This window comes from Heterodontus francisci, chromosome 3 (assembly GCF_036365525.1).
Source record: "Heterodontus francisci isolate sHetFra1 chromosome 3, sHetFra1.hap1, whole genome shotgun sequence".
In the NCBI taxonomy this organism is placed as follows: Eukaryota; Metazoa; Chordata; class Chondrichthyes; order Heterodontiformes; family Heterodontidae; genus Heterodontus; species Heterodontus francisci.
The window spans coordinates 33,133,490-33,255,385 of record NC_090373.1 but is presented as its reverse complement, the minus strand read 5'-3'; the positions used below and the strand labels follow the sequence as shown (position 1 = coordinate 33,255,385).

The window sequence follows — 121,896 nt, the reverse complement described above, 5'->3', positions numbered from 1 at the left end:
GCCCCCCATTTGTAAAATAAAAGAAAAAAATTTAATTTATTTTATCTTAGTTTGTTCAGTTTTCCTACCCACTTTTTTTTTTCATCTTTGTACTTGTGACTGTTCAGTTTTCTGTCCATTAACACCCTATCTGTACTAACGCTTTGTCTTTCAGCACACCATTAACATACCATTTGCCTTTGCTCCATGACCTTCTGGCCAGTTATTCTGTTTGACCTTGTCTTATCAATACCTTCTCCTTTGTTATCTCTCGCCCCACCCCTGCTTTACTTGCTTAAAACCTTTTACATTTCTAATATTTGCCAGTTCTAATGAAGGGTCACTGACCTGAAATGTTAACTCTGCTTCTCTCTCCACAGATGCTGCCAGACCTGCTGAGTATTTCCAGCATTTTTTGTGTTTATTGTGGCAGACTGTGATGTTTTAGTGGCACAGGCTGCATTTGCGCATGTGCCACTGCAGCACCACCAAGTGGTTGCATTGTCAGCAAACGCAGCCTAATTTTAAACTGCTACTGGAGTGAAAAATGGATTTGTTAAACAGATCAGCCGTGGCTGGAAAAGACATTTGCATATTAACAGACAGTGATTAGAAAGACAAAGGACCATTCCCTGACACATTCAACCCACAACGGGCCTTGATCACCAGGTATTGTGTGTAAGAGGAGCATTCCAGGCAGTGCTAAGGTGATGTACTCCAAGATGTAGTCAGACCAGTTCGTCACATGACTAACCTGCTTGGCAACCTGGGGTTTTCTGAATTGTACAGTTTGACCTGAGAGTGTCTGTTTGCTTCTGGACAGAGAAGATCTCTCCTGTCTGCTCCCATCTCTTTCTCACAAGCCTCTGAATCCACTGAAGACACATGAACCCAAGAGAGCGAACAAGGTTTAAGAATGCTGGGCCCCAACAAAAAACAAGATCTACCTACCAAGAAGGACTCTACAGTGAGCTCGAAGAACCATAATAAAAACTCTTCAGATATTGCCTCAAACCTTTCCACTTTATTTTTCCTCTGCTCTTTTCTGTCTCTATTTGCATGTGTATATCATGTATGCATGTTAGCGTGGGCACGTCATGTGGCTGTAGGCGTCAACCGAATTAGAGTTTAAGTTTAAGAAATTTCAACTTTTCTTCTTTAAACTTAAGAAAGTCTGTTTGTGCTGATTTCTTTGCCTTATAATTGGAAAGCGGTGAACAAGGATTCACCAAGGGGGAGCTAAAAACACAGTGTGTTTAAAATTAAACGCTGTTACGGTAAGACCAGTTGAAGGCTGAGAGGGACTCCTGAACACCTTTCTCACCGGGTTGTAACAATATTCAAAAGTTTCTCTCGACTGATCCATTGACCTGCTGCTACTTTCCTGCCCAGTTACTTTGACCCCAATCCCTTCCTATCCCCTGAACTTTGCCCTTCTCCAGTCCAGTGCCCCTATCTTTGACTCTTTCTTGTCCTTTTCTGTTCTTTCATGGGTACTGACTATGTTGAGGACATGGTTTCCCAATTGTCGCCAACTCTCACTCAGTAATTTGGGGTGCTTTCGTTCCCAGAACTAAATCAATCAATGTTCCTTTCCTGCTTGTTTTGGATGCATAGTGATCCAGGAAACAATCCTGGGTGCATTTGCTTCCCAGTTTGATAACAACCATCATCTATTTTGGAATAAGTAAAATCACCCAGTAATATTGCTCTACAGCCCTTTTATATCTCTCTGAGCTGCCTGCAGATCCCCCATATACACCAACCCCACTATTCAGGGGTATGTACTTTAAACACGAGTATCTTTCCAGCATCATGCTCTCAATGGGAAGCTTCACCTGCGGACTGCACATACTGGACATTACCGGACCCACATTAGCCAACTTCCAGAATCATTCCACTGGGTGTCTGAGCAAGGGGCCAATTTTTATAAAAGTAGTTTTAATTTATTGGGTTGTAGATCTATATGTGAATCTATGTAACACCTGTGGGTGTCCATCTGGAATGAGGGTGCCCTGATGGGCTTGCGGGGCACTGATGAGTTTAGGGGGCTCTAATGGTTTTGGGGTGCTCTGATGGTTTAGGGGTACTGATGGGTCTGAGGTGGACTGCTGGGTCTGTGGTGCCCTGATGGTATTTTTTATTCATTCGTTGGATGTGGGCATCACTGGCCAGGCCAGCATTTATTGCCCATCCCAAATTGCCCTTGAGAAGGTGATGGTGAGCTGCCTTCTTGAACCGCTGCAGTCCATGTGAGGTAGGTTCACCCGCAGTGCTGTTAGGAAGGGAGTTCCAGGATTTTGACCCAACGACAGTGAAGGAATGGTGATATAGTTCCAAGTCAGGATGGTGTGTGACTTGGGTGGGAACTTTCAGTTGGTGGTGTTCCCATGCACCTGCTGCCCTCATCCTTCTAGGTGGTATGTTCGCGGGTTTGGAAGGTGCTGTCTAAGGAGCCTTGATGCATTGCTGCAGTGCATCTTGTAGATGGTACACACTGCTGCCACTGTGCGTCGGTGGTGGATGCAGTGAATGTTTGTGGATGGGGTTGCACCATCCAGGCAAGTGGAGAGTATTCCATCACACTCCTGACTTGTGCCTTGTTGATGGTGGACAGGCTTTGGGGAGTCAGAAGATGAGTTACTCAACGCAGGATTCCTAGTCTCTGACCTGCTCTTGTAGCCATGGTATTTTCATATGGCTACTCCAGTTCAATTTCTGGTCAATGGTAATCCCCCAGAATGTTGATAGTGGTGGATTCAGTTATCGTAACGCCATTGAATGTCAAGGGGAGATGGTTAGATTCTCTCTTGTTGAAGATGGTCATTGTCTAGCACTTGTGTGGCACAAATGTTACTTGCCACTTATCAGCCCAAGCCTGGATATTGTCCAGGTCTTGCTGCATTTCTACACGGACAGCTTCAGTCTCTGAGGAGTCGTGAATGGTGCTGAACATTGTGCAATCATCAGCGAACATCCCCACTTCTGACCTAATGATTGAAGGAAGGTCATTGATGAAGCAGCTGAAGATGGTTGGGCCTAGGACACTACCCTGAGGAACTCCTGCAGTGATGTCCTGGAGCTCAGATGATTGACCTCCAACAACCACAACCATCTTCCTTTGCGCTAGGTATGACTCCAACCAGCAGAGAGTTTTCCCCCTGATTCCCATTGACCCTAGTTTTGCTAGGGCTCCTTGATGCCATACTCAGTCAAATGCTGCCTTGATGTCAAAGGCAGTTATTCCCACCTCACCTCTTGAGTTCGGCTCTTCTGTCCATGTTTGAACCAAGGTTGTAATGAGGTCAGGAGCTGAGTGGCCCTGGCGGAACCCAAAATGAGCACCACTGAGCAGGTTATTGCTAAGCAAGTGCTGCTTGATAGCACTGTCAGCAACACCTTCCATCACTTTACTGATGATCGAGAGTAGACTGATGGGGTGGTAATTGGCCGGGTTGGCCTTCTCCTGCTATTTATGTACAGGACATGTCTGGGCAATTTTTCACATTGCCGGGTAGATGCCAGTGTTGTAGCTGTACTGGAACAGCTTGGCTAAGGGTGCAGCAAGTTCTGGAGCACAGGTTTTCAGTACTATTGCCGGAATATTGTCAGGACCCATAGCCTTTGCAGTATCCAGTGCCTTCAATCGTTTCTTGATATCACGCGGAGTGAATCGAATTGGCTGAAGATTGGCATCTGTGATGCTTGGGACTTCAGGAGGAGGCAGAGATGGATCATCAACTCGGCACTTCTGGCTGAAGATTGTTGCAAATGCTTCAGCCTTCTCTTTTGCACTGATGTGTTGGGCTCTCCCATCATTGAGGATGGGGATATTTGTGGAGCCACTTCCTCCAGTTAGTTGTCCACCACCATTCATGACTGGATGTGGCAGGACTGCAGAGCTGAGATCTGATCCGTTGGTTATGGGATCGCTTAGCTCTGTCTATCGCATGCTGCTTACGCAGTTTGGCACACAAGTAGTCCTGTGTTATAGCTTCACCAGGTTGACACCTCATTTTGAGGTATGCCTGGTGCTGCTCCTGGCATGCCCTCCTGCACTCTTCATTGAACCAGGTTTGATCCCCTGGCTTGATGGTAATGGTAGAGTGGGGGAATATGCCGGATCATGAGGTTACAGATTGTGGTTGAGTACAATTCTGCTGCTGCTGATGGCCCACAGCGCCTCATAGATGCCCAGCTTTAAGTTGCTAGATCTGTTTGAAATCTATCCCATTTAGCACAGTGGTAGTGCCACACAACACGATGGAGGGTATCCTCAATGTGAAGACGGGACATTGTCTCCACAAGGACTGAGCGGTGGTCACTCCTACCAATACTGTCATGGATAGGTGCACCTGCGGCAGACAGATTGGTGAGGATGAGGTCAAGTAGGTTTTCCCCTCTTGTTGGTTCCCCCACCACCTGCCGCAGACCCAGTCTAGCAGTTATGTCCTTTAAGACTCGGCCAGCTCGGTCAGTAGTGGTGCCACAGAGACATTCCTGGTGATGGACATTGAAGTCCCCCACCCAGAGTACATTCTGCGCCCTTGCCACCCTCAGTGCTTCCTCCAAATTGTGATCAACGTGGAGGAGTACTGATTCATCAGCTGAGGGGGGAGCAGTAGATGGTAATCAGCAGGAGGTTACCTTGCCCATGTTTGACCAGATGCCATGAGACTTCATGGGGTCCTGAGTCGAGGTTGAGGACTCCCAGGACAACTCCCTCCCGACTGTACACCACTGTGCTGCCCCCTCTGCTGGGTCTGTCCTGCCGGTGGGACGGGACATACCCGGGGATGGTGACAGTGGTGTCTGGGACATTGTCTGTAAGGTATGATTCGCTGAGTATGACTGTCAGGCTATTGTTTGACTAGTCTGTGGGACAGCTCTCCCAACTTTGGCACAAGCCCCCAGATGTTAGTAAGGAGGACTTTGCAGGGTCAACAGGGCTGGGTTTGCCATTGTCGTTTCTGGTGCCGAGGTCGATGCCGGGTGGTCTGTCCGGTTTCATACCTTATTGACTTTGTAGCGGTTAGATACAACTGAGTGGCTTTCTAGGCCATCTCAGAGCGCATTTAAGAGTCAATTGCATTGCTGTAGGTCTGATGGATTTGGGGCACCCTGATGGATTGGGGGTTTCTGGTGGATTTAGGGCACTGTTGGGATTAGAGGTCTTGGGTTTAGGGCACCTGATCAGTTTGGGGGGCTATCTTGGGTTTGGGGGAGCTCTGGTGGGATTGTGAGGTTCTGATGGTTTGGGGGATCTGATGGATTTGGGGGGCTCTGATGGGTCAGGGGGCACTGATGGGTTTGGGGGCTCTGATGTGTTTGGGGCTCAGATGAATCTGGGGGCTCTGGTGGGTTTGGTGTGCACTGGTGGGTTTGGAGGGTCTGATGTGTTTGTGGGATCTGATGGGTCTGGGGGTTCTGATGGGTTGAAGGCGGGTCTAATGGGTTTGGGGTGTCTGGTAAGATTGACGGGCTCTGGTGGGTTTGGAGGGGATCTGGTAAGTTTAGGGGGGGCTCTGGTGGGTTTGGGGGATCTGATGGTTTGGGGGGTCTGATGGGTTTGAAGGGCTTTGATGGGTTTGGGGGGCTCTGGTGGGTTTGGGGAGTCTGATCGGTTTGGGAGGTCTGAGGTTTGGGGGCACTGGTGGGTTTGGGGGTCTGATGGGTTTTGGGGCTCTGGTGGGTTTGGGGGCTCTGGTGGGTTTGTGCGGTCTGATGAGTTTGGGGGGGCTGGTGGGTTTGTGGGTTCTGGTGGGTTTGGGGGGCTCCGGTGGGTTTCGGGGCCTCCGGTGTATTTGTGAGGGCTGATGGGTTTTGGGGAGGCTGGTAGGTTTGGGGGCTTTGGTGGACTTGGGGAGGGGGTTCAGATGGGTTTGGCGGCTGATTGATTTGGGGGGGTCTGATGGATTTGGGGAGCTGGTGGGTTTGGGAGGGGGCTCTGGTGAGATTGAGGGGTCTGGTGGGTTTGGGGGGTCTGGTTGGTTTGGGGGAGGTCTGGTGGGTTTGGGGGGACTCTGGTGAGTTTGAGGGGTCTGGTGGGTTTGAGGGAGGTCTGGTGCATTTGGGGGGACTCTGGTGAGTTTGAGGGGTCTGGTTGGTTTGGGGGGTCTGGTTGGTTTGGGGGCGGTCTGGTGGGTTTGGGGGGACTCTGGTGAGTTTGAGGGGTCTGGTGGGTTTGGGGGAGGTCTGGTGAGTTTGGAGGGACTCTGGTGAGTTTGAGGGGTCTGGTGGGTTTGGGGGGTCTGGCGGGTTTGGGAATCCAGTGGGTTTGGGGAGAGGGGGCTCTGGTGAGTTTGATAGGTCTGGTGGGTTTGGGGGGTCTGGTGGGTTTGGGGGAGGTCTGGTGCATTTGGGGGGACTCTGGTGAGTTTGAGGGGTCTGGTGGGTTTGGGGGGTCTGGTGGGTTTGGGAGTCCAGTGGGTTTGGGGAGAGCAGGCTCTGGTGAGTTTGATAGGTCTGGTGGGTTTGGGGGGTTTAAGGGGGTTTTGGGGGTCTGGTGGGTTTGGGGGCATTGGTGAGTTTGAGGGGTCTGGTGGGTTTGGGGGGTTTGAGGGGGTCTGGTGGGTTTGGCAGGGACTAGTGGGTTTGGTGGATTTGGGGGAGCTTGTGGGGGGTCTGGTGGGTTTAGAGGGGTCTGGTGGGATTGGTGGGAGGGCTGGTGGGTTTGGGTAGGTCTGATGGGTTTGGGGGGGTCTAGTGGGTTTGGGGGGTTTAGAGGAGTCTGGTGGGCTTGTGGGGGGGGGTCTGATGGGTTTGGGGGGCTGATTGATTTGGGGGGTCTGATGGTTTTGGGGGGGTCTGATGGGTTTTGGGGCTCTGGTGGGTTTGGGGGCTCTGGTGGGTTTGTGAGGTCTGATGGGTTTGGGGGCTTTGGTGAGCTTGGGGGGCTCTGGTGGGTTTCGGGGCCTCTGGTGGGTTTGTGAGGTCTGATGGGTTTTGGGGGGGCTGGTGGGTTTGGGGGTATCTGATTGATTTGGGGTGTCTGATGGGTTTGGGGGGGTCTGATGAATTTGGGGGGACTGGTGGGTTTGGGGGGGCTGATGGGGGATCTGGTGGATTTGGGGATCTCTGGTGTGTTGAGGGTGTCTGGTGGGTTGGGGTACTGATTGGAGGGTCTCGTGGGTTTGGGGGGCGTCTGGTGGGTTTAGGGGGCTGATTGATTTGGGGGGGTCTGATGGTTTTGGAGGGTCTGATGGATTTGGAGGGGTCTGATGGGTTTGAGAGTGTCTGATGGGTTTTGGGGAGGCTGGTGGGTGAGAGGTCTGATTGGTTTGGGGGGTTTGGGGGGCTCTGGTGGGTTTGGGGGTCTGATGGATTTGGGAGGTCTGATGGGTTAGGGGGATCTGATGGTTTGGGGGATCTGATGGGCTTGGGGGAGGTCCGGTTAGTTTCGGGGGGGCGGTCTGGTGGGTTTTGCGGGCAAAGGGATTTGGGGGGGTCTGATGGGTTTGGGGGAGTTCTGGTGGGTTTGGGGAGGTCTGGTGAGTTTGGGGGTCTGATGGATTTGAGAGGGTCTGATGGGTTTGGGGCGTCTGATGGGTTTTGGGGGCTGGTGGGTTTGTAGACTCTGGTGGGTTTGTGGGTTCTGGTGGGTTTGTGGGGTCTGATGGGTTTGGGGGGGGCTGGTGGGTTTGGTGGCTCTGGAGGATTTGGGGGGTGGTCTGATGGGTTTGGGCTGCTGATTGGTTTGGGAGGGCTGAGGGGTTGTGGGGGTCTGGTGGATTAGTGGGTGTCTGATGGGTTTTGGGGGTCTGATGGATTTGTGGGGGTCAGATGGGTTTTGGGGAGTCTGATGGGTTTTGGGGGGCTGGTGGGTTTAGGAGGTCAGATTGGTTTGGGGGGTCTGGTGGGTTTAGGGAGGTCTGGTAGGTTTGGTGGGTCTGGTGTGTTTGGGGAGATCTGATGAGTTTGAGGGCCCTAGTGGGGGGGGGGGGTGCCTGGTGAGTGGCTCTGGTGGGTTTGGGGAGTCTGATGGGGGTCTGGTGGGTTTGGGGAGCTAGTGGGAGGTCTGGTGGGTGTTCTGGTGTGTTTGGGGGGATCTGGTGGGTTTGGGGGCTTTAAGGTGATCTGGTGAATGAGAATGGTGAAAGGATGAATGAGAATGGGCAGAGACTGCTTGAGTTGTGTACCTATCATAACCTCTGCATCACCAACTGGTTCTTTCACACTAAACCCTGTCACCAGATTTCTTGGAGACACCCAAGATCACGTCTTTGGCACCAGCTGGACCTCATCGTCACAAGGTGAGCCTCTTTAAACAGCGTTCAAATCACACGCAGATTCCACAGTGTGGACTGCGACACCGACCACTCCCTGGTGTGCAGCAAGGTTAGCCTCAAACCAAAGAAGCTGCATCACTCCAAGCAGAAGGGCTGCCCGCGCATCAACACTAGCAGAATCTCTCATCCACAGCTGTTACGTAAGTTTCTAAATCCACTTGTAAAAGCCCTCCAAAACACTCCCACAGGGGATGCAGGGACCAAGTGGGCCCACATCAGAGACGCCATCTATGACTCAGCAATGACCACCTACGGCAATTGTGTGAAGCGGAATGCAGACTGGTTTCAATCACACATTGAAGAGCTGGAACCTGTCATAGCCGCTAAGCGCATCGCACTGTTGAACTACAAGAAAGTCCCCAGCGAGTTAACATCCGCAACACTTAAAGCTGCCAGAAGCATGGCACAAAGAACAGCCAGGCGCTGCGCAAATGACTACTGGCAACACCTATACAGTCATATTCAGCTGGCCTCTGACACCAGAAACATCAGAGGAATGTATGATGGCATTAAGAGAGCTTTTGGGCCAACCATCAAGAAGATTGCCCCCCTCAAATCAAAATCAGGGGACACAATCACTGACCAACGCAAGCAAATGGACCGCTGGGTGGAACACCACCTAGAACTGTACTCCAGGGAGAATGTTGTCACTGAGACCGCCCTCAATGCAGCCCAGTCTCTGCCAGTCATGGATGAGCTGGACGTACAGCCAACAAAATCGGAACTCAGTGATGCCATTGATTCTCTAGCCAGCGGAAAAGCCCCTGGGGAGGATGGCATTACCCCTAAAAATAATCAAGAGTGCCAAGTCTGCTATACTTTCAGCACTGCACGAACTGCTTTGCCTGTGCTGGGACGAGGGTGCAGTACCACAGGACATGCGCGATGCCAATATCATCACCCTCTATAAGAACAAGGGTGACCGCGGTGACTGCAACAACTACTGTGGAATCTCCCTGCTCAGCATAGTGGGGAAAGTCTTCGCTCGTGTCGCCTCAAACAGTCTCCAGAAGCTGGCTGAGCGTGTCTATCCTGAGGCACAGTGTGGCTTTCGAGCAAAGAGATCGACCATTGACATGCTGTTCTCTCTTCGCCAGCTAAAGGAGGAATGCCACAAACAACAGATGCCCCTCTACGTTGCTTTCATTGATCTCACCAAAGCCTTTGACATCATCAGCAGACGTGGTCTCTTCAGACGACTGGAAAAGATTGGATGCCCACCAAAGCTACTAAGTATCATCACCTCATTCCATGACAATATGAAAGGCACAATTCAGCATAGCGGCGCCTCATCAGACCCGCTTCCAATCCTGAGTGGCGTGAAACAGGGCTGTGTTCTCGCACCTACACTGTTTGGGATCTTCTTCTCCCTGCTGCTCTCACATGCGTTCAAGTCTTCAGAAGAAGAAATTTTCCTCTACACAAGATCAGGTGGCAGGTTGTTCAGCCTTGCCTGTCTAAAAGCGAAGACCAAAGTACGGAAAGTCCTCATTAAGGAACTCATCTTTGCTGATGATGCTGCATTAACATCTCACACTGAAGAGTGTCTGCAGAGACTCATCGACAGGTTTGCGGCTGCCTGCAATGAATTTGGCCTAACCATCAGCCTCAAGAAAACGAACATGCCCCATCCATCAATATCAGCGACCACACTCTGGAAGTGGTTCAAGAGTTCACCTACCTAGGCTCAACTATCACCAGTAACCTGTCTCTAGATGCAGAAATCGACAAGCGCATGGGAAAGGCTTCCTCTGCTATGTCCAGACTGGTCAAGAGAGTGTGGGAAAATGGCGCACTGACACGGAACACAAAAGTCCAAGTGTATCAGGCCTGTGTCCTCAGTACCTTGCTCTATGGCAGCGAGGCCTGGACAACGTACGTCAGCCAAGAGCGACGTCTCAATTCATTCCATCTTCGCTGCCTCCGGAGAATCCTTGGCATCAGGTGGCAGGATCGTATCTCCAACACAGAAGTCCTTGAGGCGGCCAACATCCCCAGCTTATACACACTACTGAGTCAGCGGCGCTTGAGATGGCTTGGCCATGTGAGCCGCATGGAAGATGGCAGGATCCCCAAAGACACATTGTACAGCAAACTCGTCACTGGTATCAGACCCACCGGCCATCCATGTCTCCGCTTTAAAGACGTCTGCAAACGCGACATGAAATCGTGTGACATTGATCACAAGTCGTGGGAGTCAGTTGCCAGCGTTCGCCAGAGCTGGCGGACAGCCATAAAGACAGGGCTAAATTGTGGCGAGTCAAAGAGACTTAGTAGTTGGCAGGAAAAAAGACAGAGGTGCAAGGGGAGAGCCAACTGTGCAACAGCCCCAACAAACAAATTTCTCTGCAGCACCTGTGGAAGAGTCTGTCACTCCAGAATTGGCCTTTATAGCCACTCCAGGCGCTGCTTCACAAACCACTGACCACCTCCAGACGCGTATCCATTGTCTCTCGAGATAAGGAGGCCAAAGAAGGTGGGTTTGGGGGCTTTAGGGGGATTTGGGGAACTCCAGTGTGATTGGGCGCGCTCCCGGTATTGCTCGCCCCCGCGCGCGCCCCCGGGTAATGTGACCGTGCGCGCCCCCGGGGTTGATACGCAGGCGCGGTGGGGCAGTTGGGCGTCTGGTCGGAGCGGGTGATGTCGGATTGGGAGGCGGAGAGTGGCGATGAACAAAGCCCGAGGCCGCGGCTCGAGTGGAGGCCACCGCCAGCCGCGAACCCGGCTCCTGGCAGGACACGGACCCGCCCTCGCAGCGAGCGCCCCGATCTTGCGGCCGGGGACCGTTGGGAGATACGCGGGGACTCGAGCCGGGGCCGGCGGGGGCGCCGGGCAGGCGTGTCCGCCGCCGGAGGCCGAGGTGGCGGCGTGTGGCCGGCCCGGGACTCGCCCTCACCCTTCCTCAGCTTCTACATGGAGAGCGCGGCGGTAGGGACAGTGATAGGTGAGGAGGGCGAACACCCGGGGGTGACTGTCAGGGTCAGACACCCGGGGGTGACTGTCAGGGGGCAAACGCCCGGGGGGGTTGACTGTCAGGGGGCAGACACCCGGGGGGGTTGACTGTCAGGGGGCAGACACCCGGGGGGGTTGACTGTCAGGGGGCAGACACCCGGGGGGGTTGACTGTCAGGGGGCAGACACCCGGGGGGGTTGACTGTCAGGGGGCAGACACCCGGGGGGGTTGACTGTCAGGGGGCAAAAGCCCGGGGGGGTTGACTGTCAGGGGGCAAAAGCCCGGGGGGGTTGACTGTCAGGGGGCAGACACCCGGGGGGGTTGACTGTCAGGGGGCAGACACCCGGGGGGGTTGACTGTCAGGGGGCAGACACCCGGGGTTGACTGTCAGGGGGCAGACACCCGGGGGTGACTGTCAGGGGGCAGACACCCGGGGGTGACTGTCAGGGGGCAGACACCCGGGGGTGACTGTCAGGGGGCAGACACCCGGGGGGGTTGACTGTCAGGGGGCAAAAGCCCGGGGGGGTTGACTGTCAGGGGGCAAAAGCCCGGGGGGGTTGACTGTCAGGGGGCAAAAGCCCGGGGGGGTTGACTGTCAGGGGGCAAAAGCCCGGGGGGGTTGACTGTCAGGGGGCAAAAGCCCGGGGGGGTTGACTGTCAGGGGGCAAAAGCCCAGGGGGGTTGACTGTCAGGGGGCAAAAGCCCGGGGGGGTTGACTGTCAGGGGGCAAACGCCCGGGGGGGTTGACTGTCAGGGGGCAAACGCCCGGGGGGGTTGACTGTCAGGGGGCAAACGCCCGGGGGGGTTGACTGTCAGGGGGCAAACACCCGGGGGTGACTGTCAGGGTCAGACACCCGGGGGTGACTGTCTGGGGGCAAACGCCCGGGATGACTGTCAGGGGGCAAAAGCCCGGGATGACTGTCAGGGGGCAAAAGCTTGGGGGGTCACTGTCAGGGGGCAGACGCCCGGGGGGGGTCACTGTCAGGGGCAGACGCCCGGGGGGGGTCACTGTCAGGGGGCAGACGCCCGGGGGAGTGGGGGGGGTTGACTGTCAGGGGGCAGACGCCCGGGGGAGTTGACTGTCAGGGGGCAGACGCCCGGGGGAGTTGACTGTCAGGGGGCAGACACCCAGGGGGGGGTGACTGTCAGGGGGCAGACACCCAGGGGGGGGTGACTGTCAGGGGGCAAAAGCCCGGGGGGGTTGACTGTCAGGGGGCAAACGCCCGGGGGGGTTGACTGTCAGGGGGCAAACGCCCGGGGGGGTTGACTGTCAGGGGGCAAACGCCCGGGGGGGTTGACTGTCAGGGGGCAAACGCCCGGGGGGGTTGACTGTCAGGGGGCAAACGCCCGGGGGGGTTGACTGTCAGGGGGCAAACGCCCGGGGGGGTTGACTGTCAGGGGGCAAACGCCCGGGGGGGTTGACTGTCAGGGGGCAAACGCCCGGGGGGGTTGACTGTCAGGGGGCAAACGCCCGGGGGGGTTGACTGTCAGGGGGCAAACGCCCGGGGGGGTTGACTGTCAGGGGGCAAACGCCCGGGGGGGTTGACTGTCAGGGGGCAAACGCCCGGGGGGGTTGACTGTCAGGGGGCAAACGCCCGGGGGGGTTGACTGTCAGGGGGCAAACGCCCGGGGGGGTTGACTGTCGGGGCAAACGCCCGGGGGGGTTGACTGTCAGGGGGCAAACACCCGGGGGGGTTGACTGTCAGGGGGCAAACACCCGGGGGTGACTGTCAGGGGGCAAACACCCGGGGGTGACTGTCAGGGTCAGACACCCGGGGGTGACTGTCAGGGGGCAAACGCCTGGGATGACTGTCAGGGGGCAAAAGCCCGGGATGACTGTCAGGGGGCAGACGCCCGGGGGGGGGGTCACTGTCAGGGGGCAGACGCCCGGGGGTGGTCACTGTCAGGGGCAGACGCCCGGGGTGGTCACTGTCAGGGGGCAGACGCCCGGGGGGGGTCACTGTCAGGGGGCAGACGCCCGGGGGGGGGTCACTGTCAGGGGGCAGACGCCCGGGGGAGGGGGGGGTTGACTGTCAGGGGGCAGACGCCCGGGGGAGTTGACTGTCAGGGGGCAGACACCCGGGGGAGTTGACTGTCGGGGCAGACGCCCAGTGGGGGTGACTGTCAGGGGGCAGACGCCCGGGGGGGGGGTGATTGTCAGGGGGCAGGGGGGGCGGGGGGGGGGGGTGACTGTCAGGGGGCAGACGCACGGGGGGGGGGGGGGGGTGACTGTCAGGGGGCGGACGCACGGTGGGGGGGGGGGGGTGAGGGGGCAGACGCCCGGTGGGGGTGACTGTCAGGGGGCAGACGCCCGGTGGGGGTGACTGTCAGGGGGCAGACGCCCGGTGGGGGGTGACTGTCAGGGGGCAGACGCCCGGTGGGGGTGACTGTCAGGGGGCAGACGCCCGGTGGGGGTGACTCAGGGGGCAGACGCCCGGTGGGGGTGACTGTCAGGGGGCAGACGCCCGGTGGGGGTGACTGTCAGGGGGCAGACGCCCGGTGGGGGTGACTGTCAGGGGGCAGACGCCCGGTGGGGGTGACTGTCAGGGGGCAGACGCCCGGTGGGGGTGACTGTCAGGGGGCAGACGCCCGGTGGGGGTGACTGTCAGGGGGCAGACGCCCGGTGGGGGTGACTGTCAGGGGGCAGACGCCCGGTGGGGGTGACTGTCAGGGGGCAGACGCCCGGTGGGGGTGACTGTCAGGGGGCAGACGCCCGGTGGGGGTGACTGTCAGGGGGCAGACGCCCGGTGGGGGTGACTGTCAGGGGGCAGACGCCCGGTGGGGGTGACTGTCAGGGGGCAGACGCCCGGTGGGGGTGACTGTCAGGGGGCAGACGCCCGGTGGGGGTGACTGTCAGGGGGCAGACGCCCGGTGGGGGGTGACTGTCAGGGGGCAAACACCCGGGGGTGACTGTCAGGGGGCTAACGCTTGGGGGGTGACTGTCAGGGGCAGAAGCCTGGGGGGGTGACTGTCAGGGGGCAGACGCCTGGGGGGGGTGGGGGGGTGGGTGACTGTCAGGGGGCAAAAGCTTGGGGGGTGACAGTGAGGGGGCAGACGCCCGGGGGAGTTGACTGTCGGGGCAGACGCCCGGGGGGGGTGACTGTCAGGGGGCAGATGCCCGGGGGGAGGTGACTGTCAGGGGGCAGACGCCCGGGGGGGGGGTGACTGTCAGGGGGCAGACGCCCGGGGAGGGGTGACTGTCAGGGGGCAGACGCACGGGGGGGGGGGTGACTGTCAGGGGGCAGACGCACGGGGGGGGGGGTGACTGTCAGGGGGCAGACGCACGGGGGGGGGGTGACTGTCAGGGGGCAGAAGCAAGGGGGGGGGTGACTGTCAGGGGGCAGACGCACGGGGGGGGTGACTGTCAGGGGGCAGACGCATGGGGTGGGGTGACTGTCAGGGAGCAGACGCACGGGGTGGGGTGACTGTCAGGGGGCAGACGCACGGGGTGGGGTGACTGTCAGGGGGCAGACGCACGGGGGGGGTGACTGTCAGGGGGCAGACGCACGGGGTGGGGTGACTGTCAGGGGGCAGACGCACGGGGGGGGGTGACTGTCAGGGGGCAGACGCACGGGGGGGGGGGTGACTGTCAGGGGGCAGACGCACGGGGGGGGGGGTGACTGTCAGGGGCAGACACCCGGGGGTGACTGTCAGGGGGCAGACACCCGGGGGTGACTGTCAGGGGGCAGACACCCGGGGGTGACTGTCAGGGGGCAAAAGCCCGGGGGGGGGTGACTGTCAGGGGGCAAAAGCCCGGGGGGGGGTGACTGTCAGGGGGCAAAAGCCCGGGGGGGGGGTGACTGTCAGGGGGCAAAAGCCCGGGGGGGGGTGACTGTCAGGGGGCAAAAGCCCGGGGGGGTGACTGTCAGGGGGCAAACACCCGGGGGTGACTGTCAGGGTCAGACACCCGGGGGTGACTGTCAGGGGGCAAACGCTTTGGGGGTGTGGTGTGACTGTCAGGGGGCAGAAGCCTGGGGGGGTTGACTGTCAGGGTCAGACACCCGGGGCTGACTGTCAGGGGGCAAACACCCGGGGCTGACTGTCAGGGGGCAAACACCCGGGGCTGACTGTCAGGGGGCAAACACCCGGGGTTGACTGTCAGGGGGCAAACACCCGGGGTTGACTGTCAGGGGGCAGAGGCCCGGGGGAGTTGACTGTCAGGGGGCAGACGCCCGGGGGGGGGGGGGTGACTGTCAGGGGGCAGACGCCCGGGGGGGGGGTGACTGTCAGGGGGCAGACGCCCGGGGGGGGGTGACTGTCAGGGGGCAGACGCACGGGGGGGGGGTTGACTGTCAGGGGGCAAACACCCGGGGGTGACTGTCAGGGGGCAAACGCTTGGGGGGTGACTGTCAGGGGGCAGAAGCCTGGGGGGGTGACTGTCAGGGGGCAGACGCCTGGGGGGGTGGGGGGGTGGGTGACTGTCAGGGGGCAAAAGCTTGGGGGGTGACTGTCAGGGGGCAGACGCCCGGGGGGGGTCACTGTCAGGGGGCAGACGCCCGGGGGGGGGGGGGGGGGGGGTTGACTGTCAAGGGGCAAAAGCTTGGGGGGTGACTGTCAGGGTCAGACACGCGGGGGTGACTGTCAGGGGGCAAACACCCGGGGGTGACTGTCAGGGGGCAAACGCCTGGGATGACTGTCAGGGGGCAGAAGCCTGGGGGGGTGACTGTCAGGGGGCAGACGCCCGGGGGGGGGGGGGGGGGTGACTGTCAGGGGGCAAAAGCCCGGGATGACTGTCAGGGGGCAGAAACCTGGGGGGGTGACTGTCAGGGGGGGGGGGGGTTGACTGTCAGGGGGCAAAAGCCCGGGATGACTGTCAGGGGGCAAAAGCTTGGGGGGTGACTGTCAGGGTGCAGACGCCCGGGGGGGGGGGTCACTGTCAGGGTGCAGACGCCCGGGGGGGGTCACTGTCAGGGGGCAGACACCCGGGGGGGGGGGGGGTTGACTGTCAGGGGGCAGACGCCCGGGGGTGTTGACTGTCAGGGGGCAGACGCCCGGGGGTGTTGACTGTCAGGGGGCAGACACCCGGGGGAGTTGACTGTCGGGGCAGACGCCCGGGGGGGGGGTGACTGTCAGGGGGCAGACGTCCGGTGGGGGTGACTGTCAGGGGGCAGACGCCCGGGGGGGGGTGACTGTCAGGGGGCAGACGCACAGGGGGGGGGTGACTGTCAGGGGGCAGACACCCGGGGGGGGGTGACTGTCAGGGGGCAGACACCCGGGGGGGGGGGTGACTGTCAGGGGGCAGACACCCGGGGGGGGGGGTGACTGTCAGGGGGCAGACACCCGGGGGGGGGGTGACTGTCAGGGGGCAGACACCCGGGGGGGGGGTGACTGTCAGGGGGCAGACGCCCGGGGGGGGGGTGACTGTCAGGGGGCAGACGCCCGGGGGTGGGGGGTGACTGTCAGGGGGCAGACGCCCGGGGGGGGTGACTGTCAGGGGGCAGGCGCCCGGGGGGGGGTGACTGTCAGGGGGCAGACGCCCAGGGGTGACTTGTATACCCCTGGAGGCTGTCAGGGGCAAAGGCCCCGGGGTGACTGTTGGGGCAGGCAGTCAAGGGCAAAGGCCCCGGCGTGTGCGTAGGGGCTAACAGCCCAGGCACTGCTGTGACTGGCAAGGGTACATGTCCTGGTCTGAATTGCAGGTGTATATATGCCTCATTTGAATGTCAGTTGTGAAAACCAGGGTGAATACTAGGAGGCACAACTGGTTGTGAACACCAGGACTAATGACAATGGTAAATACTTGGGTGTGAAAACCTGGGATAAATACCTGGGTGTTTATGCTGGGGTGAATACCCAGGTGTAACTACCTGAGTTAAATACCCAGTTGTCAATACCAGTGGTAAATACCTGAGTGTGAATGTCCAGAATAAATACCCATGTGTAAAACAGGGGTAAGTACCCAGGTGTGTATGTCATGAGTAAACATCGAGATGTGAATGTCATAGTCATAAAGGCAAAGAAGGAGGCCATTTGGCCTGTTGAATTCATGTCAGATCTCTGTGGATAATTCCAGTCAGCCCCATTCCCCTGCTCGAGCCCTGTAGTTCAGCAAGTTTATTTCCCTCAAGTGCCCATCCAATCTCCTTTTAAAATTATTGATTGCCTCTGCTTCCAACATCTCACAGGCAGCGAGTTCCAGGTCCTTATCACTCGCTACATTAAAAAGTTCTGTCTCACATCCCACTGTATCTCTTTCCCAAAACTTCAAATCTGTGTCCCCTAGTCCTTATACCATCAGGTAATGAGAACAGCTTTGTCTATTTTATCTAAAGCTGTCATAATCTGCACACCTCTATTAAATCTCCCTTTAACCTCCTTTGCTCCAAGGAGAACAATCCCAGCTTGTCCAATCTAACCTCATAGCTAAAATCCCGCTCAAGGACCTTCACGTCCTTTCTAAAGTGTGGTGACCAGAACTGGATGCAATACTCCAGTTGTAATCAGAGCTTTATAAAGGGTCAGCATAACTTCCCTGCTTTTGTACTCAATACCTCTATTTATGAAGCCCAAGATCACATATACTTTGCTAACTACTCTCTCAATATGTCCTGCCAGCTTCAAAGACCTATGTACATGAACCCCCAGGTGTCTCTGTCCCTGCACGCACTCTAGAAATGTGCCATTAAGTATATATTACCTCTCCCTTACCTTTCTGCCAAAATGCACCACCTCACTTCTGAATATTAAATTCCATCTGCCCATTCTGTGAGCCTATCTATATCCTGTTGCAGTCGATTGGTATCAGCCTAACTGTTTGCCCCACCTCCAAGTTTATTATCTTCGGCAAGTTTTGCAATTTTACTCTGTATTTCAATATCCAAGTCATATATATATATATGTTTATATATATATATATATATAATATATATCAAAGAAAAGCAGTGGTCCTAGCACTGACCTTTGGAGAACACCACATGTCAAGATAACTACTTGGGTGTGAATATTGGGGTAAATACCCAGGTGTGAATATTGGCTAAATTCCTGGGTGTAAAAACAAGAGACAAGTAACTGAATGCAAAAACCAGGATAAGCATCCAAATGTGAAAACCAAAGATAAGTACCTAGGTGTGCCTATCAGGAGCAAATACCAGGATGAGAGTCTCAGGGGCAAATACTGCAGTAAATACCCAGGTGGAAATATCAAGGGTAAATTCCCAGGTGTACATACCATGGGGAAATACTGTAGTAAATACCCAGGTATGAATATCAGGGATAAATACTCTAGTTAATACCCAGATGTGAATGTTTTTTATTCATTCATGGGATGTGGGCCTCTCTGGCAAGACAGCATTTATCGCCCATCCCTAATTGCCCTTGAGAAGGTGTTGAACAGCTCCCCAGAGTGCTGTTAGGGAGGGAGTTCCAGGATTTTGACCCAGCGACAGTGAAGGAACGGCGATATAGTTCCAAGTCAGGATGGTGTGTGACTTGGAGGGGAACTTATAGGTGGTGCTGTTCCCATGTTCCTGTTGTCCTTCTAGGCATTAGAGGTCGTGGGATTGGAAGGTGCTGTCAAGAGAAACCTTGGCAAGTTGCTGAATTGCATTTTGGACATAACATATAGTGCAGCCACAGTGCACTGGTGGTGGAGGGAGTGAATGTTTAACATGGTGGATGGGGTGCCAGTCAAGCGAGCTGCTTTGTACTGGATACTGTCGAGCTTCTTCAGTGTTGTTGGAGCTGCATTCATTCAGGCAAGTGGAAAGTATTCCATCACATACCTGATTTGTGCTTGTAGATGGTGGGGAGGCTTTGGGGATCCAGGAGGTGAGTTACCAGCCACAGAATACCCAGCATCTGACCTGCTCTTGTAGCCACTGTATTAATGTGGCTGGTCAGGTTTGGTTGCTGATCATTGGTGACCAGGATGTTGCTGGTGGGAGTTCAGTGATGGTAATGCTGTTGAATGTCAAAGAGTGATGGTTAAACTCTCTCTTGTTGGCCATAGTCATTGTTTGGTACTTGTGTGGTGTGAATATTACTTGTCACTTATCAGCCCAAGCCTGAATGTTGTTCTGGTCTTGCTGCATGTGGACACACTGCTTCATTATCTGAGGAATTGCAAATTGGACTGAACACTGCAATCGTCGGCGAACATCCCACTTCTGACCTTATGTTGGAGGGAAGGTCATCAATGAAACAGCTGAAAATGGCTGGGCCTAGGGCACTACCCTGATGAAGTCCCGCAGTGATGTCCTGGAGCTAAGACGATTGGCCTCCAATAATCACAACCATCTTACTTTGTACTAGATATGACACCGGCCAGTAGAGAGTTTTCCCCTCAATTTCCTGTTGACTTCAATTTTACTACCTTAATGTCAAGGTCCATAGCCTTTACTGTATCCAGGACGCTCGGTCACTTCTTGATAGCACGTATGAATACCAGGGTAAATAACCCTGGGTAAACACATGGGTGTGAGTACTAGGCATAACAAGTGGGGTAAGGACCTGAGTGTGAATACCAGGGGTGAATGCCATGGATAAATACCTGGATGTTAACCACGGGATAAAAACCAGAGGTAAATACCAGGAGGGGCACAGGGTAAATATTCAGAATTAAATTCTTGTGTGGGAATACTGGTGGTGAGTACCTGAGTTGGAATGCGGGGAGGTAAATGCCCATCTGTCAGTTACCAGGGATAGATATCCTTGTGTGACTACCTGGGGTAAATACCCAGAGCAAATGCCTGGGGGAGGTAAATACCCAGAGGGGTCAATACCATGTGTGAATACTGGTGGTAAATACCCAGGTGCGAATATGGGCGAGAAGGGTCAAGACCCAGCTGTGAAGGTTATTACCATGGCGTTGATATGGGATTAAATACCAGGGAGTGAAAACTGGGTTAAGTACTGGGGTTTTAATACCTAGGGTTAAATACTGGATATATATCAGGTGGGGAATACAGGGTTAAATATCCGGATAAATAACATTAGAAGTAAGAGCAGGAGAGGCCTTACGGCCCCTCTAGCCTTCTCTGCCATTCAATAAGATCTTGGCTAAACTTCTATATCTAGTCTATCTCCATACCCCTTGATTTCCACAGAGACCAAAAATATACTCAAATATATTCAGTGGCTGACCATCTCCTGCAACCCTCTTAAACAGAGAATTCCAAAGATTCGCAATCCTCTGAGTGAAGAAATTTCTCCTCATCTCAGTCCTAAATGGCCGACCTCAGCCTGAGACTATGACACTATTTCTAGACTCACCAGCCGGGAAAACCAGTCAAACCCTCTAAGAATTTTATACTTTCCAATGAGATCACCTCCCATTCTTCAAAATTGCAGACACTATAATGCCCATTCTATCAATTTCTGCTTAGAGGACAGCCCTTACATCCCAGGAATCAATCTAGTGAACCTTTGTTGAATTTCCTTTAAGGCAAGTGTATCCTTTCTGAGCAAAGGAGACCAAAATTGAACAGGTGTGGTCTCACCAAGGCCCCATATAATTGTGGCCAGACTTCTTTACTCTTCTAATCCAATGCCTTTACAATAAAGATGAACATACTATTTGCCTGTCTAATTGCTTGTTACCCTGCATGTTAACTTTCTATGTTCTGTGTACAAGGACATCCAAATCCTTCTGAATACCAACATGTACTAGTTTCTTGCCTTTTAAAAAATATTCTGTCTTTCCTTTCTTACTATCAAAATGGATAATTTCACACTTCCCAACTTTATACTCATTGATCATGTTCTTGCCCAATCACAACCAGTCTATATCCATTTGCAGCCTCTTTGCATCTCCTCACAGTTTACTTTTCCACTTAGCTTTGTGTCATCAGCAAACTTGGATATATTACACTCTGTCCCCTCATCTAAGTCATTGATGCAGATTGTAACCAACTGAGGCCCAAGCACTGATCTTTGCAGTACCCACTGGTTACACCGTGCCATCTCAAAAATGATCCATTTTTTCCTACTCTGTTTTCGGTCTGTTAACCAATCCTCAATCCATGATAATATATTACCCCAATCCCATGAGCCCTAATCTTGTTTAATAAACTCTTGTGTGGTACCTTATCAAATGCCTTCTGAAAATCCAAATATACTACATCCTGTGGTTCTCCTTTATCTAGAGTGGTCATAAAAGCTTAAATAGAATGTAAAAGTTGGGAATTTGGTGAGAGTGTGTATTTGATGCAGAGAGGGAAGGAGGTGCTGCTTTCTTCCTCCAATACTTGTGGTTTGCGTAAGCTTGACGCAATAAGTAGTTTACAGAAAAAATTTGTCCCAGTGTTTGTGTTCGGTACAAGTTAGTTTGTGGAAACAAAAACTTCCAACAAACTTAAAAAGTGAATATAAGTAATCTAGATTTAGATATGGCAGAGCAGATTGTGTGCCTGGACTGCAGTATCTGGGAGTTTGTGGACAGCAAGGTTGTCCAGATTGAACACATCTGCAGTAATGTCTACATCTCAAGTCTCTCTGGCTCAGAGTCATTGAGCTGGAGTGAGAGTTGGAGACACTTTAACACATGAGGGACAGGGAGCAGTATCTGGACAGTTTGTTGCAGACTTCAGTCACACCTCTTAGAGAAGTGTAGGTTCCGAATTTGGTTGGTGTGACTGGTAGTGTGCAGAGTAATGGAACCCAGGTAAGATAGAGAATGAGGATCCACAGAAACTTATCCTATTCAGGTACTTGCTACGTGTAAGGATAAGGATAAAGACAGTCTGAAGCACTGCTAGAATGTGGACCATGGCACCTTAGAGCAAGGTGGGGGCCAGGGTTGACCGGGGATGGGGTGGGGGGTAGTCAGGGAAATGGCAGTGGAGTATGGGAAGCATAATATAGTTGTTAGGGATTCAGTAATTAGCAGGGCAGATAGCATCCTTTGTAATCAGGATCAAAGCCCCACATAAAAATAAAAGCAAAATACTGCAGATGCTAGAAATCTGAAATAAAAACAAGAAATGCTGGAAATACTCCTGAAATTCATTCAATTTGGTCCTTATACTCTATGCATTTGTATAAAGAATGTTTATTTGGGCCACGTTAACTCTGCTTCTCTCTCCACAGATGCTGCCAGACCTGCTGAGTATTTCCAGCATTTCTTGTTTTTATTTCAAAGTCCCACATGGTATGTTGCCTACCTGGTGCCAGGATGAGAGACATCTCAAACCAGCTTGAAAGAATATTGGAGCTGAAGGGGGAAGGATCCAGTCATTGTGATCCATGTTGGGGGCAGAAACATAAGGAAGAGTAGGCAAGACACACAGTGAAATTAAAGAACAAGACCTCGAGGGTTATAATCTTTGGATTATTATCTGAGCCACTTGCAAATTGATAAAGGGGTTAGCAGATTAGACAGGTGAACACACGGCTGAAGGTGTGAGAAAGAGAGGTTCTATTTCATTGGACTTTGGCGCCAGTACTGAAATAGGAAGGAACTGTACCATTGGGATGGGCTCCAACTGAACCGGGCTAGCGCAAAGGTCCTGGTGGAAAGGATAAATAGGGCGGTCACAAGGACTTTAAACTAGTAAATGGTGGGGTGGGGGAGCTGTGGAGGGAGAGCTCAGGTGGAAAATGTAGTATAAATCATAGTTTGAAAACAAACAAAAGGGGAGAGAGTAACAGTCAGAAATTGTGCCTTAGGCCTGCAGGTAAAGGGAAAAGGAAAAGTAAAAGATGTAAAATTATTAAACCAGGAAAGAGAGATAAGAAATGTGAGTAAAACATTAGGACAGAACAACAGGCCAGGACGTGTGGCCCAAAAAATCATTCTTTATACAAACGCACGGAGTATAAGGAGCAAATTGAATGAATTACAGGCACAAATTCAACTTGGAGGTATAGAACAGTACAGCACAGTACAGGCCCTTCGGCCCACAATGTTGTGCCGAACCTTTAACCTACTCTAAGATCAAACTAAATACCTACCCTTCATTCCACTATCATCCATGTACCGATCCAAGAGTCGCTTAAATGTCCGTACTGTATCTGCTTCTACTACCACCGCTGGCAGCGCATTCCACGCACCCACCACTCTCTGTAAAGAACCTACCTCTGACCTCTCCCCGAAACCTTCCTCCAATCATCTTAAAATTATGCCCCCTGGTGATAGCCTTTTCCACCCTGGGACAAAGTCTCTGGCTATCCACTCTATCTATGCCTCTCATCATCTTGTACCCCTCTATCAAGTCACCTCTCATCCTTCTTCGCTCCAATGAGAAAAGCCCTAGCTCCCTCAATCTTTCTTCATAGGACATGCCCTCCAGTCCAGGCAGCATCCTGGTAAATCTCCTCTGCACCCTCTCTAAAGCTTCCACATCCTTCCTATAATGAGGCGACCAGAACTGAACACAATATTCCAAGTGTGGTCGAACCAGGGCCTTATAGAGCTGCAGCATAACCTCGCGGTTCTTAAACTCAATCCCCCTGTTAATGAAAGCCAACACACCATACGCCTTCTTAACAACCCTATCAACTTGGGTGGCAACTTTGAGCGATCTATGGACATGGACCCCAAGATCCCTCTGTACCTCCACACTACCAAGAATCCTGTCTTTAAGCCTGTATTCCGCATTCAAATTCGACCTTCCAAAATGAATCACTTCACACTTTTCCAGGTTGAACTCCATCTGCCACTTCTCAGCCCAGCTCTGCATCCTGCCAATGTCCCGTTGCAACCTACAACAGCCTTCCACACTATCCACAACTCCAGCAACCTTCGTGTCATCGGCAAACTTGCTAACCCAGCCTTCCACTTCCTCATCGAAGTCATTTATAAAAATCACAAAGAGCAGAGGTCCCAGAACAGATCCTTGTGGAACACCACTGGTCACCGAGCTCCATGCTGAATACTTTCCATCTACTACCACCCTCTGTCTTCTATGGGCCAGCCAATTTTGTATCCAGACAGCCAACTTCCCCTATATCCCATGCCTCCTCACTTTCTGAATGAGCCTACCATGGGGAACCTTATCAAACGCCTTGCTAAAATCCATATACACCACATCCACTGCTCTTCCTTCATCAATGTGTTTTGTCACATCTTCAAAGAATTCAATAAGGCTTGTGAGGCATGACATGTTAGCAGTTGCAACTGGCTGCAAGATGGTCAGGAATGGGAACTAAATGCTGTAGGTTATAAGGTTTACAGAAAAATAGTGAAAATGGTAGCGGGGAGGATTAGCATTAGTAATTAAAAATGAAATCACTTTAATGATGTGAGAGGTAAGCAGGGAGTGGAGATTTTATGGGCAGAATTAAGAAGTTGAAAAGGGAGTTGTGTGTAGGCCCCCTGGTAGCAGCTGAGAAGTGGTAGATGGTATAAATGCAGAGATTAGACAAGCATGTCGCAAAGACAGACTGGTTTTAAATGGGGGATTTTAACTTTCAGAAAGTGTGGGATAAGCAGAATTATACATGTCAGAAAAGTAGTGAATTTCTTGAGTGTGTCTGGGATAGTTTTCTGGACCCTCTGCAACAGTATGCCCTAGAACTAATAAGGGGACATGTCATATTAGATTTATTAATGAGCAGTGAGCCAGATTTAGTTAGTAGCCTATTGGTGCATGGACAGTTATCTAATTGCAATCATAGTGTCAAATTCAAAGTAGTGTTTGAAAGGGGAAAATGTGAAACAGCTACTAAGATTCTAGGTTTAGGTAAGGCTGACTTCAATGGGATGAGACAAATCTGTTAATGGGTAAAATGACAAATCATCAGCTGGAGGTGTTCAAAAAAATAATTTAATGTGATACAAAACCAGTTTATATCCTCAAGGGCCAAGAACTCTACTTGCCAAAAAGACTGCCATGGACAAATAAAGTAGTGGGAGACAACATAAAACTAAAACAACATATACAAAAAAGTCACATATCCTAGCAAATGGAAGAGATGTAAAGAGTGACAAAATAGAACTACGAAAAGAAACTTGCAAAGGATATCAAAATAAACACACTTTTACAATTATTTTAATAAAAAGAGGGTGGTCAGAAGCACTGTGGGCCTGTTGAAAACTGATAATTGTGAATGAAAATAAGGAAATGGCAGACATGTTGAAAATTACTTTGCATCAGAATTAAGTAGAGGAAGAGGTCAGCTTACCAGACATCCCAAGGAAACTGATATTGAATCAGAAACAAACTCACCAAAATTAACACAAGCAAAATAACAGTAAAGGAGAAAATAATGGCCACTAAAGAGTGACATCCACAGGACCAGATGGTTTCCATCCTAGGATTTTAAAGGAAGTGGGTGAGAACATTGCAGATTCTCTAATTATAATCTTACAAAGTTCTCCCAATTAGGGGACCATTCCTTTAAATTAGAAACTTGTTCATGTCACTCCATTATTTAAGAAAGGTGAGGAGGGAAACGAGGAAATTATAGACCAGTTAGCTTGGTGTTGGGAAACCATACGAGAATCTATAATTAAGGATAGACTGAACACCTTAAATTTTCAACTGATCAGAAAGAGCCAGCGTGGATTTGTAAAGGGTAGGTCATGCCTGACAAACCTGATAGAATATTTTGAAGATGTAACTAAAGTAGTGGACAGGGCAATGTCTATGGATGTTATTTATATGGACTTCCAGAAGGTAGCTAATAAAATCCCTCATAAGAGACTTTTAGCTAAAGTTGAAGCTCATGGAATTGAAGACAAATTATTGACTTGGTTCGGAAATCTGCTGAGTGGCAGGAGACAGAGTAGGTATAATAGGCAAGTATACTAATTGGCAGAATGTGTCAAGTGGTGTCCCACCAGGTCTGTACTGGAGCCTCAACTATTCACTATATTAACAACTGAGATGATGGGATAGAAAGCCACATATCCAAGTTTGTCGATGACACAAAGATAGGTGGCATTGTAAGTAGTGTAGGTGGAAGCATAACATTGCAAAGATATGAATAGATTAAGTGGGCAAAATTGTGGCAAATGGATTTCAATATAGACAAATGTGAGGTCATCCACTTTGGACCTGATAAGGATAGAACAGGGTACTTTCTGAATGGTAAAAAGCTAGAAACTGTTCAGGTCCAAAGAGACTTGGAGATCTATGTACATAGATCATTAAAATGTCATGGACAGGTACAGAAAATAATCAAAAAGGCTAATGGAATACAGGCTGTTATATCTAGAAGACTAGAATGCAGGAGGATTGAAGTTATGGCACAACTACAAGGCCGAATTAGAACACACCAGGAGTACTGTGAGCATTTCTAGGCACCAAATCTTAGGAAGGATATATTGGCCTTGGAGGAAGTGCAGCGTAGATTTATCAGAATGATACCTAGACCCCAAGGGTTAAATTAGGAGGAGAGGTTATATAAACTAGGGTTGTATTCCCTGGAATTTAGACAGTTAAGGTGTGATTTGATCAAAGTTGTCAAGATATTAAGGAGAACAGATAGGGTAAGTAGAAACTACTACTGCTGGTTAGGGAGTCTAGGACTGGGGGCATAGTGTAACAATTAGAAACTCCGTTCAGGAGTGAAATTGGAAAATGTTTCTACACACAAAGAGTGGAAGAAGTTCGGAACTCTCTTCCGCAAATGATAATTGACGGATCAATTGTTAATTTTTATTCTTGTGATTGATAGATTTTTGTTAATTGAAGGTATTAAAGGATATGAGGCAAAGGAGGGAAATGGAATTCGGCTGCAGATCAGGCATGATCTCATTAAATGGCAGAACAGGCTTGAGGAGCTAAACCTGTTTCTATGTTGCGACCCTACTAGTTACATTCTCAAAAAACTCCAATAAATTTGTCAAGCTTGATTTCCCTTTCATAAAACCATGTTCACTCTGCATAATCATAACCTGGAGTAAATACCAGGGCGTTGATACCCTGGTAAATAGCTCCACTCCTCTCCCCCCTCCACATTTAGGGTGGTACAGTGGCTAGCACCGCAGCCTCACAGCTCCAGCGACCCAGGTTTGGTTCTGGGTACTGCCTGTGCGGAGTTTGCAAGTTCTCTCTATGATCGCGTGGGTTTCCTCCAGGTGCTCCAGTTTCCTGCCACATGTCAAAAACTTGTGGGTTGATAGGTAAATTGGCCATTGTAAAAATTGCCCCTAGTGTAGGTAGGTGGTAAGAAAACTGAGGGAAGGTGGGGATGTGAGAGGGAAAATGGGATTAATGTAGGATTAGTATAAATGGGTCATTTATGGGCCACTGATGGTCAGTGCGGACTCGGTGGGCCGAAGGGCCTGTTTCGGTGCTGTATCACTCTATGACTCGATATTCTCTCCTCTCCATGCGGGAAGAGGACTAGTGGTTGCCATCAGTGCTCTAGTTTAATGTGGAGCTGCAGTGAGCTTACCTGCTTCTCCTGGCTTCACTATAATGGAAGCAACAAAAGTTGGCACTTCCTTCTTGGGCGGCCCCATGAAGGCTGCCAAGCACCTGAAGGAAGTTCTCACGCTAGGCAGGACACCAACTGCCATCACTTGCAATCCAGTTTTGCAAAGGGGGCATGAAACATGTGATAGTCCCACTATTTGCTTATCTAAAGGATCTAGCCCCTATTTCAGGTGCACGCCTTGGCTGCCTATCAAGGAGCCTTTACCAGTATGGTGGGTGGTGGACTTCTGGAGCATAATGTGTGTGCACTTGCTATCCGCCATATTGGAGCCTTAGCCTGATTTACGCCTTTAATACAGGCATAGGGCAAGCCAATTTCTAGGCTGGTCTGTTTAAATATGGAGCAGTAGCAGACAGCATTGGCACGACATGCAGGATTCACTTAGTTTCTAGTGTCCAGTCCCTTTACATTAGTCTTTACTGATCTATTTGATGCCTCCTACTCCAATAATCTGCTGTGGTGTTTGTGAGGTCCTACTGTTGGAAAGCCCCTGATCATGCAATGTCAAAGGAGGTGGGTTTGGTCTAAGCATTGAGAGTCAGACCTAGTGTCCCAAGATAACTTTAACTCAGTCAATTACCTTTACAGGTCTTTGTTCAGCAGCACTATCTAGCTTAGGGTTTGATGTAACATTTTATGTCTGTTTAGGTCGAGGGGGATCCAAAATACGTGAGCTGGAAGAAACATCAGGATCAAAAATACAGGTAAGAACTCGCTGAGAACTTTCTCAAAGCTAGAATTGGTTCTGATCTAGACACAGTCGTGGAGTGTGATTCCCAAAACATTAGCAGAAACTTTCCGGATCCCAGGTAAAGCAAGTTCTGACGAATAAAGTCACCAGAATGGTAGTTTGTTTATGTACCATAATCAAAGCTGTACAAGGATAGGTGGATGTGATCTTGACAACACTTCTACAGACTCAAGACTCTGATGTAATAAAAATGGTATTTGATCTATGCAGTCATTATAAATCAGTGTCCCCTGGTTGTGAGTGTTTTTCCCATTTCCACTGACACTATCCTCTCCCCCACTAGATGTGAGTTGAGGACTGCTCTGGGTGCGTAGTTCAGTTCAGCTGTTACTTGGTAGAGTGGTTGCGATGGAAACATTTGACACAGTGGTGCTAACAATCTGACAGTCCATTGACAGGCCACCTACTCCTGAAGTGTGACCTGCTCCAGACCTGCTGCTCCATCTAGCTGTGGGAGAGAGCTGGAACTGGGATTACATTTGCCCATTCTTCCTCTTATTCATTGAGGAAAAAGAAAAGGAGTGCTCGAAGATGATAGAGCAATTCCAGGATATGTAGAGCAGATGAAAGCTATCAGTGAAGCGTAGAACTGTGGCACTCAACCTGATACTGAGTAACCCTTGCGTCTAGTGAATTTGCTTAGCATGTAGACTGTGAGAAGGGCACTGCTGTTCAAAGCAAGGAGGATGTTCCACTGAACGTTCTGCACAAATCTTACTTCTTGGGTGCAATGATGCAGCCTACAGTAGAAGCAACATTTAATCAACTGAAAACAAAAAGCAAACCTACATCAATTCTAAAACATTCACCGTTCTTAAAAGCAGGGCAAACATCAGTTGGAGCACTGAAATAATGAGGTTAAAGATTATGTGCCTCTTGAAACAGAACCGAGCTTCTTTTGAAGGTTGAATGCAGCAGATCTGGATTAGACTGCCACTCATCCCAACACTTGATATGAGCAGCTCACTAATGCGCCAAAGGTTGTACGCCATTGATAAGGAGAATGGAGCCTGTTGTGTCTCAGTGTCCTAAAGTGTCAGCACAGGCATGGACTAGATGCAGAATAAGTTACTTTGCCCCATTCTGGGGGCACTGGGCTGTTCATATATATTTATTTATTTTTCATGCTAGATATTAAAAGGAGACTTTGAAGTGGAAGTGAAGCTTTTTGGCAGTCATGGGGCCCAGATGAAAGCCAAGGAACTGATTGAGAATCTTGTTGAGAGGAGAAATACAGATGTGTTGAATGGAGCTAGGAGGACTGAGCGAAGTAAGTCTGAGAGGTCCTTATTTCTGCACGAAGGTTACACGCTTCATTTTTTGGGATGAGTTATCGTTTGTCATGTTGCTTCAACTTTATTGCAAAGCTTTGTGAACTCCACTCTATTCAGAATGTTCACTGCCTGTCCGCTCAGATTGACTCGGGGAGCGTGGGGGAGGGGAATGCCCACACTGACTGACTGGATTCGTGTGGGCTGGGAGGTAGTGGTGTTTTTGGGGAAAACCCACACTGACTGACCTGGGGCAGGGGGGAGTGGTGGTAGTAGTGTTCGCACTGTCTGACTATTGGGTGGGATGGGGAGTGTCTCCACTGATTGACAAAACAGAATCATCATATCGATTGAAAGTTGCTGTGATAAACCTGATCCTGAGGTTTGGTTCGTGATGCCTGTCATATAATCGTGGATTTCAGAATCTGTCACAGGCCAGTCCAGCTTTGTGTTCGGGTTTATGGAGTCCCCTCGAACAGATTACAGTCCCTGCTGCTATCCTTTATTCTAAGGGTAATTGTGCAAAGGGTGCTCTGTCTAGGTGAACTGCCATGGTGTGTATGGCCAGAGTTTATTGTGCTGTAAGTCTGTACGGGTTGGTGGTGTGCTGCAGATCTCTGGATCCCAGCTGTAGCATCAACTCATTCTGACATCGCAGATGTGAAAAGAAGTACACAGGCTGTTGGAAATCAGCATTAAATGTTTCTTTTTTCCTTCCTTTCTTTTCTCGCCCATCCCTCTGAAGGCATTGCATCAAAATCGAGCAGCAGTGCAAGGACCAGCTCTGACGGTTACTCAGCCAAATGTGGCAGTGTGAACTCGCCCCGTCCTGTCATCAACTGGAACTCATTGCGTGAAAATAAGGAGAAATACGAAGCTATGAAGTGGGCTGGTTGGTATTTCCCTGCTGCCTCATTACACAAACACTCTGAAACCCTGGTCACCAGTGAGGGCCGAGGCTGAGTATCCATAGCCCATATTAAGGTTGACCAGAAAGAATCAGATTTACCAATAACAACTTTCTCTTTTTGCGTTAAGGCCTTTCACCTATTAAAAAAAACTTCTACATCGAAGCTGAGACAGTTGTCAATATGACCCCAGAAGAAGTTACAAATTGGAGGTAATTCATTTCTGGAATCTGACAATACAAATTCAGAGATACGTATTCCAAAACATTACTGAGTGGTTTGAGTTTAATTCCAACAAGTAAAAAGATTAAGATCTCCTTTTTCCTTCTGCAGTTCTTCAGCATTTATCTGGCGATCTGGTCTGCAGTCCTGTATGTCCAAAACTCAGTCATACCTTTGCTACATTGGGACGCAATATAATTCAAATGGGCCAAGTTGCAGAATCTGCTGCTTTTCCATTCTTGAGTCCAAACGCATTGCAGGCCACATACAAGCTGGTCCCTTTAAGCTACCGCCAGTGTGGCCTGCAAAAAAATTTAAAAGGCCCGAGCACTTAAACAAATCGGCAGCTCACTCCAAAATAAATTAGAGGGTACATTGGTCATGGCTCAGTGGGCAACATTTTCGCCTCTGAGTTTGCAGGTTGTAAGTTCAAGTCTCACTCCAGAGATTCAAGCACATAATCTAGACCGACACTCTCAAGACAGGACTGAGAGAGTGCTGCACTGTCAGAGGGTCAGAACTGAGAGCAGGCTACACTGTTGGAGGGGCAGTACCAAGGGCAGGCTGCGCTGTGGGGGCGGGGGTGCGGGCAATCCTGAGGGCAGTTTGCGCCATTGACTGGGCCGTCCCGAGGGTGGGCTGCATTGTCAGAGATGCCATTTTTCAGATTGGGCATTAAACCAAAGCCCCATCTGCTGCCTTGGGTGGGCATAAAAGATCCCATTGCACTATTTTGAAGAAGAGCAGGGCATTCTCCTGTGTTTCCATCAATATTTATCCCTCAACCAACATCATGAAAACAGATTATCTGATCATTTATCGCATTGCTGTTTATGGGATCTTACTGTGTGCAAATTGGCTACTGCATTTCCTGCATTGCAACAGTGACAGCACTTCCAAAAAAAAAAGTATTTCATTGACTGTGAAGTGGCTTGAACATCCTGGATTTGTGAAAGTTGCTATGTTAATACAAGTCTTTTCTTGTGTACGTGCTGCATTTCCGGGCCAAGTGTGGAGTGACCTGTCTTGTCCAACTGATTTCACTTGATTGGAGTGTTGCGCAGTCCTTGGACTCGAAGCTAAAAGCAAGTGGATTTAGTTCCAAGGCACCTAATTGTTCTCATGTTTGAGCAGTGGCTTTTGCACTCTAGCTATTATCAGCTGTTTGCATGCCCTCCATTTTATGAAATGTGGCAGGCTTCTCACTGACAGCAAAGGAAAATTATTGCTTTTACCATCTGTGTTTTAGTGGCTTTCTTTTCCCTAATTGCTACACTGTCAAGTGATTATTCTGGCAGATGTGGTTCTGTTTTTGTGCAGTCAGATCTCAGTAACCACCTTCCTTGCTGTTGTATTTTTTGGAAGCTGCAACGAGAGTTCTGATAAGTAGCATGGTATTTGTGTGGGAAGAACTGGGCCTGAGTTCCATTTTCTGGCTCCGGTGGACTTTTCACACAAGCAATTCCAGGTGGACCAGGGTCAGGAGTTCATTATCCTAAAGCAGAACTTTCCACCGTTACGTTAACAGCCCAGTCTCTAAAGAGTCATTTTAAACAGGGAGTTGCCTCGTTACCAGATGGGAAGAGCTGCTAGCTGTAGAGTTACCAATCTTTTTCAGTCTCTCTCTTGGCAAGAGCAATATATTTACTCTTAGCACTTCTTGTAATTCCACCCTGAGAGAGAGCAAGGCTTGAGTTTGGTCCTTTCAATCCTTCCTTTGACCTGTGCTAATTCTGATCTGGTCATTGTATTCCGTCTACTCCATTTTAATTTGAATTAAAAAGTCCCTCCTGTGCTGTTCATTTAAATTACGTCCTTCACATTACAGGATAGTTCCATTTTTTTGAAGTAAAACTCAACTTCCAATGAACTGGATTAGACTGTACTTGGGTCACATATTTTGCGCAGTGAACAAAGTTTACATTTCGTTTTTATGGGGTAGAGTTTCTGCTTGATTGCACTGGTTTTTTGTTGTAATTCGTCTGAAATTGTTGTAACTGGTACAATCTCATAATCTTAAGCACAAATTGCGATCAACACATGTCTTGTTTCCATGATTCTTCGTGCTTGTTTTAAAAAGATAGTAGCAGAAGCCAGCCCAGGCCCCAAGATGAATTAATCACATTGGGAGTTTTCACTAATTGTGCCCATTTGTGGATCTTCAAAGAGACTGGTTCTTTTGGGCATGAGGACACAAGTAGGCACAATTCAAAAGCTTTTTCAATTTAAAAATGATTTAATTTACTAAGAAATTGATGGCTGTACCCCTAATATAACCAAATGGTTTTGTATATTTGTTGAAAGTAATTTTCAGCAATTTAAAATTGGGTTACACTCAGGTAGAGAATTGATAGTGATTAAAAATGTTTTTTTTTGTGATCAATCCATTTTTAGCTGTATTGATAAAACTACACCAAGTTACCACTCCTTAATATAAAGCAATTTTTTTTCCAATGTTTACATACTAAAATGCTGCTCGATCATGCTGGTTCATGGCAGATTTTGCATTCGGTTAGCACCGCAGCCTCACAGCTGCAGCGACCCGGGTTCGATTCTGGGTACTGCCTGTGCGGAGTTTGCAAGTTCTCCCTGTGACCGCGTGGGTTTCCGCTGGGTGCTCCGGTTTCCTCCCACAGCCAAAGACTTGCAGGTTGATAGGGAAATTGGCCCTAGTGTAGGTAGGCGGTAGGGGAATTGAAGGGATGTGATAGGAATATGGGATTAATGTAGGATTAGTATAAATGGGTGGTTGTTGGTCGGTACAGACCCGGTGGGCCGAAGGGCCTGTTTCAGTGCTGTATCTCTAAATAAATAAATAAAACACTTTTCCAAATGGGTGCAATTTGCAGCCAGATCACAATCGCATCCAAGTTGTCAACTCCATGCTATTAAATTTAAATGCCATTTGTCTCCACATTTAGAAGTAATACAATATGTAAAATGATTGGAGACGTTTTGAGTGATGATATGTAAGTGCAGATATTTTAGTTTTGTAAAACTGCTGTAAACTTGTTTGAAATTTAACTGCGAGCTCTGTCTACACCACTCAGTGTGCTGAGTTTATCTTTCTCACAGTTTTTGCATCCTTGTCATGTAGGTGCCTAGGAACAGGAGGAGGCCATTTAGCCCCTTGAGCCTGTGTCTCCATTCAGTTAGATCACAGTTGATCTGCACCTTAACTTGCCCATCTTTGCTCCATATCCCTTCATACTTTTACCTGACAAAAATCCAATTAACCCCCAGCATGTGAAGCCTTTTGTGGGAGAGAATTCTTGTTTTCCGCTACCCTTTTTATGGAAAAGTGCCTCCTGATTTCACTCCTGAATGGCCTAGCTCTTATCTTAAGATTGTATCTCCTTGTTCTCATTCCCTCATCAGAGGAAATAATTTCTTTTTATTTATCCCATCGAATCATTTTATTATTTCAAATACCTTGATTAGATCACCCCTCAACCTTCTAAACTCAAGTAAATGCAAACTAAGTTTAGGCAAATTGTCCTCCTAATTTAACTCGGTACATTTTTGTATCATTCTGGTGAATCTTCCTCCTGCACCCACCACCCCTCCCCCCCCACCCCACTCCAAGGCCAGCATATCCTTCCTGAGACGTGGTGTCCAAAACTGAATGCAGTTACTCCAGATGAGGTCTGACCTGGCTCTGTAGAACTGAAACATCACTTCCACTCTTTTTGTTCCAATGCAGTTGAGATGAAGGCCAGCATATCCATTAGTCTTGGATTAGTTTATGTACCTCTGCTCTCGCTTTCGGTGATTGGGGCGCATGGACATCCAATCCATTCGCTCCGCCACAGCTCCTAGTCTCTTGATTTAAAATAAAATTCTGATTTGTCTTTCTGAGATTAAAAAGTGGATGATCTTACAGGTTAGAAACAAGTTGTTTAGGAGAGAGCAAGAGACAGGTTTATATGTTCATTATAATTTGGAAAGCTAAGAAGCTGATATAACTTTTTATTTGTTCATGGGATGTGGGAATCGCTGGCTAGGCCAGTATTTATTTCCTATCCCTCATTGCCCTTGAGAAGGTGGTGGTGAGCCACCGCCTTGAACCACTGCAGTCCATGTGGTGTAGTTACACCCACAGTGCTATTAGGGAGGGAGTTCCAGGATTTTGATCCAGCGACATTGAAGGATCAGCAATATAGTTCCAAGTCAGAATGGTGTGTGGCTTGGAGGGGAACTTGCAGGTGCTGGTGTTTCGATCAGGAAGGCTAGAGCTGAGCATTAGGTGAAAGGAAGATTAACATTAGTGATCTGCATTTCTGACTATTTAAAGGGCCTCAGATGGATGTGGCAAAAGAATGTTAGTGCAGTGCTAACACATTTTATTAGTAGTCTAACAGTTAGTTAGTTTGAGAGGAAAGGTGAAAAGGTTATAGTGTAGATAGCGAATGAATCTTATTTTTTGTTTCCTGCCTATGAGAAGCTAGCAAAAGATTGGCTGAATTCAGTGGCAGTGTTTTACTAAAGCAATAATCTGAACTTACTAGCCCATTTTTTTCTTTGTGTCCTGAAACTCCTAGAGCAATGATTGGCTAGGTTCCACTGAAAGCACATTTAATTCCCACTCATATCTCCCTCACTAGAGGTAACAGCGGAGGATATTCTGCAATGAATGTCTGTCTCACTCCTCCCCTCACCCCTGTGCACCCCCCCATCTGTTTTAAGATCAGTCTCTCTTCCTCTATCACTGTTTGTTCTCTTGTTTATTCCCACTCTCCTGTGGCTTGACTGTCAGTTGGCAGAACCCATTACTGGTTATAAATCGTAATGTGGCATCGTTACTACTCTAGGCCTTCGCTGCTCATCATTGGAGTAGGTCTGTGGCCACACGGTCTCACAAGCTATACCCTAAGGAGTTCATTTAAAAATATCTAATTGAATTGAAAGCCTGATTAGCAGTGGAAAGTAGAAGCTAACAATGATAAATAGGAAGTTATGTTGATATGGGGGGAGGGCAGTATTGAGTGAAATCCAGCAGCAATCTGTTGTGGAAACCTTACTGGTTGCGGGTTGGTAAAGGTATTTATAATCTGAAACTTGCTGATGACACTAAGCTCTATGGTGAAGTGCATGGTGTAACGGAATGGACGACATTCAAAGTATCTAGACTAAGGGAAGGGACTGAGCAGCAGCAGATGAATTTAAATGGAGATACACCTAATGTTTGCATTGGAACAGAAGATATGTATTCTATGCATAAATATCCAAAATTGGAAAAAGATTTGAGGTAATTTTTGGCCATTCCCTTAAGTATCCTGTTGATCAACAAGGCTTATTGTATTGGGGTCTATTTCAAGGGCGATTGATTATCAGTCAAAGTAAACTTAACTAATCTAACGCACTCCTGACTGGTCTCCCACATTCTACCCTCCATAAACTTGAGGTCATCCAAAACTCTGCTACCCGTGCCCAACTCCCACCAAGTCCCATTCGCCCATCGCCCCTGTGCTTGCTGACCTACATTGGCTTCCGGTTAAGCAACACCACAATTTTAAAATTTTCATCCTTGTTTTCAAATCCCTCCATGGTCTTTCCCCATTCTATCTCTGTAATCTCCTCCAGCCCCACAACCCTTGCCCTACTCCAATTTTGGCCTCTTACATATCCTAGGTTTTAATTGCTCCACCATTGATGGTCGTGTCTTCAGATGCCAACGCCCTAAGCTCTGGAATTCTCTCCCAAAACCTCTGCACCCCTCTTCCTTGCTTTCCTTCTTTAAGACGCTCCTTAAAACTACCTCTTTGACCAAGCTTTTGGTCATCTGTCCTAACATCATCTTATGCGGCTTGGTGTCAGAGTTTGCTTTGTAACGCTTCTGTGAAGCGTCTTGGGATGTCTTATTATGTTAAAGGCTGTAGCCATATTTGGAATATTCGGTGTAATTTAAGACACTTTCTGCAGTGCTTCTCCAGATCTATGCCCATAATTCATCTGACACTAACCTGTTTTGCCAGCGATCGGCAAATGATTTGGTACGGTCCAATATATCACACACAGATCCTATTCATTTAACACACAGCCCATGTAGCTGGAATACTGCAATTTGTCTGTTCTTCTGGAGCAATGGAAATGCTGCCCTCTGGGGAAGTAAGTCAGTTACTGCAGTAAGTTACTTGGCCTGTTGAAGATTTGCCTTTAAATTCACAACTCCTTTTAGATTGCACACCCTCAATGTACACAATCTTCCCTAGAATCCCTGAATCCTGAAATTAAAATTGGACTATTTTAACTTTTCAGATATAGTTTTTGTCTCTCCAACCAACCATTGGCTGCCACCTCTTGACCTCTGCTGATTCCACTCTTCTTCCTCCATCATGTATTGGCAGGGTTTTCAAATACAAAGGAAGCTATGTTGCCCACATATCCCCACTGTGCCATTGTCAGCAGTCAGCTTACCTTTTTGTCACCATCGCAGCTTCTTTAATAATGAATAGCAGCTCTTTAACAGTCAGTTACTTTGGAAAGTCGATATAGATTTGGAAAAGAGTGATTTGGAAGGTTCCAGGATTTGGGGGCTCTGTGTCTTTCATGTGGATTCACACAACCAAATCTGTTTTCAAAATGCTGGGTCTTTGCAAGATGAGGAGACAATAAAGAACTTAATAAATGGTACCTGTTTTCTGCTTTTGAAATTTGATGGGCGACTTTTTTATACTGCAAGGTGCCTGCCCCTCACGTGGGTATGCGTGTGTGCCTGCTCCCACAAGCTCTGTGCATTGGTGTTCTCACTCTGCCTTTTCAGACGATGCAGAAAGCCCACTATTTGAGGGTCCTTTTATGTGTTTTGCTCCGTTGTCTAAGACTGCAAAAACGAATAGGAGTTCAGTGGCAGGAGGAGGTACAGTGATACTTGTGTATTAGCTGCTATCATTGGATGCTTTTTCCTGTTTTCACACACCTGGTACCAGGCAGAGTGCATTTGAGAGTTGCCACCTCATGCCAGTCAACTAACGCTCTAACCAGCCACATCACATAGCACTCTCCTTGACTACACTTGCTGCAAGAATGTTTCCACTGCTGCTCAGAAAGCTGCACCTCAGACCCCCCTCCCTCGACTGGGCTGCTAATCACAGGTGTGACTGGAACCAGAAAGGTGCCCATATTATCACCCCTGCTATCCACCTCCTGGCCTCTGCTGGGCTGTGAATCACAGTCATGACTAGGAGTAGAAAGCTGACCACATTATCCCAAACTCAGCAGAGTCCAGAACAAATGTGTTGGCTAAGAGCTGGAACCTGCCAGTCCCACCTGGTGAAATTTATTGCACTCCCTCCGATTCTATTACTTGTTCTATAACATTACAATTAAGCCAGCAGTGGATTGAAGCCAGCTATGCAAGTGTTAAAGCTCCCACTTTTGGCTGGAATGGAAGACTCCATACATACAATTGTACAATAAGTCCATGCAAGCATCTTTTATATGAGCTTCTGTTGACTAATTTCACATTCTTGTAATCTGTCGCTTGTGTCTGTCTGCTGTCCAGACAAGAAGTTGTGGTAACATAAGTTATTACCGTTTTAGAATTAACCACAAGCTTGGATACTGTATAATTAAAGTTTCAATATCCTGTCCATCTGCAACTTTCAGTATCACCCATTCTACTTTGTGAAGATTTTTGTGTGAATGATTTTCTTAAAGGCTAAGGGACTGATGTCCATCTTTTAACTAATGCCTGGAAACCCCCTGGTGTTTGCCTTACCATCGATCCTGAACTGCCGCATTTGGTAAAACTCCATGTATTCACTTGCATTGCATGTTTAAACTGTACTGTGGGAGATACATCCCTGATATGATGGAATGTTGCATTGTATCAAGCTGTACCTACAGAGTGTTCTTGCTCTCTGCTTCCTTCCTCCAGTTGTACAGATGGGGAGGCACTGATTCTAACCAGAGTTTTCCAATTGAGGCAGGGAGAGTTTCATCCTTTATGTCCAACCAATGCCCCCTCACAGCTGGTTTAAAAGTAATGAGAGAGAAAATTTGGGGGCATGTTGTCTATCCTTTTGGCCTCAGGACCTGAGGGGAGGTTGGAAGGCGATGTACTCTTTCAAATTTTTTTTTAAAGTTGTGTTAAAATGTTCATCTCGAGAATCTCTGAACTGACATGCTTATTTTAATAGAAAATTAAACAACAATATAATATGTGAAGACATGATTGAGAGCAAAAAGCGACAAATTCCTAATCCGGTGTGCACATTTATGGAAGCTTTTCAGCATTATCCAGAGATTATGGCAAATATTAAGAGAGTTGGGTTCCAGCGTCCAACACCTATCCAGGTATGGAAACTTCACCTTAGCTGCCTTCCTATAAACTGGTCATTCTATTAATACAAGTGAGACTTAATCTTGTTTTGTGTGGATTGTGTTCCTGCTTCAGTCTCAAGCATGGCCAGTAATTCTACTTGGGATTGACCTGATTGGAATAGCACAGACAGGAACTGGAAAAACCCTAGCATATCTCTTACCTGGGTTCATCCACCTGGACCTGCAGCCCGTGTAAGTTACTTACTGTTTTCCAAATTGCTTTCTGACAGTAAAATTCCATGTCCTTTCTCTACTGCGCCTCTCCCGTTATTAACCTTCTGTGTCCTCCACTTCCAGCTAGGCCTGAGAGAGGCGCACCTCATCCGATACAAATCAGCTGAGTACAGGAGCAGTGCACTGTGTGGTGAGGCAAACTCTGCTGCTTTTCGCCATGATTGTCTCCATCAGCCTGCTGAAAACTGGCAAAAAACAAGCCAATGGCAATAACATTGGTTTCACCACTTGGGCAGCATTTTCCAGTCAATGGAAATATCAAGGAACCTCGGTCAGGGGTTGAGGCTTCTAGAGCAGGACAGTGCCTGGGTCGAGAAGAAAAGAATGAAAAAGGAGTGGGTTAAATGATGCCAAGCATGGATCATAGGAGAGAAATTACTGAGGGAAGAAGAGAGCTCAACAATATCTGATTGTTGGGCTAGATCAAGAGTAGCGCATCTTCATTTAAACACCATGAGGATACAGTATGTAAGATGGTCAGTTTAGAACTTCAAAAAGAATGAAAGAGACATTCTAGGAAGCAGGTTGTACTGGTAGCTGAGTCAGTAACATGAGAGCATCAATTTCTGATCAGCTCATCAGCCAAAGAGTAAGGGGAGCAATTGGAAGTTTTTTTTACTGCAGTAGGATGTTGGGCTATGGAAACAGTAGGAGGTGTAGAGTCCTTAATGCGAAGGAGCTAAATATTTGAAAAAGGAAAATTGAAAAGGACAGTGGAATGGGACTGAGAGGAGAGGTCAGTCAGAGAGAGGGCACGGGTCATGGGGAATGGGACGGAGAGGAGAGGTCAGTCAGAGAGAGGGCACAGGTGATGGTGAATGGGACTGAAGGGAGAGGTCAGTCAGAGGGAGGGCACAGGGGTGATGGGAAATGGGACTGAGAGGAGAGGTCAGTCAGATAGAGGGCGCGGGATGATGGGGAATGGGACTGAGAGGAGAGGTCAGTCAGATAGAGGGCACAAGGGTGATTGGGAATGGGACTGAGGGGAGAAGTCAGTCAGATAGAGGGCGCGGGATGATGGGGAATGGGACTGAGGGGAGAGGTCAGTCAGAGAGAGGGCACAGGGTTGATGGGGTATGGGACTGAGAGAAGAGGTCAGTCCGAGAGAGGGCACAAGGGTGATGGGACTGAGAGGAGACGTTAGTCAGAGAGAGGGTACAGGGTGATGGGAATGGGACTGAGAGGAGACGTTAGTCAGAGAGAGGGTACAGGGTGATGGGAATTGGGACTGAGGGGTAGAGGTTAGTCAGAGAGAGGGTACAGGGTGATGGGAATTGGGACTGAGGGGAAGAGGTCAGTCAGAGAGAGGGCACAAGGGTGATGGGGAATGGGACTGAGAGGAGACGTTAGACAGAGGGTACAGGGTGATGAGAATTGGGACTGAGTGGTAGAGGTTAGTCAGAGAGAGGGCACAAGGGTGATGGGGAATGGGACTGAGAGGAGCCGTTACAGGGTGGATAGCAAGAGGCTTTTTCCCAGAGTGGGGGTTTCAATTACTAGAGGACACGAGTTCAAAGTGAAAGGGGAAAAGTTTAGGGGGGGTATGCGTGGAAAGTTCTTTACGCAGAGGGTGGTGGGCACCTGGAACGCATTGCCAGCGGAGGTGGTAGATGCGGGCACGATGGAGTCTTTTAAGATGTATCTAGACAGATACATGAATGGGCAGGAAGAAAAGAGATACAGAACCTTAGAAAATAGGCGACATGTTTAGAGAGAGGATCTGGATCGGCGCAGGCTTGGAGGGCCGAAGGGCCTGTTCCTGTGCTGTAATTATCTTTGTTCTATCTTTGTTCTTTGTTAGTCAGAGAGAGGGTACAGGGTGCTGGGAATTGGGACTGAGGAGTAGAGGTTAGTCAGAGAGAGGGCACATGGGTGATGGGGAATGGGATGGAGAGGTCAGTCAGAGAGAGGGCACAGGGGTGATGGGGAATGGAACTGAGAGGAGACGTTAGTCAGATAGAGGGTACGGTGATGGGAATTGGTACTGAAAGGAGAGGTCAGACAGAGGGTATGGTGGTAAATGGGGAATGAGTCTGAGGGGAGAGGTCAATCAGAGGGAATGGGGGAATGGGTCTGAGAGGAATGGGGATAAGAAAGTGATATAATCTTTCAGACCTGGCACTGGTATTAGGGGCTGAATTGGCCTCCTGCTTTGCTGTTAAATTTAGTGTTTCAATGATCATTAGAGTAACAATAAAATTGAGGCAAAAGTTCAATGGAAAGACAAAGAAATCATGAACATTTGTGTGCTTTGTTAGTTTTCAGTCAGGCTGCCAGATTAACCCTGGGCTTCGCATAAACTGCAGCATTAGTGGCTTTTCTGAAAGTATTTCTATGCATTAAATGCCTGGCTTTACCGCACAGCTCAAGCATGTGACTTGACCAAGTAGCCCTGTTGCAAAGACTTCTCAATTCCACAAGTGAAGTCTCTTCCCTTGACTGCTTGAAAAATAATGGCACGGTTCTCCTAGCCTGAACTCAAGATAGCCATTCCCCATGGCCGGGACCCCCTCAGTCAACATTCAATAATGGATTCACTTCTATGTTGTAGTTATAGCTTATTCTGTTTTTCCTTTTAAATGAATCGTTTAAAGTCTCGACAAGTTTAACTTCTTAGATTGTCAATTTTGTAGCAGGAACTGAAACCAGCATGTGATGTGAAACCAGTATAATCCATGCAGCAAAAATACCAACTCCTTAGTCTGTACATTTTGAAATGGTTCGAGTGAACTGGTACTGTATAAACAGAGCAAGGTTCAAACAGTTTCACATCGTTCATAACCCTCAACTGTGCAGTTGTGCATTGTACAATTCCTCACTGAGATCACTGCACTGTAATCATTAATCAGTGAGATTACTACACTAATAAGGATATTTATGGGCTTCAGGATGACATGGACAGGATGGTAAAATGGGCAGAAGCATGGCAGATTGGAGCTCATTGCAGGGAAGTGTGAAGTGATTCACTTTGGAAGGACTAAAATGGAAAGACAGTTTACTATGAATGGCACGATTCTGAAAAGTGTAGATAATCAGAGAGACCTTGGTGCCCATATACACAAATCCTTACAAGTCGTAGGGCAAGTTAATGTCGTTTAAAAAGCATATGGTTTACTTGGCTTTATAAATAGAGGAATAAATATAAAAGCAAAGCGATCATGCTAGAAACTTTATAAACCACTGGTTAGGCCTCAGCTGCAGTATTGTGAACAATTCCGGGCACCACACTTCATGAAAGATGTAAAGGCCTTAGAAAGGATACAGAGGAGGTTAAGAGGTGCCCGAGTGGAAGTTTTCAAGATGGGGATGTTTTGCTAAGAGTTACTAGGGAAAAGCTATTCCCTCTGGCAAGTGGGTTAATAAACAGAAATCATAGATTCAAAAGACCTAGAGGGAAGATGAGAATTTTATTTCACTCAGACAGATCAGGAGAGCTCTACCTGGGAAGCTGATTCCATAAATAATTTTAAAGGGAACTTGGAAAGATACTTTAGGATGAGGAACATACAGGGTTACAGACAAAAAGCAGGGATGTGGAACCAAGCATGACTGCTGACTCTTTGAAGAGCACAGACATGATGGGTCGAATGGCTGCCTTCTGTGCTGTACGTTTCTATGACTGTAATCATTAATAAATGAGGTTACCGCACTGTAGTCATTGCACAGCTCCTTATTCAATTGTTATGCATTTAACGGTCCCTCACTGTTAGCAGCTGTCAAAGATCGTACTGTTAGGTAAGTAGTCCTTTATTGATTCTTTAGTTTGCTGGTAAGTCAGGTACATTCTAAAATGATGTACTGTATTTGGTGTCAAGTTAGAAATTGCAATTTTGATACTGAAACATTAATCATCATGTTAATATGAATGCTCCAGGGATCGAGCAGGGAAGTGGGACTAACTGGAAAGCTCTGTGGAGAGCCGGCATGGACTTGATAGGCTGAGTGGCCTCCTTCTGTCCTATATATTCTATGACTCTGTAAGGCCTCAGCTTCCATGTTGCATTGAAAGTGCACGCTTGTAATTGTTTTGAGACTTGTCAAGGGTCATCCGGCTGACCAGGGCTGTCATCCTTTCCCATTGGATTGTGCCTTGCCTTTACTCTGTAACAGCTCTGTTTGTATTTAGGCTTCGGGAGAAGAGTGATGGCCCTGGAATGTTGGTCCTCACTCCAACCAGAGAGCTGGCTCTTCAGATACAGGAAGAGTGTAACAAGTACAGTTACAAAGGAATTAAGAGGTACTGATAGCTGTGCAATAAGTTAAGCTAAAAATGAGAAAGCTGCTTTCATATAACCTGTTGGATCTTTATATCCATGTTATCCAGCCTTTTTTATACAAACCTCACTATAATTCTGATCCAGCAGTCACTGAGTCCACGGGATATTAAATAGAGGAAGGAGGGGCAAAGACGTGCATTTCTGGTTGTCCAGTGGATCTTGCCTGCTGATTTCTCAAATGTTAGACCTTGGTACATGGCAAGACGTGTTTCTCAGGGCCTCTGATTCCAGTCTGCTCCTTGTAGCTTTTTCTCTCAGGCTTTCTTGGGGGTAAGTCCTTGCTCTGCTCAGTGCTCAGTCCCACATGAATGGTGCTGCTGATATTTGTGTAGGTCAAACTGCCCTGTAGCCTTGTAAGATTGTGTCAGTGCAGGTAAGTCTTACTGATACTCGAAGGCAGCCAAGTGAATGACTTACTAAGTGTAGGTAGGCAACTAATTCTTCACAACCAGTACTCTGATTCCATCAGAAAAGTCTGCCAGATAAAGATATAATAAAAACAGAAAATGGTGGAAATACTTAAGTCAGGCAGCACCTGTATAAAGAGCAACCCAGTTAAAGTTTCAGGTTGCCTCTTCTCAGAATTTCTGATTCTCTCTCCACAGATGCTGCCAGACCTGCTGACTATTTCCAGCATTTTCTGTTTTTATTTCGGGTTTTTAACATTTGCTGTATTTTGCTTTTCTTTTAAATAAAGATGTAACTTCAGTTTCTGCCCAATCTTGCAACCTTGTACCATCTCAGAAAGGGAGAACAATGACGTCCTTTCAGACTGCACCATTCAACTCGTTCGCGGCAATGACCTGAGGAGGACTATTACACTGGTGCCTCTCTGTTACAGCTCAGACAGGAACTGGAAATCAGTTAATATTTCAGATTGAAGACTCACATTACTACAGACTATTTCAGTGACACATTTCACATGTCGCCAAAGTTACAGTGGGAGGTCAGGACAATCCCAGTGGGAATTCAGGCTTCAGATTTGTTCATTTGAACAGGGGACTTTTTTTTCACCCTTTCATGTCTTTGAACAGCTTTCAGTATTCTTATGTTCCCGATAGATTTGTGTTTAATTGTTAGATGTTTAATTTTGCAGCATTTGTATTTATGGAGGAGGAAGCCGTAAAGATCAGATCAACATAGTTACAAAAGGAGTGGACATTGTTATTGCAACTCCCGGACGGCTGAATGATCTTCAAATGAATAATTACATCAATCTGAAGAGTATCACTTATTTGGTGAGTGAGCAGGGAAGCGAAGCAGAAGCTAACCCAGTGACTTCTGTTTCCTCAAGAAGATTTCATTTGGTGTTGCTTTTTAATAAAATAATGGAGTTCCTCAATGAATCTCGGCTGGATCTGGGTGCTTCGAAGAGCCTACATGTAATTTCTAATACTGTGCCAAGCAGTCACAAAATTGATTCCGGAATGAGGAGTTTGTAATTCCATTTCCACTCCATAACAACTCTAGAGTTTAGGATTGCTTTTAATAAGCCATATTTGCACCTCATGCATTGGGTGTGCCTTTGAGCGTGATTGGGCTCATCCATGTGTCAGATGGTATTAATATGTTGCTTGAAACACATAACCAAAGTTGAGAAGTCAGTTTCTTTACAAGATCTTAAATCTTGGAACAAGAAAAGATATTTTGATTTACTTAAGGCAGACCAACATTAAGGCCCCGGTATTGACAATGGCGGTTGTATGAGCTTGGGGAGGAGGTTCCCCATGTGCTCTGTAGCTTTTGCTCCATAGTGCTCATCTTATTTTTATTAAATGGGTTCCCTGCCCAGAAGCCATGCTGATTGACAGGTTTAGCTCCTGAAGGAGGCTGCAACCTTGGCTAGGGGTGGAGGAAGGGTCTGATCCCTGACTCCAGAAAGGGTATCTGATGGCAGGGGAGAAGGTCAGTTTGAGGGGAAGGAGGTGTGTGGTCAGTGAGGACAGGGCAGGGTGAGGTAGTCCTCCTCTTCCTGGCCCACAAGCAGACACACAACCTCATAATATTTAAATGGACCTCCTGGGAGCGGATTGGTTGCCAGTCCCCATCCCATCTCTGTTAAACCCAAAGTGAGTGGATTGGAGTCGGGTTTGCAATTTTTTAAATTTTGACATCTCGCCCAAAGCCAACCCACCTGTTTGGGGTGGGCGGGGGGGGTTAAAATTACCCCCCCAAGACTCTGATTTTTATCGTTGTGTAGCTGCTAAATTAGAAGCTCATTTACTTTCTGGTTGAGCATTTTGTGCCTGATTAATTTATACCTGATTAGTTTAATGCACTGAACATTTTGCTAAACTTGTTAAATGTTTAAACATAGAACGAGATTTACTACTTGTCAGCAGACAGTAACATGAATGCATTTCCGTTAATTCGACAAGCTGATACCTTCTTAGTTTGCAAGTACTTTTTGAGCACCATAACATTAAAACAGCTTTAGAATAGCTTCCGCAACTACTTTATTCAACTCTTTATCAGTAAACCTTGCTTGTGTTTTTTCTATTTATTTGGCGTAGGGAGAGTGCAAGGAATCCTCCAACCTAAATTTATGGGGAAGGAAGCAAATATTACCTCCTGCATTACAAAGAGAAAAATACAGTGCTACATATGTATTTGGGAGCACAACTAATGTTCTTCCAAGAGCAAAGTTTTGTTTTTGATGGTTTGCCTCCGTACATCGCCCTCCTTTTGAGTATGGTGGCATGGTGGCTAACTGCTTCCTCTCTCTTAAGGGAGAAAGCCTTTTCTTTAAATTTTCATTCCCTTGTCTGGTTGCAGGGGATAAAAACAGAAAACGCTGGAAATACTCAGGCCTGGCAACATCTGTGGAAAGAGAAACCAAGTTAAGGTCACAGACCTGAAATGTTAACTGTGTCTTTCGCCACAGCTGCTGCGAGACTTAGGGTATTTCCAGCATTTTCTGCTTTTATTTCAGATTCCCAGCTTGCACAGTATTTTGCTTTTGCTTAACTTTGTGAGTGTTTTCCTCCTCTACCTGTGTGCCTGACAGGCAGAGAATCAACACAAGGCACATTCCCTTTCAAATCTGACACATGCTTCATCAGATGTGACAAAATGACCTTCCACCAAATAGCACCTGGTGGAGCTGGGAGCCCACTTGTATAAAAGGAACGGTTGACTAAAGGTGAGGTGAAACTAGACATAAGTTTATTTTCTGTTTACTGCTTCTACTCAATTTCTCACCCTCTCCAAAACTGTAAAAGTTGTGGGTTCGAGCCCCACACCAGAGATCTGAGCCCGTACTTCAGGCTGACGCTCCAAGCCAGTACTGAGAAAGCGCTGCGCTGTCGGAGTGACTATACTGGGGGAGCGCTGCGCTGTCGGAGTGACTGTACTGGGGGAGCGCTGCGCTGTCGGAGTGACTGTACTGGGGGAGCGCTGCGCTGTCGGAGTGACTGTACTGGGGGAGCGCTGCGCTGTCGGAGTGACTGTACTGGGGGAGCGCTGCGCTGTCGGAGTGACTGTACTGGGGAGCGCTGCGCTGTCGGAGTGACTGTACTGGGGGAGCGCTGCGCTGTCGGAGTGACTGTACTGGGGGAGCGCTGCGCTGTCGGAGTGACTGTACTGGGGGAGCGCTGCGCTGTCGGAGTGACTGTACTGGGGGAGCGCTGCGCTGTCGGAGTGACTGTACTGGGGGAGCGCTGCGCTGTCGGAGTGACTGTACTGGGGGAGCGCTGCGCTGTCGGAGTGACTGTACTGGGGGAGCGCTGCGCTGTCGGAGTGACTGTACTGGGGGAGGGCTGCGCTGTCGGAGTGACTGTACTGGGGGAGGGCTGCGCTGTCGGAGTGACTGTACTGGGGGAGCGCTGCGCTTTCGGAGTCACTGTACTGGGGAGCGCTGCGCTGTCAGAGTGACTGTTCTGGGGGTGCGCTGCGCTGTCGGAGTGACTACTGGGGGAGCGCTGCGCTGTCGGAGTGACTGTACTGGGGGAGCGCTGCGCTGTCGGAGTGACTGTACAGGCAGGGGAGAGACCATGATCAGTGGCCTTTGATCCTGTTCCAGGTAGGTTTTGAGTAAAATGGCTGTTACCGATTCTAGAGCTTCAAGCCAGGGAGTGCGTAACATTGTTTGGGTGGTGGTGAAGGATGTGCACCATTGACAGTACCTCCTTCATTAAGAAAATCCTTATTGATTGCTGTGGACTCCAAGCTGCAGACATCTTCTGTCTGCAGGACTTCCCCAACAGTGGATATTTTGAGGTGGCGTTCAAGAATGTGGCGGGATGCATCAAGTTCCTTAAGGTGGTCAAGGAGAGGGGAAACTAGGCGCCACTGTTGATCCTCACAGTGGAACCACTCTTCATGCTGCCGTCGCAACGCGACCGGGTAGTGACAATCCACCTCTACAACCCCATGTTCCTGTCATGGATGTACTCACCTTCCTCGCCAGGTATGTCGAGGGGCTGGCAGCAGCACTGATGTCAAGGACCCATTTGGGATTTGGACCAGCAAGCGGTAAGGTCAAGTTGACCTTGAAGGTCGATGCCAATGGAGCCATCATCCATCCACCCTCCAGCTTCGCTATCAGGGGAAGTCGAGGCTTCTTGGTCTATACAGGGCAGCCCAGAGTTTGTCGTACCTGTGGCAAATCTGATCATATGGCGGCCAACTGCAGCACAGTAGTCTATAAGAACTGCAAGAAGGAAGGCCATCAGACCAAGGACTATAAACAGAGCAAGTGCAAAATCTGCCCCAAATGCTGCCTCAGTTATGCAGAGGCAGCAAGGTCCAAGGAAAGGCTGGGAGAAGAAATGGTGAATGTGTTTGGTGCTGGGAGAGAGACAAGCAATCCTCCCCACAACGAGGAATGTCTATCTGAGAAGGAGAAGAAAGGGGAAGCAGCTGCACTCAGCAACCCAACACCTACCCCGACCCCGGAAACTCCTCTACAGAATAAATCAATGGAGGAGGAGGCAGCAGATGGACAAACCGGTCAGTGGCAAGTGGTACAAAAGAAAACCACAAAGAAGAAGCCTCCAATAAAGGAACAAGTCACCACCCAAACCAATGGCAAGAGGATGCTACTGTCTGAGACAGACTATGGCAGCTGCTCCGCATTGGATGAGGAAGGGCTGGAAAGACAGCACCTGCAAAAGAAGAGGCAGAACTCAAAGGAGCTGGAAGAGCAAGGCCACCAGCTCCAGGGCACTGCAAGCTGTGACGGGCCCAGCGCGCACCAACCCCAAAAGGCTGAAACCAGCGAGATGCCCAGCGCACTCCAGCTCCAGGAAGCCGGGAGCAGTGAAGTCTTCTAAGAGGGACAGAGGGGAAAGATGGCACCAGCAGAGAACAGCCCAAATCTTGCTGCCTACAGTACCCCCACCCCCGGTGTCACCCCAGCGGAACAAATCCTCCATGAGTAACCAGGAGGGGTTTCTGAGCCCAACGAATGTGAAACAGCTTGTGTACACTATGGGTATGCAGGAACATACCCAAGGACTGGGACTAGCAAGGACACCTGGTGTGGTAAGCAACACCCAACTTTAAAATGGGTATAAAGATTGCTTCACTAACGTGCGTAGCGTTAAATCCACTATGCATGGTGTTTCTCCCTTGGACTACCTCGCCAAGGTCAAAGCCGACCTGCTCTTTCTGCATGAGGGGTAGGCGGTGGCGTAGTGGTTTCATCGTTGGACTAGTAACCCAGAGACCCAGGGTATTTCTCTGGGGACATAGGTTCGAATCCCACCACAGCAGAAGGTGGAATTTGAATTTAATTAATAATTCTGGAATTAAAAGCTAGTCTAATCATGAAACCATTGTCGATTGTTGTAAAAACCCATCTGCTTCACTAATGTCCTTTTAGGGAAGGAAATCTGCTGTCCTTACCTGGTCTGGCCTACATGTGACTCCAGACCCACAGCAATGTGGTTAACTCTTACATGCCCTCTGAAATGGCCCAGAAAGCCACTCAGTTGTACCTAACCGCTACAAAGTCACCTTTCCTAACCGCACTGTGGGTATACCTACCCCACGTGGACTGCAGCGGTTCAAGAAGGCAGCTCACAACCACCTTCTCAAGGGCAATTAGGGATGGGCAATAAATACTGGCCTGGCCAGCGTCGCCCACATCCCATGAATGAATTTTTTTTTTAAAAGTGTGGAATCCTGCACCTCAGCATTTACAGGCAATGGTCGCGGTGGTGGTCCCACGGGCCATCAATCTGGTCTGGGGAAATGATTCCCGTTCTTCCTGCCTGGGTATTCGGCTGCGCAGAGGCAACTTCACTAACTCCAAAGTTAAGGTGGTGGTGGGCGGTCACCTCCTCGTAGCAGATGTAATGTACAACAATGCTCTGCTCCACTTAATCAATGTGTACGCCCGGGTTCAATGCAGCGAGCGACTGTCCGTCCTCCAGCAGCTCCCTCTGCTGCTGGCGACATCCAGGCCTGTCATTCATGACGGTGACTTCAACTGCATCATTGATGCAGCTGGACGATCCGGCAGTGATGACAGCAAACTGGACGCTACGTCCAGATTCCTAATGGAAACAGTAAAAGATGCCAAGCTGCATGATGTCTTCAGCAAACCTGCTGACGGAGCGCAGTTTAGATACACCTGATGGAGACAGGACGGGTCTGCCCGTTCCAGGATTGATTTCCTGTTTGTGTCCCCTGCTTTCACAGATCCACCGACATCAAGCCAGCGTTGTTCTCTGACCACTGCCTCCTACTGGCCGGCTGTCACTTACAGAACGACCAGGGGTTGGCAGGTGAACATAGAAGCTGAATGTTACACTGCTAATCCTAGAGAACACTGAGGAACTCAAAAGGGATTACAAACGGTTGGAGAACTGTGAAACCCCTCTTTGAGTCTCTGTGGGAAGCGATCAAGGCGAACATCAAGAGGTTCTTTATCCTCAAAGGTGTTCAGAGGGCGAGAGAGAGACCGAGGGAAATGTCCCGACTCCAGAAAAGAATGCAAAATCTGCTCTGGCTGCTGTCGATGAGGGTCGAGGTCAAGGAGGACCTCAATGAGGTGAAGAACCAGCAGGACACGGAGGCCTCCAAGATCATCTTCCGGTCCAGAGTCCGCTCCATTGAGCAGGGTGAGGTGTGCTCGCATTTCTTCTTCCAAAAGGTACACAGAGTGAGAGCTCTGTGATCAGCAGCCTGAAGGAAGAGGATGGCTCGGTAACGTCTTCACAGTCTGACATACAAAGGATTAGCAAATCCTTTTATGCTGGGCTGTACGACATGAAGCCCAGGGACAGCACAGCCTCCCAGTCCTTCCTGTCATCTATCACAGAGGTCTTAAGAGGACAGCATGCGGGACAGTCTGGACAAACCGCTAACTCTGGACAAGCTGACAAAGGCCGTCAGGTCCTTAGAGAGGAGTAAAGCTCCTGGAAGCGACGGCTTACCGGTTGAGTTGTATTCGGCCCTGTGGGACTGGATCAACCCAGGCCTGCTGGAAGTGTGCAAGAGTATGCTTCTGGCTGGCAGCATGTCAGAATCCATGAGGAAAGGCATCATCACCTTCATCAACAAGTGGAAGAGGGAAGAGGGCGGACATTAGAAATTGACCCATCTCACTGCTTAATGTAGACTACAAGATTCTGTCCAAAGTCATCGCCAGTCGGGTCAAGTCTGCTCTGGAGTTGGTGATTCACCCTGACCAGACCTGTACTGTACCCGGCAGGAAGATCTCTGATAGTCTCGCGCTACTCAGAGATACGATCGCCTATGTACGGGACAGGAGGATGGACACCTGCCTCATCAGCTTGGACCAGGAGAAGGCTTTTGACTGGATATCGCACACCTACATGATGGACGTGCTCTCCAAAATGGGGTTTGAGGAGGGAATCCGCAATTGGATCAAACTGCTCTACACAAACATCAGTAGTGCAGTCTCAATCAATAGGTGGGAATCAGACAGTTTCCTAATTAAATCTGGAGTCAGACTGGGCTGTCCTCTCTCCCGTCTTGTTTGTTTGCTATATCGAGCCTTTTGCTGAATCCATTAGGAAGGATGCGGGCATAAAAGGAGTGACAATCCCAGGCAGCGGAGGCACTCGGGTCAAAGCCTCCCTGTACATGGATGACGTTGCCATCTTCTACTCTGATCTGCTGTCCGTTCGCAGACTGATGAGCATCTGCGACCAGGTCGAACCGGCCTCAGGAGCCAAAGTTAACCACGGCAAGAGCAAGGCCATGTTCTTTGGGAACTGGACCGACCGATCCCTTGTCCCCTTCACTGTCAGGTCAGACTACCTGAAGGTGCTGGGGATATGGTTTGGAAGGGCCGGGGCGTGCACCAAAACCTGGAAGGAGTGAGTGGCCACGGTAAACTGACCATAAGCTGAGAATGCGGGAGCAGTGTTCTCTCTCCATTGTGGATAAGAACCTGGTCATCAGGTGCGAGGCAATCACGTTGTTGCTGTATGTGGCGCAGGTCTGGCCCATACCCCCCTCCTGTGCCACGGCGGTCATCCGAGCCATTTTCCGCTTTATCTGGAGATGCAAATGGACCGGGTCCGGAGGGATACGATGTTCAAACCTCTGAATAAAGGCAGGATGACCACCTTCGTGTGCGGCTGTATCGAGCTGTGCGTAGAGCCCCAGTATGCAAACACCAAGTGAAACTACGTGCTGAGGTTCTATCTGTCCCCGGTGTTGCATAGGATGGGTCTGGCCACATTGCCGTGGAATACTCCATCCAGTTGGACTGTGCCATATCACCTGTCCTTCGTGGAAAAGTTTGTGCGGAAAAACACCTTTGACCACCAATCCATCAGGCAGTGGTCTGCATGGAATGTCCTTAAGGCCCTACGGGACAAGAAGATGGTGGATCCTGTCGGATGGTTCCCCGAGCAGATTGCCAAAGTCATTTGGCAGAATGCCTCATCACCAGAACTTTCAAACTAGCACCAAGACGTAGCTTGGCTGGTGGTGAGAAGGGCCTGCACTGTCATCATTCCTGTGAGACCGGCATCTCGATGCCTCCGCACCCTGCCCTCGAGGTGGCTGTGGTGGGGAAGAGATAGTTGCCCACCTCCTTCTGGGATGTGTCTTTGCAAAGCAAGTGTGGAAACTGATGCAGTGGTTTTTGTTGAGGTTCATCCCAGCTCTGTAACACAGGAGTCTGTGCTCTACGGGCTGTTCCCAGGGACACACACCGCGAGAAACATCAACTGCTGCTGGAGGACCATCAATTCGGGGAAAGACGCTCTTTGGTCTGCCTGAAACTTGCTGGTTTTCCAGAGCAAAGAGTTGTCCACGACCGAGTGTTGCACACTGGCACATTCCAAGGTCCAGGACTACGTGCTGAGGGATGCACTAAAGCTTGGGGCAGCCGCGGCAGAGGCTCAATGCGGAAAGACCACAGTGTAAGGTCCTCCCGCCATTGTGAACTGAGGGGCTGGAACCCGTGTAAAACCCCTCATCTGTATACACCAAATATGGTTTTGCTGTAAAATGTACATTGTATGTAAAATAGAATGGAAGGGTTGTGAGGCAATTCACTCCTGTCTTGAAGAAAACTGATTTCCTTTGCACTTTCTGGAATGTCAACTTGGTGCTGTTTGGAACTGTTTTGTAATGTATTTTCTGCCTCGGTACCGTCCCTCCGACGGTGCGGTGCTGCCTCGGTACCGTCCCTCCGACGGTGCGGTGCTGCCTCGGTACCGTCCCTCCGACGGTGCGGTGATGCCTCGGTACCGTCCCTCCGACGGTGCGGTGCTGCCTCGGTACCGTCCCTCCGACGGTGCGGTGCTGCCTCGGTACCGTCCCTCCGACGGTGCGGTTCCGTGGTACCGTCCCTCCGACGCTGCGGTTCCGCGGTACCGTCCCTCCGACGCTGCGGTTCCGCGGTACCGTCCCTCTGACGCTGCGGTTCCGCGGCACCGTCCCTCCGACGGTGCGGTTCCGCGGTACTGTCCCTCCGACAGTGCGGTGCGGTTCCGCGGTTCTGTCCCTCCGACGGTGCGGTGCTGCCCTCGGTACTGTCCCTCCGACGGTGCGGTGCTGCCCTCGGTACTGTCCCTCCGACGGTGCGGTGCTGCCCTCGGTACTGTCCCTCCGACGGTGCGGTGCTGCCTCGGTACTGTCCCTCCGACGGCGCGGTGCTGCCTCGGTACTGTCCCTCCGACGGCGAGGTGCTGCCTCGGTACTGTCCCTCCGACGGCGCGGTGCTGCCTCGGTACTGTCCCACCGACGGTGCAGTTCCGCAGTACTGTCTCAGGACCCCTCCGGACTGTCCCTCTGAGAGTGCAACACTTCCTCGGTACTGTCCCTCCGACGGTGCGTGCTTCCTCGGTACTGTCCCTCCGACGGTGCGGTGCTTCCTCGGTACTACCCCGAGGTCCCTCAGTACTGGCCCTCCGACAGTGCAGCGTTTCCTCAGTACTGACCCTCCGACAGTGCCGTGCTCCATCACTTCCTCAGAATTGACCCTTCGACAGTGCAGCGCTTCCTCAGTACTGTCCCTCCAACAGTGTAGCGCTCCCTCCGTACTGCCCCAGGACCTGTCGGTACTGACCTTCCAACAGTGCAGCACATCTTCAGTACTGACCCTCTGACAGTTCGGCATTCCCTGTATACTGCCCCAGGACCCCTCAGTGCTGTTCTTCCAACAGTGCGGCGCTCCCTCAGTGCAGCGTTCCCTCAGTACTGTCCCTTCGACGAGGCAGTGCTGCACTAGTATTGTACTGGGAGTGTCAGCCTAGATTGTGTGCTCAAGTCTATAGAATGGAATGTGAATGCACAACCTTCTGACTCAAATGCCACCCACTAAGCCCAGCTGGTGCTCATAGCCCTCAACTGCAATAGATATGACCCCAAATTACCAGCCATTTGTACCAATTGCCTGGCTTTGGAATTTTTATCTTTAAAGTCGCTATAAAAGAGGAATGGAATGTAGATCAAAGGAGGTTAACTTGCTCCTGTATAGAAAACATGGTCAGGACATGGCTGGAGCACTGGGCTGTAGAGTACTCATCACGCTGAGGGGAATGTCTCGTGTAAAAACCAAAAATGAAACCTAACTGCAGTTGTGAAAACAGCAGGGAAGTGGATTAGAGGAACATATGGACTTGAGATTTTCTCTGTTTTTATGTGAAGTTGTTGACATGTTTTTCTGATTTGAAGTCTTGCTGTGGTTTCATTCCCAGGTGAACCAATGTAACGCGAATTCATTATGTGTCCGGAATGTTGAATTTTGTTTGCTAACACTCCTGTAAAGCACCTGGGGATGTTTTACCATGTTAAGGATACTATATAAATGCAAGTTGCTGTTGATTCTCATTTACATGCGTTTTTTAAAACAATGTTTTTTGCCTTCAAGTCATGCAAAGAAAAAAAATCTGTCCCCTCTTTCAAGTCAGTCGGTTCATCAGTTAATTGTTTTCTTGTCTTTATTAAGTCGAGGGATGTTTTTGCTGAGAATGGAACACTTCCCTGAGTCCGCACCTAGTACTCACTAGTCAAGCGCTCGCTGGGGCTTAACGGTCCCTCTCCTTTGTCCTAACAATGGGCCTCAGGTGCAGCTCCAGTGCACCCCTCCTGCCCCGGTGTGGCATTATTTCTGTTTCCCACACCAACCACCTGTGGGTCTAAGTGATATTGCCAATTAGGGATAAAAACTGAGAATGCTGGAAATACTCAGCACATCAGGCAGCAGCATTTGTGGAGAGAAAAGCAGTGTTAACATTTCAGGTCGATGAGCTTTCATCAGAACCAATGACCAAGGCCAATTAGGAACACTTGTTCTTTGGGCCCTTAGTGACTGTGCTGAGACTATCTAAGCTCATTTTATGGTGAACCCTGACAGCCAACAGATAGAGAGGACTTTCAGCCCCTCAGCCTGGACTAGATTTCAACCCAGCGTTTAATCCAACCTTGTTGAGAGTTTACAGATTCTCAGATTTTAATGCTGGACTTTGTATTAGTGATTCACATTGCTGTTTGGGTTTCTCTCGGTTTAATTTCAGTCTTGATATGTTAGTCAGACCAGAATCAAAGGAGGTGGCAAAGGATTCATTAATCTATAAATGGCTGGTGAAATCTCTGGGACAGTGTGTTAGTTCTCCAGCAGGTGGCATTTTATTCAAACTTCACAGAAGAGTTTCAGCTGCTTTGATTTTTTTAGAAAGGAAATTACACAGATACAAACATCTGAGCCAGGCTTTTAAACCAAACTTTGTCCAAGAGGCTGTTCTTCTTGTCAGTCTGGACAGTGAATGTGGACTGTCTCTTCCATAGAGGATGGGGCACTGTCAGCACAGGCCGGTAGTTAGAGCTCAGACGTGAGAATCCCATCTCATGTTGGCCCAGCTCGAGACCATTGGATTAATATGTATCTATCAACTAGTCAATTTCCCCAGGACATCACTGCAGGAGTTCCTCAGGGTAGTGTCCTAGACCCAACCATCTTCAACTGTTTTATCAATGACCTTCCCTCCATCATAAGGTCAGAGGTGGGCTTGTTCGCTGATGATTGCACAATGTTCAGCACCATTCACAACTCCTCAGATACTGAAGCAGTCCACGTTGCATGCAGCAAGACCTGGACAGCATTCAGGCTTGGGCTGATAAGTAACATTTGCACCACACAAGTGCGAGATAATGACCATCTCCAAGAAGAGAGAATCTAGCCATCTCCCCTTGACATTCAATAGCATTACCATCGCGGAATCCCCCACCATCAACATCCTGGGGTCACCATTGACCAGAAACTTAACTGGACCAGCCATATAACTACTACAATTACAAGAGCAAGTCAGAGATTGGAAATTCTGCAGTGATTTTTTTTATTCTTTCGTGGGATGTGAGTGTCACAAGCATTTGTTGCCCATCCCTAATTACCTTTGACAACTGAGCATGCTGGGCCATTTCAGAGGGCAGTTAAGAATTAATCACATTGCTGTGGGTCTGGAGTCATATGTAGGTCAGACCAGGTAAGGACAGCAGATTTCCTTCCCTAAAGGTCATTGGTGAACCAGATGGGTTTTTACAACAATCGATGATTGTCTCATCTACGAGCAACTTACCAAAGCTTCTTTGACAGCACCTTCCTAACCCATGACCTCTACCACCTAGAAGGACAAGGGCAGTAGGCGCATGGGAACACCACCACCAGGTCAAAATCCTGGAACTCCTTCCCTAACAGCATTATGGGTGTACCTACACCATGTGGACTGCAGCGGTTCAAGAAGGCGACTCATCATCACCTAGAAGGCAATTAGAGATGGGCAATAAATACTGGCCTTGCCGGTGATGCTCACATTCCATGAACGAATATAAAAAATGAAGACAAGTAGTGAAGTCTCAGTGTAGTAGAGATCAGGTGAAATGGAGTTACACAGAAAAGACTGAGTGTATCTTGTATACAGATGTCATTGTCACCATTTTAAAGTTAGGTATTCTATTCTTTTATATTTACATTATAATTTCCCGTGTTCACTTTTATCTTAGAAACTGACAACCTAAAGTTGTATTGCTGCAGTTGTACAGCCTGCCACTGCTGGCAGGAGGGTGTAATTACAGCATGACCAATTATATGGGCAGTTCCCTTTAGAAATGTTAGGACTGTAGAAAATTGGCAGGAAGTGTATTTAAGTGTGTGGTTCCTATTAGTTTATTTTAGAGATACAGCACTGAAACAGGCCCTTCAGCCCACCGAGTCTGTGCCGACCATCAACCACCCATTTATACTAATCCTACACTAATTCCATATCCCTACCACATCCCCACCTGTCCCTATATTTCCCTACCACCTACTTATACTAGGGGCAATTGCTAATGGCCAATTTACCTATCAACCTGCAAGTCTTTTGGCATGTGGGAGGAAACCGGAGCACCCGGAGGAAACCCACGCAGACACAGGGAGAACTTGCAAACTCCACACAGGCAGTACCCAGAATTGAACCAGGGTCGCTGGAGCTGTGAGGCTGCGGTGCTAATCACTGTGCCGCCCAGTATTTATATTCTATAAATATATTCAATATGTTAACTACCCTTTCCAGTAATCAGGTGCTCAAACTGCAATGATTGTGTTGCTATATTTCACTGTGGACAGAATTGCAGATCAAATACCTGAGCTTTGTAATGATGCTCAAAAAGGACCCATCTCCCTCTGCACGCAGTATATGTTATAATGGTACCTGTGATCTTTGGGGTTTAGTGGATGAGCTCTTTAATAAGTTCATTGCCACTCCATCTGTGGCTGCCTGTAAAATACTGCAATTGAATACTTACCGTGCGCTGCATTTAAAGCTGTCTGCCACATGCTTTCAAAGTACAGGATAGATTCTGCCTAACTATATATCAGTACCACACAGACCACCAGACAACAAGGAGCTGTCTAAGAAGTAAAACCTCTTTTTTCTTGAATCAGCTTGTGTTGGATAAACTTTTTCCTTAGTGTATCGCTTCTTCCTTTAACAGGTATTGGATGAGGCAGATCGAATGTTGGATATGGGATTTGAACCTCAGATTATGAAGATTCTTTTGGACATACGACCTGATAGACAGACCATTATGACCAGGTAGAAAAGAATTAGCTGATTTATTCATCACCCCAAGTCACTTCCAGTAGAAATTTCAAGTTAATTGATCTTCCTAATTGATCAAGGAATATTCACTGGTAGACATGGTATGATTGGCTCAGTGTTGGGGGTCGGGGAAAGGAGATTAGTGAAACCAGGGCCCAGCTCCTGATTACCATCACTGACCCTGCTGGCAACGTGGGCAGAATTGGGCTCAGCTGTGATGCCTTCCCCTGATTGAACAGCTCATTCCATTGGCAGAGATATCAGGGATGGTAACTGTGTGTGAAACTGTCATGCAGCATCAATCATCATGTGTGGAACTACCCAGCATCAAGCCAACACTTTCAGGGAAGCAGTGAAACTGGGTGGGGTGAAGAAAGAAAACACTTGACCACTATATACAGAGATATGGCTCTGTATAGTACTGGAATCGGCCTTCATCATTGGGGCAGTTTGCTAGTACATTAAGTTACATGCTAAGCTATGGACACCACTATGTGTTGTTAACCCATTCTCATCCCTCGGCAGTGCAACATGGCCTGATGGGGTTCGGAGATTAGCAAAATCGTATCTGAAGAATCCAATGATGGTTTATGTAGGAACTCTGGATTTGGCAGTGAGTACAGGAAAATAAGTACTTTGGTTTTGTTTGCAACCTGTAAAACACTTACAGAAAGTTACTGTAACTTTCATTGTATGCTGTAAAATTGTAAAAGTGTGTGCTGCTTATAAATGGAGAATGTTGGTGGTTTGTTGTAGTGCAGGTAGTATCAGAGCCCTGAGCTCAACACAAAGTTCCACTTAGTACATCTGAATACAACTAACATTACCAGAGGTTAAAAGTGGTTTAAAGAGCTGGTCTGGTGGGTGGTTTGTAAAGCCGTCTGTAACTAACTTGCCGTGAGTGTTAGGACTATAGCGTGGAGCCAGTACAGGCTTCTTGACAAAGTTATACTGACAGTTCGGCAATGCATGGTTGAAATTATTTTACATCAGCACAAGCTGAGTGTCATAACTAACCTCGGAGACAGGATCAAAGGGTTAAATTATGAGGGTAAGTGGGCCAGGCTGGGGTTGTATTCCCTTGACTTTAGAAGGTTGAAAGTGATCTGATTGAGATATTTAAAATGATAAAGGGATTCAGTAGGATAGATAGATAGTATTTCCTCTGGTGGGGAGGGGTCCCAGATAAGGGAGCACAATCTTAAACTTAGAGCTAGACTGCTGAGGAGTGATGTCAAGAAGCATTTCTTCACACAAAGGATCGTGGAAATCTGAATATCTCTTCTCCCAAAAAGCTGTGAATGCTGGTTGTCAATTGGAGCTTTCAAGAGTAAGATTATGAGAGATTTTTGTTAGGTATCGAGGGACCTGGAGCAAAGATGTGTAAATGGAGTTGAGATACAGGTCATCCATGATCTAGTTAAACGGTGGAGCTTGAAAAGCTGAATGGCCTCCTCCTGTTCCTAATGATCCTGTGTTAGATTTTTGTTTAAGGGGAAATTTAACGTTCCTAGAGAGAGACATGGTCAAAGGAAGTGCCTTAAATGATAGTGTCAGTTCTTCGACCTGTGCCTGCTCCATGTTGGGAGAGTGGCTTCACTAAATATACCCAATGATGCCAAATACATAACTTGTTTATGCTGCAATTAAATCACCACACTGAATATGTTTATACAACAGACAAAGCAGAAGAGTACTTGCAGGAAGATACTTAATCATGTTTCTTTTAGGCAGTGGAGACAGTGGAACAAAATGTGCTAGTTATTCCTGAAGAGGAGAAAAGAAGTTACACACTTCACTTCATTGAATCCATGACCCCTGTGGACAAAGTCATCATCTTTGTGGGAAGAAAGCTCACGTATGTTAAGTGTTAGTTGTGTGGGACGAATGGTGCTCTTGTCTTTCCTCAGTTCTCCTTGTTGATGTTTATTGAGGGTCTGAAAAGGTACAAAAGTCCAGAGATTCTGTAAGCTAGCTGCTGTCAAATGAGAGATGTTTGGCCCATGGTTGCTGTGGCTCAGACTGGCTTGGTATATTTCATCAGAATATTTTATTACTCTTGCATCTCTGTCGTGTAATAGTTCAGCTCAGGATGTGGTAGGAATCAAATGGTCTGATTAAAGAAAGATTTGTATTTGTTCAGCATCTTTCGTGCACTCAGGACGTCCCAAAGCCCTTCACGGCCAATGGAGTACTTTTGATGTGTGCTCACTGTTGTAGGAAATACAGCAGCTAATTTGCACACGAGCAGCAATGTGATAATGGCCAGATAATTTGTTGTGATGGTGATTGAGCAATAAATATTGCCCAGGGCAACAGGGAGAATTCACCTCATTACAGTGGTTGTGAAGAAATGAATTGTCTGGTTTTCTGTATAATTACATCCACTCTCTGATGGTTGATATCTGATTTATTTTCTTTTATAGCACTTTGTTGACTTAGTGCTGGCCGTCTAGCTGCTAGGGTAATATTGGGGAGCCCTGCACTTCATGAAGTACACTCACAGCCGGGAACAATGATAGCAATAGGTGCATTTCAGGGTGAGGAGATTATCTCAATGTAGTGCCTAACTACCCCAAAACAAAGTTCAGGGTTTTCTTTAAAATCATTAGATTTAATTGAATAGTAACTTTCAAAAGAGAATTGAATTAAATACTTGAAAATAAAAATTTACAGGGCTATTGGGAAAGAGCAGGGGAGTGGGACTAATTGAACAGCTGTTTCAAAGAGGCAGCACAGGCACAGTAGTTCGAATGCGACCACTTGGTCCCTGTATTTAAGAAAGGATATACTGGCATTGGAGACAGTTCAAAAGAGATTCACTCGGCTGATTCCTGAGATGAAGGGGTTGACTTATCAAGAACGACTAAACAGGTTAGGCCTTTATTAATTAGAGTTTAGCAGAATGAGGGGTGATCCTATTGAAACGTACAAGATTCTGAGAGGGTTTGATGGGGTAGATGTTGGGAAGACGTTTCCACTACTGGGGAATCTCGAACTAGGAGACATAGTTACAGAATAAGGGGACACTCATTTAAAACTGAGATGCAAAGGAATTTCTTCTCTGAGGGTAGCGACTGTCTGGAATTCTCTACCCTAGAGAGTTTTGGAGGCTTGATCACTGAAAGTATTTAAAGAGGAGGTAGATAGATTTTTGAAATATCGGGGAGTTGAGGGCTACGAGGAGCAGGCACGAAAGAGGAGTTGAGGTCTGGAGCAGATCAGCCATGATCTTATTGAATGGTGGGGCAGGTTTGAGGGGCCGAATGGCCTACTTCTGCTCCTATTTCTTATATTCTTATGAGGAAAAGCTTTTTCATGCAGCAAGTGGTTAAGGTCTGGAATGCACTGCCTGAGCATGTGGTGGAGGCAGGTTCATTCGAGGCATTCTAAAGAGAATTGGACTATTATCTGAAAAGGAAGAATGTGCAGGGTTATGGGGGAGAAGGCGGAGGAATGGGAATAGGTGAATTGCTCATTCGGAGAGCCAGTGCAGACACAATAAACAATGGCCGCCTCCTGCGCTGTAATGATTCTGTGATTCTGTGAAATGGCCTCCTTCTGTGCTGTAAAATTCTATGGTTCTATTCAAATTAGAAACTGTCTTTCTGGTCACCTGGTTCAGACTCTGTCCACGGAAGATTTTCCAGTGATAAAAGTTACAGCTCGAAGGAGAATTCTTTCATATGTAAACAATAATTGATCCTGATTGGGCTGTAGTTCATTGCAAATCACAAGCTTGTCTTTTTGTATTGAAATGTTTCTAACACAGTGGAAGCATGTTCTATTATTGATTTACATCGAGTCTACAGCACAGAAACAGGCCCTTCTGCCCAACTGGCCTATGCCAGTGACTGTGCTCCACATGAGCCTCTTCCTATCCCTCTCTATCAAACACTATTAGCATAAACTTCTTTCTGCCTGTACTGCTTCTCACTGTCTATTAAAATCAAAGCTGATCCCGTTCCACATAATGCACCCTGATTATTTAACCCATTTTGTCAACTTGCACCCTGCCTTGTTTCAGGACTCGCAATGGTATTGTGTTAGAAGGCTTTAGTTTCATCTTTATTTTAATTATAGCATGTGGGATTTTTGGATTCTGAGTGGGAAAGGGTAAATGTAAGTCAGTCATTCATTGGGAGATTGATGTGTGGAATGATAGAAGATGGAAAGGGAAAAGTCTCTTCAGCCCTTGCCTTTCCAACATTGTATTAAATCCTTACAACTGGATTTACAGTAAAACGACTACTCTACTTTGTCTACATGCTGTGCCTCACTGATGTATTCTCAGACATGGGGTCACATTCCACCTGTGCGCTGATGATACCCAGCCCTACCTCACCGCCACCTTTCTCAGACCCTCCACTGCCTCTGTGTTATCAGTCTGCTTGTCTAACCTCCAGTTTTAGATGAGCTGCTATTTCCTCAATCTAAACATTGGGAAGTGCGATGACATTATCTTCAGCTCTGCCACACTCTCCATTTCCTCATCACCAGTTCCATCCCTGCCTCAGGTTGAACCAGACTGTTTTCAACCTTGGTGTCCTATTTGATGCTGAGTTGTGCTTCTGATCCCATATTCTGTCCATCATTAAGACCAACTACTTCCACCTCCATAACATTGCCTGTTTCCACCCCTGCCTCAACTGAAACCCTCATCCATGTTTTTGTCACTTCAACTATTCCAATGCTCCCCTGGCCGGCATCTTATTTTCCACTCTTATATGAACTTGAGCTCATCCAAAACTCTGCTGTTAGTATCCTAACTGGTGTCAAGTCCCATTCACCCATCACACTGTGCACACTTTCAGTCTGGCAATGCCTCCAATTTAACATGCTCAACCTTGTCTTGAAATCCTTCCAGGTCCTCGTCCTTCCGTCACCAACCAGCACCAACCCCACCCCTACTCCCCAAACCCCAGATGCAGAAGAACAGTTTGTTCCTTTAATAAAAGCAAAATACTGTGGATGCTGGAAATCTGAAATGAAAACAAGAAATGCTGGAAATACTCCATTCTGATGCAGGGTCACTGACCTGAAACGTTAACTCTGCTTCTCTCGCCACAGATGCTGACAGACCTGCTGAGTATTTCCAGCATTTCTTGTGTTTGCTCCTTTATTTTTGTTTTCTTATGCATCCCCTAACCTTCAGCCCGCTATTGGCTCTGGAATTTCCTCCTTAAACCACTCTGTTCTCTGCCCCTCTCTCCTCCTTTAAGATGCTCCTTAAAATCCACCTCTGTGACCAAGCTGTTGGTCATCTGTCCTAATATCTCCTTTGATTTGGCATTCATTTTTTATTTGATTCCACTTCTGTGAAGCGACTTGGGCGTTCTTCTCTGCTTACAAGGTGCTGTGTGAATGCCAGTTGTTTATCAGACGATATAATATGGTCATGTTTCATAGGAAGCAATACTGGAATAAATTTGTTCAAAAATGTTTGTTTCATTTCTGCTAAATTGAAACCCAAGTGCTCAAATTACTCAACTCATGACACTTTCAAGAAAGCTTTTTGTGAGCTTGCCTCCTGTAAAAGAAATCTCAGCGTCAGGAAGGTAATTGGCCAATTGGTTGGAACTTGAACAGCACAGGCTGTTTTGTGGCTTTGTAACATGCGGGAGGAATGTGTAATTCAGTCTGAGTCTGCAATTCACGGCTCATTAACCCCTTGGTTTCTGATTTTTATTTCAACCATGAAATGGGAACATGTCTAATCTTCTACAAACTCTCAAAATCATTTTTGGTAAATATTTGATCTGAATGTCCATTTAAATTATGACCGGGAGAAATGTACAGAACAGTCAGGCAAGAGGAGTCAGCTATTTAAACAAATATATGTTTGTTTAAAAAGTAGTATTTTGATCTGTAGAAGATATCACCCCGCATATGGCAGTAAATCTACGCAGCGAGTACTTGATAGTCTTTGACAGACCTCCCACATTCCCAAAAACCTGAATTAAATGAACAAGCTGTTCTTGTGCAGTCGGGGTTGAAGGAGGTGGTGCTGGTTGGCAAAGGAGGAATTAGGACCTGGAGGGGGATGGAGGTAAAGGCCTGCCACCTGACCTGAACCCGATGGGACCCAACGACATGTGTCGGGTTCGGGTCCAGTCGGGTTGTGCCCCGGGTCCGGCTTTCGGACTCGGCTCGGGTCAGGTCAGGTCTGGGTCGGACACACACAGGAAGTCTTGTATTTTGCTCTGCTGGAGTGGAGAGTGTAATAGTTGAAAAACTTACCTGAGCTGGAGTCCGGGATGTCAAGGAGGGAAACTCTTGAATCTGCGCAGTGAGCGAGTGAGCGTCTCAATGACGTCATCATGCTCATGCTGCAGCTTCCTTAATCCAAAAGCGGTACAGTGAGAGTGAGTGCACAATGGAATCGAGGTAGGTAACCATTCCGGTAGTCAGGTCGGGCTCAGATCGGATCGGGCGCGGGAAAAAGTGGAGGGACTCTGGCTCGGGTCCAGTGTGGTTGTGTCGGGTTTTTATTTCCTGACCTGAGCAGGCCTTTAGCTGGAGGCACCAGTCAGAGAGGTGGCTGGCTTTCTTTTAGTCTGAAAGTTTTTGGAGGATGACTAATTGAATATAATTTGTACCTTGTTTTAGAGCTGATGATTTGTCGAGTGATTTCAGTCTGCAGGGGATCCCAGTCCAGTCTCTTCATGGTGATCGGGAGCAGTGTGATCGAGAGCAGGCCCTGGAAGATTTTAAAGAAGGTACCTCAAAGGGGGATTCCTGTACCCGCAAAATGCTTTGGGTTGAGATAGTTGCATCAATTAAAAACTTTCTACACCACTTGGAAATTTGACCTATGTTGACTCTTCAAATACTAGACAGCTTTTAGTTATTCTAGTTCTCGGTTTGTTTGATACTCTCTCCAAAGCACCATGTGACAGGTTCGGCGGTTGCATATTAAGTGACTTTAGGCTCTGTCTCACACGCACAGCTTCAGAGCAGAGCCTCTCCCTCAGTAATCCTGGCCCACCCAGGATGTGGAAATCTAAATTAGCTAGAAGAGCTGAGCAGGTGACTGATTGTTGGCAACTCTGGTTGGATGTGTTCCTGGAGGTTTCATCACGCAACTTTCTGCCTCCAACCACCGCACCTGGTGAAACAGCCTATTTTTTCATCTTAAATATTTTTATGACTAAGAAGCAAAAGTGTTCAAAGAAAATGGCAAGCACAATTATTTTAGTGATCCTGTGACTATTCTCCTAGGCAGTAACAATCACAAAGCAGCCTGACTATTAAACTATGGACAGAAACACACTTGCAGCAGTATCCTGCTGGAGACTTCAGGACAATCCTGAAGGATTGGCAACCCTACTGAAGGAACAGTCAAAGAGATAGATTGCAAGACACAAAGTTCAAGATGAGAATTCCAGAGAGCATGTAGGAGGCCAATTTAGTAGGGGCTGCTGTAATATTAAAGCATAGAAGATCGCAGGGGCAATGTGAAGGAACTTAAACCCAGGTCGAGAATGTGACAGAAGTGGACTGTTTTTGTCTGTAGTTTAAGAACATGAGAAACAGGAGCAGAAGTAGACCATACGGCCCTTTGAGCCTGCTCCACCATTCAGTAAGATCATGGTGGATCCCTGACCTCAATTCCACTTTGTCACCCGATCCCCATATCCAACAATCTATCTGTCACAGCCTTGAATATCCTCAATGCCTGAGCATCCACAGCCCTCTGGGGTAGAGAATTGTAAAGATTTGCAATGCTTCAGTGAAGAAATTCGTCCTCATCTCAGTCTTAAATAGCTGACCCCTTATCCTGAGACTATGCCCCCTAGTTCTAGAATCTCAAGCTAGGGGAAACAACCTGTCAGCATATGTACCTTGTCAAGCCCCCTCAGAATCTTATATGTTTTAATGAGATCACTGCTCATTTTTCGAAACTTTAATGTATTACAGTGCATAACTTAAAAAGCAGTTTGCTTTGTATTAGTCACTACCTTCAAAACAGCTTCTCCCATTGCTGCTGGGAAATTGTGGCTCTCCAGCCTTGCCTGAAGCAGAGGAAACCGATCAAGCTGTTGATTGCTGATAGACACTATGGGTAGACATTTCTTTGAGTGTGTTTCCTTGGGAAGAATGGGCTTACCACAGGCGCCCAATCACATGGGTGGAAATAAGACCCAGATTCGTTGAACTGATTCATTAAAATCATGATGGGCTGCCATTATCTGCTTGGGCTGTTGATCAGCAACTTGTCTGATGGGGCACCAATTTCATGCATCCCTGGCAAAAAGCAGGATAAATCCAATCCAGCCAATTACTGCCCCATCAGTCTACTCTCAATCATCAGCAAAGTGATGGAAGGTGTCATGGACAGTGCTGTCAGTCGGTACATGCTCAGCAGTAACCTGCTCACCAATGCTCAGTTTGGGTTTCGCCAGAGCCATTCAGCTCCAGACCTCATTGCAGCCCTGGCCCAAACATGGACAAAAGAGCTGAATGCCAGAGGTGAGGTGAGAGTGATTGCCCTTGAAATCAAGGGAGAATTTGACCGAGTATGGCATCAACGAGCCCTAGCAAAAGTGGAGTCAATGGGAATCAGGGAAAACTCTCCACTGGTTGGAATCATACCTAGCACATAGATAGTTCTGGTTGTTGGAGGCCAATCATTTCAGTCCCAGAACATTACTGCAGGAGTTCCTCAGGGTAGTGTCCTAGGCCCAACCATCTTCAGCTGCTTCAATTATGACCTTCCCTGCAGCATAAGGTCAGAAGTGGGGATGTTCGCTGATGATTGAACAGTGTTCAGAACCATTTGCAACTCTTCAATACTGAAGCAGTCCGTGCCCGCATGCAGCAAGACCTGGATAACATTCAGGCTTGGGCTGGTAAGTAACATTCACACCACACAAGTGCCAGGCAATGACCATTTCCAACAAGAGAGAATCTAACCATCTCTGCTTGACATTCAACAGCTTTACCATCGCTGAGTTCCCCACCATGAACATCCTTGCAGTTATCATTGACCAGAAACTGAACTGGACCAGCCATATAAATACTGTGGCTACAAGAGCAGGTCAGAGGCTGGGAATTCTGTGGCAAATAACTCACCACCTGACTCCCCAAAGCCTGTCCACCATCTACAAGGCACAAGTCGGGAGTATGATGGAATACTCTCCACTTCCTTGGATGACTGCAGCTCTAACAATACTGAAGAAGCTCAGCACGCACTATCCAGGACGAAGCTGCCCATTTGATCAACCTATCTACCTTCTTAAGCATTTACTCGCTCCACCACCAGTGCACAGAGGCAGCAGTGTGTACTATCTATAAGATGCGGTCAGCAATATACCAGGGCTCTGTCAATAGCACCTTCCAAACCCGTGACCTCCACCACCTAGAAAGACAAGGACAGCAGATGCAAAGTCACAAATGACATCCTGTGTGACTGTGGCAGAGGTAAACGATTCCTCTTCATCCTTCTCGACCTGTCTGTGTAGCCTTTGACACAGATGATCACACCATTCTCCTCCAATACCTCTCCTCCATCATCCAACTGGGTGGAACATAGGCACAGGAGGAGGCTATTTAGCCCCTTGATCCTGTTCTGCCATTCAATGAGATCATGGCTGATCTATGACCTAACTCCATATACCTGCCTTTGCCCCATTTCCCTTAGTATCTTTGGTTAACAAAAATCTATCGATCTCGGATTTAAAATTAACTATTGATCTAGCATCAGTTGCCATTTGTGGAAGAGAGTTCCAAACTTCTCCCACCCTTCGTGTGTACAAATATTTTCTAATTTCACTGTTGAAAGGTCTGGTTCTAATTTTAAAGACTATACCCCCTAGTCCTGGACTCCCCAAACACTGGAAATAGTTTCCCTCTATCTACCTTATCTGTTCCCCTTGATATCTTGAAAACTTCAATCAAATCAAAACAGAAAACGCTGGAGGAAATACTCAACAGGTTTATCAGCATCTGAAGAGACAGACCTGAAACATTAACTCTGGTTCTCTCCACAGATCCTGCCAGACCTGCTGAGTATTTCCAGCATTTTCTATTTTTATTGCAGATTTTCAGGGATTTTTGTTTGATTTCCAGCATCTGCAGTATTTTGCTTTTGTCCTCTCTCTCCTCATAATTTAACTCTTGGAGTCCAGGTATGATTCTAGTAAATCAGCACTGCATCCCCTCCAAGACCAAGATGGGATTGCCCTCACCCAATTCCATCCAGTCTTAGCTATCCAGTCATAGCCAGAGAATCCCCTGCAGTGACTTCTCTTTCCACTTCACTTTTACCTCTGGAGTCCCCCGTGAATCTATCCTTGCCCCCCTCCTATTTTTTAACTAAATGTTGTCCTTCAGTGACATCATCCAAAAATGCATCAGATTCCACACATACACTGACGATGCCCAGCTCCAGCTCACCATCACCTCCCTCGACCCCACCACTGCCTCCAAATTATCAGACTGCTTTTTGACATCCAGTACTGCTGCTAAGCAGAAATTTCCTCCAGATAAATTTTGGGAAGATCAAAGCCACTGTCTTTGGTCCCTGCCGCAAACTTCATCCCTTACCACTGCTCCACCCCTCTCCCTGGTGATTATTTGAGGCTGAATCTCAGATGAGCTTCTGACCCCAATGCCTGCACCATCCACTAAGACCACCTATTTTCACCTCCGTAACGTCGCCCATCTCCACCCCTGCGGAATTCCCTTGTTGATGCATTACTCTTGTTATATCAAAGATTGGCATCTCTTCTAACAGGAGTCATGAGCCAGTTGGTCAGGGGTTAGCCCTCGTTCCCCCAGCAGCCAGCTTGCCACCTGATGGACTGGGCAGTACAGATGGGGTACGGACCACTGGCATAGAATAAAAGCATCATGAGTACTGCCAGGAAACCTGGCACAGACTTGCATAAGTTGCTGCCTAGGGTCATACACAAATTGCGCATTGAACAAATAGAAGTTCTTCCTTTTGAGAAATGGTGTGCTTTGTGATGAGGAGCATTCTGGGCTACATATGAAAAGTCTATGGTACCCTGCTCCTGTGGAAATCCAACAATCTGGGCAAATCCCAGTGCTTCTCAGTCCTGCTGGTTAACTCCATGGGGAAGATTATGAGCTGCTGACACCTTGTAAACAGTACACCATTGAGCTGCCAGATTTGCTGTGTGCACAGTGAGCTGGCTAATGCCTGTGCAAGCAGTACATAGAAGTGTTTATGCTCTGTATATCTACAACTCATTTCTAAATTCAAGAATATAATTAATAAAGGAACTATTACTGTCAAGTTATGACTTTAAATGCAAATTAGCTACTTTGTTCAAAATATTGTGGGGAGGGGCCAAGTCCGGGAGTGGTTGAGAGGGGGTGGTGCTGAGTCCGGGGGTTTATATGAAAGTGCAGATGTATGGTGCTGTAGGTTTTAAAAACGAATGAAACCCCCTGTGTTCTCCAGGGAGAGTTCGGATTCTTATTGCAACCGATCTTGCTTCACGTGGACTTGACGTGCACGATATCACACATGTGTTCAATTTCGACTTTCCTCGCAACATAGAAGAGTATGTGCACAGAATTGGGCGGACTGGCAGAGCAGGGTAAGTAGCAGAGCAGTGTCTCTCCCTCTCTCTCTCCCTCTCTCCCTCTCTCCCTCTCTCTCTCCCTCTCTCTCTCCCTCTCTCTCTCCCTCTCTCTCTCCCTCTCTCTCTCCCTCTCTCTCTCCCTCTCTCTCTCCCTCTCTCTCTCCCTCTCTCTCTCCCTCTCTCTCTCCCTCTCTCTGTCCCTCTCTCTGTCCCTCTCTCTGTCCCTCTCTCTTGTCCCTCTCTCTTGTCCCTCTCTCTTGTCCCTCTCTCTTGTCCCTCTCTCTTGTCCCTCTCTCTTGTCCCTCTCTCTTGTCCCTCTCTCTTGTCCCTCTCTCTTGTCCCTCTCTCTTGTCCCTCTCTCTTGTCCCTCTCTCTTGTCCCTCTCTCTTGTCTCTCTCTCTTGTCTCTCTCTCCTCTCTTGTCTCTCTCTCCTCTCTTGTCTCTCTCTCCTCTCTTGTCTCTCTCTTCTCTCTTGTCTCTCTCTCTCTGTCTCTCTCTCTCTGTCTCAGTCCCGTGTCCCCCTCCCGTCTGCCCCAGCCCTCCCTCTCTGATTTATCACCTTGGTGAGATCTACAAATTTAGGCAATTTGAATTTGTTGGACTCCATCATTTGTAAAACAAAAATGAGCAACACTGACCGTTCTCTGCGCAATTCCCGACCTGCATCTCCCATTCACTGCTCATTTTTCCAATGATCCATTCTCCTTCATTTTGCTATCACTTAAAAATACCATAGAACCATCAAAAAGTTACGGCACAGAAAGAGGCCATTCAGCCCATCGTGTTCATGCAGGCTGAAAAAACTAGCCACCCATTCTAATCCCATTTCCAGCACCTGGTCCACAGCCTTGCAGGTTACAGCACTTCAGGTGCAGGTCCGGGTATCTTTTAAATGAGTTGAGGGTTTCTGCCTCCGTCACCGATCTGGGCAGTGAATTCCAGTCACCCACAACCCTCTGGGTAAAAATGTTTTCCCTCATGTCCCCTCCAATCCTTCTACCAATCATCTTAAATCTGTGCCCCCTGGTAGGTACAATGTCTGCATCCACTAGGGGAAACAGGTCCTTCCTGTCTACTCTATGTAGACCCCTCATAATTTTGTACACCTCAATTAAGTCACCCCTCAGCCTCCTCTGTTCTAAGGAAAACAACCCTAGCCTATCCAATCTTTCCTCATAGGTGCAATTTTCCAGCCCTGGCAACATTCTTGTAAATCTCCTCTGTACTCTCTCCAGAGCATTTATGTCCTTCCTGTAATGTGGTGACCAGAACTGTATGCAATACTCCAGCTGCGGCCCAAACAGCGTTTTATACAGTTCCAGCATTGCATCCCTGTTTACACTGTTAGATGTGATATCTCAGTCGTAGAGCTATGTTGGCTGCATCCTATCAATGGGTGCTCCCACAGTCAGTGTAAGACACTCAGATCTATTACTAAACTGATGATCTCAGCTGTTTTTGCTACTTGAAAAAGCTGATTCTTATCCTCATGTCTTAGCTTCTTTAAACACCTTAGGATGAAAGCAGACAGGCCCAGAGCCCTTATCTGCCTTCTCCAATCCACTTCGTAGCAGCCCTCCATTCTGTCTCCATTCTAACAGCATCCTCCCCAGTCTGTTCGCAATTAACCCGCTCACTTCATTCATACTGTTGTGAATTAAAAACATTTCAGCAATTTCCCCATATCGGGTACAACTTTAATCCCTGTCTGATGGTGGCCCAATCCTTCGCTCACCGTTCACTCTGCCCTTGGTTTAGAGGGTTGTCAGTGTGGAATTGCCCCCAGACTGCGTGCTGTCCCATTTGAGTGGGAGACAGAACAACTGATTTTTCTCCACTTTTCAGTGACTGCACTGATAATGGGCAAGTTGTATCTTCCTTGTAAATGTTGTACAATTTGCAGCTCTCGCTGCTTAATGCAGTTCCCCAGGACATTAAGGATCTATTTTTCTTTTAAACATGCTGTTCTCTTTCAGTCGCATGGGATCAGCTATAACCCTCATCACAAGGAGTGACTGGAGATTTGCTGCAGAGTTGATTGCAATTCTGGAACGAGCGTGTCAGGTATGTTTCTGTAGTTGATATCAGTAATTCACTGATTCAGTTAGCTCTACTCTGGTTTAAAACTCCATCTGAAGGAGTGGGTGAAGATACAGCAATCAGGCATAAGCTGACTGAAGAGTCAGGGCGAAACTGTTCAGTAACTTCAAACTGAAAAGTTAAAATGGAAACTTTAATCATCTCAAGTTAATAACTCAGTCAAGAAATAAATAAACCAGCTGTGTTCAGCCAAGAGGATTTGAATTCAACGGATTCTGTGTCCCTGGGTGTTCTTGCTCCAACTTTTGTGTGTCTGAGTGCATCTTGAGAGAAGGCTGAGGGGTGACCTAATAGAGGTCTTTAAAGTTGTGAAAGGGGTTGATAGATATGAGAGAGATGTTCCCACCTGTTTGGGAATCCAAAACTAAAGGCCATAAATATAAGATAGTTGCGAACAAATACAATAGGGAATTCAGGCAAAACTTCTTTACCCAGAAAGTAGTTAGAATGTACCGCTCGCTACCACAGGGAGTGGTTGAGGCAAATAGTACAGATACATTTAAGAGGAAGCTGGGTAAGTCCAAGAGAGAAAGGAATAGAAAGATATGTTGATGGGATTAGATGAAGTAAAGTGGGAGGAGGCTCGTGTGGAGCATTAACGCTGGCATGGACCAGTTGAGCAGAATGGCCTGATTCTGTGCTGTGATTTCTATGTAATTCTATTTCCATCTGCAATCTGTGTCGACGGTGTGAGACAGTTTTATTGCTCCATCTCTTCAATCAGGTTCAGTTGCATAACTGTAAACATGATGTGATTTCTTCATGTGCAGCCAGTTCCCGATGAGCTTCACACAATGGCAAAGAGATATGAGCAAAACAAAATGAAGAAGGAGTACGAGCGAGAGCTCGCAGCCTCCCATGGTGAAGGGCGCAGAGGTCGTGGGCAAGGCAGAAGGGGCTGGAACAAAGTAAGATCTGAAAACTTTCTCTCACAATTTAATCTCTTCTGTATTAGATTGTATCCATGACACGTTATAAATCTGGATGTTTCTTGATTAAATGTTTAATGATCTTTATCTTTATTAGTCTCAGTCTGCAACTAAATTACTTCAGTACAAACAATGCTGAATCTGAGGGTGGCATTTATACTTGGAGAGGAAAGCAACAAGGTAAACTGAAGGGTACCAAATGTACACATGCAAACTTCAAGCTCAATATCTCAGCAGAGAAAACACTTTCTCAGCAGTGGAATTAGCAGCATTAGAAAATAGGGACTGATCTTTATCATGTTCAGAATCATTTACTCCTATGTCAAACTTAGCTTCACCTGATTTAAAAATAAACAGTGTTGGTGAAATATTTCCACCAATGACAGAGCTGAAGGAAACTTTCTGCTTCCTCTCCAGGTTTTTAGTTCGTTTAGTACTGTAACGCATACTATCATTCTCACAGCTTTTGGGATTATATTAAAGGTGTTGGGACCATGACTACTTTGGGCTGAAGGGTGAAGTTATTCACACAGATAACTGACAGGCAGCTGCGAGCAGTGATGGGGTGTTACAGTTGGAGTTATCTTTCTAGTTTGTGCCCATTGATCTCGTCAGGAAGCTGTGAGCTAACATTGTTCTCCCAGACATTACTCGTTACACATAAAAGAGGACACCACCCTCCCCAACTCCAACCCTGCAGATATGTGTTTTTAAAATATCTCTATAAATTGGTCTGGTGGTAATGCATAGGAGCATGTGGTGCTGAATGGTCAAACTTTCAGCCCTTCATTCTGCAGATTTCCCAATCTCTGACAGGTGCCCACTGGGAGGAAATGCAGTCTCCAGCTTGCTTTGGAAGAGGTCCAGATTGGGCGCTGATGGTGGAAAATATATTGGAGAGAAAATATCTTTTTTTAAAAAAGGAAATGTTTTCATTCAAAAAATTCAAATGGCCTCAATGTTATAATCATGAGGTCAAATATAAGGAGTTTTAGTCGTTTTAAATAGTACAGTCAAACAATTGGCTAATTTTCACATTTATATCTTTGCAGAGAAACTGAAGCAATGAGCCCCACCTCCTGCTGTCATATCTGTAACGGAAAAAACAAAACCTGAATTGGTCGGTGCAGCAAAGTACAAGTCCCTGCACAGGGTCTATTCCGAGACACCTGAACACTGCACCTTCCTGCACCCTTCATTGTTTGGAAAGCTGAAAAAAATGTTCTTTGAACAATTCCTTTTTTCTTTTTTGTAAACGGAATGTTATTTTCTACTGAGGCCGTCCTTTTGTGGAAGGAACAAATGTGATTCCACTCGGTGGCTGGGACAGCAGCAGAGCATGCTGTTCCTGGATGTTGATGTTTAACTTTCTGCACATTTCAATGTATTTTATTGGAAGATGAATAAACACGCAGCCAGTTCCAGTTTAAATGTCCCTGTCTGTATGTGCCCGCCTGAGGCTTCTGACCAGACCTGTATGGAATCTCTTTGTGCTCAGTGCTCCCACATCATAATGCTATGGCAAGTTGTCTATACAATTAATTTTAAATGAGCTTTTTTTTAAGCATAGCAGACATTTTTGGAAGTGGAGCTGGTAGGAAAGTGTGCTTCTGTTCACCATGACTTCAGTTTGTGTTTTTCTGTGCTGTGTAAGTCCAGGTGTCGTCAATCTGCTAAGGTACCTAAGTCCTGCTCCCTCAGTACTGCACCCCATTGTCAGCCACGATTTATTGGTTCTGGTTCTGGATTAGTGCTTGAACCCACAACCTTCAGACTTAGGTGAGCAGCTACCACTATGCCAAGTTCTCCCTTCAGTACTTTATTTAGGCCGAGCTCAGATCTTGTGATTAAACAACTCAAGCCAGAAAATTGCCATTACATGTTGGGGGGGGAACCCATCTGGTTCACTAATTTTCTTTCAGGAAGGAAACCTTCTGTCCATACCTGGTCTGGCCTACATGTGACTTCAGACCTTACAGCAATGTGGTTGACTCTTATATGCCCTCTGAAATGGTGACCCAGCCAGCTACTCAGTTGAATCAAACTGCGATAAAGTCTAAGAAAAGGAATGAAACCGGATGGACCACCAGGCATCGACCTAGGCACTGGAAATGACAATGGCAAACCCAGCCCCGTCGACCCTGCAAAGTCCTCCTTACTAACATCTGGGGGCTTCTGCCAAAATTGGGAGAGCTGTCCCACAGACAATGTCCCTGGCACCACCATCACTATCCCTGGATATGTACTGCCGCATTGGCAGGACAGACCCACCAGAGGTGGCAGCACAGTGGTATACAGTCGGGAGGGAGTTGCCTTGGGAATCTTCAACATTGAGTCCAGGCCCCATGCAGTTTCATGGCATCACGTCATACATGGGCAAGGAAACCTCCTGCTGATTACCACCTACCACCCCTGGAATGAAGAGAGAGAGAGGCACCGCCACATGTCAGAGTCCAGATGCTTCTCCTTGCTGCTGCAGAGAAACACGAGCTTAAAACCACAGATGGGGAAAGACTTGTCACGTTAGTCACTCAGTGATTGAAGCAAAGTAGTTGGCAGTATTCCTTCTTGCAAAGAAAAAGAACAAGCAGTCCCCTTAAACTTCCTGGGTCTTTGATCTTTCTGGGATAAGCAGACATTTCGTCTCCCTCCTCACAGGCCTTGCAATGTAGGATATGGTGTTGCAAATTAGGTGGCCATCTTAAGCAAAGTCATCCTTTAACTGTTCCCTTTTAAAAATTTCTTTCAAAAATTAAATTCAGATCTCCAGTTGGTGGATTAAAGACAATTATTATTCAACAAAGCAAGTTGGTGTGACAAAACCCAACCTGGCCAATTACCGTCCTATCAGTCTACTCTTGATCATCAACAAAGTGATGGAAGGGGTCATCAACAGTGCTATCAAGCAGCACTTGCTCAGTAATAACCTGCTCACTGAGGCTCAGTTTGGGTTCGGCCAGGCCCACCCAGCTCCTGACCTCATTAAAGCCTTGGTCCAAACATGGACAAAAGAGCTGAACTGCAGAGGTGAGTTGAGAGTGACTGCCTTTGATATCAAGTCAGCATTTGACTGAGTATGGCACCAAGGAGCCCTAGTAAAACTGGAGTCAATGGGAATCGAGGAAAACTCTCCACTGGTTGGAGTCATACCTAGCAGAAAGGAAGATGGTTGTGGTTGCTGGAGGTCAATCATCTCAGTCCCAGGACATCACTGCAGAAGTTCCTCAGGGCAGTGTCCTTGGCCCAACCATCTTCAGCTGCTTCAATGACCTTCCCTCCATCATAAGGTCAGAAGTGGGGATGTTCGCTGATGATTGCACAATGTTCAGCACCATTTGGGACTCCTCAGATACTGAAGCAGCCCATATCCGGATGCAGCAAGACCTGGACAATATCCAGGCTTGGGCTGATGTTTGGCACGAATGTTACTTGCCACTTAAGTGCCAGGCAATGACCATCTCAAGCAAGAGAGAATCTAACCATCTCCAAGTGATATTAAACGGCATTGCCATCACTGAATCCCCCACTATCAACATCCTGGGAGTTACCATTGACCAGAATCTTAGCTGGACCAGCCATATAAATGCCTATAAGAACAGGTCAGAGGCTGGGAATTCTGCAGTGAGTAACTGACCTCCTGTCTCCCAAAGTCTCCACCATTTACAAGGCACAAGTCAGGAATGTGATGGAATACTCTCCGTTTGCCAGGATGGGTGTAGCTCCAACAGCACTCAAGACGCGAAACACTATCCAGGACAAAGCAGCCCACTTGATTGGCACCCCATCCACCACCTTCAACATTCGCTCTCTTCATCACTGATGCACAGTGACAGCAGAGTGTACCATCTACAAGATACACTGAAGTAACTCACCAAGGCTCATTCAACAGCACCTTCCAAACCCGTGATTTCTACCACCTAGAAGGACAAGGGCAACAGATGCATGGGAACACCACCACCTGCAAGTTCCCCTCCAAGCCACACACCATCTTGACTTGGAACTATATTGCCATTCCTTCACTGTCGCTGGGTCAAAATCCTGGAACTCCCTTCCTAACAGCACTGTGGGTGTACCTACACCCCAAGGACTGCAGCGGTTCAAGAAGGCAGCTCACCACCACCTTCTCAAGGGCAATTAGGCAATAAATGCTGGCCTAGCCAGCGATGCCCACATCCCATGAATGAATTTTAAAAATGTTCACATAGGCTTAAGAGTAAGCTCATCAAATGCCACAACATTTGCAGAAAGCCAACATCTCAGCATCTTGCACTGGTGGTTATCTTTCAAAATTCTATAAATTCTGGAAGGGTTCCTGCAGACTGGAAAGTAGTAAACATAACCCCACTATTTAATAAGGGGGTGAGAGGGAAAATGGAGAACTACAGACCTGTTAGTTTGACATCAGTAGTAGGGAGAATGTTAGAATCTATTGTAAAAGATGAGATAACTGGACACTTGGAAAATAATGATATGATTGGGCAGAGTCAACATGGATTTGTGAAAGGGAAATCATGTTTAACAAACCAGTTGGCATTTTTTGAGGATGTTACTCCTAGCATTGATAAAGAAGAACTAGTGGATGTGGTGTATTTGGATTTTCAGAAAGCTTTTGATAAGGTCCCACACAGGAGGTTAGTAAACAAAATTAGAGCTCATGGGATTGGGGGTAATATACTGCAATGAATTGAGAATTGATTAACAGACAGAAAGCAGAGTGTAGGAATAAAAGGGTCATTCTCCGGATGGCAGGCTGTTACTAGTGGGTTACGGCAAGGATCAGTACTTGGGCCACAGCTATTCACAATCTATATAAATGATTTGGATATGGGGACCAAATGTAATATTTCCAAATTAACTGATGACATAAAACTAAATAAAATATAAAATAAATAAAAAATAAAATAATTGAAGTAAAAAGCTAAAACACATTTCTATGTAATTAAGAAAAGTATAACTTTAGTTGTACATGGTCCTAGCATTTAATAAGCACAGTAAATTCTACTTTATGTAGGAATTATTCTAAATTAATTAAGAAAATTATTAAAGTAAATTAACTAATAGCATAAGTAACAATGGCAAGACAGGTGTTATGCTGCAGCTGTGGTATGTGGGGGCTTTTGGATGCCAAAGCTATCCAGGACAAACACATCTGCAGAAAGTGTAAGCAGCTGGAGGAATTCCGGGTCAGGATTATTGATCTGGAAGCCAAACTGCAAACACTGCGCAACATCAGGAAGGGGAGAAATACCGAGACACTTTGTTCTGGAAGACAGTCACACCTCTTAGAACAGGGTCATCTGTTTTGGTCAGCAGTGAGGGACAGGAGGAGGTGACTGTGAGTGAGGCAGGTAAAGAGACCAAGCAGACAGTAGTGGAGGAGCCTTAGACTTTGCAATTGTCAAACAGGGCTGAGGTGCTCAACCTGTGTGCACAAAAGCGAGGTCTGTAGGATGGATGAGCAGACTGACCATGGCACCGTGGTACAGGAAGCCATTCAAGTGGGGGGAGCAAAAAGGAATGTAGTGGTAGTAGGGGATAGTATAGTGAGGGGGATTGACACTGTTCTGTGCAGCCGAGAGCGTGAGTCCAGAAGGCTGTGTTGCCTGCCAGGGTTCAGAACATCTGCTCAGGGCTGGACAGGAACTTGGAGTAGGAGGGGGAGGATCCAGTTGTCATGGTCCATGTAGATACCAATTACATAGTAGGACTAGGAAAGAGGTTCTTCTTAGACAGTATGAGGAGCTGGACACCAAATTGAAGTGCAGAACCTCAAGGTTCTCTGGATTATTACCTGAGCCACGTGCCAATTGACAGAGAGCACATAAGATTAGTGAAATGAATACGTGGCTCAAAGACTGGTGTGGGAGAAGTGGCTTACGGTTCATGGGGCACTGGCACCAGTACTGGGGAAAGTGGGGGCTGTACCTTTGGGACGGTCTGCACCTGAACCGTGCTGGGACCAGTGTTCTAGCAAACAGTATAACTAGGAAAGTAGAGAGGGCTTTAAACTAAACAAGGGGGGTGAGGGATCAAGCTTGAGTAGAATGTAGGAAATCAAGGGGTAGAGTCAAGGCAGGAGAGCAAAATAGTAATATGGGAAATGAAGGCCAGAGAATGGCAGGAAGGGACAGAGAGAAAAAACATAAGAACATACCAACAGTCAAGACTAGATGTTGCAAAGATAACAAAAAGACAAAACTAAAGGCTCTGTATCTGAATGCACGTAGCATTCATAACAAAGTAGACAAACTGATAGTGCACATTGAAGTAAATAAATATGATCTGATAGCCATTATGGAGCTGTGGTTGCAGAATGATAAGGATTGGGTCCTGAATATTGAGGGGTATATGACATTCAAGAAGAATAGGAAGCTAGGTAAAGGTGGAGGGTTGCACTGTTAATCAAGGATGGCATTGGTGCAATAGTTAGAGATGACGTTGGTTCAGGAGATCAGGATGTAGAATCAGTTTGGGTGGAAATGAGGAATAGTAGAGGAAATAAGTCACTAGTGTGAGTGGTCTACAGGCCCCCAGACAGTAATCACAATGTAAGTCGAATTATACAAGAAGAAATATTGGGTGCTTGTGATAAAGGGACGGCAATAATCATGGATGATTTTAATCTACATATAAACAGGAAAAATCAGATTGCCAATAGTAGTCTGGATGAGGAGTTCGTAATATGCTTTTGTGATAGTTTCTTAGAGCAGCACATTCTGGAACCAACCAGAGAGTAGGTTATATTAGACTTGGGATTGTGTAATGTGACAGGATTAATTAATGACCTCAGAGTAAAGGCACCTCCAGGTAGCAGCGACCACAGCATGCTTGAATTTTACATTCCGTTTGAAAGAGAGAAGAGTGGGTCCAAGACTAGTATTTTAAACTTGAATAAGGGCAACTATGTGGGTATGAAAGCTGAGCTAGCTGAAGTGAACTGGGTTACTAGGCTAGGAGATGGATCAATGGAGAAGCAGTGGCAGACATTTAAGGGGATATTTCAGAATACGCAGAATAAGTATATTCCTACTATTAAAAAAAATTCTGAGGAGAAGGCCCACCATCCGTAGTTAACTAAAGAAGTTAAGGAAAGCATCAAACTTAAGGAAAAGGCATGTAATTGCGCAAAGGTGAGTGGCAGTTCAGTTGATTGGTCAGAATATAAAGAACAGCAGAGAATGACTAAAAGGTTAATCAGGAGAAAGAAATTAGAGTATGAGAGGAAGCTAACTAGAAATGTAAAAACAGATAGCAGGAGTTTCTACAGGTATTTAAAAAGGAAAAGAGTAAGTAAAGTCAGTGTTGGTCTACTAGAGAGTGAGAATGGGGAGCTAATAGTAGATAATAAGGAAATGGCGGATGTAATGAACAAATATTTTGCTTCTATCTTCACTATAGAGGATACAAAAAACATTCCAGTAATAGCTGTAAATCAGGAGGTGGAAGGAAGAGAGGAACTTGGTGAAATTACAATCATCAGGGACTGACCAAACTGATGGAGCTGCGGGCTGACAAGTCCCCGGGTCCTGATGGGCTTCATCCTAGGGTCTTAAAAGAGGTGGCTAATGAGGTAGGAGATGCATTGGTGGTAATTTTTCAAAATTCGCTAGATTCTGGAAAGGTTCCATCAGACTGGAAAGTAGCAAATATAACCCCTCTATTCAAGAAGGCACGGTGGCAGAAAACAGGTAACTATAGACCAGTTAGCTTGACGTTTGTTGTGGGGAAGACGTTAGAATCGATCATTAAGGAGGTTATAGCTGGGCACTTAGAAAAACTCAAGGTAATTGGGAATAGTCAGCATGGTTTTGTGAAAGAGAAATCATGTTTAACCAATTTGTTGGAGTTCTTTGAAGGAGTGACATGTGTTGTGGATAAAGGGGAGCCCGTTGACATACTGTACTTGGATTTCCAGAAGGCATTTCACAAGGTGCCACATATAAGGTTATTGCACAAAGTAGGACCTCATGGTGTAGGGGGTAACATATTAGCATGGATAGAAGATTGGCTGGCTGGCAGAAAATAGAGAGTATGCATAAAAGGGTCCTTTCCAATTGGCAGGATCTGACAAGTGGAGTCCCGCAGGGGTCTTTGCTGGGGCCTCAACGCTTTACAATTTATATCAATGACTTAGATGAGTGCAGCGATTGCATGTTAACTAAATTTGCAGATGACACAAAGTTAGGGAGGAAAGTATGTAATGAAAAGGACATAAGGAGGTTGCAGACCAACATAGATAGATTGAGTGAGTGGGCAAAAATCTGGCAGATGGAGTATAATGTGGGGAAAATGTGAAGATGTTCACTTTGTCAGGAAGAATAAAAAAGCAGAGTATTACTTAAGTGGAGAACGACTGCAGAATTCCGAGGTGCAGAGGGATCTAGGTGTTCTAGTGCATGAGTCACAAAATGTTAGGATGCAGGTACAGTAAGTAATAAAGAAGGCTAATGGAATGCTATCCTTTATTATGAGAGGAATTGAAAATAAAAGTAAGGATGTTATGATTCAATTATACAGAGAATTGATGAGACTACGGCCGGAATTTTACGCAGTCCCAGTGGGCCGGATGGTGGCGTAAAATTGAGTGGCAGGCTCCGGGAGGCCTACCCGCCCCAATTCCGCCTCTGGACAAGTTTACGGAGGTCAAGTGCGGGGGTGGGGGGTGGGCTGCAGTACCAGCAGTGGCCACCGCTCCCAGTGGTGCTGCTGAGATTAAGAGCTGCCGGCCCGCTAATTGGCCGGCAACTCACTGAGGCGGGACCTCCTCCCTCAAGTGGGTGGAAGTCCTGTCTCGGGACAATTAAAGCCTGGGGATCCATAAAATATGGGACGGATCCCCAGGCTAGGCGGAAGCGGGTTCATCACTGACATTTACATCGGAGTACGGCTCCCGTCCGCCCACTGTAAAATTCCGGCCCACATCTCGAATACTGTGTACAGTTTTGGTCTCCTTATTTAAGGAAGGATGTAAATGCATTGGAGGTGGTTCAGAGGAGGTTTACTATTTGATACCTGGAATGAGCGGGTTGTCTTATGAGGAAAGGTTAGACAGGCTGGACTTGTTTTCACTGGAGTTTAGAAGAGTGAGGGGAGGCTTGATTGAAGTTTATAAGATGTCCAAAGAGACCTGGGTCATGAGTCACTAAAAACTAGAATGCAGTTGCAGCAAGCAATTCAGAAGGCGAATGGTATGTTGGCCTTTATTACAAGGGGATTTGAGTACAGGAGTAAAGGTGTCTTGCTTCAATTGTATAAAGCCTTGGTGAGACTGTACCTGGAGTATTGTGTACAGTTTTGGTCTCCTTATCGAAGGAAGGATGTACATGCCATTGAGGGAATGCAATGGAGGTTCACCAGACTAATCCCTGGGATGGTGGGATTGAATTATAGGAGAGATTGCAGAAACTGGGCCTGTATTCTCTAGAGTTTCGAAGAATGAGCAGTGATCTCATTGAAACTTGCAAAATTCGTACAGGGGGTTTGACAGGGTAGATGTGGATAGGATGTTTCCTCTGGCTGATAAGTCTAGAACAAGGGGACACAGTCTCAGACTGAGGGCCAGGCCATTTAAGACTGAGATGAAGAGGAATTTCTTCACTCAGAGGGTGGTGAATCTTTGGAATTCTCTACCCCAGAGGACTGTGGAAGCTTAATCATTGAGCATGTTCAAGACAGAAATCGATAGATTTCTGGATACTGATGATCTCCAGGGATATGGGGATAGTGGGGAAAAATGACGTTGAAGTAGATGATCAGCCATGATCTTAATGGTGGAGCAGGTTCAACGGGCCAAATGGCCTACTCCTGCTCTTATTTCCTATGATCCTATGAACCTACAGTCTTCCGGACTTAACATGGAGTTCAACAATTTCATATCATAACCACTGCTCCCATTTTTTCAGACAGCAGCTGCTGGTAATGATTCTGCTCTTGGCATTTACCTGTTGACCTGTTTTTACTTGCCCCTTTGCCATCTCCTTTTGCTTTGCACCATCATTGCTTTTGTCATTTAATCTCCTGCCTTCCACCCAATCACAGCCCTTCCCTATCGTTCTTTCGCCGCCTTCCTCTGCTTCTACATAAGACCATAAGGGATAGGAGCAGAAGTAGACCATTTGGCCCTTCATGCCCACTCTGCCATTCAATAAGATCATAGCTGAGCTACCCCAATTCCACCTTCCCGCACTATCACTATATCCCTTAATTCCCTTACTACCCAAAAATCTATCGGTCTTTGTCTTGAATATACTCAGGAACTGAGCATCCACAACTCTCTGGGGTCAAGAATTCGAAAGATTCGCAACCCTTTAAATGAAGAAATTTCTCTTCATCTCAGTCCTTATTCTGAGAGTGTGACCCCGTATTCTGGACTCCCCAGGCAGGGCAAACATTTTCTTAACATCTGCTCTGTCAAGCCCCTTAATTTTATATGTTTCAATTAGATCACCTCATTCTTCTGAACTCCAGAGAATATAGACCTAGTCTACTCAATCTCAGCATCCCAGGAACCAGTCTAGTGAACCTTTGTTGCGCTCCCTCTTGGGAAAGTATATCCTTCCTTTAGATAAGGAGACCAAAACTGCACACTGTACTCAAGGTGTGGCCTCACCGATGCCCTGGGTAATTGTCGTAAGACTTCTTTACTCTTATACACTAATCCCTTTGTAACATAAGCTAACATACCATTTACTTTACTGATTGCTTGCTGTAGCTGCATGTTAATTTTCTGTATTCATGTACAAGGACACCCGTTCCCTCTGAATGCAAACATTTCCCAGTCTCCATTCAAAAAATATTCTGCTTTTTTATTTTTCCTACCAAAGTGGATAATTTCACACTTCACCACATTGTGTTCCATCTGCCATGTTCTTGCCCATTCACCCAACATGTCTATATCCCTCTGCAGCCTCTTTGCGTCCTCCTCACTGCTTACTTTCCCATTTAACTTTGTATCGTCAACAAACTTGGAAATGTTGCACTCTGTCCCCTCATCTAAGTCATTAATATAGATTGTAAATAGCTGAGGCCTAAGTGCTGATGCTTGTGGTACCCTACCAGTTACATCTTGCCAGCCTGAAAGTGTTCTGTTTATTCCTATTCTCTGTTTCCTGTCCATTAACCAATCCTCAATCCATGCTAATATATTACTCCCGTCCCATGAGTCCTAATTTTGTATAGCACTTTATAAAATGCTTTTTGAAAATCCAAAAATACTACATCCACTGTTTTCCCCCTTATCCATCCTGCTATTTACCATCCTTAAAAAGCTCTTAACAGATTTGTCAAACACAAGTTCCATTTCATAAATAATATACACAAGAAATGCTGGAATTACTCAGCAGGTCTGGCAGCATCTGTAGACAGAGAAGCAGAGTTAACGGTTCAGGTCAGTGACCCTTCTTCAGAACTGGCAAATATTATAAGCAAGTAAAGCTGGGGTGGGGCAAGAGATAACAAAGGAGAAGGTGTCAATAGGACAAGGTCACAGAATAGCTGACCAGAAGGTCATGGAGCAAAAGCAAACAATATGTTAATGGTGTGTTGAAAGACAAAGCATTAGTACAGATAGGGTGTTAACGGACTGAAAATTGAACAGCCGCAAGTACAAAGATGAAAAAATTGGGTAAGCAAACTGAACAAACTAAGATGAAATAAAATAAAACAAACACAAAAAAAATATAAAAAAGAAAAAAGAACTAAAAATAAAAGTAAAATGGGGGCCCCCACGCTCTGAAATTATTGAATTCAATGTTCAGTCCGGAAGGCTATACTGTGCCTCATAGGTAAATGAGATGCTGTTCCTCGAACTTGCGTTGGTGTTCACTGGAACACTGCAGCAATCCCAGGACAGAGATGTGAACATGAGAGCAGGGGGGAGTGTTGAAATGGCACGCAACCATCGGGGTCATGCTTTCGGACTGAGCGGAGGTGTTCCGCAAAGTGGTCACCCAATCTGCAAAAGGTCTCCCCAATGTAAAGGAGACCACACTGTGAGTTGCGAATACAGTATACTACATTGAAAGAAGTACAAGTAAATCGCTGCTTCACCTGAAAGGAGTGTTTGGGGCCTGGGATAGTGAGGAGAGAGGAGGTAAATGGGAAGGTATTACACCTCCTGCGATTGCAGGGGAAGGTGCCATGGGAAGAGGATGAGGTGATGGGGATAATGGAGGAGTGGACCAGGGTGTCACGGAGGGAACGATCCCTTCGGAATGCTGACAGGGGAAGGGAGGGGAAGATGCTTTTGGTAGTGGCATCACGCTGGAGATGGCGGAGGATGATCCTTTGGATATTGAGGCTGGTGGGGTGGAAAGTGAGGACAAGGGGAACCCTGTCACGGTTCTGGGAGGGAGGGGAAGGGGTGAGGGAGGGGAAGGGGTGAGGGTAGAGGTGGGGAAATGGGCCGGACACGGTTGAGGGCCCTGTCAACCACAGTGGGGGGGGAATCCTCGGTTGAGGAAAAAGGAAGACATATCAGAAGCGTTGTCATGGAAGGTTGCATCATCAGAACAGATGCGTCGGAGACGGAGAAACTGGGAGAATGGAATGGAGTCCTTACAGGAGGTAGGGTGTGAAGAAGTGTAGTCAAGGTAGCTGTGAGAGTCGATGGGATTATAATGGATATTAGTAGACAACCTATCCCCAGAGATGGAGACAGAGAAGTCGAGGAAGGGAAGGGAAGTGTCGGAGATGGACCATGTAAAGGTGAGAGAAGGGTGGAAATTAGAAGCAAAGTTGATAAAGTTTTCCAGTTCGGGGCAGGAGCAGGAAACGGCACTGATACAGTCATCAATGTACCGGAAAACGAGTTGGGGGAGGGGGCCTGAGTAGGACTGGAACAAGGAATGTTCGACATATCCCACTAAAAGTCAGGCATAACTAGGACCCATGCGGGTACCCATAGCAACACCTTTTACCTGAAGGAAGTGAGTGGAGTTGAAGGAGAAGTTGGATAAGTGGCCGATTGATCTTGTTAATGAGATTATCAGCTCGTTAAGGACCAGTTTGGAATTTTGGCGGAGGCGTGCAGGTTGCACGATGGATCAGGGACAGTCCAGGTGCAAGGAGGCACCACACAGCAGGGAGACAGTCATGGCCGCATCATAAAATTAGGTGGGCCCATAAAGGCAGCACGGCAGAGAAGGGCACTCAGCCATTGGCATACAGGTGCCATCGGATGTGCAGAGGTAGTGGCCAAGTGCTCTGTACGTGCTCAGGCAGTGCAGATGCTCGTGACCCTCCAGGGATTGTGAGGCAAGGAGGTGGGGAGATGTCCAGGGATTATTATGAGTGAAGCTGAACACAAGCAATGCCACAGTAGGATGTGGGGTTAAGGTTTTCAGAGATTGGATCAAGTAGCGATGAGGATTAACAAGCAGAGCCCCGGTCATGTGGAGGGCAGAGGAGAGGAACAAGGGTCAGGAAAGCAAAGAGGCCGTACCCTCCGCATCGAGTCTACCACTGGAGAAGCAGCTATCTAGACATGTCGGGGAACCAGTGCCGCAGGAGACTGCGCCTGTCTGGACAGATAGTCAGTGAGATTTGTGATCTCATAGCTGAAGATCTCAAACCCCGCAACACTGCTTGCCATGCCCTGCCAGTAGCCGTCAAAAGTCTCTGTGGTCTTGGACGTCTTCGCCTCTGCCTCCTTCCACAGATCAGCAGCAGACCTTGGTGGCATCTCGCATGCAACAGAATACCAATGAATCCCACAGGTCACTGATGGCCGGTTTGTGAGAGCTGGGCAGTACATACAATTTCAAACAGATGGGGCCTCACAGGCACAAAGGGCAGTGGGATTCGTCTCCATTGCTGGATTCCTGCAGATGCAGAATGCCATTTATTGCACCCATGTGGCCTTCAAGGTGCTGAATGAGCAGCCAGTGAGATTCATCAACAGAAAAGGCTTCCACTCCCTCAACATTCAGCTGTTCTGTCACCAGAAGAAGAGCTTTATGAATGTGTGCACTCACTATCCTGGCAGCTGCTATGACGACTTCATCCACCAGCTGTCCAGTTTGTCACAGATCTTCATGCCACCACCGAGGTTCCGTGGATGGATCCAAGGGGACAAGGATATCCCTTGAAGGGATGGCTACTTTACATGACGCCAATGATGTAACACTGCTTTTGGCGCTTGCCCTCCACAACTGCACAAGAAGGAGACCATGAGAATTAGCCTTTGACGGTAGAAGCCTCTGCAGTGCTGAGTCTTTGGTATGCTGTTCAACAGGGAGAAGTACACTCCATTCCCTTCATTTACAGGTTGCAATATCTTTTCACCCGCTCCTCCTGGTTTCCCATCTCTCCACCCCCCCACCCACCACTTGGTCCTGCAGGGCCACTCTGGTGATTTCCTTTGCTGCGAGCTGGGGCACTGCTCCAGTGTGAGCCCTCTCCTGCAATGACTAAACAGAAAGACCAATGCCAACAGCTCATTAGCATTGGAAGCTGCATATGTCAGTGCTGCCAGGTCCTCAACTGCACTACATCTCGGGACATTGCTGAGCATTCACTAATTACCCTGGGTACACATTTCTCCCATGTTAAGGAGCACCATGCACCCTTAGGCTGCTCAGCTGGTGTGTCTGCGGGAAGTTGCATACCTAGAGGCCTGTCATCAAGGTCTCGCGTTGCACTCAGCTTGCCAGAGCAAAGAAGGTCATTGAAGCTCTTGCTGCACTGCACCCAGCTCCTCCACACTACACTATGCTGCTAACAGTTTCAGCCATCACCAGCCAAGCTTGCTTTGTTTGCCTGGGTGGCCGTCTCCTGCCGCCCTCTGGAAACAGTACCACCCTCCTCTCTCTAACAGCCTCCAGTAACACCTCAAGGTCTGTATCTGTGAAGTGAGGGGCAGCCCTGCCTCTGGTGCTAGGCCTCTGCCTCTCCTTCTGTTGCACTGGAGCCTGCATTCTGCTTCAAAACAGCTGCCACAGTAATGTTTGCCATGATGCCTTTAAATCGGTGCCGCACATCAGAAGTCCTGCCTCCATCCCGCACCCACTGCCAATTAGCTGTCAAGCCTGCCCTCCAGCCAATTAGCAGCCCAGCTATGTGACTACTTCCCTCAGGACCCAGAAATGGTTTGAGTATTGGGTTCCTGACCCCGGAGGCAAAGTCCTGCCCAAAGTATCTGTTTCATATCCTGGGCTTTTCCTTATTTCCCCATTATACTTTCACCTGTCTCTTCCTCTAATGGGCCCATGTTTACTTTCACTAATCTCTTCCTATTTACACAGCTATAAAAACATTTACAATCTGTTTTTATGTCTCTTGCCAGCCTACTCTCATATTCTTTTTTATCATTTTTTATTAATTTTTTGGTCCTCCTTTGCTGAATTCTAAAATCTTCCCAATCCTCAGGCTTGCTACTCTTTTTGGCAACACTATAAGCTTCTTCCATTGATCTACTACCACTTTTAACTCCTCTTGTTAGCCATGGTTGGACCACTTTTGCTGTGGGGTTTTTGTACCATAAAGGAATGTATATTTTTTGTAAATGATGTATTAATTTTTAAATGCTAGCCATTCCTTGTCTACTGTTTCCCAATCTACCTTAGCCAACTTCCCCCTCAAACCCACATCGTTTTCTTTGTTTAGTTTTAAGACCCTAGTTTTGGACTTAACTAAATCACTTTCAAACTCAATATAAAATTATATCAAATTATGATCACTCTTCCCTAGATTCCCCTTTACTTCAAGGTTATTAATTAACCATATCGCAAACCTTCACAACATCTAGTGAAAAGTTATCAACCTGAAACGTTAATTCAGTTTCTCTCTCCACAGATGCTGCCAGACCTGCTGAGTATTTCCAGCATTTTCTGTTTTTATTTCAGATTACCAGCATCTGCAGTATTTTGCTTTTCTTTTTGTTTCTCTCCGCATCAGGCTTTGGCCCCGTTCCCTTGATCCGATGCATTGATTTGAGATACTGGGAAGCATATGCATGTATTGTGACTTCACGCAATTCGTTTGATCACCTTTTGAAGCACTTATGTTCTATATGCAACAATCAAGGGCATCAACTGAACGGACAGAACCCTGATGTTCAGACTAACTTCCCACATGTCAGATAGCTCAGACTTTTAGACTTGCTAAGTGATGACAAAATCCCATTTCTCAGGTGAAATAGGTTCCTCGTAAAAAAATTCAATGAAATGTCAATAGCACCGCAGCCTCACAGCTCCAGGGACCCGGGTTCAATTCTGGGTACTGCCTGTGTGGAGTTTGCAAGTTCTCCCTGTGACCGCGTGGGTTTTCACCGGGTGCTCCTGTTTCCTCCCACAGCCAAAGACTTGCAGGTTGATTGGTAAATTGGCCATTTTAAATTGCCCCTAGTATAGGTAGGTGGTAGGAGAATATAGGGACAGGTGGGGATGTGGTAGGAATATGGGATTAGTGTAGGATTAGTATAAAATGGGTGGTTGATGGTCGACACAGACTCGGTGGGTCGAAGGGCCTGTTTCAGTGCTGTAGCTCTAAATATAAAATATAAATATAAAATATAAGTTGGGAGTTGGGGAAGAATGAATAGAGTGTGCACTTGGGGAAAAAATGAAGTGTAAAAAATATGGCAATTGAAATCAGGAAGAGACACTGTGTTTCAAATGTGACCTGTACAGAGCTGGGTCAATTCAGCATTTCGCATCCTTCATTGCTGTTTCACTAATCTCATGGTTATACGATGTAGAGATAAGGTTTTGGCTAAGATCAAGTGTAGTATCTGTTCTTATCAGTTCTTACTTGGTTGAGAAGAGACCATGATCAGTACCTTTTGATCCTGGGTAGACTTTGAGTAAAATGGCTATAACCAATCTTCGAGCTTCAGGCCAGGGAGTGTGCAACACCGTTCTGGTGGTCATGAAGGACAAGGAAGGAGATGCACTAGTCGATCGCACCTTCTTCATCAAGAAAATCCTCTTCGATTGCTGTGGATTTCAAGCTACGGACGTCTTCTGCCTGCAGGATTTCCCCAGCAGCGGATAGTTCGACGTGACGTTCCGAAACGTGGCGGGATGCATCAAGTTCCTGAAGGCGTTCAAGGAGAAAGGGGACCGGGTGCCATTGTCGATCCTCACAGCAGAGCCGCTCTTCACGCTTCCGTCACAACGGGACCGGGTGGTTACGATTCACCTCTACAACCCCCATGTTCCGGTGGTGGATGTACTCACCTTTCTCGCCAGGTACGTCGAGGTGGCCGGCAGCAGCACTGATGTCAAGGACCCCTTTGGGATTTGGACCAGCAAGCAGCAGGTCAAGGTGACCTTGAAGGTCGATCCCAGTGGAGCCATCATCCACCCTCCCTCCAGCTTCGCTATCGGGGGAAGTCGAGGCTTCTTGGTCTACGCTGGGCAGCACAGAGTTTGCCGCACCTGTGGCAAATCTGGTCACGTGGCAGCCAACTGTAGCATGGTTGTTTGCAAGAACTGCAAGGAGGAAGGCCATCAGACCAAGAACTGTAAGCAGACTAAGTGTTGCAACTTGTGCGGTGCGGCAGGCCATCTCCACAAAACCTGCCCCAAACGCTGCCTCAGTTATGCTCAGGTGGCAAGGTCCAAGAAAAGGCCGGGAGAAGGTTCGACGAAGGCGTCCGGTGTTCGAAAGGAGACAAGCAACCTTCTCCGCAGTGAGGAACTTCAACCTGAGAAGGAGAAGGAAGGGGAGGCAGCTGAAACCAGGGACCAAGCACCTACCCTGCGCTTGGAAACCCCTCCTCCACAGACAGATCAATGGAGGAGGAGGCAGCAGATGGACAAACAGGTCAGTGGCAAGAGGTCCAGAGGAAAACCACAAAGAAAAGACCTCCAAAAGCGCAACAGGCCACCACCCAAACCAGTGGCAAGAGGAGGCTACCTTCTGAAACAGACTACAACATCTCCTCTTCACGGCATGGGGAAGTGCTGGAACGACGGCCCCTTCAAAAGAGGCGGCAGAACTCCAAGGAGATGGAAGATAAAGCAGCCCAGCCCCCGGTCACTGGAAGCTGTGATGGGCCCGGCGTGCCCCAACCCCAAAGCGCCACACGTAACGACGTGGCCAACGCATCTCAGCTCCGGGACACCGAGAGCAAAGACACGTCTGGTGCACCTCAGCTCCGGGAAGCCGGCAGCAGTGATGTTTTCGAGGAGGAACAGAGGGAAGCAGCAGAGGACAACCCAATCCTTGCTGCCTACAAGACCCCCCCGATGTCACCCCAGAGGAAAAACCAGGAGGGGTTTCTGAGCACAACCAACGTGAAACAGCTTGCGCACATGATGGGTATGCAGGAACATCCCGAAGGACTGGGACTAGCAAGGACAAATGGTATGGGAAGCAACAACTAACTTTTAAAAAATGGGTGTAAAGATTGCTTCCATTAATGTGCGTAGCATTAAATCTACTACACGATGTGTTTGGATTACCTCGCCAAGGTCAAAGCCGACCTACTGTTTCTGCAGGAGTGTGGAATACCACACCTCAGCACCTACAGGCAGTGGTCGCGATGGTGGTCCCACGGGCCATCGATCTGGTCAGGGGGTAATGATTGCCGTTCCTCCGGCCTGGGTATTCTGCTGCGGGGAGGTAACTTCACCATCTCCGAAGTTAAGGAGGTGGTGCGCAGTTGCCTCCTCGTAGCAGACGTAATGTACAACAATGCTCCGCTCCGGTTGATCAACGTGTACACCCCGGTACAACGCAGCGAGCAGCTGACCATCTTCCAGCAGCTCCCACTGCTGCTGGCGACGTCCAGGCCGGTCATCCTAGGCAGTGACTTCAACTGCATCATCGATGCGGCTGGATGATCCAGCAGTGACGACAGCAAACTGGACGCTACGTCCAGATTCCTAATAGAAACAGTTAAAGATGCCAAACTGCACGACGTCTTCAGCAAACCTGCAGACTGAGTGCAGCGCAGATACACATGGTCAAGATTGGACGGGTCTGCCCGTTCCAGGATTGACTTCCTGTTTGTGTCCCGTGCTGTCACAGTCAGATCCACCGACGTCAAGCCGGTGTTCTTCTCCGACCACTGCCTCTTACTGGCTGACTGTCACTTACAGGACGACCAGCGGGTTGGCAGGGGGACGTGGAAGCTCAATGCTACACTGCTAACCCCAGAGAACGTTGAGGAACTCGAAAGGGATTACAAAGGTTGGAGGACCATGAAGCCCCTCTTTGAGTTTCCAGTTCACTGGTGGGAAATGATCAAGGAGAACATCAAGAGGTTCTTCATCCTCAAAGGTGTTCAGAGGGCGAGAGAGAGACAGAGGGAAATGTCCCGACTCCAGAAAAGTATGCAAAATCTGCTCCGGTTGCAGTCAATAGGGGTCGAGGTCAAGGAGGACCTCCAAGAGGTGAAGAGTCAGCAGGCCTCGCTCTTTGCCACGGAGGCCTCCAAGATCATCTTCTAGTCCAGAGTCCGCTCCATCGAGAAGGAGGAGACATGCTCGCGTTACTTCTTCCAAAAGGTACACAGAGAGAGCTCTGTTGTCAGCAACCTGAAGGAAGAGGATGGCTCGGTAACGTCTTCGCAGTCCGACATACAAAGGATCAGCAAATCCTTTTATGCTGGGCTGTATGACGCGAAGCCCACAGACAGCAGAGTCTCCCAGTCCTTCCTGTCATCTATCACAGAGGTCTTAGATGACAGCAGGAGGGAGAGACTGGACAAGCCGCTAACTCTGGATGAGGTGACAAAGGCCGTCGGGTCCTTCGAGACGAGTAAAACTCCCGGAAGGTACGGCTTACCGGTCGAGTTGTACTCGGCCCTGTGGGACTGGGTCTGCCCAGACCTGCTGGAAGTATACGTGAGTATGCTCCTGGCCGGCAGCATGTCAGAATCCATGAGGAAAGGCATCGTCACCCTCATCTACAAGCGGAGAGGGCAGAAATCAGAAATTGGCGGCCAATCTCACTGCTTAATGTTGACTACAAGATTCTGTCCAAAGTCATAGCCAGTCGAGTCAAGTCTGCTCTGGAGTTGGTGATTCACCCTGATCAGACCTGCACTGTACACGGCAGGAAGATCTCTGATAGTCTCGCGCTACTCAGGGATACGATCGCCTATGTACGGGACAGGAGGATGGACACCTGCTTCATCAGCCTGGACCAGTAGAAGGCTTTTGACAGGATATCGCACACCTACATGCTGGACGTGCTTTCCAAAATGGGGTTTGGGGAGGGAATCTGCAATTGGATCAAACTGCTCTACACAAACATCAGTAGTGCAGTCTCAATCAATGGGTGGGAATCGGAAAGTTTCCCGATCCAATCTGGAGTCAGACAGGGCTGTCCTCTCTCCCCGGTCTTGTTTGTTTGCTGTATTGAACCCTTTGCTGAGTCTTTTAGGAAGGATGCGAGCATAAGAGGGGTGACAATCCCAGGCAGCGGAGGCACTCAGGTGAAAACCTCCCTGTACATGGATGATGTTGCAGTCTTCTGCTCGGATCCGCTGTCCGTGCGCAGACTGATGAGCATCTGCGACCAGTTCGAACTGGCCTCGGGAGCCAAAGTTAACCACGGCAAGAGCGAGGCCATGTTCTTTGGGAACTGGGCTGACCGATCCTTTGTCCCCTTCACCGTCAGGTCAGATTACCTGAAGGTGCTGGGGATATGGTTCAGAAGGACCAGGGCGTGCACCAAAACCTGGCAGGAGCGAGTAGCCAAGGTACAACAAAAGTTGAGCAGGTGGGGGCAGCGATCTCTCTCCATTGTGGGTAAGAACCTGGTCATCAGGTGCGAGGCGCTCACGTTGTTGCTGTATGTGGCACAGGTCTGACCCATACCCCACTCCTGCACCATGGCGGTCACCCGAGCCATTTTCCGCTTCATCTGGGGACCTAAAATGGACCGGGTCCGGAGGGACACGATGTTCAAACCTCTGGATAAGGGCGGGAAAAATGTACCCAACGTGGCCCTCATCCTGATGACCACTTTCGTGTGCGGCTGCATCAAGCTGTGTGTAGACCTCCAGTATGCAAACTCCAAATGTCACTACGTACTGAGGTTCTGTCTGTCCCTGGTATTGCGAAGGATGGGCCTGGTCACATTGCCGCGGAACGCTCCATGCAGTTGGACCGTGCCGTACCACCTATCCTTCGTGGAGCAGTTTCTGCGGGAAAACACCTTTGACCACCGATCCATCAGGCAGTGGTCTGCATGGAATGTCCTCAAGGCCCTACGGGAAAAGGAGATGGTGGATCCTGTCGGATGGTTCCCCGAGCAGACCGCCAAAGTCATTTGGCAGAATGCCTCATCACCAGAACTTTCAAACAAGCACCAAGATGTAGCTTGGCTGGTGGTGAGAAGGGCCCTCCCCGTCAGATCCTTCCTGCATGCCCGAAGTCTTGCCCCCTCCACACAATGCCCCCACGGTGGTTGTGGTGGGGAAGAGATGGTTGCCCACCTCCTCCTGGAATGTGTCTTTGCAAAGCAGGTGTGGAAAGAGATGCAGTGGTTTTTGTTAAGGTTCATCCCAAGCAGCTCTGTAACACAGGAGTCTGTGCTCTACGAGCTGTTCCCAGGGACACACACCGAGACAAACATCAACTGCTGCTGGAGGACTATCAATTCGGTGAAAGACGCCCTTTGGTCTGTCCGAAACTTGCTGGTCTTCCAGCGCAAAGAGTTGTCCATGACAGAATGTTGCAGACTGGCACATTCCAAGGTCCAGGACTACGTGCTGAGGGATGCACTAAAGCTTGGGGCAGCCGCAGCAAAGGCTCAATGGGGAAAGACCACAGTGTAAGGTCCTGCCACCAAGCTGAACTGAGGGGCTGGATCCATGGAAAACCCCTCAAACTGTATCGGGAAAAATTTTGTCTCGTGTAAAATGTAAAAATGTATCTGGCACGATAAATGTGAAATGGAAGGGTTGTGAGGCAACTCGTGATTGTAATGAAGGAAACTGATCACTTATGCACTGCTTGTATTTGTTGACTTGGTGCTGTTTGAAACTGGTAATGTAATTTTTACAGATTTTTATGAATAAAATATATTTTGGAAATAAAAAAAAATAGATAAGATTTATAAGAGAAACAGACTTCCCACCCCCCAACACCACCATCACCACACCCTCTACCCGCTCCCCGCCCCCACCAAAAAAAAAAATCTTCTTTAGCTTGAGGAATATATCACTGTTGCATTTGTTTAACTTTTGAGCTAATATTCGATCTTGTGGACCCTGGCGCGGTGCAAGGGGCGGGAATAGTGCGATGGACAGGGTTGTTCATTTTCCCTTTCGAGGTGGGACGGTTTGTTATTGCAAAAACGCATCCAGTAACTGATGCACAGCCAAGGTTGTAAATGTTTTATTTATATCGTCACCAGTAATTTACATATAAACTTTTGGGGTTCCCCTTTAATGAATTTTAACTAAACAATTAAGAGAGTTGAAATCACAAGTTTATGTCAACAACGTTTCTCCTTAACATTTTAATAAAGTGCCAAGAGTTTTCACAGAAGTGATGAATTGTATCTATTTTCTTTTGTTCTGTAGTTTATAATACAAAGGCATAATGTATACAAAACATCATTTGATGAATCCACTCTTATAGTAAAGTTATTGTATCTATTTTCTTTCAGATACCAGTTGGAGCACTGTACATTTCCTGGTTTTATTTTATTTCAGACTGTAAACCTGACACTCAATATAACAAACAGAAAGCAGCTAGTCTTTTAAACAGTAGCTGGAGATGGAGTGGAAAATAGAATTCAGAAACTCGCTTCTCAGCCACCTTGTGGCAGAGCTGTAACTACATCATGACAGTGGCAACATAAATGGGAAATGTTGATAGAAAAGCATGACGAATAACTGATTACCAGAAGCAACATTTGTGGGCAGGAAAAGTGCATTCTACATGTGGCATGACACACAGGAACCTGACCAAGGGTGGTCTTCAGGTAGAATGGGTCTAAGGGCAGGGGCGAATTGAGTCAGTGCTTGTATATGTATTCCAGTACCCATTCTGTCCTTATTTTATATTTTTCCATTATAATATTCCCAGTCCATATTTATATTTGAAACTACCCATTGTAAACTAGTCTCGCTGTAATTACACCCTCCAACCAGTGGTGGCCCTGCAGCAAATGTGGGCAAAGGAACTTATAATCGGCAAAGCTAACTATGTGAGTGTGGGCCTATAGTTTAATATATTAATATATTAAATATAGATAGATTTAGCCAATTAACCAAGTTCAGGTTCTTCTAATAATGTTTTTGAGGTTCTTAACTGCAATATTGTGCTTGAATGATCTTATCTTTGTATGAAATTCAATGGTTTGAACACTTTTTAATCTCAGTAAATCATGCAGCATTTACACCTGAGGTTTTTTGGCAAGGTGAGAGCAGGATTCTAGTGTTTGATTCAAATTGGTTCAAAATACACTGCATGAACCTATCAGGTTCCCATTTCATAGAACCACTGACTCTTACAACACAGAAGGAGGCCATTCAGCTTGTGTTGTCTCTTTGATAAAGCTATCCAATTAGTCCCACATCCCTGCTATTTCACCATAGCCCTCCAAATTTCACCTTTTCAAGTAATAATATATACAGTTCTCTTCTGAATGTTACTATTGAGGCTGCTTCCACCACCCTTTCAGGCAGCACATTTCACATCATAATTCATTACATTAAAAAACATTCTCCTCATCTCCCCTCTGATTCTTTTTGAAATTACCTTAAATTTGTGTCCTCTGGTTACCAATCCTCCTGCCAATCCCCATCTAGTCGATCAAAACCCCCTTATGATTTTGAACACTGATATTAAACTTTCCCATAATCTGCTCTGCTCTAGCAAGAACAATGGCAGCTTCTGCAGTCTCCCCACATAACTGAAGTCTCTCATCCCTGGTACTATTCTGGTAAATCTCTTCTGAAGATCTCCACTCTTGACGTCCCTCCTAAAACTCAGTACAATACTCCAGCTGAGGAGTAACTAGTGATTTATAAATGTTTAACATAACTTCCTTGCTTTTGTATTCTATTCCACTATTAATAAATCTAGGATGTTTTTTAAACAAAATTCTCAACTTCTCCTACCACCTATATTTAACTCAAACTGAATCACATGTGACTGTTGTGCAGTTAGTTTGGCTGTGAGAAGATTGGAAAGTCTTTGCTTCTCTCACTTTGAATCAGGCGCAGCAGTGCATCTCTGCTTTTTGAGTCAAATAAACGAGGGTTGAAGAGATTGTAGGTGGGGATAAAGAAATGAGGAAGATTGGCTGTCACAAGGTGTTCAATGAAGTTGTTCAAGAGTTGACGAAAGCAGATATCAAGGTCTTCAAAGGACCACATTTCATCTTTGGGTCTTTTGACACATGCGTGGAGCAGAGTTGTTTTTGCATGGTACGAGCAGACACTCGCCAATATGCGAGGATTCTTCTCCTTCAGTTTTTGGATGAGGTTTTTCAAAAGCTTCAGACAAGATTTCCTGTGAAAATGACAGTGGTTTCAGTCTACATTTTTATTCTGTGCTCATCTTCCCTGACTCACTGGGGCAATGGTTCTACAAGTGCCAACTGCCCTCTCGTCCCTTACCCAACCCACTATTCTTCATGGATCAGCTTAGGCAGTGAGAACCAACTGGTCACCCAGCCATGTGGCGGGTCAAAGCTGAGCCCCATCATGCCCATGTCTGCACCCACTGCAGCAGAAGAATTGGACAGTATCCTGAGATGGCAATCCTAGCTACTATACTCCTCGCCAACCCCAGAGCCCAATTATAGCATCCCATTGCTGCTCTGGCAGACATAAACTAATTCAGTGAAATCGAATGTGGGACCTATTTGTGCATGTGATTTTGTACTTTAGCTGGCACAGAGGGTAAATGAGCAGTGTAGCATTGAGTCTTGAAGACCAGTCTGTATCAATCTAGCTAATCTCAGCAGGTACAGTAATCCAGTGATGTTCCCATGCATCTGCTGCCCTTGTCCTTCTCAGTGGTAGAGGTCACGGGTTTGGAAGGTATTGTCTAAGGAGCCTTGGTGCGTTGTTGCAGTGCATCTTGTAGATGGTACACACTGCTGCCACTGTGTGTCAGTGGTGGAGGGAGTGAATGTTTGTAGATGGGGTGCCAATCAAGCGGGCTGCTTTGTCCTGGATGGTGTTGAGCTTCTTGAGTGTTGTTGGAGCTGCACCCATCCAGGCAAGTGGCGAGTATTCCATCACACTCCTGACTTGTGCCTTGTAGATGGTGGACAGGCTTTGGGGATTCAGGAGGTGAGTTACTCGTTGCAGGATTCCTAGCCTCTGACCTGCTCTTAAAGCCACAGTATTTATATAGCTACTCCAGTTCAGTTTCTGGTCAATAGTAACCCCCAGGATGTTGATAGTGGGGGATTCAGCGATTGTAATATCATTGAATGTCAAAGGGAGATGGTTAGATTCTCTCTTGTTGGAGATGGTCATTGCCTGGCACTACGAATGGTACTTGCCACTTATCAGCCCAAGCCTGGATAATGTCCAAGTCTTGCTGCATTTCTACACGGACTGCTTCATTAACTGAGGAGTCACGAATGGTGCTGGACATTGTGCAATCATCAGCAAACATTCCCACTTCTGACCTTATGATTGAAGGTCATTGATGAAGCAGCTAAAGATGGTTGGGCCTAGATGGGCACCAGATGAATGCGTGGCTGGAGAGATGGTGCAGGAGGGAGGGCTTCAGATTTCTGGGACATTGGGACCGGTTCTGGGGAAGGTTGGACCTGTACAAGCCAGACGGTCTACACCTGAACAGGACCGGGACAAATATCCTTGCAGGAAGGTTTGCTAGTGTTGTTGGGAATAGTTAAAACTGGCAGGGGGATGGGAACATGAGGACAGTTTCAGATAGGACAATTTCAGGGCAGGGAACGGGAGGCAGAAAATTAGTGAGTGACTCTGAAAGACAGAAGAAGCAAAGGTTAAAAGTGTGCAACACAGGAATTTGGCAGTGTTAAAATTTACTTATTTAAATGCAAAGAGTATAGCAAATAAAGCCGATGAGCTGAGGGCACAGATAGACAAATGGCAACACAAAAAAATTGCTCTAACGGAAACATGGCTTAAAGAGGGGCAAGAATGGCACAGTGTAGACATGTCCCCACAAAGATAAAGAGTGGTATGGCCAAATCTAGAGACCCCTGGTTATCTAGAAGCATACACGGTAAGATTAAGCAGAAAAAGAAAGCTTATGATGGTCAGAAACAACTTAATACTTTAGAAAGCCTAGAGGAGTATAGAAAGTGCAGGGGTGAAGTAAAAAAGGAAATTAGGAATGCAAAGGGATGACATGAAAAATTATTGGCAGGTAAAATCAAGGAAGCCCCAAAGATGTCTTATCAGTACATTAAGAGCAAGAGGATAACTAAGGAAAGGGTAGAGCCTATCAGAGATGTACAAGGGAACTTATGCGTGGATGCAGAAGATGTGAGCAGGGTTCTTAATGAGTTTTTTGTCTCTGTCTTCACAAAGGAGAGGAATGATGCAGACATTGTAGTTAAAGAGGAGGAGTGTGAAATATTAGATATGATAAGCATAATGAGAGAGGAAGTACGAGAGGGTCTGACGTCCATAAATCACCATGGACGGATGGAATTCATCCCAGGTTATTAAAGGAAGCCAGGGAGGAAATTGTGGATGCTCTGAGGATCATCTTCAAATCCTTACTAGATACAGGCGAGATACCAGAGGATTGGAGGTCTGCGAACGTTGTGCCATTGTTTAAAAAGGGTGCGAGGGATAGGCCAAATAATTATAGGCTGGTCAGTCTGACCTCGGTGGTGGGTAAATTATTACAAGCAATTCTGAGAGACAGGATAAATTGCCACTTAGAAAGGCACCGATTAATCAGGGATAGTTAACATGGATTTGTTAAGGGAAGGTCATGTCTTACTAACTTGATTGAATTTTTTGAGGAAGTAACAAGGAGGATTGATGAGGGTAGTGCAGTGGATGTGGTTTACATGAATTTTAGTGAGGCATTTAACAAGGTCCCATATGGCAGACTGGTCAGAAAAATGAAAGCCCATGGGATACAGGGGAATGTGGCCAGTTGAATCCAAAATTGGCTCAGGGCCAGGAAACAAAGGGTAGTGGTCGACGGATGTTTTTGTGAATGAAAAGCAGTTTCCAGTGGGGTTCCACAGGGCTCAGTGTTGAGTCCCTTGCTGTTTGTGTATATATTAATGATTTGGACTTAAATGTGGGAGGTATGATTGGGAAATTTGCTGATGACACAAAAATTGGCCATGTAGTTGATAGTGAAGAGGATAGCTGTAGACTCCAGAATGATATCGATGGTTTGGTTGAGTGGGCGGAAAAGTGGCAAATGGAATTCAATCCAGAGAAGTGTGAGGTAACGTATTTGGGGAGGGCAAATAAAGCGAGGGAATACACAATAAACGGGAGGATATTGACAGTGGTAGAAGACGTGAGAGACCTTGGAGTGCATGTCCACAGGTCCCTGAAGGTGGCAGGACAGGTAGATAGACTGGTGAAGAAGGCATATGGAATGCTTTCCTTTATTGGCCGAGTCTTAGAATAGAAAAGCAGGGATGTAATGCTGGAACTGTATAAAACGCTGGTGTCTGGGTGTCTGGAATTCACTGCCAGGATCGGTGATGGAGGCAGAAACCTTCAACTTAGTTAAAAGGTACCTGGACCTGCAGCTGAAGTGCTGTAATCTGCAAGGCTACGGACCAGCTGTTGGAAGATGGGATTGGATTGGGTGGCTAGTTTTTTCAGCCGGTGCAGATGCAATGGGCCTAATGACCTCCTTCTGTACCGTAACATTTCTATGGTTTTATCCCAGAAATAGCTGTAAATCAGCAAATGGAAGGAAGGGAGGAACTCAAGAAAATTACAATCACCAGGGAAGTGGTACTGAGCAAATTGTTGGATCTGCGGGCCGACAAGTCCCCGGGTCCTGATGAACTTCATCCTAGGGTTGTTTTCCTTAGAACAGAGGAGGCTACAGACCAGATGCTGGAAGGTGGGATTAGAATGGGTCGCTAGTTTTCTCAGCTGGTACAGACACAATGGGCTGAATGGCCACTTTCTCTGCCGTAACTTTTCTATGGTTCCCTTGTTTCTAAGGCCTGAAGAGTCCCGACTCCCATTTCCTATATCCATAGGGAAAATTCAGCCCAGGACTCACCAAAATTAACATAAGATAAACAACAGTAATGAAGAAAATAATGGCACTAAAGAGTGATAAATTGCCAGGAGCAGTAGGCTTCCACCCCAGCATTTAAAAGAAGTAGGTGAGAGAAATGCTGGTGCCTGAACTATAATCTTCTGATGAGAAGTCCTTGGCCGAAACATTAACTCTGTTTCTCTCTCCACGGATGCTGCCTGACCTGCTGAGTTTTTCAGCATTTTCTGTTTTTATTTCAGATTTCTAGCAAGCACAGTATTCTGCTTTTGTATGATCTTCCAAAGTTCTCTCGGTTTGGGAAGCTTTCGAGTGGAAAACTGCATGTCACTCCACTATTTACAAAAGGTGACAGGAGGAAACCAGGAAATTATACAGTTGATAAAATATCTGTTGTTGGGAAATTACTACAGTTTATAATTACAGATAGGGTGACTGAACACGCTATAAATTTTCAACTGATCAGAAAGAGCCAGCATGGATTTGTAAAGGGTAGGTCATGTCTGACAAACCTGATAGAATTTTTTGAAGATGTAACTAAAGTAGTGGACAGGGCAATGTCTATGGATGTTATTTATATGGACTTCCAGAAGGTAGCTGATAAAATCCCTCATAAGAGACTGTTAGCTAAAGTTGAAGCTCATGGAATTGAAGACAAATTATTGACTTGGTTCAGAAATCTGCTGAGCGGCAGGAGACAGAGAATAGGGATAATTGGCAGGGATACTAATTGCTACTCTTTAGTGCCATAGTTTTTTCATTACTGTTGTTTTGCTTATGTTAATTGGCAGAATGTGACTAGTGATGTCCCACAAGGATCTGTCTTAAAGCCTCAATTATTCACTGTATTTATTAATGACTTAGATGATAAGATAGAAAGCCACATATCCAAATTTGCCAATGACACAAAGATAGGCAGCATTGTAAGCAGTGTAGATGGAAGAATAAAATTCCAAAGCGATATTGATAGATTGAGTGAATGGGCAAAACTGTGGCAATCGGATTTAATGTAGCCTTTGGACCTAAAAAGGATAGAACAGGATACCTTCTAAATGATGAAAAGCTAGAAACAGTGGAGGTCCAAAGAGAGTTAGGGGTTGAGGTATACTGATTGTTAAAATGTCATGGACAGGTACAGAAATTAATCAAAACGCTAATGGAATGCTGGCCTTTATATCTAGAACACTAGAATAGAAGGGGGAAGAAGTCATGCTTCAGCTATACAAAGCCCTGGTTAGACCATACCTGGAGTACTGTGAGCAGTTCTGGGCACCACACCTTAGGAAGGATATATTGGCCTTGGAGGGAGTGCATCGCAGGTTTACTAGAATGATACCAGGACTCCAAGGGTTAAATTACGAGGCGAGATTCCACAAACTAAAGTTGTATTCCCTGGAATTTGGATTGGAATTAGGTTTGATCAAAATTTTCAAGATATTAAGGGGAAAAGAGAGGGTAGATAGAGAGAAGCTATTTGCTGGTTGGGGGAGTCTGGAACTGGGGGGCATTGTCTAAAAATTAGAGTCAGGCCTATCAAGGGTGAAATTTGGAAACACTTTTACACACAAAAAGTGCCAGCATTTTAGCACTCTCTTCGACAAATGGCAACTGATGCTAGATCAACCGTTAATTTTAAATCTGAGATTGACAGGTTTTGATTATCCAAAGGCATTAAGGGACAAACAGATTTAGGTCACAGATCAGCCATGATCTCATTGAATGACGGAACAGGCTCGAGGTGTGAAATGGCCTCTTCATGATCCTGTGTTCCTAACTGTCCACCCCACGGAAGGCCTGCAGCTGATATTAGTCAACAAACCCCAACATGTTTTAATGAGGTCGCTCACCCCATCATTAACAACAGGCAAAAGAATTTCACGGAGTTGTGCAAAGTACCGTAGCTACGAACATCATCAGCCTCCTGTCAGTTAGTACAGAGAGAGAAAGAAAGCAGAACAAAGTTAGCACAGTACAGCAATAGACAACAAGTCTAACCTGCAGCATTTAGGTGATCCATTCTCACAGCAAGTCTTTAAGCTGCCATGGTTCAGGAGCATCTTCTTCTCAATGTGTGAGAATGAAATCCGCCACATTTCTGTAATGATTAAATATAGTCAAAAGCTCAGATTCAGATCAGACAGAGTTATTAGCTGTTCTGCTTGCACCGTCTCTGTTCTACCATTCCTTTCCCGGTAGTCTGGTGTTGTAGGCTGCAGTATAAGGCTTCATGTAGCTAGATACTGCTTGAACAGAGCGCTGGCTCTTGACAACCCCGGTGTGTTTATACATAAGATGTAATAACACGTCACCATATTCTTGTGAATGACAGCATCTGATCCACAATTCCTATGTTTTGACTAGTCTTGCTCAGATCACTTGTGGGGTGATATTCCATGGGGCTGCTCCCACTAACTGACAGAATTTCAATGGAAACCCCCTTTACATACCTAACAGTTTCTGGTGAAGTTATGACAGGGAGTTTGAGAAGATCTAAGGAAACCAGGCCCCTTAAACTCTTAACCATCTGGTACCTTTTGTACATATAAACACATGGAAGATCAATACACTATTGAGTGTATGGGGGCAGCGGGGTTACACTATTGTATGTATGTATGAGATTTTTCTGTATTTCCTGGTACTGCTTAGTTTATAAAATGAGATGGGTGTAATGGGTAAATACCTTTGTGCGATTGACTTTGTGTTCCTTGTGTCGCATCAAGTGGCTGCTTCGGCACGAGATAAAAAGGCTTGATTCTGAAATCTTTCCTGACCTTCTTTCCCAACCATTCTTCAATCTTCAGACCATCAGTGGTGCTACTTGGCCAGCTCTGTGAATGAACCTCCAGAGCTAAAACTATGTCCAGAGAGATTGGTGCATGTTCCTCCTCCTCCCCAATCTGAAGGGTCACAGCAGGACTCCCTGGCTTTTTCCTTTCCACTTTTATATGGTATTCTGTCAAAAATGGATTTCAGAGAAGTAAGCTTTCTAACCTGTTGGGTGCACTAAATAATTATAAATATCCTGAATAATCTCAGAGTAAAGGAGCTAGACTAGTAAAATGAAACATTCACTGGCATTCAAGCTTTCTCCTCCACAGTGAATTGCTAGTGGTATGTTGGCCTTCATTGCAAGATGATTTGAGTACAGGAGCAAGGATGTCTTACTGCAGTTATACAGGGCCTTGGTGAGACCATATCTGAAGTATTGTGTGCAGTTTTGGTCTCCTTATCTGAGGAAGGATGGTCTTGCCATGGAGGGAGTGCACAGAAGATTTACTAGGCTGATTCCTGGGCTGGCAGGTTTGACATATGAGGAGAGATTGGGTCGACTAGGCCTATATTCACTAGAGTTTAGAAGAATGAGAGGGGATCTCACAGAAACCTATAAAATTCTAACAGGACTACACAGGCTAGATGCAGGGAGGATGTTCCCCCGATGGCTGGGGAGTCCCGAACCAGGGGTTCACAATCTCAGGATACGGGGTATGCCATTTAGAACCGAGATGAGGAGAAATTTCTTTACTCAGAGGGTGGTGAACCTGTGGAATTCTCTACCGCAGAAGGCAGTGGAGGCCAAGTCATTAAATATATTCAAGAAAGAAATAGATATATTTCTTAATGACAAAGGGATCAAGGGATGTGGAGAGAAAGCGGGAACAGAGTACTGACTTAGACAATCAGCCATGATCTTTTTTGAATGGCGGAGCAAGCCTGAAGGGCCGAATGGCCTACTCCTGCTCCTATTTTCTATGTTTCTATGGTCAACAGGAGGAAGCCAACCCAGAGATGAAGTCTCTGTTGTTTGCTGTGCTCAGCTCCCTGTCCCATTTAGAAAACTTAGTGGAACATAGGAACAGGAGCGGCCATTCAGCCCCTCAGGCCTGTTCCATCATCCAATTAGATCATGGCTGATCTGCACCTCAACTTCATTTACCCGCCTCTGATCCATATTCCCTGACGCTTGCACCCAACAATAGTCTTCAATTGACCCCTAACATCCACAGCCTTTTGGGGAAAGCGTTCCCGATTTCCATTACTCTTTGTGTGACTCCAGGGCTGGTACAATACTGAGCCGTACAGACCAGGAACAGTCCCTGGTGTGTGCCAAGTTAGCAGATCCCAGCCAGGGTGATAGACCATGCGCAGCAATGTTCCCAAACTCAGGAAAATCGGCAAGGTATCCCACTCATGACTAGCATCCAGTTACTCATCCTGCCCACCATTAGCATATCAGGTAAGGACAGGATTGGTCTTTAATCTTGTCTAATGGTCAGTAGTCTACCAACAGCCATAACCTGAGCTCTTCAATGACATGTGAGGGAGGACAGTCTTCACCAGCCAGGGTGTCTTCACAAGGGATTAGGAAGAGGAAGCACATAGATCCAATTATTGTCGAGGTTGTCCTACAGTGGAGGAATGTGTAAATTATAAAACCACAATGCCATACCAACCTGGCAGAGTTTTTGCTGCTGCTTTTATGAGTTTCCGGAGATGGCAAATCATTTGTTCAGCTGACAGCATTCCATCAGAAACAAATTGATTGAGAGGGTTGGCGCCTGGAATTCTCTTAAATGCCACTTGGTAGAAAGCACCTTCAGAATCCACCTCCATAATCTTGATTCTTTTAACAGGGATGGTGATCATTATATCAAATTCATTTGGTTTGGAAATCTGCAGAGACCAGAAATAAAATGCTGAAATAAAGCTGATCTCACAACAAGTTGATTGTCTCCCCATCTGTCACTATCCACCCCACTGGCCTGCGTACTCAACAGATTATCTCCTGTCATTTGCACCATATCCAACGTGATCCTACACTGAACACGTCTTGCCCTCCCCTCTCCACTTGCAGAAGGGGTTGGTCAATTAGGACTGAGAAATCTCTTCACTCGGGGTTGTGAAGCTTTGAAATTCTCTACTCCAGAGGCTATGAATGCTCAATCGTTGAGTACATTCAAGGCTGAAATTGATAGAATTTTGGACACCAAGGGAATCAGGGGATAGGGTGGGAAAGTGGAGTTGATGTAAAACAAGATTGTCCAACATACGGCTCATGGGCCAGGACCCAGCCCACCAAAAGTTCCCATCTGGCCTGCGAGTGTAAACTGTACCCAGGCCGTTCCTCATCCTCACCAGGGGTCCATGACGAGAGATGAAAAATTTTCCACTGGCTTCTTATTGTACACCGTTTTTTTTTAAAAATCATGTCAGTTTCACAGATGCTTGGATCAGGAACAGTAGTTTCGGAACCTCGGACAGACCCCCGGGGTTTTCCAGCAGGTTTTTTTTAACAGTCAGACCCCCCCCAGAAAATCCCAAATCTGTCCGAAGTTCAGAAATGGTTGTTCCCGATGTCAGCAGATGTCAGCTATGAAACCGACAGCACGATGTTTAAAAAAAAACTGACCAATCATCTGTTGAGCATTCCTGCTTTCTGCAACTGTCAGAGACAAAGACAAATTTCAGCAAAGCCTTTGACAAGGTATCACATGGGAGACTTATCAAGAAAGCAAATGCACATGGGATACAGGGTAACTTGATAAGGTGGATTCAAAATTGGCTTAGCTGTAGGAGACAGAGAGTGATGACAGATGACTGTTTTAGTGACTGGAAGCCAGTGTCCAGTGGTGTACCACAGGGATCTGTGCTGGGTCCCCTATTGTTTGTCATTTATATAAACGACATAGATGACTATGTGGGAGGTAGGATCAGTAAGTTCGCGGAAGACACAAAGATTGGCAGAGTGGTTAACAGTGAGGTTGAATGTCTTGGGTTACAGGAAGATATAGATGGGATGGTCAAATGGGCAGAAAAGTGGCAGATGGAATTTAACCCAGAAAAGTGTGAGGTGATACACTTTGGAAGCAGTAATTTATTTATTATTTAGAGATACAGCACTGAAACAGGCCGTTCGGCCCACCAAGTCTGTGCCAACCATCAACCACCCCTTTATACTAATCCTACACTAATACCATTTTCCTACCACATCCCCATCTTCCCTATATACCCCTACCACCTACCTATACTAGGGGCAATTTATAATGGCCAATTTACCTATCAACCTGCAAGTCTTTGGCTGTGGCAGGAAACCGGAGCACCCGGCGAAAACCCACGCAGTCACAGGGAGAACTTGCAAACTCCGCACAGGCAGTACCCAGAACCGAACCCGGGTCCCTGGAGCTGTGATGCTGCGGTGCTAACCACTGCGCCACTGTGCTGCCCAGATGTGACACGGAAGTACTCAATGAATGACCTGACACTGGGAGGTTCTAAGGAACAAAGAGACCTTGGCATGTTTGTCCATAGACCTCTGAAGGCAGAAGGGCAGGTTAATAGGGTGGTGCAAAAGGCATATGGGACACTTGCCTTTATCAATCGAGGCATAGGTTACAAAAGCAGGGAGGTCACGTTGGAGTTGTATAGAACTTTGGTAAGGCCACAGCTGGAGTACTGTGTGCAATTCTGGTCGCCACATTATAGGAAGGATGTGATTGCACTGGAGGGGGTGCAGAGGCGACTCACCAGGATGTTGCCTGGGATGGAATATTTAAGCTGTGAAGAGAGGTTGGATAGGCTTGGGTTGTTTTTGCTGGAGCAGAGAAGACTGAGGGGTGACCTGATCGAGGTGTACAAGATTATGAGGGGCATGGACAGGGTGGATAGGGAGCAGCTGTTCCCCTTAGCTGAAGGGTCAGTTACGAGGGGACACAAGTTTAAGGTGAGGGGCAGGAGGTTTAAGGGGGATTTGAGGAAGAACTTTTTTACCCAGAGGGTGGTGACGGTCTGGAATGCACTGCCTGGGAGGGTGGTAGAGGCAGGTTGCCTCACATCCTTTAAAAAGTACCTGGATGAGCACTTCGCACATCATAACATTCAAGGCTATGGGCCAAGTGCTGGCAAATGGGATTAGGTAGACAGGTCAGGTGTTTTAATGTATCGGTACAGACTCGATGGGCCGAAGGGCCTCTTCTGCACTGTATTATTCTGTGATCCTGTGAAAGGGAGACAGAGAGTGATAGAGAGAGGGGATTCAGAGAGAGAGAGAAAAAGGGCAGAGAAAGAGAGGGGGGGGCAGAGTGAGAGAGAGGGGGACAGAAGGAAAAGAGGACAGAGAGAGAGACAGAAAGGGGGACAGAGAGAGGGGGGAACAGAGGGAGAACAGAGGGAGAGGGGGAAAAGAGGGAGGGGGGAACAGAGATACGGGCAGAGAGAGAAAGAGGACAACGGAGTGCAAGGATGACACTGAGGGGGGAACAACACAGAGAGGGAGGAACAGCACAGAGAGGGGGGAACATAGGGAGAGAGAGAGACAGGGAAAGAGAGAAGGGGAGAGAGAGTGATCAAGATCACTCCTGATGGATGGACATCTATCCAGAATACTTCACATCGCTACAAGTAGTGTGTGGGCAAACATTGACTCCTTGTGCAAGCAAACAAATGCCAGGTATCTCACTAAATTAGTGTCCAACATAGTGAACAGAAAGTATGTCAATAAATTAGTCTTCTCATTTAAAGCTTCTTCACAAAAATGTACATTTGTTGTTTTAATTAATAGTAAGGTCAATTTTAACGCCTTTATCTTTCCAAAATTGTCTCACTGGCCCCTATGTTGGCTGAATTTTACAGAACCCCGACATCGGGAGTCGTGGCGGGGAGGGGGTGGTAGTGCGAAGACTGGAAAATGCCTCCGGGAGAGGACCGCCACGCACCCTGACACCGGGAAGGCCTGGCCCCATGTTGCCGGCAGTGGTGAGGCCTCGTGGTGGCCCTCTGCTGCTTGGCAACGGGACCGCCATTTAAATAATTAAATTAATTGACATCAATGAATTAATGAGACCTACATTCCTGCCGTCTGTCCCAGTGCAATCTCCGTGCCGCTGGCTGGCAGTCCTGCATCTTTGGATCCCTGTCCTTGGAACCAAGGTGGAACACTGGTGGGGAGGGAGGTGGAGGTATGTTTCTCAGTGAGGTGGGGGGAGAGAAACGGGGTTAAAGTAATATTATTGGTGTAGGGGATGATGGGAAGGGTTTTAGGTTAAAGTTTATGTGTTTTGGGGGCGGAAGGTCAGGTGGACAAGGTAAGTGTTTTGGGGGAGTGGGGAGAGGGCAAGTAATTAATTTGTTATGGGGGGGTGGGAGAGGGGCAGAATAAATGTGTTTAATTTTTTTTATTAAATGTCTCTTTAAAAATTTAAATTAAACAGTAGGGATCAAAGCCCTTTAAAAATGGCGTCAGCTGCCTTGTCGGGGATGGACAGCCCACGCTCTCTATGTCACTGGGGGATCAGTCCTCCCCAACTATTTAAATGAGCCGTTGCACAGAAGATTGCCGCGGCACCGCAATATGCGGCCCGCCCTTGTTTTCGCCTGCCGCCGAAATGTAAGACAAAAATTGTAATGTGGCCCCACACGCAAAAAAGTTGGACAACTCTGATGTAAAAGTTCAGCCATGACCTAACTGAATGATAGAGCAGAGTTGAGGGGCTTTATGACCCACTCCTGCTATTTTTTGCTATGCTTTTATGGAAAGTACTATTCCCTCTGTAACACCCTGGTCCACTGTTCCATCACCTTGATTACCTGCTCTCATATGTCACCTTCTCATGAGATCAAGATATGAAACGCCTATCCTTCACTTCCTTCCACACTGCAATCCAGGACCCCCAAAACTCCTTCCATTTAATTGTTCATCCTCCAATCTTAAAGGGGTCCCCCATTCCTTTGGGGAAGAGTGAGGTCTCTTCTCAGGTTTACATAGCATAATGGTGTAGCATGCAGCAAACGTTAATGTTGTCTGCCTCTATGTCGAAGCTGCACCCTTCCTACTGTGTGTTTAGTGATGGATTTTGATGCAGGAATTTCATTATACCTGGGCTCAGCAGGTGTGACTGTGGATGATACACAAGTGCTATGCGCCAAGACTGTAGTGGGCATCCTTGGTCTCTAAAATGACCCACCTTCTACTTTTAATCCAACGGGGAAGTAAAGGGTGTTGTAAAATGGCAGCTTTGTGGCAAGAGAGCAAGAATTCACCATGAGGAGCAGGGATTCACCTGTGGAGAGCAGGAATTTTCTGGCAGTGAGCCAGCATTCACCTGCACAATCCTGTGGATCTGCCAACACCATGGGGAAATCGGGATCAGCTCTTCCCCAAGCTGCTCTGTGCTCCTGGACTATCCATCTGGTTCCCAGACTGAAGCTGGTTTTAAGTGTGAAACGCCCTGTAATATTGTAATTGATGATCGTACAATATTCTGTAATTAATGGGATGATACAACACTTCTCAAAGACACAGGTGACACAATTAGCCTGTTCTGCTTAATGATAACGTTTTCAAAATTCTGTTTATTTTTTTAGGGAAAATCTTGCAAGAATAAACAACCTCAAACATTAAACAAATAAAATACATATTTCATAATTATAGTCTACTCTTAATTCAAAGTATGTTTTTTAAAAAACTCAAATTATCCAATAATTTGAGGAATCAATTTAGGAACATAGGAGCAGGAGTAGGCCATTCAGCCCATCGAGCCTGCTCTGCCATTCAATATGATCATGGCTGATCATCTACTTCAATGCCTTTTTCCCACACTATCCCCATATCCCTTTATGTTATTGGTATTTAGAAATCTGTCAATCTCTAAACATACTCAATGACTAAGCTTCCACAGCCCTCTGGGGTAGAGAATTCCAAAGATTCACAGCCCTCTGAATAAACAAATTTTTCCTCATCTCTGTCCTAAATGGCTTCTCCCTTCTTTTGAAATTGTGCCCCCTGGTTCTGGACTCCCCAACCAGTGGAAACATCTCACCTGCATCTACCCTGTCTAACCCTTTAAGTATTTTGTAGGTTTCAATGAGATCACCTCTCATTCTTCGAATCTCTAGAGAATACAGGCCCAGTTTCCCCAATCTCTCTTCATAGGACAGTCTCACCATCCTGGGAACAAATCTGGTGAACCTTCGTTGCAATTCCTTTATAGCAATAATATCCTTCCCAAGGTATGGGGACCAAAACTGCACACAGTACTCCAGGTCCAGTCTAACCAAGGTTCTATACAATTGAAGCAAGACTTCACTACTCCTGTACTCAGATCCTCTTGCGATAAAGGCTAACACACTATTAGCCTTCCTAATTGCTTGCTGCACCTGCATGCTAGCTTTCAGTGACTTATTGACGAGGACACCCAGGTCCCTTTGTACATCTACACTTTCTAATCTCTTACCATTTAAGAAATACTCTGCACATCTGTTCCTTCTACCAAAATGGATAACCTCACATTTTTCCACATTATATTCCATCTGCCATGTTCTTGCCCACTCACTAAGTCTTTCCAAATCCCCTTGAAGCCACTTTGCATTTTCCTCACAACACACATTCCCACCTAGTTTTGTGTCATCCACAAACTGAGAAATTTTACATTTGGTCCCCATAATCCAAATCATTGATAGATATTATAAATAGCTGGGACCCAAGTACAGATCCTTGCAGTACCCCACTAGTCACAGCCTGCCAACGCGAGAATGACCCATTTATTCCCACTCTCTGCTTTCTACCTGTTAACCAATCCTTAATCCATGCCAATATATTAATTTAAATAAAACACAAGAAGCATCTGTTTCAGACCTTTAATTCAAATTAGCAGGTCAGTCAATTAAAGCTATTTTTAATTATGTGCTTTGTTTCACCACTTGTTGTCAAAGCTACTTTCTGTCATTCTTCCTGACTGGCCCTCTCCCTCTCTCTTTGTTTTTGTCTCTAACTGTCCCTCTGTCTCTCCCTCTGATTTTGCCTCTGTCTCTTTGCCTGCTCCTGTCCCTCAATGTCTCTGCCTCTCTCTCTCTCTCTGATTGTCCCCCCTTTCAGTTTGTCTCCCTCTCTGTCCCCTGTTCTCTTCTGTCTGTCTCCCTCACTCTCTTCGCCGTCCTCTCGCTGCCTCATCCTGTCCCTTTCTCTCTCTGTCCTCGTCACTCTGCTTTGCCTGTCTTTCTCCCTCTCCCCTCCTGCCTGACTCCTCTCTTTCAACCTCTCTCTGTTCCTCTGCTTGTCCCTCTGTCTCTCTATGTCCTGTCCTCCTTTCTCTCCCTGTCCCTCTCTCTCTCCCCCTCTCCCTGCCTGTCCCTGCCTCCCTCATTCACTCTGCCTGTTGTACACTCTCCCTCTCTCATTGCAAGTCTGTCTCTCTCTCTCTCTAGCTGATGCCCTTTCTCTAGTAAAAAGAAGCATTTGATAACAGTTCAAATGTGAATTTAATGTTAAAAATGTACAGACATAAGGAATAGAAGCAGGAGTAGACCACATGGCCCATCAGAGTACTCAAGAACCTATCCATATCGGCCTTGAATATACTCAATGACTGGAATTCTCTACCTGGGAGGCTCAAAGATTCACAACACTCTGAGTGAAAAAATTTCGCATTTCAGTCCTAAATGGTCAACCCCATACCCTGAGATTACAACCCCGAGTTCTGGACTCTCCAGCCAGGGGAAACAACCTCTCAACGTCTACCCTGTGAAGTCCTCTAAGAATTTTATGTTTTACTAAGATCCATCATTCATTCTTCTGAGCTCCAGACAATATCGGCGCATTTTACACAATCTCTCTTCATAAGGACAACCCTCTCATCCCAGGAATCAATCTAGTGAATCTTTGTTGCACTCCCTTTAAGGCAAGTACATCCTTCCTTAAGTAAGGCAAACAAAACAGTACACAATACACCAGCTGCAGTTTCACCAAGGTCCTATATAATTACAGCAAGGCTTCCTTACTCTTGTATTCCAACCCCCTTCATTTCCTTTACTGTACCTGCATGTTAACTTTCTGTGATTTGTGTACAAGGACCCCCACTGCCAAATCTCTCTGCAGGACCAATATTTACTGGTCTCTCACCTTTTAAAATATTCTGCCTTTCCACTCTTCCTACCATAGTGGATAATTTCACACTTACCCACTTTATACTCCATCCACAACCTTCTTGCTCATATACTTAGTCTATATGCCTTTACAGACTCTCTGCATTCTCAGAGCTTACTTTCCCACCTAACTTTGTTTCATCAGCAAACTTGTATATATTGCACTTGGTCCCCGTATCTAAGTCATTAATACAGAGTGTAAATAGGTGAAATTCAAGCACTGGCCCTTGTGGTACCCCACTAGTTGCACCCTGCAATCCTCAAAATGGCCCGTTTATTCCTACTCTGTTTTCTATCCGTTAACCAATCTTCAATATTACCCCCAATCTCATGAGCTTTAATCCGTTGTAACAACCTTCTTGTATGGCACCTTATCAAATGCTTTCTGAAAATTCAAATATACAATTTATACATCCATCGGTTCTCCCTAATCTATCCTGCGAGTTATACCCTCAAAAACTGTAATAGATTTGTCAAACACGATTTCCCTGTCAGGAAAGCATGTTGACTTTGCCTAACAATGAACATTTCTTCAGATAGTTTCCCAGTCGCTTTCGAACACAGAGAAACATAAAATTCTTTCCCTGGATGAAGAGGAATCTGTGCTTGGGAACTCCCCAAGAGAACCGATTGGAAATGTCAGGTATTGTACAAGTGGTTAGGGAAACTCCCCACAACCGTTCATGGAGAAAATAGCCAGCCCACGCCCAGGTTTTACAGACAGTTCCACGCCCAATTTAGCAAGACACTTGCTTTTCAGATGGCAGAAGGTGGAATCTGTCCCAGCACTGCGAAAATGAAAGTAAAAGCACAAAGGCGGAGGGAAATATTTGGGGGGGAAAAAGAACTCAAAACGCCAAAAGGGGAAGTTGACACTGAAATTGGCGGGTTGAAAAAATATACCTTCACGTTCTCGTAGTAGCTGCCACTCGGCAACTTTTTAATTGCTTGAAAACAGCGTCCAGAATCTTTCTTGATGTAGCGCAGTAAATAATCCACCACATCATTGACCAGCCTGGCTGCGCGGGATTTTTCCGCCGACCTAATCCGCAGATTTTCAACCACGTTCTTCAACATTTTGTTCAAATTCCGATCCTTCGCACTGCTGCTTTCACCCGCAGCCCTGCTGGTACTGGTCCTCCTATCACCAGTATCCCTCTTGGTGTCGCCCGCAGCCCTGCGGGTGCCAGTCCCATTCCTGCTGGTGTCGCCCGCAGCCCTGCTGGTGCCAGTCCCATTCCTGCTGGTGCCGCCCGCAGCCCTGCTGGTGCCAGTCCCATTCCTGCTGGTGTCGCCCGCAGCCCTGCTGGTGCCAGTCCCATTCCTGCTGGTGTCGCCCGCTGTCCTGCTGGTACTGGCCCTCTTGCCAGCCGCAGCCCTGCTGGTGCCGATCTTCCTGTCGCTGCCACCTCTCTGACTGGCGTTGCTCTTGCTGCCGGTATCTGTGGGGCTGCTGTGGGAGTTGCTTTCAAGTTGGGCACAACTGCTGTCCCACGGCCGCTCCTTGGATCCTTTTCCCGGGTAACCCTTCGGGAGGGCACCAGTAGCCCTGCTGGAGCCGGGGCGCTTGGTAGGTGGGTTGTCTGCTGGGACAGCTGCTGTTGGAGCTGTGCTGTTGGGGTTTGCTGGTGATCTGCCGGCCCTGGCCCCGGGTCTGCCCGGTGTTTTCTTCTGGCTCATTACTCGCTCCGAAGATCAAAACCGACTTCTCACCCGATCCCCGCGCAGCTTTTGGCGGAAGCGAAACTGGTCTCGTTCCCGTCCAAAACCTGGTCAAACCCTCCCTCCCCACTCACTCCCCCAACCCCTCCCCCGCCCCGCCTTCCCTCCCTCCCCGATTTCCTCCCCTCCCCATGCTCCACTCCCTCCCCCAACCCTCCCCATTCACTCCCCACTTGCTCCCCCCACTCCCTCCCCTCATTCCTCCTACCCTCCCCACTCCCTCCCCTCATTCCTCCAACCCTCTCCGCTCACTTCCCACTCATTCCAGTCACTCCCATTCCCTCCCCACCCACTACTCAAACCCTCCCACTCCCTCCCTGTCTCACTCCCTCCTCCCCCTCTCTCCTCTCCATTCCCTCTCCCTCCCTCCCCTCTCCCTCCTTCCCTTCCCTCTCCCTCCCTCCCTTCCCTTGCTTCCCTCCTCCCTTCCCTCACCCCCCTCCCTCACCCGCCTCAGCCCCACCCCCGCTCCCCCTCCCTTCCCTCTCCCTCCCCCGCTCCCCTTCCCCCTCCCTTCCCTCTCCCTCCATCTCTCCCTTCCCTCTCTCCCTCCCTCCCTCCCCTCTCCCTCCCTCCCTCCCTCCCTTCCCTCTCCTCTCCTCTCCCCTTTCCCTCTCCCCCCCCCCTTCCCTCTCCCCCCCCCCCCCCCCCCACATCAAGGCAACATTTAACTGAGTGTAGCGTTACGACCAGGTGAGGAGGGGTCTCTTTTGCCCCTTCTCTGGTTTAACCGCAACAGGGTTTATCTTATTAACACAGTGATTTAACTTACCAACTCAGTGAGCACATGCTGCTGTTACTGTAATATATACTCGCAATTGTGAAATGAGAGTGTGGGAAAATGGCGCACTGACACGGAACACAAAAGTCCGAGTGTATCAGGCCTGTGTCCTCAGTACCTTGCTCTACGGCAGCGAGGCCTGGACAACGTATGCCAGCCAAGAGCGACGTCTCAATTCATTCCATCTTCGCTGCCTTCGGAGAATACTTGGCATCAGGTGGCAGGACTATATCTCCAACACAGAAGTCCTTGAAGCGGCCAACATCCCCAGCTTATACACACTACTGAGTCAGCGGCGCTTGAGATGGCTTGGCCATGTGAGCCGCATGGAAGATGGCAGGATCCCCAAAGACACATTGTACAGCGAGCTCGCCACTGGTATCAGACCCACCGGCCGTCCATGTCTCCGTTATAAAGACGTCTGCAAACGCGACATGAAATCGTGTGACATTGATCACAAGTCGTGGGAGTCAGTTGCCAGCATTCGCCAGAGCTGGCGGGCAGCCATAAAGACAGGGCTAAATTGTGGCGAGTCGAAGAGACTTAGTAGTTGGCAGGAAAAAAGACAGAGGCGCAAGGGGAGAGCCAACTGTGCAACAGCCCCAACAAACAAATTTCTCTGCAGCACCTGTGGAAGAGCCTGTTACTCCAGAATTGGCCTTTATAGCCACTCCAGGCGCTGCTTCACAAACCACTGACCACCTCCAGGCGCGTATCCATTGTCTCTCGAGATAAGGAGGCCCAAAAGATACTCGCAATTGAACTAATCAGACAGATTTTCTTGCGTTTAAACAAGAAACATGTAAGTTTATTAAATTATCATTCTAAACCGGTCCAAATACTATAATATGCGATGCATCCACGCTCACATTCACACGAGAGGCACGCACACAAATAGATTACAGAGGAAAAAACAGATCTGGGAGGTTGAAGTAAAGACTGTAATAAATGGAATTTAAATAGGGTCATAGGGTAATACTGCACAGAAACAGGTTCTTCGGCCCATCGTGTCCATGCCGGCCATCAAGCACCTAACTATTCTAATCCCATTTTCCAGCACCTGGCCCGTAGCCTTGTATGCTATGGCATTTCAAGTGCTCATCTAAATACTTCTTAAATGTTGTACAGGTTGCTGCCTCTACCACCCCTTCAGGTAGTGTGTTCCAGATTCCAACCACCCACTTTGTGAAAAAATCTTTCCTCAAATGCCCTCTAAACCTCCTTCCCCTTACCTTAAATCTATGCCCCCTGGTTCTTGACCCTTCCGCTAAGGGAAAAAATGTCTTCCTATCTAACATATCAATGCCCCTCAATTTTGTATACCTCAATCAGGTCCCCCCTCAGCCTTCTCTGCTCCAAGGAAAACAATCCTAGTCTTTTCAGTCTCTCTTCATAGCTGAAATGCTCCAGCCCAGGCAACATCCTGGTTACTGAGTCTCAGTATCTTTATTTGAAGTTAAAGTCTTGAAGTCCTTACTGGGCCACGTGCCTAATTCAAGCTTGCTTCTCTGGTTCAGAAGGCAGGAGAGGGGCTTTAACCCTGTCCCCTGGTTGTTGACTGTCAGGATCTGTAATCTTGAGGTTTAGTAGCTGCCACCAAGGCTTCCCTGGGACTTTACTGGAGAGAAGGAGAGAGAGAGGTGCTTTCTTTCTGGGTCTCGGCTACTCACTGCTTTCAGAGGCACAATTCACAAACTCCAAGAGTTACATAGGCAGTCATGTGATGTGACCACCTCTTTGTGTTTGAAACAGAAGTTTCCAGAAAGCTTTTTTTGAAATTCAAAGTTCTCCTCTCAAGCTGTGCACGCATACTTGGTAGGAGGTTTGGTTCTTTCACAACTCCTCAGATAGTGAAGCAGTCTTTGCCACATGCAGCAAGACCTGGACAACATTCAAGCTTGGGCTGATAAGTGGCAAGTAACATTCATGCCACTCAGGCAATGACTATCTCCAACAAGAGTGAATCTGACCATCACCCCTTGACATTCAAGGGCATTACCGTTGCTGAATCCCCCACCATCAACATCCTGGGGGTTACCATTGGCCAGAAACTTACCTGGACCAGCTATTCTGTGGTGAGTAACTCATCTCCTGACTCCCCCAAAACTTTTCACCATCTACAAGGCGCAAGTCAGGAGTGTGATGGAATACTCTTCACTTGCCTGGATGATGGTAGCTCCAGCAACACTCGTGAAGCTTGACACCATTCAGGACAAAGCAGCCTGCTTGATTGGCACTCCATGCACCACCAACATTCTAACAGAAGGGTGGGTATGTCTACACCACATGGGCTGCAGCGGTTCAAAAAGGCAGCTCAAGGGCAATTAAGGATGGGCAATAAGTGCTGGCCCTGCCAGCAACACCCATATTCCATGAATGAATAAAAAATGCTGCCAGGATCCCCTGTAAATACTGATACACTGCCAGGGATCCATTGTGAATACTCACACACTCCCGGGGACACCCTTTAAATATTCCTGAGACACCTTGTAGATATTGACACATTCCTAGGGGCCCCCTGTAAATATTGACACACTCCAAGGGAACCCCTGTAAATAATGACATACTTCAGGGGACTCCCTGTGAATACTGACAAATTCCACACAGAACGCCTATAAATATTAACACACACCTGTAATACTGGCGCATTCATGGAGACTCCATATAAATACTGTGATGGAGTCCTTGTGTGCAGACTGTGTTCTATGCAGTTCACTTGTTGGGTGCTATGACCTTGAATTTAAAGCATGTTTTTTTTTAAACAGACCCTGATTTGAAAATGAAACTGAAGGCTTCAATGTTCTGGGAGGTCAGAACCAGGTTAGAAAAACAGTTTTTTTTTACCAGAGAAAAGCAAATGGAGCTCAGGTTTCAAGTTTTAGAAGAGGAAGGAATTTAAAATAGCCAGCTGGTGTTTAAAGAGAAAAGCTGAGAGCTGCAAATTTTTGTGCTTCCAAAGAAGCTGCTTGGAATTGAAATAGACTACAAAGAAGCAGGCTGGAATAGTTGTTTTGACTGCAGGCAGAGAAGCCTGGACTGAGGGCTGACCATTGGTGAATGACTTACAGCAATTGTCTTCAGTGACTTTAAACATCATCAGCAGAACCTTTCTTTCTTTCTTCCTTTCTTTGGCCTCCTTGTCTCGAGAGACAATGGATACGCGCCTGGAGGTGGTCAGTGGTTTGTGAAGCAGTGCCTGGAGTGGCTATAAAGGCCAATTCTGGAGCGACAGACTCTTCCACAGGTGCTGCAGATATAATTGGATGTCGGGGCTGTTACACAGTTAGCTCTCTCCTTGCACTTCTGTCTTTTTTCCTGCCAACTGCTAAGTCTCTTCGACACGCCACACTTTAGCCCCGCCTTTATGGCTGTACGCCAGCTCTGGCGATCACTGGCAACTGACTCCCACGACTTGTGGTCAATGTCATAGGACTTCATGTCGCGTTTGCAGACGTCTTTAAAGCAGAGACATGGATGGCCGGTAGGTCCGATACCAGTGATGAGTTCGCTGTACAATGTGTCCTTGGGGATCCTGCCAACTTCCATGTGGCTCACATGGCCAAGCCATCTCAAGCGCCGCTGGCTCAGTAGGGTGTATATGCTGGGGATTTTGGCTGCCATCAGGATGGTTGTAGATGAGGCTGAGGTTGTTTGAGAGACAACAAGATCGAACTACTATAGAGAAGGTTGCATTGTTAGCTATCGATGGGACCTCATTACTTGTATATCTGCATCCTGGAGGAAAGGACTTGGAAAACTACCTGAGGAAGTTCCTGATTTTGTTGTACTGTGGAGCTGTTCAGCACCATCTTGCTGATAAGCCTGTTCAGAGGATTAGTAAGTACTATATTTGTTGCATCTGCTAAGTAACATGTAACCTTTAAGATATACATACATCAATCGTGATTTAACTGTTAGTGCATATTTAAGTTGGTTTCGCTTTGAATGTTAAAGAAGTTATTAAAGTGAAATCTTGTCCATTTGTTTTTTGTTTCCTAAATTGGGTTTGGTTCATTTGCTTTCTTTTGTGGTCTTCACAGGGATCATAACAATACTGACATAGTCCCAGGGACTCACTGTAAATACAGACAAAATCCCAGGGATCCTTTGTAAATACTGGCACGCTCCTTGCATCCCATGTCCTAACTTTTGAGGAACATTCCGTACTGGCAAGCAAATACCCTAATATCATCACAGAAAAGGTGACTATTTGTACTGTTACAACCAAGGCGGGATGAGTGCACTGTTTATTCTAGTCCCACTTCTCCACAGGTCACAACATATATTTACATTTTCCCACTTACCGACACGGTCAGTCATAGACTCTATTTTTATCCCAGAATAAAACACACCAACCAGGTTTCTTTAAGAAACAACAAAATTATCAGTTTATTATAGGCTGCGTTTGCTGACAACGCCACCAGTAGGTGGCGCTGCAATGGCACATGCGCAAATGCAGCTTGTGCCACTAAAACGTCACATTCTGTGAAATCAGGCAGCTGTTAGGACTAAAGATGGCGCTGCTCAAATAATCACACGAAGGCAACCTAAACACATGGCAGCACACAATGGCCGGAGGGGAGGGAGCGAGCGGGCCGGGGAGGGGAGGGAGCGAGCAGGCTGGGGCGGGGGGAGCGAACGTCAGGCCTGGGGGGAAGCGAGCGGGCCGGGGGGGGGGGGGGGGAGAGGAGAGCGCACCCGCCACCACCAAGGTCTTCGACCGTGCTCTCCCCACTTCCCCCACCCCCGCTCTCTGCCTGTATTACGCGATGACATCATCTGCGCAGGCACCAACCAGTCCTGACAATGCGGAACGCAGTGCATGCACAGAGCAGATTGGCGCAGTCTGATGACATCAGCTGCTGGCTGTGTTGTCAATAATCACTTTATTATTACAAAACAAGTCTTAACCAGTAATGAAGCAAAGCAGAAACACAAAGATTGAAGTATAACAGTTCCCTTAGCCTCTCACACTCAGACACACATACATACATACATTGATTAACTGGAAAAAAGGGAATTTTGCTTTAGAGCTGTTACAAAAAAAAAGACAAAAGAAAAACTTAGGCTGAATACGTGCTCATTCTTGAACAAACAGCAGATAAGATACGTTATGTTCCAAACTGGCATACATTCTGGCCTCTGGGTACACATAGACGGGTCATTGAGATCTTTTAGAACAGTTCTCTTCAGGCAGTGTTGAGAATTAATATAGCAGGCTTTTCTTCAAAGACAGGAGATGAGATGAGTTGACACAGTGGATTTCTCAGGGTCTTTTAGAGAAGTGCTGGAAAGCTGAGCTGGGTTGTGGTCTACTCTCCTTCCTTGGGAATTCTCTTTTATTTTTGGAAGTTCTCTCTCTCCTTCGAAGTTCTCTTCATTTTTATACAGTTCAACCCCAACTCAAAACAATTCAAAAGCAAAACCGACAACAGGAGGTTAACCTTTTGACCTCCATCAATCTTGACCTTTCACTTCTTTGTAAACAACTACTCCAGGTGTTCAAAGTTCTCTGTTGTTTATTGAGCTGGAAGTCAGGTGGTTTCCCGGAAAGGCTTGTTCTTGTTACTGGAAATATCGCGGCGGCTCAGCAGCGCACAAGTCGTGCATGCGCTGTGCCTTTTTTGATGCTCGCCGCATTTTATCAGCCCCATGTGTGGCTAAGGTTTATCCTGTCTTGTCTCTACAGCCTCTTTCAAATGCTGTAAGTAGCCTTGTTAGGTATTTTTGTTGTTCTGCATTAAATATGAAAGCATAGTGTCCAATCTCCCTAACAATTCAGTATTAGCTAACCAGACAGTAGGAGGTTCAATTTCAGAATTGTCTTGGCCTCATTCTGCCTCATCCTCACTATCCCTTTCATCCTTCACTGTCCCTACTACCTGAAATACCTGTACTTGCTTATCCTCCTCCCAGTGATAATATTGTTTCAACATATTGATATGTCACAGCCGATATTTTTTCACAGCCATCTGTGGTGTCAATCAAATAATTTACTTTACCAATTTCTTGACCACTTTATATGGACCACTGAATCGTGCTTTCAACAATTCACCCTGTAAAGGCAGTAATACTAACACCTCATCCCCTGGTTGACCTGTTTGTGTCTTGGCATGCTTGTCTGCCCATTTCTTCATCGTTGTTTGGGAAGTTTTAACGTGTTCCTGAGCCACTTTGCAGGCTCTCATGAACCGTTCCCGTAACACAGATACATAATTTAACACAGAAGATTTGTCCCTCTGTTCTAAAACCCTTTCTCTAATTAGTTTTAGAAGATGTTTAATCTCACGTCTATAAACTAATTCAAAAGGACTAAAACCGGTAGATTCATTAGATGAATCCCGAGTGGCAAACAAAAAAAATCCTAGCCCTTTATCCTAATCATGGGGATATTCATGACAGAATGCACAGATCATCGTTTTGAGGGCCTGATGGTACCTTTCTAAAGCTCCTTGTGTCTGTGGGTGGTATGCTGAGGACTTTAACTGTGTTGTACCCAGATTAGCCATAACCTCTTGAAAAATGTAGACATAAAATTGGAACTTTGATTCGACTGAATCTCAATCAGTAATCCATATCTATTGAAGAACTGGGTTAATTTCTCTACCACTACCTTAACAGAAATTGTTCTCAAGGGAATGGCCTTTGGGAACCGAGTAGCCATATCCATGATAGTCAGTATATATTGGTGTCCCGCTTTTGTTTTCGGTAAAGGTCCTACACAGTCTA

The 121,896-nt window shown here is 47.2% G+C and overlaps 2 protein-coding genes across 4 annotated transcripts; one reads left to right on the top strand and one right to left on the bottom strand.

Moving 5' to 3' along the window:
* The first annotated feature begins 10,883 nt into the window (after positions 1-10,883).
* On the top strand, positions 10,884-74,034 carry ddx43 (DEAD (Asp-Glu-Ala-Asp) box polypeptide 43). Of its 2 annotated transcripts, XM_068021205.1 has the most exons (17): positions 10,884-11,211; positions 28,191-28,246; positions 29,425-29,563; positions 30,310-30,456; positions 30,603-30,684; positions 38,836-38,992; positions 39,093-39,211; positions 43,380-43,490; positions 44,627-44,768; positions 57,934-58,034; positions 58,566-58,653; positions 59,771-59,898; positions 64,650-64,759; positions 69,472-69,610; positions 71,572-71,659; positions 72,466-72,603; positions 73,677-74,034. In XM_068021205.1, the coding sequence occupies exons 1-17, from the start codon at positions 10,908-10,910 to the stop codon at positions 73,683-73,685; spliced, it is 2,058 nt and encodes a 685-aa protein (XP_067877306.1). In that variant the 5' UTR covers positions 10,884-10,907; the 3' UTR covers positions 73,686-74,034. The 2 variants fall into 2 exon arrangements, with proteins under 2 accessions (XP_067877306.1, XP_067877315.1); XM_068021214.1 differs by lacking the exons at positions 58,566-58,653; positions 59,771-59,898.
* A 20,881-nt stretch (positions 74,035-94,915) lies between these two features.
* On the bottom strand, positions 94,916-114,384 carry cgasa (cyclic GMP-AMP synthase a). Of its 2 annotated transcripts, XM_068021186.1 has the most exons (5): positions 113,568-114,384; positions 105,203-105,422; positions 103,432-103,704; positions 102,747-102,846; positions 94,916-97,046 (listed from the first exon to the last, which is right to left on the bottom strand). In XM_068021186.1, exons 1-5 carry the CDS (start codon positions 114,342-114,344, stop codon positions 96,698-96,700), a joined length of 1,719 nt encoding a protein of 572 aa, XP_067877287.1. In that variant the 5' UTR covers positions 114,345-114,384; the 3' UTR covers positions 94,916-96,697. The 2 variants fall into 2 exon arrangements, with proteins under 2 accessions (XP_067877287.1, XP_067877293.1); XM_068021192.1 differs by lacking the exons at positions 94,916-97,046; positions 102,747-102,846 and adding an exon at positions 102,598-102,672.
* Positions 114,385-121,896: the final 7,512 nt, after the last annotated feature.

Coding starts and splice junctions, on each gene's coding strand:
- ddx43 (XM_068021205.1), top strand. CDS start 10,908: ATGTCGGATTGGGAGGCGGAGAGTGGCGATGAACAAAGCCCGAGGCCG. Junction 28,247..29,424: donor CATCAGGATCAAAAATACAG/GTAAGAACTCGC, acceptor TTTTCATGCTAG/ATATTAAAAGGAGACTTTGA. Junction 30,685..38,835: donor GAAGAAGTTACAAATTGGAG/GTAATTCATTTC, acceptor TTATTTTAATAG/AAAATTAAACAACAATATAA.
- cgasa (XM_068021186.1), bottom strand. CDS start 114,344: ATGAGCCAGAAGAAAACACCGGGCAGACCCGGGGCCAGGGCCGGCAGA. Junction 103,705..105,202: donor AGCAGCAAAAACTCTGCCAG/GTTGGTATGGCA, acceptor CATTTTTGACAG/AATACCATATAAAAGTGGAA. Junction 102,847..103,431: donor ACAAAGTCAATCGCACAAAG/GTATTTACCCAT, acceptor TAATCATTACAG/AAATGTGGCGGATTTCATTC.